Source organism: Barbus barbus, assembly GCF_936440315.1.
Source record: "Barbus barbus genome assembly, chromosome: 11".
Lineage (NCBI taxonomy): Eukaryota > Metazoa > Chordata > Actinopteri > Cypriniformes > Cyprinidae > Barbus > Barbus barbus.
Genome location: NC_136739.1, coordinates 16,716,313 through 16,860,491, shown reverse-complemented (window position 1 = coordinate 16,860,491; position 144,179 = coordinate 16,716,313). Strand labels below are relative to the sequence as shown.

The 144,179-nt window shown below is 39.1% G+C and overlaps 2 protein-coding genes across 3 annotated transcripts; one reads left to right on the top strand and one right to left on the bottom strand.

Moving 5' to 3' along the window:
• Positions 1-42,630: 42,630 nt before the first annotated feature.
• On the top strand, positions 42,631-68,268 carry slc39a10 (solute carrier family 39 member 10). Of its 2 annotated transcripts, none has more exons than XM_079428693.1 (10): positions 42,631-42,703; positions 55,743-56,894; positions 58,849-59,020; positions 59,204-59,379; positions 59,474-59,644; positions 59,881-60,001; positions 60,271-60,594; positions 60,687-60,767; positions 64,145-64,335; positions 65,754-68,268. In XM_079428693.1, the coding sequence occupies exons 2-10, from the start codon at positions 55,764-55,766 to the stop codon at positions 65,904-65,906; spliced, it is 2,520 nt and encodes an 839-aa protein (XP_079284819.1). In that variant the 5' UTR covers positions 42,631-42,703; positions 55,743-55,763; the 3' UTR covers positions 65,907-68,268. The 2 variants fall into 2 exon arrangements, with proteins under 2 accessions (XP_079284819.1, XP_079284820.1); XM_079428694.1 differs by lacking the exon at positions 42,631-42,703 and adding an exon at positions 50,523-50,662.
• A 257-nt stretch (positions 68,269-68,525) lies between these two features.
• dnah7 (dynein, axonemal, heavy chain 7) lies at positions 68,526-142,683 on the bottom strand (the record flags this gene model as incomplete). Its single annotated transcript, XM_079428839.1, has 65 exons — positions 142,372-142,683; positions 142,135-142,188; positions 141,959-142,049; positions 141,687-141,855; positions 141,515-141,605; positions 141,174-141,354; positions 140,762-140,834; positions 140,138-140,263; positions 139,843-139,962; positions 139,390-139,573; positions 139,031-139,210; positions 138,215-138,487; positions 137,991-138,118; positions 137,842-137,920; positions 137,519-137,743; positions 136,991-137,137; positions 136,428-136,748; positions 135,855-136,222; positions 134,551-134,737; positions 131,958-132,151; positions 129,560-129,758; positions 127,930-128,070; positions 127,384-127,596; positions 127,141-127,250; positions 126,643-126,811; positions 124,300-124,402; positions 123,935-124,062; positions 123,358-123,570; positions 117,821-117,919; positions 117,467-117,715; positions 116,820-116,969; positions 115,542-115,724; positions 108,134-108,310; positions 107,084-107,215; positions 105,657-105,878; positions 104,157-104,354; positions 101,909-102,064; positions 101,402-101,570; positions 100,920-101,046; positions 100,622-100,841; positions 99,673-100,545; positions 93,068-93,297; positions 92,580-92,910; positions 91,731-92,077; positions 91,465-91,645; positions 89,611-89,796; positions 87,881-88,044; positions 87,096-87,250; positions 86,116-86,306; positions 84,672-84,805; positions 84,122-84,457; positions 82,499-82,625; positions 81,713-81,907; positions 81,502-81,594; positions 80,810-80,986; positions 78,586-78,747; positions 78,253-78,453; positions 77,967-78,128; positions 76,907-77,092; positions 75,496-75,633; positions 75,150-75,380; positions 73,246-73,398; positions 72,301-72,478; positions 70,067-70,170; positions 68,526-68,732 (listed from the first exon to the last, which is right to left on the bottom strand). Exons 1-65 carry the CDS (start codon positions 142,381-142,383, stop codon positions 68,526-68,528), a joined length of 12,003 nt encoding a protein of 4,000 aa, XP_079284965.1. The 5' UTR covers positions 142,384-142,683.
• Between the last annotated feature and the right edge of the window lie 1,496 nt (positions 142,684-144,179).

The window sequence follows — 144,179 nt, the reverse complement described above, 5'->3', positions numbered from 1 at the left end:
AATAAGTCTAGCATGTTTCAGATGCTAACTATAACTATCTTTTACATTTTATGCTTTTTTGCTGTTTTGAAATGCTATTTGTGGCATTTAATAAAAAGCAACTGACAGAGATCTGACAGCCAGATGTAAATAGCCTAATTAAACAGGTTTAAAATAAACCTTACAATGTCTATAAACCTTTACAATATCTATAAAAATCAATGTTCTCACTGATAACTGATAAATGACCAATATAAAAGTTGTGTGTTATTTGTCTAAATACATTACTAAAATCTTTTTTATATATATATTAATTTAAAAATGTACCCTTAGCAACATTACTACATTATTAGTGCTTTTTTAAAGATTTATAGGTTAACAGGAATAAGGAATAAGGTTAACAGGAATAAATTGAACTAACACTTTAAAAGGAGTATTAGATGACAACAAATGCAATCTAAATGTACAGTAAACGTATATGAGCATGTACAATTAAATATTCAACATCAACTGATGCCAATACATAAAAAATAAATCTAATTTTGTTCAAAAACTGATAAGTGACTGATTTATCAGACATTTCTATTTAAAATTCAAGTTTAAGTCCAATAGCTATAACTGTTTATTGTCTGTGGAAAATTATTTAATTTTAGGAGAATCATATGATGGCTTTTTGACCTCAATGCCTGCTAGTAAAAGATGGTCTGTTAATTAAAGAAGAAGTAATTATGTCACCAACAGCGCAAATGAAGAATTTAATTTCATTACAAACTGTCTCTCACATCCAACAGAGTTCATGGAATATCAAATATGTCAGATCCGAAGGAAAATTTATGTCCTTTGAAGAAATTAGGACAAGGTTTGGAAGTACTTTTTCAAATATTTGCAATTACGTAGCCTCGTTCAATCAAGAAAAGGCCATAGTCTGGTTGAGCCTCCTCTTTCTACTTTGGAAAATACTGCACTTGTTTGAAAGGTAGAGTTCAGATATCTCTGTTATATAAACAGTTTGTGGCCAAATCTAAAGAATCGTTTAATGCCAGACTTCAAGCATGGCGGTCTGACCTACAGGTTGATATAACCGAGGAAGAGTGGCAAATAGCATGTTTAAAAGCCCAAACTCAGACAATGAACACACATCTGAGACTGCTTCAGTACGAATGGTTGAGAAGACAATATATCACTCCAGTTAAATTAAGAATATTCCTGATGTATGTTACAAATGGAAATAAGAGAAGGGAACCTTATTCCATTGTATGTGGGAATGCACTCAAGTGAATTCTTTCTGGGTTAAAATATTGAAAGTCAAATCATTGACCTCCCTTCATTTTTTTAGCTGCACTGATGTTTGCTTGCAGTTCTGATTCTGTAAATCTGACGCTTTAACACAGTCCTACTCCTTTTGTCACCCTTTAAAAAGTGTTGAAGCACTAGTCACTCCATATTTTGTGTTTGGGCATGCATGACAGGTGAGATGACAGGGCTTTGGCTTTATGAGTAATTCAAGGCTTCACTTTCACCAGGGTGTCTTCATCATAGAAGCCCAGGGCTTAGAAAGCATTACAGGACAGTAATTTCACGATAAACGCTTTGCTGCTGTTCTGTTGTCATCTGCAACAACTGTCATAAAGAAAAATGTACAACATGCACAGAGTTGGACACCATTTACACACCCTCATGCCGTGCCAGATGTATACAGCTCATGTTTTTCAGATGAACACAAACAAAGAAGAAAGTAATATATTATGAAAATGTAAGGAACCTCCAACATCTTGGCATTTTAAGACTGAATCAGTTCAAAACTATTGTTAAGAAGTGATAATCTAAAAGTTTAAAATAAGTATTTTTCTCACAACAACTGTCGTTTCGCTTCTGAAAACATTTAGATTCATCAACCCGTATTATTTACCACTGTGTTTGCTTTGTGTGCTTTTTGTGTGGCATCAACTTTCCTGTAGACTTGCATTATATGGACTTTTGTTTATCTGAAAAAAGAACGTCACATACATCAGACACAGGGCAAGTAAATGATGATGGAACTTTTATTTTGGGGTAGAGTATCCCTTTACTGAAAGCAATGGCATGGTGAAGGAAAACCATGTTAAAAAAAATAAAAAATAAAACTATTGGGCTTGTCCCAATACCCACACTTGCAGTCTGTGTAGAACTTTTGATTAACCAATATAGGACACTTACAGCACAGTGTTGTAAAAACGCAAGAGTTATATTTACATATTTTGTACATGGAATACTTTGCACTTTAAAATAAACTTCTAAATTTCTGTTCAGTAGTCCCTACGAATGAAAATTTAATTGTGTTGCTTCTAATTGTGATGAAGCAGTTGCAAACGTTTAAAAAAAAAAATTACATACCCATTATATTTGATGTCTAATCAAATTCACTTGCACTGTAAAGTTTTCCTCACATCTCATGATTTCGGCGTATGTGAGTTCCTGAACGTAATGAATGGAATACGCTTAGCTTCAAATACCACACTGAAGTGGTATAAGAAATAGTGTAGATTTAGTGTACTTTAAAAGGAAAGTTCAACCAAAAATTAAAATTCTGTCATTAATTACTCCCCCTCATGTTGTTCCAAACATGTAAGACCTCCGTTCATCTTCGGAACACAAATTAAAATAAAATGGGTTAAATGCTCTGCATTTAACCCATCCAACGTGCACACACACAGCAGTGAACACACACACACCGTGAACACACACACACCGTGAACGCACACCGTGAACGCACACCTGGTGTTACGAATAGATGAGGCAGAGAGGGAATCCACTTGCACACACAACTTTAATTGAGAAGATACAGATTATCCATCAGGCAGGAACCAAGAACATCAGGAAACAACACAGGAAGCATCAACAGAAAGACCAGCCCAAAGATGAATCCAGCCGCACAAATAATGTGTCTTCGTCAAGGAGATCGACTGATTGAAGACTATGTAAAGGACTTTATTAATGTGGCACATTTGACATCTCTAGATACGGTATGCCTCATGATATTATTTCGGGGAGGGTTATCTGAACCGTTCAGTTTGATCATGCCTTTGCATGATCCTCACTGGACTCTGGATTTTTACATTGATCTGGCACTTCAACTGAGCGGCTCTGCTTTTACTGTGGGAATTGCAGAGGAGGAAAACGATATTCCCGTGGTAACCTCCACCCTGGAGCCTTTTTCCGTCATGGCCGACGTTCTAGAGTCCAGTTAAGTTACTGCTGATCTTCCTGAATCAAGTCAAGTCATGGCTGCTCTTCATGAGTCTCGTCATGTCTCCGCTCTTTGTCCAGTGTCAAGTCATGTCACAGCTGTTCGCTCAGAGCCCTGTCACTTCCTGTCTGTTGCATCCAGATCCTCAAGGACTGTTTTTCAGTATCCCAGACTGGCATCCAGCGTGGAGGACCCACCACTGGTGTCAGCACATGCAGCTGGTATCTTGAAACCAGCGCTCTCAAACCCTTTTGACCCAGAAGTAATCCCCTTGTCTGTTGCATTTCCCATATGGGGAATTGCTTTCTGGTGCGTATGGGCTGCGTTCACTACTGCCAAAGTTTCAGAGCCAGCGACGTCCATAGAAGGATTTCCAGAGGTGGCGGCTGAGGCTGCAGAACCTTCAGAAATGGTAGTGTCCGCTCTAGATCCTCCAGAGGTGGCGACGGAGGCTGCAGAACCTTTAGAGGCGACATCTTTCACTTCAGCTCTGGCTATGGTAGTGGTGCCCATTAATGAACTCCCCGTTTGTCCTGCCATGGTTACGGAGGGCACTTATGAACTCTTCTTCTGCTCTGAACCGGCTGAGGAGGCCATCTCAGAACTCTTGTTCTAAACCTGTCATAGAGGCCAACTATAAGCTATGGTCTTGTCCCGATTCAACTGAGGAGGCTGCCTATGAATTCTCAGCCCTGTCTGTCACTGCTAAGGATGCTACCTGTGAACTTTCTAACTGTTCTGTTGCAGCTACAAGGGTTATTTTGAAACTCTCAATCCTGCCTGTCGTGGCTACTAAAGCTGTGAATGAACTTTTTGTCAGTTCGGTTTCAGTCAATGAATCTGTCTCTGAATTATATGTCAATTCTGTTTCACTCAAAGAATTTGAGTTTGACCAGTTTGTTTATCCCATTCCTAGCAATGCATCTGATTATGAATTATCTATCTGTTCAGTCTCAGTCGTTTTCTCTAGGTCCCAGTCTCTGCCATGGGCTCCCGTTCCATCTGCTCCGCCGTGGAGGTCTTCTGCTCCCTCCTGGTGCACTTCAGCTCTGCTCTGGTGGTCTTCAGCTCCGCCCTGGCCTCCTGTTCCGCCGACTAGTCCTCAGTCCTCTGTCTGTCCACTTCTACATGGACCTGGCCCTCCATCCCTCCCCCTGTTCCGCCTCCATTCCGCCTCCCTCCTGGATTTTAGTCTATACGGTTTAGAGCGTCTGGAAACCGCTCCTTTGAGGGGGGGCTATGTCATGATCCCTGTTCCGTCTCCTGTGTTAATGTGGACTCTTATTTTGAAGTGGTTCTCTGCCCGGTGTCTCTGTCTTCACTTTCTGAGTTTATTTTCTGTTTCTTTAGTCTGCTTGTTTGTTCCCATAGTTACCCTTGTGTGTTTCTATGACAACTGCCCACGCCCCCTTGTTATCTTGTTGAGCTTGTTTGTCTGTGTGTACTTAAACAGCTTGGTTTTCACTTGTGGTGCTGGTCGTTCTGTTGACTGAACTAACGGAACTAAAATGAAAATTGGAGTCATTGTGAACATATATCCTGACCTGAACCAAATGGTTATTGCACAAGAGATGGGATGCAATCCTAATTATATGGCCACTGTTGTTGCCGTAGATTCCACACCAGCATCTGTAGGTGGTGCATCTCCGAGGGGCACGGTAAGGAGAACGCAGAACATCGGGCGTGTGCTAGTAGAGTATCTACTTTCAGCGCAAACCTTCATAAATGTCACCTCACAACCGTAGGAGAGCTTCACCACAGAGGTGGAAGGGTCGTCGGCTCCATTCAGTGAATCAGAGGTAAGGTTACGAGCGATGGTGTGGAAGTGTGTCCATGTGCACTCAGAAAGTGAAGACAGAGACACCGGGCAGAGAACCACTTCAAAATAAGAGTCCACAGCATAACACAGGAGACGGACCAGGGATCATGACACCCGGAGCAGTGGGCAGCCATTTATGCTGCGGCGCCCCAGGGAGCAGTTAGGGGTTCGGTGCCTTGCTCAAGGGCACCTCAGTCGTGGTATTGAGGGTGGAGAGAGCGCTAGACATTCACTCCCCCCACCTACAATCCCTGCCGGCCGGGGACTCGAACCCGCAACCTTTCGATTACGAGTCCGACTCGCTAACCATTAGGCCACGACTTCCCCATTTGTACAAACGTTTTGCAATAAATAATAAAATACATTTTAAAATAACAATCAAAACTTTGCCCATCTTGCATGGTCTAAATTATTCCCTATGATTTGTGCATGGGCCATTAAGTTTGAATTGTTGCTGAATAAACATTTCTTAGAGGATAAAGACAGGGGCATGGTCATATGCACTTGCATCAGAACTGGGATCACTGAATAAGATACAGCTACAGTGCCAATATATTTGCTTGTCTGAATCATTATTTGAAAGATCAACACCTGCTCTCAGACTATGTGTTCAGCAGGAGGCTGCATGTATTTTTAGTCCTGTTGCTGCATCCTTTCTTTCAGGTTTACACACTCTGCCCAGGTCATCACACTCATCCTAGTCAGTCATCGCATACACACATACACACTTTTTGCCATCTTGTATTCCTCCTCCTCAATGTGACATTGAGCAGTCTGCTCTCTCTGCCCGAGACCAGCGCTCTCTTCAGCAATCTTTCTTCACACCATCGAAACATTGCTCCTACCGAGGGAGTTTCAGAGCCACACATGCAGCCTGGGCTTCACACGGAGTATGTGACACTAACCGTACGACAGCGCGTGCGAGATGACTACTGTGGCGTCATTAAGAGCGGTTCATTTGCCATAAATCCTAAAGAAAGTCCTGCTAATCCCTGCCGAGGAAGAAAAGGGGAGTATGCGACAGGCTGTGGATCAGCACGCTGTAAAAGTCATTGCTTTTCACAGCCTTCGTGGCACAGGAGTTCTCTCACTCCACACCAAGCCATTAACTCCTCTTTATGGGCCACCATGGGGCCACAACTGTGGCCCATAATCCTCTCTGCCACCTTCACTTGCCCTTCTTAACATCCACAGGCAGATCAGAAGACCCACTGTGCACTCTGAAAGTACCATTTTGCTATAAAGCAACTCTATGTTTGTTGCATCTTTTTGTTTCTGATAATGATTATTTTTAAAATGTCACAGCTGTAAATGCTCTAAATGGTGCACCAATCTCAAAGTCACTGAGGGCCTTGCCAGTCATGTTTAACGAAATGATTTTATGCAGTAGGTAAAGATATAGTAAACATCCTTAAAGATATCTATTGTAAAGCAAAAAAAATAAAAATAACATTAACAATGAGCATTACATTTGCTACATAAAAATATTGATTTCAAGATAAAAATCTTACAGAACCCAATATAGTATGCTCCAAAGTTGAAAAAAAAAGTATGAGGCACCGTATAGGGTTTAAATCAAACTTCACTCACGTAAACATACATGAAACACTTGCATACACATATATGAAACAGCCACACATACATGTATACTACTAACTGCTCAAACAAATATATATATGAAATGTACGCACACACACAAATTCTCCGCGCACATACACATGAGAGGCGCACAAACACATACCCTGCATCCCAATGTGCATACTACCCACCCTATCTGCCCTAAATAGTATTGAAAATTACTAATATCACATAGAATTTAGGATGGATAGTGTGCACATTGGGGCGCAGGCAAAGTATATGATACATGATTCTCAGAATAAACGAAAAAACAATATGGTGTTTTAATTTTCTCTGCTAAATAAAAACAAACATACAGAACCGCTGAGAACCGACTGACTCCCATTTCAAGGCACAGAGTGGTGTTTCCTTCCTGAATGATCATGACTCTTTGAACCAATCGGTTGAGGGAGTGATTTAATGACATATTAGCTATAGAAAGCCACTTGATTCTTATTCCAGAATGAATCAGCGTTTTGAACGAATCGGTTGAATAGATGACTCATTAACACGATGAGTTTCCGCCGCCTACTGGCGATAATAGGCTACATTCATACTTCAAGTATTGTTTCATTTTGTCATTCATTTTATATCTCTGTATTCAAAATGTTACTTTAAAACATTACATTATGCAATAGTAGCTAATTGGTGTACAAATGCATTCTGGGCAACATTAACCTGTAAATACATCGAAAATCAACTTTCAGATGCAGCTTCTTTGCCACCTGTGTAAAGATGATTTTGGTTGATACTGATTTATTTGGTAACAACCTATAGTGTCATGTTATTCTAAGTAGCTAAATTTAAGAATGCAACATTAAGATCACATACATATTTAATACAATTAGAAAAAAAAAATCAGGTAAAAAAAAAAATACCCCTGAAAATCAATTGCCTCAGAGCAATAAATGCTTAAATAATCTTATCACTAATTAAATAAATAAATAACCAAACTTATTGTTCAAAGTATTATTTCTGGGTTTTAATATCTTGTATCTGATAGAGCACTATATTATGTGCTATTTCATTATGGCTATTTAACATTACACCTAATATTTAACAATGGAAATATATGGAAATATAAAATGGAAATATAACGTATATATATAATAGATGTGACCATAAACTACACTGATGCAAAATAATGTCATATCTGCATATCTATGTAATTTCAACTGTATCCCTTGTCCAAAGCTCAGCATTTTATTTAAAACAAAAGCTATGACACTTAAATCGATACTGGTCTGCGCTCCAATACAGTGCAAAATGCTTTGGCTTCAGGCTGTCCAGTGCGTTGCCCGCACAGTGCTTTGCTACACAAGCTTTGCCAAAGATATAGGCCAAGTGGTAGCTGTGGAAACGAATATTTCTGTTTAGGTTGCCGAATTTATGCCTACAGTAGGCTCAGCCCTGTCTAGGCTCTCCTCCTGTAGCCATTCCTTAGTCTGGTTGTCTGAGAAATTTATGAAATGTAGTTGCAATAAACACGTTAAAAATCCATACAACTGTAGTAGAGGAGGACTATTATTATACTGTGCGGAACTGGGGCACAGTTTAGTGTTTAAATGACCAATCAGCAGAAAGGGGTGTTTCATTCCCGCCCATATGCAGAGATCTAATGTTCAAAGTATTGAAAAAATAAAAACAACGAATGGATGGAATATACCCTGATTCTGTCCAATACCAGTCTGTTTAAAAACCGCTACTACCAATAATGGAAAATAAAGCAGCAAAACAATTTACCCTGAAATGACTTCCTTTTTACACTGAAATGACTTCCGTTTGTACTGAGAATCATGTACTGTGTTTGTGTGCATCTCATATGTGTATGTGCGCGAGAGTTTGTGTGTGTGCGTGCGTGTCTCATTAGTGTATGTTCGTGGACAGTTTGTGTGTGTGCATTTCATATATATTTGTTTGAGCACTTATAGTGTGTGGCTGTTTCATATATGTGTATGAAAGTGTGTCATGTATGTTTACGTTAGTGAAGTTTGATTTAAACCCTATGGCGCCTCATAAAAAAGGGGTTTCAAATGTAAACTTTCAAGATGAAGCTTCTTATGTATACATGTATGGGTTATTTTGACAGTAAAACAAGGTACAATGTATAACAAAGGATTTTTTACAGATAAAATGGTAATTAATTTTTACTATCGTAAAATATTGCCTCAAGTATAAGTTCTTGTTCATGATCACATTCAACATAAATTCAACCTTGTTATCATCAAACATAACAATGAAGGAAACCGAATAGCTCACAGAACAAGTACTCAGTATGGGCAAATTTAAGAGACAGAAGCTGGAAATTTCTCTGCTCAACCTTTTAAATACAGCTGCCACAACTTCTGCTTTATCCATATGTTGCAACATGCAAGAATAAACCTTAGCTTAGAGGAGGAATAGCCAGCAAAGCTAGAATTGACTTCTGATCTACCCTCACAAAACTACTTTCTTCTCATCTTTTTATATCCCTCCTTAATCCACATCTATCCTCCTCAGCCATCTATCTTTCACACACACATACGGTTCCTCAGATCTCTGCTGGGTTCATATACCTGCTGCTCTGTGTTGGAGTAGAAGCTGGCAGAGATGACTAACCTTCGTGGCAGGTGCCCTGCTTGGCACTGCTGCATACGCATAATGCTTTTCTGATCTTTAATGAGTAATCTACAGGCTTGACACTAATTTAAGTGCTTGCACTCTGCTTGTTTGCTGAAGATTTTAGAAGTTGCATCAAAATGTTGCCAAAGAGACTTCAAATGCAGAAAGGCAATGCAGCGAAAGAAAATAGAATGACAGCACTGAGTCTCTATAGCTATTTGACTAATTTTCAGCCTGGAGTCACCTTCAATTTGCAGAATGCAAAAATTCAATGCTTCAGAAGGCAAACATAATCTCACTGTTATCCGCGAAACTGTGTCTTGTACAAAACTCTGCCCTACTGTGCCTGCTCACAGCCATTTGGTCATCAATGTCAGGGAAAAACAGAGGAAGCCCACCATGCAAGAGAGAGAGATTGCGAGCAATTCTAAAGGTACAATATCGCCCTCTGCAGGCAAGAATACAACAAATGCTAGAGGGAACAGATCAACAACTCAAATCCAGAATCATCTTTTAGCTAGGATCAAGGAAAAATGAAATAAATCTGATCAAGATGGAGAATACAATGGTAATAGTGCAGAGCAGCCATATTTCTCAACAACAAGAATAGAAATTGTTGGGCCGTTATCTGCAGTACACTTCCCAGGCATGGCAGATTTGGGAGAGTCTTTCTTTACTGTCAAGATTCCAGTGACATTGTTCTCTGCTTTTGTGTTAGGCCAGGCATTTTCCACAAAGAATGTAATGGAAATCAATTTGCTATCTTGGGCTTAAAGGGTTAACATGTACAGGAACTAATAGAGAAATGAAGGAACCATCATATACTAGCTGATAAAACACTACACTGTTTATAATATATATATTTTTTAAATCAATATATATATTTTTTAAATATATTTTAAACTATAACCAACAGGAGTTCAACACGTCATGCAGTTTACATCATGCACCAATTAGTTTTAAAGGGGTCATATCATTGACATCTAGACACAATGATCAGCCACAATATTAAAACCACTTCCTCAATATTCTATCCCCCTCATGCTGCCAAAGCTGCTCTGATATCATCAAGGCATGGACTCCACAAAACACCTGAATATGTCCTGTGGTATCTGGCACCGAGACATTCGGATTTATTGGTCCAGCTCATCCCACGGATGCCCATTCAGATTGATGTTCCTCAAACCATTCCTGAGCAACTGTTGGCATGTGGCAGGGTGCATTATTCTACTGAAAAAGGCTACTGACATCAGGGAACAGCATTCCAATTAAATGGTGCACGACTGCTTGTGGTCTGCAACATTCTTTAGAGAGGCGATATGTCTCACATACACCTGGCCATCCACCTGATCTAAAATAAAATGTAATTCACCAAACCAGGCAACGTTCTTTCATTGCTCCGTGGTTCAGTCCATTGTAGGTTTTTTCAGGGAGTGGACAGGGGTTATCATGGGCACTCTGACCAGTCTGCAGCTACGCAGCCCCATGCTTAGCAAACTGTGATGCACTGTGTGTGTTCTGACACATATCATGGCAGGCATTAAGTTTTTTCAGCAATTTGAACTATAGTAGCTCATCTTTGTAATCACACCGGGCACTTCCCTTAGCTAGCCTTTGCTCCTATATTCATCAATGGGCCTTGAGCAACCATGACCAGTTTGTATAGTTAGATTTTGCTGTATTTGGCTGAGCAGTGGTTTGGGTTGCTCGCCAATGTACTAGATTTCTCTAATACATAAAATAAGTAACCTTGACCAAAGTTCTTGTGGGGAGAATAATTTATTGAAGGTAGCAGTGTAGAAGATATTCAGCAGCGACTTTACAAGGTCATCCTTCAAACAATCTCAACCCAAGGTACTGTCTTGTGAGACCAGACCTTTATACCTGGTAACAAATGGGCTACAAACAATACAATAACACCCCATGGAGAGCCAATGATAGTGTAACCCCATGATGACCTGATAGGGTCTCTCCCATGGAGAGCCCATGATGCATTGAACTAATGCTGCCCTAATGGGCTAATTATATGGGCCATTTGGGCCATACTTTTGTAAACAGTTTCAGTTGATTGCATCTGAGGCACAGTCACAATGTAAATGCATCTGAATTGAAATACACAATATTTCAGTATGAACAAAAAGCTCAAGTTCTTGTTTACTAAGGTAATCCACTACTGACGGATTGGCAGCATAAGCCATCTTGAACCAAAGAGCAGTAAACTCACAATTCCTTAAGTTTGAAGCTACTGCATGAGTGCGACGGCAAGCTAGTGCTTTAGTGTTTCAAATGTGAAGGAGTAGTAAGCCAGAAATCGCTGTTTTCTGACTCTGAGCTACACTTCTAAGTATTTCCTTTGCAAACAATGGGCACAAATAATGAAATTGTGATTGGGAGTTGATCATTGAGAATTATTACAAACTTGGCCACAATTACATGCAAATAATTAATAAACAGAACAGAAATGCCAAAATGTAGGATTTTCAAACCATTAGCCTTTACTTGCATCAAAAAATGCACGTTAATTACTAGGGCTGTCAATCGATTAAAATATTTAATCGCGATTAATCGCATGATTGAATTGCAACTTAATCACACATTTGTATCTGTTCTAAATGTACCTTAAATTAATGCTTTTCAGGTTTTTAATACTCTAATCAACATGGGCATGGACAAATATGGATGTTTTATTCAATATTTGTTTATTATTAGTGAAACCATAGTTAACAGAGCATGAATAGTAGACATGTTTCATAGGTCATAGATGATTTTCAAAGTACTTGTACATGAACAAGTTCTTTGAAAAACATCTATGACCTATATATGTTGAATATAGACATGACTATTAGACACATGAAAAAAGAACATAGAAATACCAGGTTCCTATTACTTCTCTTTCTTTGCACTGAGCAATTTACTTATACAAACCTTATATTATTTACAGGACAGGGCAGCTCACTTCTAATGAACATGCACATTTACACTGTACATTTGTACATGCACATTTATTATTTATTATTACATTTGTTTGCCTCTCTGTGTCCACATACTGTTTTTGATGCAGCTAAATTCTCATTCTCGTTTTCATTTTATATATTTTACGGTTTCTGTTGTCAGACAACATGATGAATATGAATTAGTGAGTGAAACGCGACCCTAACCAGCTCTTCCTTCCAAGATGTTAATCTGCACAAAAATCCTGATTTATAATCGAGCCGTCGTCTGATAAAATCAAAAAAGCTACACATAATATAAAGACAATGCCTTTGCTGTGATTTCAACTATACTTGCATGTAAAATTGTTTTAACTGAATGCGCAGTTCCTCTCAGCCGCTCGCTGAACAGAGCAGACGTGGAGAGAGAGAGCGGTGTGTGCACGCTTGGAAAGAGAGACCTAGCACTCGTACTGCAGTGATTCTCAGAGGCAAATTAGGTTTGGGCAAACCCTAAAGATTGGTCGTTTGGCGATTTTTGAAAAAAAAAAAAGTTGCTAAAGGGGTCTGAAAAGTCGCTAAGTTGGCAACTGTCAGCATGTCCATCCATTTATCCAACTACGGGCTAGGCCACGGGTCAAACAGACAATGTGCGCTGCATTAATCGCGTGTTAATAAAATTAGTGCCGTTAAAATTCATTTGTTTTAACACGTTATTAACATTAAATTACTAACATTATTAACATTAAAGTCCGCGTGAAATCAAAATTGACTATTTATTTTGTCAGTGCACTTTGCTATTTTTGTGTTGAACAATTTATCTATGCAAGTCAGTCCACAATAAAAATTAGTTTGCCTTCGTAAACTTTAATCCAAATCTGAAAATGCTCCTCCCCTCAAAAATGATGGGCCTTCTCTGATGACATTAGTTTGACTGCTTGAGCATGACATCCTTAACCACGCCCCTCCAACTGTCAGTGTTCATTTCTGAATGAAACGCCTTCTTTACTACATCCAATCAATTCGCAGTAGAAAAAGCAAGCCATGCCTCTATTTTCCTCATTCAATATTCTGTTTCTCTCGGAAGTACGTCACAAAACGGAAGAACTTTAAACATTACATTAAACATTACATTTAAATGGCTGGTTAGCATCCACTTTAGCATTTTGCAGCGTATTTTCAGAGTCCAGAAAATCTCCACCTTCCCCAGCTCCACCTGTGCAGATCTGCTACAGGTTATTTTCTATGCTATTTGTGCAGCAGCAGTATGTCTTAAATACTCACAGTAACGTATTGCCGTATACATCAGCATACACATTTCCATGTGTTTAGCTACCTATCCCAAGGTAACGCTGTTTATAGTGTTACTAATACATGCACCGTTATGTGGTGTTATGATTATATTTTATCTTTTCTTTTGTCATAAGAAACCATGTAAAATCAGTAAAATGTTAAAACAGCAAATAACAGGTTGGGAAATATTTCAATTAAATTATGACTTTTTGGTCTTGACTTGCATAATAGGCAGCAGGCCTGCAGAAGGAATTAAATATGTATGCAAGTTATTTAAAAAAAGAATGTATACAATTAGTAACAAAACTGTGAAAGTGTGAAATGCACAAAGTCACTGTGATACAACTAAGCACAACTGCCAGTATGATGTCTCAGTGATAAATGTAGTAGAGCAGGTGACTTTGTACAGGGATTTTGATGCAATCAGAACCTCATTCTGACAAGTGCTGTATTTGAAGTCCAACTCCAGGAAAAACTCTGTCATTTCCCATCTTGCTGCACACACTTCTCCAGAGCCTAAATATGGTATAGGTTTCAGCCTGCTTGGTTGTTCCCTTGCCCTGATCTGAACACAGTGAGTGTGTTTTGATCTAAGGAGAGGACTGGAAAACTAACATGCATAAGCTTTGTAGCTCTAAGCAATGTGCCTCAACATTTTTTGAGCATTTGATCTCTGATTTTCAGTCATTATTGATGGCGGTAGTTACAAGCTAAAGTCTTCTGTAACATTTTGTTGTTGATCACAGAAAAAATACTCCAACAGAAATAAAATCCCTAACTCCCACTGTAAACAAGACAATGTGGCCATCAGCATATGACAGAGATCTGCATTGCAAAACCGAGAAAAAAAATCCACAATCCCGAGTCCGCTCCAGAGAGCAAAATCCCCGAGTCCGCTCCAGAGAGCACAATCCCGAGTCCATTCCAGAGAGCACAATCACCAAGTCTGCTCCAGAAAGCGAAATCCCTGAGTCCACTACAGAGAGCAAACTCCCTGAATCCCGCACAACAGAGCGCAATCCCTGAGTCTGTGCACTGCCGGCACCTCCCTGGCTCCCTACATTGCCACTAAAATTGTTTAGCACAAACGTTTTTTAGAATATATTTTAGTTAGCTCGGAAAACATTATTTTGTGTTTTTTATTAAGCAATTTTCCTAATGTAAATTGTTGGCTGCTCCCCAAATGTAGATCTCCATAATGTAGTCAAAACTTGACCCACATACAAAAACCAAAGTGACAATAAGAATTTCTGATCTCATTTATGCTTGTCATATACAGTACAGCCAATTTTTTCAGTTTGGGGTTCATTTATTCTTAGTTGACTCTAGCTTGGAGGATTGATCACATCCATAAAAGATTAATAGCCTGGCAATATTCTGCGCTGTTCTCAAAAAGTATTTTTTTCAGATCTTTACAAAAGGCAGTTTACTGGGAACTCTCTTCTCTGCTTCCCCTTCTTTACACCCTATTTTCATCTCCGTCTGTCTCATGTCATCATCTGATCAACGAGAGGGCAGGATGGCAGCCTCCACCCCATGGCTTGGTGTTTTATGTTTCCGTCTGTGTTAGGAGGGGTGTTTCCTCCATCTCTGTATCACTTTACATTATGTTCACATTCAGGATTTTGCTTCCCATGTACAGTCAGTCCGCAGCAGGTTATGGATGGGGTCCATTTGTCAACACTCATGACAAGACCTTCAAAAGCATCTCTGACTGTGGTACAATCTATCACCATCTTTGACAAAATGCTCTGGCTAGGCCTTTCAAGGCTAGAGCTTGTTAGCAATGTTATATAGTACATGAGCTGAAATAAAATTCTAAATATATATAAATAAATTAATAGGTGTGTTTATATTTGCAGATTTTTCTTTCTTTAAATGAATCATACTCTCAAATGCCAAAATGTCTGGTTGTAGTTTTTAAGGCAATAAACCACTATGGTTGATTGTTGTCTTTTCACATTATTCTTCATTTGTGATCTCAATAATCAAAATGATCTCATCTTTTTAAAAAGTCAGCCATAAAAGAAACAGATTTAGTGATGGTTTTCTTTCCAGATTTATTTGGCATATCATAGTTATTACTCTAAAACTGAGTTAATGTCTTTAATTTGAATTGACTGATTTGAAGCAGCATTCAAAGAGAGCCTGCCAGTTAGAAAATCAGTAATCATAGTCCAAAATTGTTTCTCTCTATACAAAAACAACATTCTCATAAACACAGAGGAAAGTTAATGAGATATTTGCGCATCTGATCCAGCATCATTGGAAGTGAACACATGCTGATTATTGCCTTCAGCAAAAAAATAAATAAAAAAAATTGGGAAGTTCCCTCCATTTGCCTTTCACCGTTTGTTAAAATCATCCCAGTCACGAAGTTAATTAGGTATAAACACCTCCAGATCTTACATCTTTGTAGTGCACAGAATAGGAATAAATTTAAAATAATGTAATTAGGTCTGTCAATAAATGAGAGATTTTAATTAAATTAATTACATGATGTACTTATTAATTAGTCAAATTAATCACTAATAATCACATAGCCTGAGTCAAAATGTGATCAAAAAATCTCTTTATTAAAGGAATAGTTCACCCAAAATGAAAATGTACTCACCCTCAGGCCATCCGAGATGTAGAAGAGTTTGTTTCTTCATTGGAACAAATTTGTTTAAATTTAGCATTACATCACTTCATCACCAATGGAATACTTGCAGATTATTGGGGTGTTTTAATCAGCTGTTCCTTCTCTCATTCTGACGGCACCCATTCACCGCAGAGAATCTGTTGGTGAGCAAGTGATGTAATGCTAAATTTCTCCAAACTAATGTACATTAATTGAATTAACAATGTTTCTGACTACAGGTGTATAACAGATTAGGATTGTTTTAACAAATCAGATTACATTTTAAATAAACTGCTATAATAGTAACCTGGTAACACTTCAGCATTCAGCATAAATACTGTTGGTTAACTCTCTGCACACTTCCCTCTTAACGTTACAATCCAATGAAAATGCATGTGGTCCATTTACATACAATTACCTCTCCATTGTTATTTAGTTCATTTGTTTTGTGCTTCCAAGGAGCGATTTACAATTTAAAGTGGTCGTTTGTTGCACCAGCCCACAGCATGAGGTTCTGCCCTGTTTAGCTGCTGGAGATGGACAGGTGGCGGTATTTAAAGAAACCTCATTATTTTTCTCAAGGATGATAAGCAGCTCATTAGAGGCAACGAGACGCCAATGGGGTGATATTTTACATAGAGTAGTTGAGAAGCCACAATGCCGCTGTAAAGTTCACATTTGCATTACGGTGAATGGGAGCGCACCTGTTCTCCTGCCTCAGGCTCCTCCGCAGGGGAAGTGAAGAGAGAGAGACGAAGAGATGCTGGAGTGAGTCACAGAGTCCTACCTTTTGATTTCTTAACAACTGCAAGAGAAACAGAAAGTCACTCTAAGGTGGTTTCCAAAAATTCTGGTTTGAATGTGTCACATTCTGTCCCCCATGTGACAAAACTCACTCCCTTTTTCTCATCTTCCAGTTCTCCCCATGCTTTGCCTGCTGTTTGTGTCAGGACTGATAGCGTAATTGTGCGTAAGATAGCAGTTGTATTGACAGGCGGCTCATTAGGAAATAGAGGACCGCAGCATGAAGGAATCCGCTGAGCCCTTAAAAGTTGTTTACCGCATTTTTATGGAGATGGGACGCTCAGAAACGCGGGTCCTAATGATCTGTATCCAGTTTCCTTCTTGGCAACTAGTGTGTTGCCATGGATACAAGAATCTGAAGGTGAGGGGTCGTAAAGTGGGGAGAGTTGGCTTAAATACTTGCTGAACTTAACATTGGTAGTGTTTTATTATTATTAAGTATTTTTTTTTTTTTTTTTTTTTATTTAGACAAAATAATTTTCAATGGATTAATTATACATAATAAATAGGGCTGGGTTTTGACAAATTTCACGATTTGATTCTGATTCACAAGTTTGCGATTCGATTTGATTCAGTATTGATTATTTTGATATATACAGGTCAAAAAATTAGAATCTTGTCAATCTCAAAAAATGTGAATATCGTGAAAGTTCTTTTTCTGTAACATTTCAAAAAGTGAAACTTTCATATATTCTAGATTCGTTACATGTAAAGTAAAACATTTGGAACGTTTTTTGGTTTAATTTTGATGATTGGAGCTTACAGCTCATGAAAGTCATAAACTTAGTAGCTCAAAATATTCGAATATTTCCTAAGATCAATCAAAAAAAGGATTTGCAAAACAGAAAAGTTCAAGTTCTTTAAAGTATGTCCATTTCTGTACTCAATACTTGGTCGGGCCTCCTTTAGCACAAACTCCAGCATCTGTGAGGTGTGATATGGAAGCAATCAGCTTGTGGCATTGCTGAGGCACTATTGAGCCTTCAGCTCGTCTGTATTTTTGGATCGACTGTTTCTCATCTTTCTCTTGAAAATATCCCATAGATTCCATATTATATGGGGTTCAGGTCAGGCATGTTGGCTGGCCAATCAAGCACAGTAAAATCATGGTCAGCAAAGCACTTGGAAGTGGTTTTGACACTGTGGGCAGGTGCTAAAGTCCTGCTGTAAAAGGAAATCAGCATCTCCCTAAAACTTGTCAACAGATGGAAGCATAAAGTGCTCCAAAATCTCCAACACCAGCAGACGTCACTGCACCCCAAATCATCACTGACTTCGGAAACTTCACACTGGACTTCAAACAGCTTGGATTCTGTGCCTCTCCAGTCTTCCTCCAGACTCCAGACCTTGATTTCCAAATGAAATGAAAAATTTACTTTAATCTGAAAAGAAGATTTTGGACCACTGAGCAACAGTCCAGTTCTTTTTCTCCTTAGCCCAGGTAAGATGCTTCTGACGTTGTTTCTGCTTCAAAAGTGGCTTGGTCTTTTCCTGAAGATGTCCGAGCGTGGTGACCCTTGATGCACAGACTTCGGCTTCAGTCCACTCCTTGTGAAGCTCTCCCAAGTGTTTGAATTGGCTTTGCTTGACAGTATTCTCAGGCTTGTGGTCATCCCTGTTGTTTGTACACCATTTCATACCCATTTTCTTCCTTCCAGTCAACTTTGCATTTAAATATTTTATTTACTCACCCTCAGGGCATCCTAGGCGTTTCTGACATTTCTCTTTCAGACAAACACATTTGGAGTTATATTCCACATTGTCCTGTCTGTTCCAATCTGTATAATTGCAGTGAATGGTGCTCCCGTTTCTGAATCCGAAAAAAAAATGATGCATCCATCACAAAACTACTCCACACGGCTCCGGGGTGTTAATAAAGGACTTCTGAAGCGCAACGATGCGTTAGTTTAAGAAAAACGTTGATTCTTATAAACTGAAATGTGCAGCTTCCGGTCTCTAAAGCAGGCGCATTCACGACAAGGCGGTCGAGCATATGAGGTAGGCATAGCGAAAGGCGCAACGTAAGATCCGGAAAGATGACTGTAGTCTCGCGAGAGTAAGCTCGAGGGAGAAGCGTGTAATCTCGCAAGAACCAAGTTTTGTATATAGCACAGGGAAACCATGTGAACAATTAAACTGTATCTGTTTTGATTAAAATGGCCCATGCTAGCTTTTTGCGGGCACAGTGGGCTAGGGCCAGCCCACACCAAACCTAAACAGGCCCAGTGTGGGCTTGCCCAGGCGAGGCCGCTTCAAGTCGAACACACCTAGTGATGGCCAGACATGAGTCTGTTAATAAGAATTTTGTGGGCAGTTTTCTTCCTTACCACTAGAGATGCTAGGGTGTTTTAGGTTTCCTTTAGTAAAGCCATGTGGTAGAGAGAGTTAGCAAGAAACTGGAGGAGCTGAACATGCAGCGCCAGCTGAATCTTGGGCTCTGATCCTCTGGGGTGGGTGGGGAATTAATTTTTTAAATTTTTGTATATGTATAGCAAAGATATACAGTAGGTGGCGGTAATACTCCTATGGAGTGAACGGCCATTGATCCAGAAGAAGAAGAAGAGAGTTAGCAACAGAGATTATGGCCGTTTCTCAATATGCGTACTTGTCTGTACTTGTGTTCTTGTGGACTTGTGAAACGTCATCAGTCGCTGCCCAAGTACTGTTCCAATTCAAAGTTCACATCTAGCCAAGTACAGTTCAAATCCCCGGATGTGTTCTTGATCCGCCCCTTTTACCGAGGATGCATCGAGAGGTGACTTGTGCGGACTTGATACGGGCCATAACCCAGAATTCAGTTCGTCCTCCCGTCCTCGAGAGTTCGTTCTTCTGAGTCGAACTTGGCAAGTCCAAACTCGAAAGGACGGAAGTCCAGACTCTGCAAACTTGGTATTGAGAAACGGCCTATCTTACTATAGGGAGATACGTGTATTCAGTAAGTGTATCCTGGTTGGGAAATGTGTAATTTCAAGACAAGTTTAAAGGATTTTTTTTATTTATTGTTCTATTTAAAAGTGTACATTGCTGATGTTTTTTTTTTTCACACTCCACAGTCCTCCTATTCCCCGCAGCACGTCCCTTTTCTTAGACACGCCCCTCGTGCTTCTTGTCACTCAGATTTAAAGCAACAGTGATGAAACATTACACTATCACATGACATTCTAAAATAGTCTGCCATTCTCTTCTCCACCCCTTTTTATTTTTTCTGGAAACCCTTGACAGTAAACTTTATAACGCAAAATAAACAGCATGTTTTCAGCTTATAAACATCTCTTAAAATCTTGAATTTGAGCAAGGTAACTCTTACTGTTCTAATGAACTGAACAAACTGTTAGATTTACGCCCCCCCCCCCCCCCCACCCCCCCCCCCCCTCGTCCAGCATAACTAGTTACTGGGCATATAGCTTCCTGATTCGTTACAGATCGGGAACCATCGGTGCACACCATTCCGTTGGTTGTGTCACCCGCTCTATGACACCATTTTCCTCCATCCTCTGCAACTCCTGTTTCACCTTTTGCAGCATTGGTATTGGAACACCCCTTGCAGTGTGTACTGCACATGGCAGGGCTGAGTCTTTTAACTGAATTTTGACATGGACGGTTTTGAGTGTGCCGTGCTCACCAAACGCCGCATAGTGTTCGGAGGTCATTCTGTTCGCCTACTCCTCTCTCCTTACAAGGTTCATGTCAGCCGATAGAGTCCGACTCAGCAGGTTGTTGACCTTGTATCCACAAGGCAGAAATTGGGTATGACTGTCCGTTGTACACTGCAGTGGCTTGGAAATGACCCAGGCAGGCTAGCTTTCCCCCAGGGCTATCCAGTGTAACATTGACTGGCTCTAGTGCCTTTGCTGGGACTAGTTTGCTGAAAGTCTCTTATCTATTTTGAAAGTCTCTTATCTAGTCCGTATCTATTTAGAATTTTACAATTCGCCCCAATCAGGAGCTGCAACATCCACTGCTCTTCTAGTTCATTTACATGTACATGAACCAAGAAAGTATGATGGTTGGTCAAAACATTCTGTGACTTCTCTCACTGACCTGTTATTGTGGCATACCCTGGCCCAGTGTCTGATTTTGTGGCATTTACCTTTCTTTGCAGGGCAGCGCTCATCACTTGTATGCACAGCATTTCCACAGTATTCACATTTTCCATGACTGTCCACTCGGATTTTGTTTTTAGGCTTGTGCTGTCCCCTTACAGGTTGCTTACCTATGCTGACAACTGCACTGACCACGCTCACAGTCTTGCCTTACATACTGACTTGTGTGGCTGAACAGTCTGGATTGTTTGTGCTAGTGTGAGATCAGTTATCAACTGCAGTCTCCGAGAGAGATATTTATCCAAAATACCGACCACGATGCGGTCACGAATTGATTCGTCTCTCATGGCGCCGAACTCACAGTGCTCAGATGAACGCTTCTGCTCTTTCGCCGGGTTGTTGCACTCGCTGGTGAAAGCATGCACATTCGTGAATGACGTTTCTCCCTGGGAAAAAGTACTCGTTAAACTTTCCCAGGACGATTTCAAAGTAATTTCTCTGTTCCTCTCTTGCGAACACGATCGATTTATAAATGTGAACAATAATAGCCATTATAAAAGTATAAGTACGAAGTATAAGAGGCTTATATAAGAGGAAATAAAGACAAAAGCAAACAATTCACAGTCAAATGTTTGCTACAGTCAGCGCTGCAAGTTATACGGTAAAGTTCAAAATAAATATAAAGTTAAACTTCGTGTTCAGTCAAAACGATATGACCAGGAACAAATAATAGATTCATGAGACCACGAATGCCCGTTAAATATACACAAAATGAATTGATTCTCATTTAATCACCACAGATACATCAGAGCCAGCGGCAAATGTCGGAAGAACTAGCCAAGTGTAAGGCTGCTCGAGGCGGATACATGAACACGGAGCACCCGGTGACCACCTGGAGCTTCGAAATCGGCATAGCAAATTTTCAAATAGGTGCTATTTCTTTATAAATAAACCGCAGATTTGAGTTTTAAGCATCTACATTCTCGCCTGAAACACTCTTAAAACTACATTTCATGACAGAATAACAGTAATATTTAGAAAATTAAGCGGGATTTTGGGCAATGACGTTTCACAAGTCCACAAGAACAGACAAGAACACATATTGAGAGACGGTTATTGTCTGTGTGAAAATATAAAAGTACACTGTTATATTTTTTTTGTGTGTGTTTGCCCACTCTGATGTAATAAGCAGAACACAGCAGAGCGGAACGAGTGAAGGAAAGCTTTATCCCCTTGTATCACGCACAAGTGACGATTCTGGTAAACCAATCAACATCTGCAGTGAGTTTAGCTCCACCCTTTTGGTACCCTTTGCTGTGCTAGGTATCCCAACGAAAGGGTACCAAAAAAGTGATACGGTTCGCTATTTTGGTAACATTCACAACTTCTGACAATGGAAACGGACATAATTGCGTACCGTACCGTACTGTGCTGAACTGTACCGCTCAGAAACGAGCCATTTGTCTAGCTTTGTAGCCGTGCGAAGCGCTGAAATCTTTGTTTCCAATCTGTCCACTCTGTCGGCTTATCAAAGGAAAAACTTGATGGTGGATTAAACTTCACCATCACTTCTGACACCATGTAAAATGACCATAGGCAGACAATTTCTTTAGATGAACACACGTTTATTAACAACCAGCAACACACTCCACAGTCCCCCTATTCCCCACAGCACGTCCCTTTTCTTAGATACACCCCTCGTGCTTCTTGTCACTCAGATTTAAAGCAACAGTGATGAAACAATACACTATCACATGACATGACAGCTATCAGCCAACTTCAGCTATGGACAGTGTTTGGGCATTGATAAGACTTTCACACTGTTACAATCCCTAGCTATTTTAAGGGGTATAGGAAATAACATTAATTGCTGAGGTCCGATCTCGACCCGATACCCGCGTAAGCAATAACAACCAAAGCGCTAAAGGCAATAAACCAGTGTTCAACTTTCAATAAAACAATAAAACAGCATCAACTTTCACATGACGAAACTCTACAATCTTACATTGCTTTCTTTTTTTTTCGTACTTGTGTATTTACATTTTTGGCTATATTGTTACGACCCCCTTTGAAAAGTCTAGGGGTAAAAGGGGTGTAGCAAAATAGTGGGGAGAGGCTGAGAGAACTACTGTCTCCAAGTCCCAGGGCAGGTACACAAGAATGCTCCGCAACACCAGTTTTAAGCAAATAAACCAAAGGTATTTTATTTAACAGAATGGAAAATACTTTAAGGCTTCAGGAGGGGAAAAGGCCAAAACAATAAACAATAGTTCCTCTGACTAGGGTTTTAAGAAATAACTTGCCTATCAAAAGAAAATGAAATAAAATACTTCCCTGACTTCTTCTCTAACTCAAACACAGGAGAAAAAAAAAGCTAATTTCTAAAATAAATGGCATCCACCTCCCTACAAAAGTTTTCCACTCAAGCGGTTACAAAAATAGCTGAAATACTCCGCTATTGACACTTTTAACAACTTTACCTTAACACTACAGGTAAAGCAATCAACGAACACTTAGGTAAACAACAGCGCTAGGACTGGAAGATGGAACACCTCAGCCTCTCTCCCTGGACTGCATACAAAATAGAATAACTTATGTCCCTATGGACGTAACAATATGTAGCTGTATTAACCTGAATTGAATGTTGTATATTTTGTATTTAATAAGTATTTAATCATTGATTTGAAATCCCTTTGACTAATGTACATTTTTGACAATATAGACATTAGTTGGGTGGTGACTGCATCCATTTCAGATGTATAATAACCGTTTTTCCCAAAGACTTAAGTTATAGTAGCTGAAAAGTATTTCAAGTGAAAAAGATGTATTGTTATAGATCAGGGGTGCATCCTGTTCCTGGAGATCTACCTTCCTACAGAGTTCAGTTCCAATCTTGATTAAACAAACCTGTCTGTAATTATCAAGTGCTTCTTCAGATCCTAATTTGTTTGTTCAGGTGTGTTTGATCAGGACCAGGGTTGGGCACCATGTTGTAGATCAGGGGTGGGGAACGTTGATCCTGGAGGGCCGGTGTCCCTGCAGAGTTTAGCTCCAAGCCTAATCAAACACATCTGAACCTGCTAATCAAGGTCTTCAGGATGCAGTTAGGTATTTTTTTTACAGGTTTTTTCAGGGTTAGAGCTAAACTCTGCAAGAGTGGCCCTCCAGGATCAACGTTCCCCACCCCTGTTGTAGATTAATAGTGTGGGCTAATGCTGCGTTCCAGGCAGGTTTTTGAGCCTGTAAGTCACGACTCACGACTTTGTAGCATTCCAGACAAGTCACGCCAAACTGCCTGAGCGCAAGGAATTGAGGTAGCTAGATGTAAAACAAACCAGCATGGTGAACCGTATGGGGCTTATGCTCATTTACAATCATTTCTATCGCCAAAGGTGCTTATGTGTATTATTTATTATTATTATTATTATTATATTATTATTATTAATTTGATTGCAATGTTATATTGTCCTAAACTCTATTTCTCACCGTGTACCACTTGCATAAACATCGCATCCGTAGGGGCTGCCAATGTTGTATCGTGGGCTATGTGACGTCAGAGCGCGGAACTGAGAGTACATCTATCTAGTAAGAGTTCACAGGTGGGAAGTCACGGGTTTGACTGCCGTTCCAGTGTACTTTCACGGGAAGAAGGTCGGAAAAACACGGGTTACGGGTTGCCTGGAACGTAGCGTAAGTGAGGGCTGCCCATCCAGGGCCAGCAATAAGGGGCCAACGTTTTGCCAATGAGCAAAATCTCAGAGGCCCTGCGCTGGCAGGGGAATCTATATGAAAGTTTCACTTTTTGAAATATATATATATATATTAGGTACAGTACATGCCACATTTTCTCAAGTAAAATAAAATCTCTAAACTAATGCTGTAAAAATATAGCTAGGCCTACATGAGTCAGTTGGTACTCCATTAGGCTACTATAATATTGAAGGTTAAAATTAACAGATTTGTATACAAACTCTTAAAAATAATGTTACAATTACATAATTATATTTCTACTCCAATTGGTTTTTTTTTTTTTTAAACAAACATTTAAATCAACGGTGGCTTTCATAAAAACAGATTTATTCAAACTTAAATTAAACACAACAACTGTTCTGGGTTCTTTTATGACCTCCTGGATGAGTCGTCGTTGCTCTCTTGGAGTAATTTTGGTTGGCTGACCAAAAAATGATTTTATGCAGAATGAGCCAGTCTCAAAAGAGTTCTAAAGTTAAGTAGTTCCATTGTGGTGTAATTTTCATCATCAGAAGTGTCTGTGGACATCTGCGCACACCGTTCTCATGCAGCTTGATTTTGTGTCCATGCAGATGGTCCGCATGAATGTTGAGACACAACTCATGCATCTGCGCGCATCTGAAGTTGAGTATTCTTTTAAGGATGTACAGACAGCTGCGCACTAGACAGAGTGAAACACTGGAAAAGAAGTATACCAGGGCCTTTACTCATGAAGTGGTCACTTTTGTTCCTGATTTTTGAAATAATCACTGACTCACTCATAAAACCAGTCACATATCTCCACCTACTGGCATAACAATGTAATCTACAGAAAAAACAATCCACACCACTTATGCACAGACTGACAATAACAGTATATAAACTTGAGAACTGATGTATAATATTGATGTGTAAGTATAAAGAGAGAGAGATGCATGCATAGAAGTTTGTTGCTGTGGCATCTCTTCACACACAAGTAGGCAACACAAGAAGACCCCTTTTTAACCGCCCCCCCCCCCCCCTTAATGATTGCCACATATCACCCAATCACATTACAGTAATATTGATGCCAGTCATTACCCACAATGCATGCTGTTTTGGCACTCCAGTGCAGCTTTAAAATAAGAGAACAGAAAGGCAATAAAATCCACTTATGAAGACGTATGGTGATGAAGTCAATAATATTATATTCCATAGTTTGAGGCTCTAATGATAAAAGAGCTCGTTCAGGAAATGTTGCTAAAGTCATTTTGGAGTAAATGCATTGGAAGCTGGAGCTATAAGAGTTTGCTTTGGTCATTAGAGTTTCCCTCCTGGATTATTTGTGCCTGCAGTCTAGAATAAACTCGGCATGCTTTCCCAGAATTATCCACTGGTCTTGGTAGTGACAGACATCAGCATCATTCTGTCTGAAATTTCACAATGTTTTATAATGTGCTTTGTATAGTTATTTAGAAGGGCAGCTAAATATTACTCATCGTGAATAATTTGCCAGTTCAGTGAGAATGCTTTCTGATACCATGAAAATCTCCCTAGTGTGCTGTTCAAATTGTTTGAGTTAGATGCACTGCACTGGCAATAACGGTCCATTTTCAAGTAAGGAATCCTTGCCTCTGCTAGATTTTATGTCTTCACCCTGAGTCAGTTTTGAGCCAATTCATACTCATTTCAGAAAGTTCTCTCAGGTGCCATTATCAACACATTACCAAAGATTCTATTAAAAGGTTTGTTCCCAAAAATTAAATTGTCTTCATTTATCTACACCCTTATGTAATTCAAAACAACTGATTGGCACATAAGGTGATTACAATCTGCAGGGATGATGCATTTTTGCAAGTTAGCGTTTCTGGATCCATTGTCCGGAATTCAATGGGTCATCTAAAAAAACTAATCAACTCATTATTCCACTTGCACAGCCTCATGGGGTTATAATCATGCTCAGATGCTCTTACAAACTCTTACTAAAATTTTATTTCATTTAATTGGCTTGTTTTTCACACAAAGCTATTGTATGGCTTCAAAACATTTTGCATATATGCAAAAATATGTCCCACATGAATGGTACACTTTTGATTAAATTGTCATGACTAAGTGTATCTGACTGTTCTGTTTTCACATTACTAATGGAGTGGCATAAGAATCATGTACGTTTTGCATTATGTATGTTTGTGTGCTGTATTCTGCTGTTCTGAGGACTCAGTGACCACACTAATGTATGCAATTCATACATTATTAATTTCAAGTTCTGTAACTAAACCTGTTCACATTGGAAAAATGTGTCCTGCTAAGTGCTTATTCCCAAGTATTAAACTTTGACGTGTTACTTATCCCACACTGTTTTGTGCTATGGACATGAATGATACCTCTAAATATTGTGGACAGATTAAATAATAGAAGGAGTGATAAAATGCCATAAACCAGTGGTCCTCAACCTTTTTGACTCCAAGTCAACAACATTCAAGTTTTTATGATTTACAGGATTAAGGATGAGGACAAAAAAAAAAAAAAAAAAAAAAAATTCTACCTCTACCTAAAGATATTTTGGAGCTAAAAAAAAACATATTAATCTTTAATCCTTATAAAAATTCTCATTTGTGTTTTAGGATTTTATTAATTTACATAACTTTATCAGTTCTATAAATCACACAGAATTGGCCTACCTCATACAGGTGCTGGTCATAAAATTAGAATATCATGAAAAAGTTGATTTCAGTAATACCATTTAAAAAGTGAAACTTGTATATTAGATTCATTCATTACACACAGACTGATATATTTCAAATGTTTATTTCCTTAATTTTGATGATTATAACTGACAACTAATGAAAGTCCCAAATTCATTATCTCAGAAAATTAGAATATCAGTTAAGACCAATGCAAAAAAAAATAATTTTTAGAAATGTTGGCCAACTGAAAAGTATGAACATGAAAAGTATGAGCACGTACAGCACTCAATATTTAGTTGGGGCTCCTTTGGCCTGGATTACTGCAGCAATGCGGCGTGGCATGGAGTCGATCAGTCTGTGGCACTGCTCAGGTGTTATGAGAGCCCATGTTGCTCTGATAGTGGCCTTCAGCTCTTCTGAATTGTTGGGTCTGGCGTATTGCATCTTCCTCTTCACAATACCCCATAGGTTTTCTATGGGGTTTGGGGTTAAGGTCAGGCGAGATTGCTGGCCAATCAAGAACAGGGATACCATGGTCCTTAAACCAGGTACTGGTAGCTTTGGCAGTGTGTGCAGGTGCCAAGTCCTGTTGGAAAATGAAATCTGCATCTCCATAAAGTTGGTCAGCAGCAGGAAGCATGAAGTGCTCTAAAACGTCCTGGTAGACGGCTGCGTTGACCTTGGACCTCAGAAAACACAATGGACCAACACCAGCAGATGACATGGCACCCCAAACCATGAATGACAGTGGAAACTTTACACTGGACCTCAAGCAACGTGGATTCTGTGCCTCTCCTCTCTTCCTCCAGACTCTGGGACCTTGATTTCCAAAGGAAATGCAAAATTTACTTTCATCAGAGAACATAACTTTGGACCACTCAGCAGCAGTCCAGTCTCAGTTCTGACGCTGTCTCTTGTTCAAGAGTGGCTTGACACAAGGAATGCGACAGCTGAAACCCATTTCTTGCATACGTCTGTGCGTGGTGGTTCTTGAAGCACTGACTCCAGCTGCAGTCCACTCTTTGTGAATCTCCATCACATTTTTGAATTGGTTTTTTTTCACAATCCTCTCCAGTGTGCGGTTATCCTTATTGCTTGTACACTTTTTCTACCACATCTTGTCCATGCCTTCGCCTCTCTATTAATGTGCTTGGACACAGAGCTCTGTGAACAGCCAGCCTCTTTAGCAATGACCTTTTGTGTCTTGCCCTCCTTGTGCAAGGTGTCAATGGTCATCTTTTGGACAACTGTCAAGTCAGCAGTCTTCCCCATGATTGTGTAGCCTACAGAACTAGACTGAGAGACCATTTAAAGGCTTTTGCAGGTGTTTTGAGTTAATTAGCTGATTAGAGTGTGGCACCAGGGGTCTTCAATATTGAACATTTTCACAATATTCTAATTTTCCGAGATACTGAATTTGGGACTTTCATTAGTTGTCAGTTATAATCGTCAAACTTAAAGGAAATAAACATTTGAAATATACCAGTCTGTGTGTAATGAATGAATCTAATATACAAGTTTCACTTTTTGAATGGTATTACTGAAATAAATCAACTTTTTCATGATATTCTAATTTTATGACCAGCACCTGTATATCCAGCATATCTTGATTTTTAGATGTTTAGGCTTAATTTTTGTGTTATCTGAAATCATTTAAAGTCATCTTGAGGCCCCACTTGAAGTTTGCTGTCTCCTGGCCCCCTGGTTGAGAACCAGGGACGTGCACAGGGGGGTTGCTCAGGTTGCCCTGGCAACTGCCCATATGCCCTTTTCGACTCACGTTGCCCTTCCGAGGAAAAAAAAACAACAACATCGTACAATGGATGCAGATTTTCACGTAGGCCTAGATTAATAATAATAATAATAATAATAATAATAATAATAATAAAAAAAAAAAATCGAAAAGCCTCATTCACTTCTATTCGGGCACCGAAAGTGAAAGTCAGTAGGGGAAGGGCAAACTCTGTTTACGTGGCTGCTGCAGCGCTGCACGTGACGGGCACCTGAGCTGAGCCTGCATGAGCGGGCGCGAGATTGTCTCGGTTGTCGGGTGAGGCGTCTCATATGGAGCGATTTTTGTGCCGATATTTATCAAACAAATCCAGTGTTTTGCAAATAAACACAATCTGCTTTGCAAAGAAAAACTCAACTTTCAAACAAACGCAAAGTGATTTTCAAATACAAAACTCTATTTGAGAGAAAATGCAGAGGTGTGGACAAATGTATTGTGTGTTACAACTGTGAGACTCATTTGCCTTTTTATGAGGAAACTTGGCTTGATTTTCTCACAAATGCGACAGGCTTATTTTCTCACACGAGTGCGGGCAGATTTTCTCACATGTGCAATTGAGCAAATTTATTTTCCAAAACAGCAGATGGCGCTGTTGGTCAATTTATGCTAGTCTCCCGAGACCTGAAACACCTCTTTACCTTTTCAGAACAATATGAGTGGGGAACAGGTGAGTTTCTGTCTTACTAGATCTATAATTAACCATTTAGATTTAGATTTTCACAAAGTGACCCTACTACAGTGTCAGTGAAATTCACAACAAGTGCTGTAAAGTTGTTAACATGATTGATTAGTTCAAAAATCAGAGGTGAGGAGGCACATCGGGCAGGTAGGCCTAAGTGATGATCACCAAATATGAGATGAGAGGACCATGCTAGAAAGTATAGGGTTAAAGAGCTGCATGCTAAATAATTGTAATCTAAAAAAACAATGGCTATTTTAGAGGTCATAATGACTTGATAGGATATTGATAGGGATATTGATGTAGGGATTTTCATGACTCAAGTCATGTTTTTCTGTGTTATTATTAGTAGTAGTTAAGGTGATTGAGTGCTGTATTTCAGTGTTTTACTTCTTTGTGTATATATATTTTAATAAAGACCCAGTTATTCTCAGTCCTTCATATAGCCCGTGAGTTGTTTTTTTTTTTTGGGGGGGTGCCCTTTTTTCAGGTCAGAGCAACTGCCCCTCAAAATTCCTGTGCACGTCCCTGTTGAGAACCACTGTCATAGACTTCCATTAAGGAAAGGATCAAACCATTGAGTCTATGAAGATCTTTTAAGGTGGGTGCTTTTAATTTTAACAAGTTAACAACAACCCATATCACAAACTCATAACACTGCACTAAAACCACTTCTAACACATTAGCACCATTTTGCAGGGGCAAGCTACATTCACTTTATTTCTATTGTGCATTTCCTTCACAGAGTTGATTACAGTCAATCAGCTTACCTCTAACACATTTCTGATCAACACATATAAATGAGTCCAGTTCAACTGCGCTATAAATTAGAAAAATATATTGATAGAATTATTTAAAAATAGCATGGTTTAATCACCCTGACATGAATTGCTTGAAATCTTACTCGAAACCACAAAGCGATGCATGTAATAAAATGATTGATAATGAAGATTTAGTTTTCTAAATCATGCCCATACACCTAATTTACCATGAGCAAGATTAGTTTACACTGTTCTGCCCAGTGTCTTTGTCCCCAGCACTGGACACCATATGTCACCATACACCAGATATGTCTTGAATGAGCTCAAGCTTTGAGCTTGTTTCCCTTGATGGCATTTGGCATCTTTCATTTCACCGGCAAGTTGCAAGATCTTTATCACTTAAAAAACTCTGAACCCAAGATAATCGATTTACTAGAAATCTTTTGGCAATATTTTCAATGGCTTATCTAGCGAATGATGAAAAATGGTAATTGGCAGGCCTGCACAGCCCAGGGTGGCAATTTGTGGCCTAATGAAGCCATTAACCTGACGACACTGAACCTGATAGTGGCTAAATTAGAGGGAGAGTGTGGAATTATGAGCATCAATTCGATATGATCACAGTTGCTTGGCGAATATTACATTTTAGGGAGGGTAAGAGAAACATTATCTGCTTTGAGTACGAAAATAAATGTGTTTATTGGGTAGAAATAGGATTTTGTTGCTTTTGTTAAAGTTGTATATTATGTTTACTGGTGAATAGAATTAAAAAACGATACTAGATTTGCAAAAAAGGAATGCTTCAGAATAGCACGTACATGTTCTCATTTGTGCAAACGTCATACTTGCTTTACCACAATTTTCAGTAAGATCTTATCTCTTTTGGTGAAAATCATAGCGACTCTGTCATGTTTCTCAGAAACTGTGTAGTAAAATATATGACAACAACCTCACTCTATCTATTTGGATCACAGTGGTCTCTAACTCAATAATTAGCCCGTAAAGAAGATTCAGGCTTGTTTGTTTGCTGCTGTGATCGTGCTCTCTGTGCTGTTCATGTAATCTTCAGCTTCATTCCACAACTACGATGTCACATAATGCATGACTGATCAGTAAACAAATTCTAATTACAAGACACTAATGAGAGAACGAGCACGAGAGAAAGAAACAGAGAGAGGGAGAAAGAAGCTCTTTCACAATACTGTTTGCTGCAGATTTCTCAAAGGTCATGTCCTCTCCCTCTCTTTACAGAAGTGAAAGAATGTTTGAGGATATTTTTTTTGTCTACCCCTGATTATTTCCCTCTTTCTCTGTGCGTGTCGCTCTCTCTCTGTCTCCGAGGTTGTGCCATGGTTCAATGTATCATTCATTAGACTACAGCAAGCCATTAGTGTCTCCAGCTCAGGGAATGTGCAAACTCATTGTGACTCCATGTTTAGCATATAAAGTAGGTCCCCATTTCTCGCCAAATAAATATCTATGACAGGCCTAGTTATGAGACATGAACGAGGTTTGTACTTATATGGATGCTCTACTTTGGACTAATAACGAGTATGCAAATAAACTCGCTCTTAGCATAAAGCTGCAACAGAAGCTCCCTGGTGGAGTGTCAAACTAACTTAAATCAGGTAAATATGGCATATATTACCTTACACCATCTTGTTTTGTGGAAATGTTATGAAGGTTTAGGTAAACATGTCAGGTTATTGTGTGTGTGTGCTTGTCTTCACTATAGGTGTTAAACTTTTAATGGTTTTGGCAGTGTTGGGGAAGCTACTCTGAAACTGTAGTTTGACAAGCTACAAGCTACTCGTAAGTTAAAGTAGTTAAACTACAGTCAAGCTACCCTTTTGGAAAAGTAGTTAGCTACACTACAAGTTATTATCAAAAAGTAGCTAGCTACATTGAAACTACTTTTGATTTTTTTGAACAACGTATATTATAAATAACTGAATAAGTGTCTGAGGAATGTTTTAAGTAAAATATTTAGTGTTTAAAACAATGCAATACAATTATGATTTCAAAGAGTATTGTTTTATTACACACAACACTCAAATATCTCAGACTGTTACAAAAAGTGTAATTATTACTTGTCGTTTCTTTGAGAGACATGAACTTGGACAAAGAAGGCCATGGGTAATTAACGTTAGTTGTTTCTCCATCCTCCAAATCTGCCGCCACGTCTTGCTCCATCATGGATAATATGGGTGTGTCAACCCACTTCTGTACGTCAGTGAACTGTTAGCCGCAAGATGCGTGATTAAACAACAGGTGGCGGTAATGGCAAAAAATGAGTTTGTAATCAAACAAGAAGAATATGCTTGCTTCGCGCTGATTCGCACAGGCTCGACAAAACGCAATGTAGCTTGTGCTCGCGCTACACCGCTACTTGCTGCAAAAAGTAGTTAGCTACTGGAAAAGCTACACTGTTTAAAAAGCAACTGAGCTACTGCCAAGCTACTGAAAAATGTAGTTAAGTTAGTAGCGTCGCTACTTGTAGTTAACTACTCCCCAACACTGGGTTTTGGTATGCTAGTTTCAGGTAAGTCTATCAAATCCTTATAGAAAATTAATACTAATTATTAAATGAGCCCAACAGAGTGTACTTTTTACAGATCCGAATCTGCCAATAGGTGGTGACATGCGACTGTTTTCGATTGTGTCATTAAATGAATCATTCACTCAAGCATTCATTTAAAATAGTAACTGTCATGAGCAAGTTGCTTAAAAGTACTGACTCATTCAAACGAATTGAAATGTGATGCGGAATTTTTTTCCAAATTTGGTTCCAAATGACTGTTGTTACTTAATGAATCATCCATTCAACCGATTCATTCAGAAACACTGATTCATTAAGGAATGAAGCAAGAGTGAGTCATTGATTCATTCATTCACTCAATTCATTCAAAAACATTGATTAATTCAGGAACAAAACAGGGGAGTGTAATTGACTGATTTATTCAATCAATTTGTTAAAAAGCACTGATACGTTTGGGAAGAACTTTGTTGTAGCTGACATTGCTTTGTTAGCCTAAATGTCACTGCATACTGAGTCTGAAATAAATAAGACCTCGCATTGTGTCAATTACATTTGCACACTGCCTCCGAAACTTTTGTCCGTTCGCAAAAATTCGCATCAGGTTCGATTTTCTGCGTTTTCGCATCCGTAGCATGCATTTTGATAGGAAAGCAAGGGGAATACGAAAAAATAGCCTCATAGCATACTTTTTATTTCCTGACATTGTTTCAGAACACCCTTAATTAAATTGCGGTATAGAGCTGGTTTCAGATCACGTAACCATCATAAGTGAGACCTGTTGTTGCAGGTTGAGTTTTATTACGACAATAAATATTTCCTGTGACCTACTTTTGTAGCCTCTTAAGGTGGAGAGAGCAGATGCAGGTAAAGCAGTCAGTCCCAATGGATCCTGCAGGAGTGCTGCTCTGCTGACCGACCACTTATCCTGTCTGCTGCAGTCTGCCCAACACGCTTCCTGACAGGACCAAGCCTCCAAAGAGTCACCAGGGAGGACAAATAACGGCCTGTGATGCTGAGGGAATAAAGAAACACAAAAGCATAAACATACTCCTGAGCATTGAGTGTAAGCGCGTGTGTGCTTGAAAGGGGCTACAACTGATTTATCTGAGAGATCAAAGAAATCTGAAAGCCCTCCACTGCACAACAAACAAAGGTCTAGTGCTGTGTGCTGAACTATTGGCCTTTTGATTGATATACTCACTCTTCAATCCAATCTGAGTGAGTGCAAATGATCTATGAAAAGCACAAGCCTTTTATATACTGAAGTAAAAACAGCAGGATGCTAAGTTTTTTTCTAATTTTTGTTTATTTAACAAAAATAATACAGAATAACATTGTTACATTAAATGTGAATCAGGAGATGCTTTTAGCTAATAGCTCGTTTGCAGCCTCTGTCCTGGCTTTTAAACAAATCAAAGAAAAAGTCAAACAGTATATGACCGTCGGTGTTCACAAGTCTAATTTTGATTTCACCTAGTATTTGTTATTTCTTGGCAATAATGAGACTGTTTTTTTTTAAGTGTATAAAAGTATTATTATTATCTTTTTTCTTCTTTTTTTTACAAATTGAATTGCAATTTGGGCAAAACATTTTTAGAACTAGTATTTTCACCAGCTAAAAATGTTTTTTTTATTCAGTTATTTCTATCTATGTAATGTGTCAGTAGGAAATATCAGTTTACATGTCTAAAGATTAATTTTGCCATTAATTGTAATAATCCAGTGAGATTTGTTTGCACAGGGAGTCTGAGAACAGCCAGTGCTCCACGCAGAGATCTGATCTGATCTTCATCCAGTCTGTCTGGAATGACATGAAGAAACAGAACAAACTGAGACAGACTAAATCCAGAAGAACTGTGGCAACGTCTCCAAGATGCTTCGAGATAGCTACCTGCAAAGCTACAGTACTGTTAAAAGATTTACAGTAGGCACGTTTGTAAAAATGCTGTAAAATGATGATGCTGTCAAAAATAATGTCATCGATTTTCTTTATCAATTAACTTCTATTAACTAAATTAAAATCAACATTTGGTGTGACCATCCTTTGCGTTTAGGTGAACTTTACTTTGTAGCTTTGCAGGTATGTCTCTTGAATCATCTTGGAGACGTTGCCACACTTCTGGATTTAGGCACCTTCTTTCTATTTGAAAGACACATTGCAACATTTACTGGATATTCCATATAAGGATAAAGCTTATTGTATTTCAGTATTATCATGGCCAATATTATCACATATGTCACATTTATTTTTCTGTTAAACTGTGATTGCTTGTGTCTTTTGTGTTTTGTTTCCCTTTTGAAGCTTATGATATGCATTAATTGTCATGCTGAATAAATAATCATTACTAAAGAAACCCCACATTTTTATGCGACGATCAGTATTGGAAGTTTTGGCTGACCAAAGTACCCATGCGTGACGCATATAAGCATAAAGTAGCTTTTGCTAATTTGTGGATGATCACTACAGGTGTCAGGGAGGAATACAGAGAGTTGATAGAAAACTTGGCATGGCTTTGCTCAGATTTAAGGCCATTAGCAGCTGTGTTGACAGGTGAAGATGAGTCATGCTCTTCTAATTCAATAACTGCCTGTCGCTCATAGCAAAGCGCACTTGTGCTCTTTCAAATTACATTGATGGATCATGACTACATGTGGCAAAACAGATTTGCAAGGCGTGAGAAATGCCTTGCAATTGTCTGAAATGTGGTTTTGATAACAAATGGCGTGGATGGCTGGGGAAAATTATGGTAATGATCTGAGGTAATAGAATCTGTATCCATCAAACTATGAAGCTGGTGTGCTCAGGGCTGTGTGATTCCCAGAAGAACCCGAGGAGAGGTTTTGAACTAAGGATAACCCTGTATGTGATGCGAGCTTCGCCATATGTGGCGAGACAAACATGCTTAATTAGTGAACAATACAGAGGTTATTTTGCTGGTGAAGTAACTGCGTTTATTTCCTTATTGATATGGTTGAGCTGCAGGCTCAGCATGTAAAGTGTTGATTTAAGTGTTTGATTAGAGTGTTTTGAACATAAGTGCACTGCTTCAAGCAGGTGCTAAATCAATGTGGGTATTGCATTGGGTTTTTACTGTATTCTAATCCAGTGACAACAATTAATAGACTGCAGAACTAATGAAATGGCCAGACACTCAGTGAAATTGGGTAGTACATCTACAACTGTAAATAAACAATATTTTTATACAATATATATATATATATATATATATATATATACACTCACCTAAAGGATTATTAGGAACACCTGTTCAATTTCTCCTTAATGCAATTATCTAATCAACCAATCACATGGCAGTTGCTTCAATGCATTTAGGGGTGTGGTCATAGTCAAGACAATCTCCTGAACTCCAAACTGAATGTCAGAATGGGAAAGAAATGTGATTTAAGCAATTTTGAGCGTGGCATGGTTGTTGGTGCCAGACGGGCCGGTCTGAGTATTTCACAATCTGCTCAGTTACTGGGATTTTCACGCACAACCATTTCTAGGGTTTACAAAGAATGGTGTGAAAAGAGAAAAACATCCAGTATGCGGCAGTCCTGTGGGAGAAAATGCCTTGTTGATGCTAGAGGTCAGAGGAGAATGGGCCGACTGATTCAAGCTGATAGAAGAACAACTTTGACTGAAATAACCACTCGTTACAACCGAGGTATGCAGCAAAGCATTTGTGAAGCCACAACACGCACAACCTTGAGGCGGATGGGCTACAACAGCAGAAGACCCCACCGGGTACGACTCATCTCCACTACAAATAGGAAAAAGAGGCTACAATTTGCACGAGCTCACTAAAATTGGACGGTTGAAGACTGGAAAAATGTTTCCTGGTCTGATGAGTCTCGATTTCTGTTGAGACATTCAGATGGTAGAGTCAGAATTTGGCGTAAACAAAATGAGAACATGGATCCATCATGCCTTGTTACCACTGTGCAGGCTGGTGGTGGTGGTGTAATGGTGTGGGGGATGTTTTCTTGGCACACTTTAGGCCCCTTAGTGCCAATTGGGCATCGTTTAAATGCCACGGCCTACCTGAGCATTGTTTCTGACCATGTCCATCCCTTTATGACCACCATGTACCCATCCTCTGATGGCTACTTCCAGCAGGATAATGCACCATGTCACAAAGCTCAAATCATTTCAAATTGGTTTCTTGAACATGACAATGAGTTCACTGTACTAAAATGGCCCCCACAGTCACCAGATCTCAACCCAATAGAGCATCTTTGGGATGTGGTGGAACGGGAGCTTCGTGCCCTGGATGTGCATCCCACAAATCTCCATCAACTGCAAGATGCTATCCTATCAATATGGGCCAACATTTCTAAAGAATGCTTTCAGCACCTTGTTGAATCAATGCCACGTAGAATTAAGGCAGTTCTGAAGGCGAAAGGGGGTCAAACACAGTATTAGTATGGTGTTCCTAATAATCCTTTAGGTGAGTATGTATATATATATGTATATATATATTGTTTTTCATAAGTACAGCAATAACTCAACAGTGATAGTGACTATACTTATAAAATTGATTTTAAAATAGTTACAAAAAAATCTATTTTCAAATAAATGCTGCTCTTTTGAACTTTCTATTCACCAAAGAATCTTGAAAAAAAGGTTTCCGCCAAAATATTAAGCAGCATAACTGTTAAAATAGCGATTTTACATAGTAATATTATACAATATTACAGCCTAAGAGACTTTTTTCAAAAACGTTAAAAAAATTTAATTATCCCAAACTTTTGACACAACTTTTTAGTGTTTTTATATAAAATATACAAATATTATAAATATGTGTAAATGTAAATAATATTATTATACATTAAGTTTAATCTACATCATTAATTGTAGGAGAAACATTATACTGTCAAAGGAATAAAACAATTATGATGAATTTTATGATTTGGAATTACCATTTATAATAGAATCATAATGTCTTTTTTTTTTTTTTTTTTTTTACACGTTTTTTCTTTCAAACATTTATCCAGACCCCTCTAGCACCCTTCCACTGGGTGTCCCAGATCTCAGTTTAAAAATCTCTGGACATGCTGACATGATCACAAAGTATTCTGTACAGAAGAATTCATTCAAGAAGCATCAAATATTCCAATTTAAATCTAAATCTGAAAAATAAAATCTGTTATTAGACGTTATAAACAAGTTAAACCTAAATCCATTCCCTTGTATTTTCAAAACAAAATTAATGAGATTTTCAGTAGAAAATATTCAAGGTCTGTGGTTTATTTTGTTGAATGCATGTGTATGTGAAGCAAACAGGAAGAGAAATGAAAAATGACACCTGGGACACATACTGCAGCTGAGTGGCAGCACTCATCAATAATTCTATGTGATCTCCAGAGGAAAAGAGTGTGTTGCAGGTGTCTTACAATAAAGTGAAGCGAAGCAAAGACACTATTTCTTATTTCTCAGATGACTCTCGCTTGTCAACGACGGTCCAGGACTGACAGGTGATTAATATGTGAACGGTGTCATCCTGATGCAGACTATCCATTGCTATGTGAGCATGCATGTCACCTGACTCTCTGAGGTGACCTGGATTAATGCCAGCTGGCAACACATTCTTACATGACTGATTGAAACACAGGTTTTTATTCTCAGCACCAGTGGAGTAAGACCTCTTAAACTCAAAAAAGTTTTCCCTGAAACTTTCCTCAGCTTTATAACCTCTAGTGTCACCGACTTTGATCCTGTTCCACCATTTCAGATGTTATTTATCAGCAGGGTCTCTTTAACATATTGCTTTTTTTTTCTCCGTAAGGATTTCAGAGAACCATGGGATTTGACAACGCTGTGTTAGACCAGAGCCTCAGATCACTAATGCAGAATGTATTCTCAGAATATAACCGCTGACAAGATCGTCAGGAATCAAAAGCCAGCTACAGCTTAGCTGCAATGGTTCAAGTGTATAGGCAGGGGATTTACAGAAGTTAAGAATAGACCTGCTTTTTATTGTAGCAGCACCCATCTCAATGTTCCTCTTTATATCTGCAGAATCCTTCTCTGTTCACTCTTCACAGGAATGAGCGACTATATATGGGTGCTGGATTTGCAGGATATCATGATCGATAAATAGATATATTGATAGAGAGACAGATATAGATAGAATGGATGTTTGGAGAGATGCACAGACAGACAGACAGACAGACAGACAGACAGACAGACAGACAGACAGACAGACAGACAGACAGACAGACAGACAGACAGACAGACAGACAGACAGACAGACAGACAGACAGACAGACAGACAGACAGACGCTCACTGAGAAGATGTCTGGATGGATCTAACACACTGGAAGGTGTTATAAAGGAAATCAAAGAGGATTCTGTCAGTTCAATTCCATACACACTCTTCAAGTTTTTTTTCGGTTGCATTAGTTGAGCTTTACATATTCTCATTTTTTACACCACTCAAAGCTCTGTTTCCACAAGAGTGGCATCTATTACGGAATAAATCCTTTTGATCACAAAAGCACAATTCCGTCTATTCTTCAAAGGAATGCAAAAGCTGTTGCACCTCCACATATTTTAGGGCTTGTGTCTAACACAGAAGGATAAAAACAATTCTCACAAGACCTGTGAATTCAACACCAGAATGCAACAGCAGCATTACACCTTCCACATAAATAAATAAAATGACTTAATGTACAGTATGTAGTCTGCTTTTTTATCTGGAATGGTATTTCAGAATATCTGAATTTTAGATTACAGCTTTTTATAAAAAAAAAAAAAAAGAAAGAAAAAAAGAAGAAAGAAACAACCAGTAAAACTGAAAACTATCCATAAGTTTCATGAAGAATGCCACAGTTTAGACTATCTTTAGGCTCAGCACTTCCGGTTAATGATATTTCACTGCATCTGATTTCTGTTGATGCACAACTCCAACACTTCATAGGGCATTAACTGGAAATGATCATTTACGTTATGAGTTTACTGAAGGCTAGGTTTGATCTGTGGCTGTAAAAACATGTTATGTTACCATAAGAGAAACAATAATCTACTAGGCTATGATACTATAAATATATCTTCTATAAATATATATCGCAAAACTCTGGCCTTTTGGTAGTACCTAGGATAGCAAAGTCCACTAAAGGAGGTAGAGCTTTTTCACATTTGGCTCCCAAACTCTGGAATAGCCTTCCTGATAACGTTCGGGGTTGAGACACACTCTCTTTGTTTAAATCTAGATTAAAGACACATCTCTTTAGCCAAGCATTCACATAATGCATCTTTTAATCGTGTACTGCAGTTATATGTGATCAAATGTACATTATTATTATTCTTTAGCTTGGGTTGAACAAATCATTTTTGCTTAGATGGAACAGCAGCTACGCTAATTATGTCTCTATTTGTTTCTCTGTTTCTGCCACGGGATTAACATCCCGTGATAACTAGGAATTACAGAAGCTTCAGTCTGGATCCAACCCTTAAATGATCTGAGATGACCGAACACCTGAGAAAAGATGATGTCAACCCCTCAGAGGACTTCAGAGGATGTCTACGCTCAGACAACATACAGAATTACCAAATTTTGCCATAAGTCAAACATATTAAGGTTTTTCAATATATAAATATATTGTGGAAATTTAAATTCCTGTAGAGCTGCTTTGCAACGATTTGTATCGTAAAAAGCGCTATACAAATAAACTTGAATTGAATTGAATCTTAATAGTATCATAATTATTGTTTTAACCAGGGGTCCCCAAAGTTCAGAATTGAGTTGTCTTTATTTATGTTTTTACAAGCTGAAAATATGAAAAATTCACAGGACAATGATATCAAACACACCAGTAAGACCACCTCTGAATGGCTCAAGAAAAACAAAATTAAGGTTTTGGAGTGGCCAAATCAAAGTCCGGACTTAAATCTGATTGAGATGCTGTGGCATGACCTTAAACCAGGGGTGTCATACTCTGGAGGGCCGGAGCCTTGCAGACCCTGCGTTCAATTCGGAAGGGCTCATCCCTATGCCCCAATCCCTTCAAAGGGTTTACCCTCTGGAGTGAGAGCTTCGAAAGGTTGAAGGGTGTAGAGGACCAAACAACTGTTTCTTGAAGTACCCTTCGGCGTCATCATCCCGTGCCCACATGGAGGAGTCGTCATCATGCAAAGAATCTGCGCAAATCATCATGGGAGCCCGAAGTGTCCATCAGTTGTACCACTTCGAAATCCTTCATTCTGAAGGACCCTTTAAATTGGCTAGTTTTGAGCACTTCGGTTTGGAACGACCCTTCAATATGGCGGCCATGATTGTTTTCGCTCCGAAGTGTCCTTTGGAGGGCGATATATCCCGTTTGGAATGTACCGAGAGTTTAGATGCAACCCTAATTAAACACACCCGATCCAGTTAATTAAGTCATTCAGGCTTATTTGAAAACTACATGGTTGGAGCAGGGCTGCGGACCTCCAGGAACTGAGTATGGGGTGGTGATGGCGCAGTGGGTAAGACACAAGCCTTTGGTGTGAGAGACCCGGGTTCGAATCCACTGTGAGACGCCAATGTGTCCCTGAGCAAGACACTTAACCCCTAGTTGCTCCAGAGGCGTGCGACCTCTGACATATATAGAAATCGTAAGTCGCTTTGGATAAAAGCATCAGCTAAATTAATAAATGTAAATGTAAACTGAGTTTGACACCTCTGACTTAAACAGTCCTTTCATGCTTGAAAACCCTCCAATGTGGCTGAATAAAAACAAATCTGCAAAGAAGAGTGGGACAAAATTCCTCCACAGCGATGTGAAAGACTCGTTGTTATCGCAAACGCTTGATTGCAGTTGTTGCTGCAAAGGGTGGCACAACCAGTTATTAGATTTAGGGGGCAATTACTTTTTCACCTAGTGCCAGGCAGGTTTGGACAGCTTTTTTCCCTTAATAAATGAAATCATTATTTCAAAACTGAATTTAGAATTTATTCGGGTTATCTTTGTGTAATATTAAAATGTGTTTGATCTGAATCTTTTAAGTGTGACAAACATGCAAAAAAATAACAATAATATTTTCATGGCACTGTATAGTTATATATTAAAATGAAAAGCTTTTAAGGTTGAAGCAGAAAATGTGAGATAATAATGAAAATAAAGTGTATTTAATTGCAGACAGAGATACAGTAACAACCATGTTCCCTGTGGCATCTTTGGTGCTAAAAAGGAAGCTGCAGTCCTTTCAGTAGAAAACAACATTCACAGAGCAGACATAAGCACAATCATCTCATGGATGTTACTCAGACAGCCATAATTACATATGACATAATCAAAGACGGTTTTTCGCAATGTGAGAATCTACCGTCGTTGTCACAATTATTTTAAACATATTACAGACTTGTGTGACGTACGCTTCCGCCACGAGCTCAGACTGGCCCCAGACTGTCTGCTGGCGGAAGCACGCGTCGCTCTACGTTGCGTAAATTGCGTTACGCTTTCCTCGATATATGGAGACGGCTGCAAGAACGTAACAAGTACGTACGTAAGTATCTTTGAGAATGGAGTTTCCGCAGCGGGGTCAGAGTTTTGTGCGGTGCGCAGCGTGAGTGTTTTAGTACCGAGCGGAGAGGAGATGCACACGGCACTCGAGTGAGGTAAACTATATAAAACCCGCTTTGTTTTCACACACTCCCACAACATGGACCCGAGCAGCTTCAGATGGGTCAATGAGAGCAGGGATATTACAATAAAATCGTGCAATGTTTTAAATAATTATTGGTTTTATAGCTTCCGGCGCTAGCAGTGTTAGCTACTGTTGTTTAGCTTTATGCGCCTTATTAAAGCTGCTGCTCGACTAACGCGTTTCGCTGCTCTGAATGAACGTGTTTATTGTGAATCGTGTTAATAAAATAGACATTTGTTCACGTTGGCATTGATCAGGATTCAATGCATCCTGGAAGTTAGTGGAATTGTGGGGTTTAATCTCTTGCTTGGGCTCCAGGATCAGTCATATAAATTAAGGGTGGTGTAGTCTTTAAGATTGTCTCACACTGGTTTAACTTATTTGTAAAACCAAATGTTCCTGTTTTGCTGGTTTCTCTTCAGACTACAAGATTAATCTGTTTAATATGTTTTCTTTGAGGTTTCCCCCTTGATTCATAATTTAATTCAGCTGTTTACAATGTCAAATTAAAGTGGCAGGTAATCTTGAGTGGTGTTTTTTGAATGATGTAATGATGTGGATTATGTTTAATACCAGTTTTTGTTGCGGTTTCTTTGTGCATTTTCCAGGCCCTGCCAGTTAATGTGCAACATGTTTCCAAATGACCAGTTCTGAGTAACATTTGGCAGATCCAAGTCTGACCACCTAAAAAGTACCCACATCTCTTCTAAAAATAGCCTGGCTAAGATGGAAGACCAGCTAAAAACCAGTCTCCCAACAAATATTTATATATATAAATGAAGTCAAACAGTTTTTTTGGTAATGTGACATCAGAAGGGTGTTGCTACAATAAACGCTTCTAGTCTGTTGTAAGAAAAGCATGAATAAGATACTAGTCTTTGTTTTAATGCCGGAAGTGTGACAATGACTGGACAAATGGCGGTTCTGCTGCAGTGTGATAATGCGGTTTTCCTGTTGAGCTATTGCACACCTGCAGAAGCCTTCCTCTGTTTAACCGTGTGACTAACCACAGAAACTGAACTGGTGTTCATGGACATGCAGAGCCTCTGCTTGCAGATGTTAATGAGAAAAGGGAAATCTAAGATCTTTAAATCCAAACTAAATATATAATATTTCTAATTTATTTTTTATTACATAAACCCAGTGTCTTTTCTCAGTGGAGATTCTGTAAATACAATAAATACTATGTAGCCTGTTTTTAAGGTGAACGGGAAAGGGAAGTGGTGTGTGGCCAAGTATGGTGACCCATACTCTGAATAGTGAGTGAACAGTAGTGAACATACACCTGGAGCAGTGGGCACCCTGGGAAGTATATGCACCTACCAGAACCCTGAATAGTATTAGATAATGCAGTGGTTTTGCAACTTTGGATGGAGTGCAGTTCTGTCACGGTTGTGCCTGAGGGTCTGTGATGGCCAGCCGGTAGTTACAATATCTTTCTTGCTTAATGGTCATTCAAAAAACTGCAACATATCTGAAAAAAATGTCAGTAAAAATGGATTGTGAAATTTAAAAATAGATGTAATGGAATACTTATGCGCACTTGATCAATAGATGTAAGCGTGATATTTACATGGCTTACATAGATTGTTGGTCCAGTGTGAGAAGTAGGTGTTGTCTGACTTGACCACTCCTTGTTCACTTCTCCCTTGACTGCTGGTGCCGACTTTGGTCTACTTTCAAGTAGGGCTGCCACTAACGACTATTTTTATTTCGATTAATCTGACTAATTTTTCAATTCATCGATTAATCTAAACGACTAATTTCCCGCAAAAAAATCATCAATTTTACTTAAAAATATTTTATTAAACCAAATGAAATCTTTTTTTAAAGCAAAAGTGAAGTGCAACATAGAGTGCAAGAAGCAAGTGTCCATCAGTTCAAATCACTGAAATCAAAGTTCAGTATTATAGTGTGAGAATGACAACATGTCTACTAATAATAAGATTATAATCAAAAAACACTTTTTAAAGGAGTATTTACCAGAAATATTATTTACCAGAATTTATTTAGGTGAAAAATGTAAATGTGTAGTATTTCTGAAAAAATCCTTTTTTTTTTTTTTTTTTTTTTATATAAAATCAATTAATTGGAGGAGATGCTTTTTATTATTAATAATTATTAATTTATAATTTAATGGAACAATTAAAATGGAATCCAGAAAATAATGGAAAACAGAATTTGGTACAGATAAAACAGTAAAACTAATATATATATATATTATTATTAATTATATATATATATAATTTTTTTTTTCAATAATTAGTTCAAATAAAGCAATCAAAAGCAAGAAATCTTGTTTTTATTGAACAAAACTGTTAAGATACATAATGTATTCTAAACAATAGAGCTATTGTAGATTACGCATAACAACAAAGGCCTGCAGGGGTGCCGACGGCCTGACGATTATTTTTACACATTAGTTTAATATTGACCAAGCACCATTTAATTCAAACATACACTTAATCTTTAATATTTGTCAATTTCTTTAGGACAAAAATGCTACAGCCACTGTAATTAAATGAATATGTGGACATCAAAACGTGTAAACTCAGAGTGAGGGTTTGAGCTTTTATTTTGAAATCGCGATGTATTCTCCTGTGTTTGTGTAGATTTATAAATTGAATAAATGAATAGGAATGCTAACCCGCTGTGAGACACACGAACTTACCTACACGCATGGAAATAATTAAAGCGCATATACTGTGTGAACTGCATCGCATATAATTATTTAATTAAATCATAGCGTTTGTGAATTCACAATTATGCTTAATAATGATTTTTAAATGGGTTTAATATATCATGCAGCCTTGGAAAATAGTCTAAAAATGTGTTTTATGGATTCTTGTCCATGAAATGCGTCACTTCCGGTATTTTGCCGGTTAGTCGACGCGAGCAAAACGAAGTCAACGATTTTTAATAATCGACTAGTCGTGACGAATCGCGACAGCCCTACTTTCAAGGCGAGGTGTTTGACATTTCAGATTAGCTTAAAGGCTTGGGACAGTGAGCATTCTTGAGGTGCCAATTAATGTTGTCGTGACAGCGTTTTCTTGTGGCTGTTCAGCCATTAGTGACATTTAGGATTAGGTGCACAAAACAATCTAGTAGCAGAAATGAGCATTGGCATTAGCAAAGATGGCAGATTGTGTCCTCTCACTGTGTCAGCTGAGTAACTGCCATTGAGGTGAATAGGAATGCTAACTCGTAGCTTTATCCAGATATTAAATCAATTCTTCCAGTTGACTTTACTGCATTCGCTACAACAGACTATTCTTGTTATTGATGATAATCAAATATTTATTGTAGGACTATAGAGGATAAACAGTTGACCATGTAGGTGGAGATGCTGGTCAATATATTTATGTTGCTGTCAGGTTTAACCAGAAAAGGCTGCATTTCTGGTTCCATCGTTATGTGATAGACTGATAGCACTAGACAGACATTCCTAACCACTCATACTTTGTGGTACAACCCAGGTGTCCCATTAGATAATAGTGAGACATGCTATTGCTTGCTAACACAATTTTATTTTATCTTTAAAGGTAGTAGTTCCCACAAATTTGTTCAAATCAACATTTTCTTTTGTGAAACATAAAAGACGATGTTTTGAATGTAAATGATGACAGAACTGATGAACTCGTTGATTTGTTCTGAAAGTTGACTATCTTGCATGTATTATTTTTCTATGAACAGTCTCAAATACAGAATTTACAGGCCAGCATTAAACAAGAATTTGTCAAATACGGGTTGGCATTTTATCATGTGACTTGCCTAATCTTGATCAAATGAGACTTGAAGTTTGGTAATAACAGTGCATAAGATTGTTCACATGATCTGATGTAGGTGCCTGTACATACTGAGCTGTTAAGCATACATTCTTGAACAGAGAGATTAAATGAACATAAGCTCTGTGAGTGAGGTCTTGTTTAGGAAAAGACATTTTATTTACAGTTTAAGATTTTAGGTGGCCTTAGCAGGTACCTTAAAATGTATGTTTTATAATATCTCTTTAAACACTTTGTTGATATGTTTTACGGCACATTGTGGGGTGGTTTAATTGTGCATAAAAAAGCCTGTGGTCTATTCCAGGTGACTCTTTAGTTACCATTCCTTTGTTCGAGACCAAAATCAGGTCAAGTATGTAGGGTTTATAAAGCTTTGAGCATTCATGGCCATGTGTATTCAATGTGGAGGTCTATTGAAGTGAAGTGACAAACTGCCAAGTATGGTGACCCATAATCGGAAATCGTGCTCTGCATTTAACCAACGTGCACACAAACAGCAGTGAACACACACACACCGTGAACATACACCCGGAGCAGTGGGCAGCCATTTATGCTGTGGCGCCCGGGGAGCAGTTGGGGGTTCAGTGCTTTGCTCAAGGGCACCTCAGTCGTGGTATTGAGGGTGGAGAGAGCGCTGGACATTCACTCCCCCCACCTACAATCCCTGCCGGCCCGAGACTTGAACCCGCAACCTTTGGATTACGAGTCCGACTCTCTAACCATTAGGCCGCGACTCCCATCCCCCCCCCCCCCCTTTTTTTTTGTTTTAAAAAGAGTAGAGTCTCTATATTGTAGCACAGGAATAATAATCTCTCTATTTCAGTCAGGAATAAGATTGTTTTACAACACGCAACGCCCTCAAGTCTCAAATGAACTTCTTCCTTTCATTTTGAAGAAAATTGTTAAAGCCTCTTTTTAGTCATGCTAGACTTTCATTTTGATAAAGGGACTTTCAGGGATTAGATCAACAATCCAAAAACAGCATGGTTCAGAGTTTGCTTATATCTTAAGTAGGGCTGTATACCTTGGAGAACCTGGCGATACGATACATACCTCGATACACAGGTCACGATTCGATACGTACCTCGATACAGAGCTGTCTCGATACGATTTGATACAATGTGACACGATTCGATACGATTCAATAAAAATACATGGGCCAGAGCCAATTAGTTAATGCTGAACACATTTACTCAACAAACAGAACTCTGCATTTTTCTTCAATTTAATGAAGACAAAAGTGCATTATAACAAAGTGCATTTTGCTTAAATATTTGCAACTTTAAGTGGTCTGATTAATTGTACACAAATTGTATTAATCTGGAAATTACCACAAGTCAACATTTAACTTTCCAAGGGTACAGTCTGAGCTCACACAAGCACAAAATATTCTTCTTATTATTCTTAACTTCTTATAATTCTTTTTTGTGACACCATGTACTGCCATAACATATTTCACTATGAAATCACTTAAAGGTGCCATAGAATGCATTGATACAGTATTTTAAATTGTTCTCTGATATCTACATAGAAGGTATGTGGCTTAGGTAAGGGCAAAAAATCTCCAGAAACGATTTTACATGTCCATTTACAACCCTAGGATTTCTCCCTAGAATGAAACGGTCTGTTATTGGCTTATTTGGCAGGGTCATGAATAATAATGAGCTCTGCTCTGATTGGCTGTTTCACAGTACGGCTCATCAGCAAGAAGGAAGCACAGGGAGGAAAATATATATTTAAATACTTTCTCTCGCAGTTATATCGTCGGGTAATTATACTGTATATAAAGCGCGGGCATTAGGGAGCCGTTATTAATATGCGAGGCATTGAAACTGCTTTTGAACGATCCATCGATCGCGTTATAGTTCACTTTCAAGAGACGCGATCACACAAACTATGTTTACATTATGGAGCAACAGTACTTACCACACATTTCACAAGATCAGATGCTTGTCAGTGGTGCTCGGGATCTGTAAGTCATTCGCCATCATCCTCATCTCTCCTTACTGAGAGTGAAATCTTATGTACTGTAACAGGCTACCGCTAGCAAGGAGCTAACCATGTCCCTTTAGTGGCTCGCGTTATTTGCTTTCTGTGCCTTTCTGAATACAGACACCAACCCATCCCTGCACTTCACACCCCCTGCACGGCCTGGAACATAACATTTATTTTGTTATTTTCGCTGTTGTCCGCGCTTGTTTATTTACAATACCTGCAGAGCTTCTGATGGTTCGGCCGGCTTAGAACAAGGGCGGGTTTATGCAAATGTTGGGGGCGTAGTGATCCCGACTGTTGCGTCACAGTCGGTGTTATGTTCTGATTCGCCTGTTTTTCAGTGGTCTTTTTTAATCACGAGATTTACATATGAAGGAGGAAACTATGGTGTTTGAGGCTCACTGTATGTCATTTCCATGTACAGAACTGTTATTATTTAAATATGCCAGGGTAAAGACAGTTTTTCATTCTATGGCACCTTTAAATGCTACATCTTGCTTTAACATTTTCCATGAGTTTTTTGAAACTCGCGGGTGCCGCTGCGCCCCCTAATGGCTGGGCGGAGTATCGATACTAAGGGCTAGAATATCGATACTGTATCTTTTTTTATTATATCGGTATGTATCTAAGAATCGATATTTTGAGCACACCCCTAATCTTAAGTTTGAACATCTGCATTATTGGCATGCATATTCATCTTGAACCATGCACTTAACAGTACATGTTGCTTAACTCCCCAACTGAACTCCGGTTCTTAATGCATAAGCTATTCTTAAGCCTAGCTGCAGGAGTTTTAGTGTGATGATTTGTAACATTGGTTGGGTCAGCAGGAAAGACTCTGAATGTTTCAGGCATTCTTATTGTAATCGAGAGATGAACGATATATTGGCAGCTATATGTATTGGTGGATCATATATTTAAGATGAGAAATTGCAGTCATATGACCTACATCATTTCTAGATGTTCTACTATTGTCCTACACTTCAAAAGACAAAGTAAAATGTTTGCTAAAGGTTTTCCATCCATGGCACACATGCATTTTGTTTATTTATTCTCGTAATAACTGTGAAAGTTATATTTCCCATTTTTTAACAAAAGAGTTGGAAATTGGCACATTTTTTGGTGATTTATTTATTTTTTTTTATGATGAAGAATTATCATAGCAGTCAAAGTTTCTGTATCGGTACATTCCTATAAAGGATCCTACCCTCAGCACTTCCTTGCCAACGAGTATCCCTGTAGCCCCCTGCACCATTGTTAAAATTGACCTGACAAGCGTTAAAAATCCCTCTGATTAGTATCTGGCCTTCTCTTTGATAATCACCTCTCTCCTTTTCAGATGGTCTGGGTAATAGCCTTCTGGTGTCTGATGGACTTCACAGACTGAAGTCTCACAGGGGAAAAACTACAGCCATCAAAGTATTCTCTCCTACATTGTCCATGAAAACGCTTGCTTCTTCCTTCTGATATTTAGGCTCTGCTGCTGACCTTTGAAGCCAATTTACAGAAGCTGTTGAGCCGAATCACACACAGTTGGCTGTAGTTTGTCTCTGTTAACTGAAAGCCTTGAGAACAAATTGCATGTATTTAGTCCATCTAGTGAAATATGAAGTTCGCTTTGTAAAAAAAAAAAAGCAGTTTGATGATTTATTCTTTGTTGGAATATTTGGTTAACGTAACCAGAAAGACCTCATAAGTGTTGAGTTTTCCTGAACATATGGACATGTCAGGATCTCTATACTGTAAAATCACTGTTTACTGTAATTTTAACTTTATTTTATTTGATGGCTACTTCAGGCCTGATTAGCTCAAATCTCTCCCTCCACCCACTCCTACACACCCACCTACCAACACTTACAAACACACGTCCAGTACACCCTCCCCTCTGCATTAAATCACCACACTTCAAAACATCAGACCTCGTTCCATATTGCTGTAGAAGAGCGTTCCCTGCCTGAGTTGACAGCATATGACCTGTTGCTCCACCTCCTGTTGAGACAGAAAGAGGTAAGCTGTCAGATGCACCTGCAGTCAGATCTGCAGATCCTAAACTGATCTGTACGGCACATTTTCAATCGGCATAGACTGTCAGAAGCCAATCCTAGTTGTGTGAAGATCAGATTCAGCAGCAACGGAAACACTTGAAGGTGATTAACTTGTTTTGCAGTTGGTGGTTTTGAAAGTTGTTACCTGTTTTTCTTGCAGTGTTTTGGATTGATTGTTCAGTGTGTATTTGACTTGGCATCACTGTTAAAGTTAGCTTAACCCATTCTCTAAATATTTCTAGGGTAATCCAGGTTACTTAACTGATGTTATTTGCTCTCTTTATGTGATCACAGCAGTTCTGAATGTTTTTATGAGGTGTTAACCAGTTTATGATCAAAATAGGCAGTTTTATGGACAGGTTACAGTTTAAGTTCTTGCGATTTGGGTGAAAACATTTTTGTTTTTTCTTAGTATAATTAATATTATATTTAGTCTCAACAAACGTAATTATGTTGCTACTGTGCATTATGGTGCAGGTCCTCCACATGACCTGAATCACATGCTGTTATGGACCTTCTGGAGTGTCTGTTTATTTTAGAGGTGTGTGTGTGTGTTTGGAGTCAAGAGGTCATGCTTTTCAAGGCTTTTTATTTGTGACTCCACCCAGACACACACTCAGGCCCCTTTAACCAGTGCTGGAACATCTTATTTGGAATAGATTCTTCTTGAAATACCTTTTAGATGTATTTGTTTGGTAGTTTACATTCACTGGACTTAGATTGGTCCTGGTGGAGTTATATAGTTCTGTAATTTCCCAGACTTCCTTGCGCTGGCAAACATGTGTAGTTCCCATCTGCTGTGTGGCATCTGCTCATCCCTCAAGCCTTGAGGCTTCTGCTGACATACAATTTTTTTTATTTTTTCCCTCTGTGTTGCATGTGAAATGACTGATCGAATGTGTAGATGTATTGTAGATGTATCAATGACAGATCATATATCTAGAGTTATTGGTTAAAGAGATGTGCTCCCATATAGCTTGGCGCAGATCATAGAATTGTTCAGCCTGCTAAAATTCACATTGACCACTAAATGAGTTGGCACAGGCATGAATCAGAGGGGATTATTAGCCAGATCGCCACAAAGTTGATTGCTGTTGTAAAAGCAGCTTTATTTGATCCAGACGAGTCCCACTGTAACCCTGTTTAGCCCAGCATCTGCCTTACAGTAAGCTAGATTGTAAACAGGAATTTACCGGAGGTGGACTCACGCATGACTTGTGAGAGAGGTTCAGTCTAGGCAGAAGCCTTGTGAGAGTCATATGAGGCATCTTAAGGGTTCTCTCTCTTCCTCTGTTGCTCAGAGGCTCAGGTTAATGTATAATAACAGTTCATGGGGTAGCCCGTCAGGTCATTCCAGGATTGGTTTCTGTGGATGGTGATACTCCGTACAACTTGCTATTATAAATGTAGAAAAATATAGCTTGTCAGCTTCTGATTTCTTTAAGTTTTGTTGAAGCTGGTTACATAATTAATTCAGAACATAGCAGCCTGTGTCATTTGGAGTTCAACCAGTGTTTTTCTTCTTCTTTGGCCATGTCATGGTTTGGTTTTTTCTAGAGACCTGGAGTATGGATTTTCAAAAAGATATTGCTTGTTTAGCTATTTATTTTTCTTTCTTTTGTTTTCCTTTTTGTTCACTTATTTTTTTTTTTCATTTATTTTTGTTTGTGCACTCATTTAAGTTAAGATCATATGTGTTAAGCCCGAGACACACTTCACGATTTTAGCAATCCTATAAGATCATTGCATGTCACATTGTGCGACATGGATCTAATGGCTACGATGTGTGTGTAGACTGTACGATGATGACACCTATTGACTCGTACGATACGACGTGCGTTAATATAGAAGAATAAAATATCATCAGCATGAGCAAGTGGTAGACAAAAAGAGCATGATAAATCACTCTTTAGCAGTTGTAGTTTTTATATGTGCTGAAAAAGGCCACAAGAGGGCGCATTGAGCAAAATATTACTAATGCACGGTTAATTAAAATAATGTTTAACCATATATAGTTGTTGCTTAAACAATTAGGAACAAAAAAAAGCATCATGTATACACAATTTAATACAAAGCACGGAAAACCAATCACAAAGAGTAACCTTACTTTTTTCATTTAAAAACATGAGATGCAGTGGAATGGGGAGAGACCCATCCTGCCATAAAGTTTTGAGACATGTTTTTTCAAATTTGAACTTACAATAATTTTAAATGGCTTTCTAAATATCCGACTCATGTTGGGCTATTTACTTGTCTATTTATATTCATATCATTTATATTATAAATAAATGTATTTAATATATAAACATAAAATTTTTCTGAAATATATACATGCATGTGTGTGTGCTTATACATAATGTATACAGCACAGAGATTCGTTTGGAGCCCGAGTCTGCGCAGTAGTGTCGTGAGGTGGACCCGCGGTATCAAAGTCCCGCAGACCCAATCGCAGGATCACAATCATGACACCACGCCCCGTTTTTATAGCATCAAATAACTGCCTAAAGGCAAACCTTTTAGAAAAACAAACACTTGAACATACATCAGCATCAGTGTGGGGGAAGTTACTTTCAAAATGTAATTACTATTACATCATCAATATTTGTATTTAAATTACTTTACTAATTACTCTGTCTGAAAAGTAACTTAGTTACCCAATAAGTAACTTAATTATTCAAATCGCTAATTAGGTTACATCTTAAAATCACTATAAACCTGAATATAAATTAAACTTAATTTGAGTCAAACATAGAATAGTTTAGCCTTTTAGCTTTAAAACGACTAATACTTAAACATTATAAAAAATGTAATGCAAAATAGCTGAATAACAAAAAAGCTTAAAAGTTAAACAGTACATTTCAGTTTGGCAAGATGTTCAGGAAAAGCGCAACTAGTACAGGTAAATCCGTGCAGGTTTATGTAAAAATAGCACGTTAACTAATGTAGGTAAGAATAAATTACAGAAATGATCTTCTCTGCTGAAAAAAGCCATGTCAGTCAGACCGCACTGTTCTTCTGAGGTAAATTCCTCATAGCAGGTCCTCTTTCAAAAACAATGAAAATTAGATGAATCTTTTTTTTTTATCTATTTTTTGTATCTAGATGAGGGCATTTGCGCGTAGTACATTTTAAAGACGTCATATAAGGGTTAGGTTTAACTCTAAATTTCCTTAACACTCCCTGTTATGATGTATGAGGACGTTACAGAATGTAATTGGCATATTTTCACGGAAAATTAATTTACGAACAGTGGACTGGTGTTTTTGGTGTGAATTAAAAGTTCAATTGAAGAGCCCCTCTGCCTTTTATTCACTTGATCACAAGTGATTTCTAGCAGAAGTAGTTCTAGTCCTCTAGTATTTGTCTTATGATATATCTGCAGCACATGACTCTATGCTGGTTTTAGGATTTTTTTTTTTTAACAAAATGTTTGGGATGTCATAACTAACAAAGAGCATATTGAGCTAGCACAGTGAGGCAGGATTATCAGCACTCCTGCCCCATCCCATCTCCTGAAGGGTTCAGAGGTCCCTCCACTCTCATGTTTATAAACACTGTGCTGTCGAGAGGAAGGATCATAATTATACTATGTTTTAACCACCTTCACGCTTCAAGTTCACACACTTTAACAGACTGGAGCGCAGGCTGTCGTAAGTACTGCTTACAGGATGTTTTGACTTAAAGAACCGTTCAATAAATTAGAATCTTTTGTATTATATGCATGGCTCATTTTTTGTCTAAATGTTTTAGTTCCCCCCCCTAGTTGTGGTTGATTTACACTTGTTCACATGCAGTTGGGGGATTGTTTTTCTTTTTATTCTTGGAACCTAAGTGTATCCCACCAGTGCTGTGATCTTTATGTACTGTCAACTTTGCATTGACTGTTGTTTGGCGAGCGTATGATTCCTTCCAATAGGGAAGTTATGTTTGATAAATGATTATCTGACTGCAATATATTCCTCACGTTTTACACTCTGCAGCATATAAATGTCTTTTGTTCTTAATGTAGGTATACATTTCCTGTAAACACAATTCACAGTAGATGTCATATTTCCTCAACATGATAAACTCGTGAAAGAAGTATGCAAAAGCTGAAGTATGTTGTTGTGTTTGCATATTGTTTTTAATATACCAGATTTCTAGAAAAATTAATATTGGCTTAATCTGCTTTAACCAACTAGCATAATATAGTATGCAGTACAAGCTGCAGAAAATAAATGGCAGTGCTTTTGGAATAAAACTTTTGGGAACACTCAGACCCAGATCCATTTCACAAACATTTTTCTTATTTGTGGCTCTTGTATGCAGATTGAAGAAAAGACTCTCTCTCATGCTGAGATCTCTGTTTTGTTTGGTAGCAGATTGATCACACTTTCCCCTCCAGGCTCACAGTAGTTGCCGTAAGGGGACCATTAAGGCTCTTCAGTACTTTTCCAGCTGGGAATCTATCAGCCCCCTGGAAAAAGGGATAGATCAAGAATTTTTCCTATAATAACATGGCTCTCAAGATGAAAACCCATTTAGAATTTTTTTTTTTTTAATAATCAAATAAGTGATTAATGTCGGCTATGTGCAAGAAACTGTTTGGGTCTTTTGTACATGCTACTTTAAATATGAAACCGTTTTACTCAAGATGCCTGCAGAGGAGTTACCAAAGATGAGCATGACTGAAAGTGTTTTTGTTTTTTTTCCTTCCTACTAACATTTGAGTATAAATCAAACCCCAACAATAAAATGAACTAGATGGGTTAGATGATTACCGTAAAAGTCCATAACTGTCGCCAGTAGTTCATACTGCTGTTGAAACATTACCATGAGACCAGTTTTCATGTCGGTTAATGTGATGTTCATCATTAAGAGTTATTGATTTTTGTTGAACAATATGGTAACACTTTAGTATAGGGACCAATTCTCACTATTACCTTGTTGCTTATTAACATGCCTATTATTAACAGATTATTATAGAGCACACATTCTGCATGACCATATTCAACATCCCTAATCCTACCCCATACCTAAACTTAACAGCTACCTTACTATTAATAAGCAGCAAATTAGTAGTTTGAGGCAAAAGCTGTAGTTAATGGTTTGTTGATAGCGAGAATTGGACCTTAAAATAAAGTGTGACCAACAATTTAGATGCATTTCTGGTGTATTGAGTTGGATTTCTGTTTTTTCACAGAGGTTTCTAAGCGAGGAGATAATGAGAATTCACACACATACTAGATTCTGCTTTCTCTGTGTGCTGACCCTGCTGTACCATCAGTGCAGTCACTGCCATGAAGGAGGGTCCCACCATCACCACGAGCACAAACACGGTGACCACGACCACGTCCACAGTGACCTGCAGATTTCAGAATTGTCCTGTGATGGTTTATCAGACCAGTTTGTGCACAGCGGCCATGGTGAACCTGCAGAGAATGAGCAACGTTACTACATCCAGCAGTTGTTCTGTCGGTACGGCCACAAGGATCGTCTGGATTTTAAAGGCTTCCAGAGTCTGCTGTTGAGTTTAGGGCTGGGTGAAGTGCGCGTGGTTGGGCTGGAGCATGAAGATCTGGGCCACGATCATGTGGCACACTTAGATATTCTCGAGGTTCAGGAAGGTCGGCACTCGCATTCAGCCAACCATCCGCATCTTCATCAGAAGCCCAACATCTCACATAAGACCCATCAAAATTCCCACCATGAGAATGAACAACACGGCCCTGCTGAGGAGCTACCGTGCAACAAAACACTTGACACCGGAGCCGAGAGCACCACGCACAGTGGATCTGAGGGACATGATCATGGGGGACATGATCATAACCATGATCATGATCACCATGATCATGAACATGATCACCATGAACATGAGAAAGACAGTGATCACAAACATATCCACAGGCATGTTACGGACAGTCCTCATACTCAAGATGACCATGACCAACTTGAGCAAAAGAGTAGTGAACATGCACAAGAAAATAATGATCTCAGTGACCACGACCACCATCACCACAAGCATCCCCACCCTCATCTCCATGGTCCTGACAGCATGGAGCACAACACAGCAACCCCTCATCTCAAACCCAGAATACAGCCTTCTGCCCCAACTGAGCCACCCACCACACAACCCAGAAGAAACAGCAGGCCACCTAAAGCCAGAGCTCATCGAGGCCGCAACAAGACCAGCATCAGTGTTACTCAGGCTGGTGAGCTGGAGACAAGAGATTACCATGACCATAGCAGCCAGGATCACAACCCTATTCAGCCGCAGAGGGGCAGGAGAGAGGTTCCAGGAGAAATTCTGACTGTGAAATCACAAGCACATGGTGTTCTTCACCAACATGAGGAGGTACATCTTAGTGTCTGTCCTATCTGGTTGTTTATGAATGGCTTTGCCCTTCAGATGTGCCTCAAGAATAGGGTTGGGTACCGAAACCCGGTACCAATATGGCACCAGTACCTATGTAACCGGTATGTACTAGAACCGAATCAGAATGCAGATTTCGGTGCCCTGCCTGAGCGATCGATTGAAATATTTGTCCTTTTTTTCTCCGAAACGAACGTGAGAAGCATCATCACCGGCACCGCACGTAAAAAGTAATTTCCCGTCTGAGAAAATGCACGTGAACTCAAGTCAATAATACAAGCTCTAATAATACAAGTCCAACAAATCTCTGTAGTAACGCGAGTAGGGTTGAGTATCGTTTGAATTTTATCGATTCCGATTCTGCTTATCGATTTCCGATTCTTTTCGATTCCAATATGATCAAATAATATCAAACATTTGTCCTGTGTCTCTTTTTTGCAAACCATATTATTGGAGCTGAATACCATGGACAAAAATCAACAGGCTACATAAAAACTGGACTCTTTAAGAGCTGTTTGTGTGCAAAATAGAACTGCATGATTCTGGATAAAAACTTTTTTTTTTTTTTTTTTTTTCCCAATAGAAGTTGTGGTTCTCATGATTCTGCAGAAAAAAACATTAGACAACTAAACAAAATCACATGTAATTTATGAATGACTTACTCAGGATGTTCTTACATTTTAACAGACCTTTTCGCCACCTACTGGTGTAACAATGTAATCGATAAATCTTCATTTGACATGTCAAATTACTTTCTAAAGGAGAGGCTACCGTACATATCAGAGTTTATATATCTGAACTATACATTTTATAACAGTGCTTCTGCGATTTGAATGTTTTTAACAGAAATAATGATACTGTGTGGTTGAAAAGACTGTGAAGCGGTTTCATTCATATACATGACAGCTGCTCTCTTTAGGACAGCAGCAGCGCGAATGCAGATTTAAATGTTCAAATCCGCTGCACTGACGAACCAAGTGATCACAACATTGTGGTCGCACGTGTCAAAGGTTGAGGAATGAAACAGATGAATCATTGTAATTTAGGAATAGAATCACGTGTTTGAATCATGTTCGCGATCTTTAGTGTCATGTCATGTTGGTGGCGACACCTCTCTTGCAACATGTTTAGCTATCGCAGATATTATACTTAGCTTTTTTGGCTTCTGATCCAGAATGTAGCGAACTTTGGAGCGTTTAGATTAGCGAGCAAGGTCCTGGCAGATTGCTAGGTCACACCGGTCCTCACAGATGAAGACAAAAAAAAGCGCATAGGAATTTTAAATATTGAGATTTTGTGAATTTTATTTTATTTTTTTTCTTGTTTGCACACTAATTATCTGTAGCTGAAATTGAAATTTTAGTGTATTGAAGTTTAGTGTTTTGATATGCAGGATTTCTGCATGTGTAATTATTGGTATCTTTTGGTAATTATTTTTAATTCCTGGTTGCAGATCAATGCATTTAATGTCTTCATCCATCTTCCTCATTGTAGGATGAAGTATATTTAAATAAAAATCTATTTAAGCATTGTTCATTGATCAGTACCTTTTTAATATTTAAATTATTTTAATACTTAACTACATTAAAAATCAAATACTTTTTTACTTTCACTCAAGTAAAATTGAAGATGAGTACTTATGTTTAATATTTAATTAAGGCATCTGTACATTTACTCAAATACTTGATTTGTGTACTTCATCCACCACTAGGAATTGAAGGTTATTTCGTTAATTAGCATAATTAGTAGTTGACCCTAAACTAGCCACCATGCTGATTAGACTTTCAGACAGCCAGTAACTAGTGGATTTCACACATTCCTGCTACTAATGTTAGATATTTTATATGCGATTTATGTCTTGTATGTGTTGAAAAAATGAACAAAGGAGAATCGAGCAATGAATCAAAGTAAAACTCTTTGTCTGTTTCTTCCTCAGTGTCTGAATTTAACGGAGCTGCTACACCATTATGGACTGAGCTTGGATTCTCTCATATCTCCAGTGCAGTTCACCTATTTATGTCCAGCTCTGCTCTATCAGATAGACAGACGCTTCTGCATCCTTCATTATCACCACGTTGAGGCTGAAGTAGAAGATGAAACCTCTTCAGGTACTGCAATAGTAATTGTGTTTTTACAAAGTATATGCACTCATCTACAATTTTTATTGTCTGTGTAGTTTGCTAGCTGATAAAGAGGGTAAACAAACATAGTAAATGGTTGAGAATCATTGCTAAACCATATTAAAAGAGTTTAATGTTGCTAGAGTTAATCCACTGATTGTGTTTCTGCAGTGTTGGTCTGGATGTGGGGATTTGTGTCGATCACCATCATCAGCCTACTGTCTCTGCTGGGTGTTGTTCTGGTGCCCATCCTCAACCAGTCCTGCTTCAAGTTTCTCTTGACCTTCCTGGTGGCGCTGGCCGTGGGAACCCTCAGTGGTGACGCCTTACTGCATCTACTCCCTCATGTGAGTTCACTCTTTAGGGGCAAACAAAGATTTAACCATTTCAAAGATCCAAACTACACAGCCCAAGTAATCAAACCTTTCTTATACCTTACAGTCTCAAAGTGGCCACGATCACAGCCATGGAGGACACGCAGAGGAAGAACCCACAAACTTTCTGACTAAGTTTGATGGAGTTTGGAAAGGACTGACTGCACTAGCAGGAATCTACCTCCTCTTCATCATTGAACATTGCATTGGCATGTTCAAACACTACAAGGACCAAAGGGTGAGAGGCACCACAATGCTTTAAACACAGGAAAGAGGTGTTAGAAATCTTGTAAAAGTGGCAAGAAAGCTGCTTTACTTCACACATGCTTGTTCAGGACTGACAGAACTGAGAGCTATGGAAGACTAAAATATAATCCATAATTGCTGCAGATAGTGGGGCTTTTAGTGCACAGCAAAACAACCTTGGATTTTATTCTCAGAACCTAGTGCTTATAAAGGTGCTTGCTTCCACAGGGAAGCCTCTGCCAGAGGAAAAAGAAAGGAGAGCAAGCAAAGATTGGGAGGAAGCTGTCAGACCACAAACTCAACAGGCGTTCAGATGCCGAGTGGCTCCATCTGAAGCCTCTAGCAGAGGGTGGGTCATCAAATCCCTGCACACTTTATTTGGCTTTTAAATAAAGTTGTGAGTGTTGATATCCTGGAGATGCCTTCAGGTCTCTTCCAATATACTGAACTTTTGTAAGGATATTATAAGAACAAACTTCAGATGTAACTCAGTGTTGTAGTCGAGATCAGCTCATTTGAGTCTGAGTCCTTGGGATGGTTGAGTCAGACAAGACAGAGACCAATGGGGTTGAGTCAGAGTAACTCCTTCCATTCTCTTTTTTTTTTTTTTTTATGCAGGAGACGGTGCAACATGTGAAGCCGGACACAATGACACTCAGATGACGGAGTTGCAGCCTTTGGATTCACCCAGCAAACTGCCACTCTCCATCTCTGATTCAGATCACCCCTACAAGGAGCCAGTAAAAACAGAAGAGGACAGTAGGCCAAAGGCAAAATCAAAAAAGCATGGACACGGGGACGGACACGGACACGGTCATGGTCACTCCCACCATGGGCACTGTCACTCTGACCAGGAAATGAAAGATGCGGGGATCGCCAGCATAGCATGGATGGTGATCATGGGAGATGGCATGCATAACTTTAGTGATGGACTTGCTATAGGTCAGTTTCTGCACATTGAAAACATTAGCAGATTTGTTTGTCTTGAATTAAAAGGGTTTCTGTATCTGAGGGACTGTGTTTGTCACCTACAGGTGCTGCTTTCAGCGCTAATATTACAGGTGGCATTAGTACTTCAGTGGCTGTGTTCTGTCACGAACTGCCCCATGAACTAGGTAAGTGGCTTAACCAGTTGCAGTATGTCGAGAGACAAAATGTTGAAATAGCAGATCCATTTTCGTGCATTTGACAGATGCGTGTGCAGTAGAAGTAAAAAAATAAAAGCCTGTCCACACCAAGAATGAAGACTATATTAGTGTTCACATCAAAGAACAATCATGCTCTGTTCGTTATGAGCGTGCGCTACAGTTAATGTTATCTGTCGCTTTAAATGCTCTTTAAAGTCAGGTGGATTTTGATTGGCTGTCATGATGACGTGTTGTGATTGGTTAGCTGTCCCAGTGCGTTGTGATTGGCGAACAGCTTAGACGGCGTTTCAGTATTGCCCCGCCCCTTGCCAGAACAGCAAGTTCGTCAATATTGCCAAATCAATTCAGACCTCGAGAATATTGAACAAGAGGATCGTGCAGAACCTTTGCATGCACGGATATTGCAAGACATATTAAAGTGGTAATGTTATTGTTGATGTTTTTTTGGCTAAATCAAGTTTTAGATGGGATGTCAACAACAGTTTAAAAATAACTGCATTGACTATGTACAGATAAGTGCAACGGTAATATGTTTATTGTTCTTTAATTCTAACATTATAACATGAATTGCACTGAAACTGTTATACAGTTTAATTTATTTATACCACAGTCCCACAGACTTACACTATTTGTGACTGCATATATATGCAAATTAATTATCTGCCAGCAGGAGGCGCTGTTGGAGCAGGAGAGATCGAGGTTTTCCCGGTAACGCTGTACACAAAGCAGAGCTCCGCTCACAAACGCCGCTTTATCAGATATTATATGCAAGATGAAATGAAAATGACATCCAAAGTTTCATGAAAACAGTTGGTTTCCATCAGAAATACTGTGATATAAAAACACCCGCACTGTGTTTCGATTTTGAAACGTGCAGTGCTCCTCACCCCCCAACCATTCAAATATCTGTAGGCGGGATTTACAATTTGTGATGTCACAAATGCAGGAAAACAAATTTGTAGTCCAAATGAGCCGTTCATTGTAGTTCTGGAAAAGGGATTTTTTAAAAATGAAATATCTCCCTTTGGAGTGGACTTTGAGATTTGTAACATTGTAGATCTTGTTATGCCCAAACATACACACTACACACTGACTAAAATTCAAAGTGAAAACGCATAATAGGACCCCTTTAAATGAATAAAAAACAAACAGTGAACTAATACAACACAACGGCACATACAACTTTTAAAACACAGTAAAGCTTTTCTGAAGTTTTGAGTTTGCTGTCTAGAGGGCCACTAGTTTTTAAATTCCCCTTTTTGTTTAAACAAAAGAACCAGATATTACAATACCACAGAAGCAGTAACATAAACAGAGTATGCCTTTGATGTAACAATTTTTTTATTTTTTGCATTTAATGTTGTTTACCTTTACTGTCTGCCATCCAGTGGAGCTGATGGGACTTGACACTAATGACACTAGATGGAGCAGCTCTTTTTATTTTATCTGAGAATCTATCTCCCCATGTTGTGGCTGGAGAAAGACCGCTATAATAAAGTGTTTTTTACTACCCTGCAGTGCCGTTAATTGCCTTTGACGACTGATTTAATTGGGCCAGGTGACACAGAGCAAAGGTCCAGAGTACAGTTTATAGAGAACCAATGGTCATGAAGGAACCTCACATATATATTCAGTAATTAGGAACAAAGGAGCAGCCACATAGAATTGCTGAAACACAAGAAAAAAACTCTTTTGATGGATTGAGAAGGACAGCCTGATCTCACTGCAGTTATTGTCAGGTTTAGCATGGGCTAAACTAACTACAGTGGGGCAAATAAGTATTTGATATACTGCCGATTTTTCAAGTTTTCCCACTTACAAAGAATGGAGAGATCTGTAATTTTCATAGTAGGTACACCTCAACTGTGAGAGACAGAATATTAAAAAAAAAATCCAGAAAATCACATGAAATAAGTATTTGATCACCTACCAACCAGCAAGAATTCTGGCTCTCACAGACCTGTTAGTTTGACTTTAAGAAGCCCTCCTATCCTCCACTCATTACCTGTATTAATTGCACCTGTTTGAACATGACACCTGTTCACACACTCAATCAATCAGACTCCAACCTCTCCACTATGGGCAAGACCAAAGAGCTGTCTAAGGACACAAGGGACAAAGTTTTAGACCTGCACAAGGCTGGGATGGGCTACAGGACAATAGGCAAACAGCTTGGTGGGAAGGCAACAACTGTTGGCGCAATTATTAGAAAATGGAAGAAATTCAAGATGACCGTCAATCTCCCTCGGACTGGGGCTCCATGCAAGATCTCGCCTCGTGGAGTATCAATGATCCTGAGAAAGGTGAGGGATCAGCCTAGAACTGCACGGGAGGACCTGGTCAATGACCTGAAGAGAGCTGGGACCACAGTCTCAACAGTTACCATTAGTAACACACTACATCGTCATGGATTAAATCCTGCAGCGCGCGCAAGTTCCTCCTGCTCAAGCCAGCACATGTCCAGGCCCATCTGAAGTTTGCCAAAGACCATCTGGATGATCCAGTGGAGGCATGGGAGAAGGTCATGTGGTCAGATGAGACCAAAATAGAACTTTTTGGTATAAACTCCACTCACTGTGTTTGGAGGAAGAAGGATGAGTACAATCTCAAGAACACCATCCCAAACGTGAAGCATGGGGTTGGAAACATCATGCTTTGGGGGTGCTTTTCTGCAAAGGGGACAGGACAACTGCACCGTATTGAGGGGAGGATGGATGGGGCCATGTATCGCGAGATTTTGGGCAACAACCTCCTTCCCTCAGTAAGAGCATTGAAGATGGGTCGTGGCTGGGTCTTCCAGCATGACAATGACCCCAAACACACAGCAAGGGCAACTAAGGAGTGGCTCCGTAAGAAGCATTTCAAGGTCCTGGAGTGGCCTAGCCAGTCTCCAGACCTGAACCCAATAGAAAATCTATGGAGGGAGCTGAAACTCCATGCTGCCCAGCGACAGCCCCAAAACCTGAAAGATCTGGAGAAGACCTGTATGGAGGAGTGGGCCAAAATCCCTGCTGCAGTGTGTGCAAACCTGGTCAAGAACTACAGTAAACGTCTGACCTCTGTAATTGTAAACAAAGGTTTCTGTACCAAATATTAAGTTCTATTTTTCTATTGTAAGTTAATTATTCAAAAATCATACATGTGATTTTCTGGATTTTTTTTATATTGTCTCTCACAGTTGAGGTGTACCTACCATGAAAATTACAGATCTCTCCATTCTTTGTAAGTGGGAAAACTTGAACAATCGGCAGTGTATCAAATACTTATTTGCCCCACTGTATACCCACACTGCTGTATTGTTGTTTATTGTACATTTAATAGTGCACATTTGTGTTTGCCTCCAGGTGACTTTGCTGTTTTATTGAAGGCTGGGATGTCAGTGAAGCAAGCCATTGTGTACAATATCCTCTCTGCTCTGATGGCTTATGTTGGCATGGTGATTGGCACGGCTGTGGGACAGTACACGCACAACGTCACCAGCTGGATCTTTGCCGTTACTGCTGGCATGTTTCTTTATGTGGCATTAGTGGATATGGTAAGAGAACCAAAATGCAGATTTATTTGCTTGCCAGCAATGTTATAATTGTTATAATTATGTTATAATGTTATAATTATTGATTGCTTGAAACTATTTATTGCGTGCCATCTTAGGGCCCTTGTTGTTGCATTCCACAGCACTGCTTGTCCATTTGTTTTTCTATGTTAACATGGTCTAGGTCAGTGGTTCCCAACCACGTTCCTGGAGGCCCCCTAACACTGCATGATTTCCATGTCACCTTAATCAAACACACCTGATTCAGATCATCAGCTCATTAGTAGAGACTCCAAGACCTGAATTGGGTGTGTCAGACAAAGGAGATGCAAAATGTGCAGTGTTGGGGGGCCTCCAGGAACGTGGTTGGGAACCACTGGTTTAGATCAAGGGTAGGCAAAGTTGGTCCTGGAGTGCCTATGTCCTGCAGAGTTTAGCTCCAACCCTGAAAAAAACCTCACCTGCCTGTAGCCTTAGTAATCCTGAAGGCCTTGATTAGAGTCTACAGGACAGTGGCACTCCAGGACCGACGTTGCCTACCCCTGGTCTAGATGGGATGTTTGAGCATTATGCTCACATCTCATGTCTTTTGTAGTGTCTCATGCATGTCATTGTTTGTTAAAAGTTGAACTTAAAAAAAAAAAAAAGCATCTCTAGACCTAGATTTTTTTTTTTTTTATTCTACAGCTCCACATCTTGAGTTTTCCAATGCAAAAATTTGTGTGACTGACCTCTCACACTTTGAAAATAATCTGACAGCTGTTTGTGAATTAATTTAGTGCTGTTTTAAACATCAGTAAATATAGTCACATTGGGCCTCTGAACAACATAAAAAGCACAATTATTTAAGTTTCAAATAAATTATACACAGTATTATTGACAATATAGAGCACTTCTATTATAATCACTGAAGCTGTCAGTCACTGTATGTTCAGCACAAGCTCACTGAGTTCTGCACTTCTGTGAACAATTAAATGATTATAATCAACAAAGCTGCACAATAAACTTCTTATTTACACTGTTGATGCCTTATAATAAAAGCATTTTTTGTCCCAAAACTGCAGCATGCAGTATATATTGGGTGTTACACCTACATACTGTCTAAATTGCGAACAAGCGGTGCGACATCCAAATCCAGTATGATTCCAGAAGTTGCACAAAGATTTTTGCAATACATATTTTAATGTGCCATTGCGAACAGGTGTGAAAAATTGAAACGCATCCGTAAATTGAATGCTGCAGTCGACACCGTTCATAAATAATTAAGATCTTTTTATTTTGATTTTGCAGCCCTTTCTCTAGGTTTATTTCTCTGTAATTTATTGTATATGCAGCAAACCTTGATTTTTGTGTTTGCTTGGTGCTTTTAGAATGTTATTTCTTCTGTTTAACAATAAGAAATTCCTCTTCTTGTTCATCAGTTGCCAGAGATGCTTCATGGTGACAGTGAGGAGCACAAGCGCTGTCAGATGGGTCACTTTGTCCTGCAGAACTTTGGCATGCTCGTAGGATTCGGCATCATGCTGCTGATCGCCATCTTCGAGGATCACATTGTGCTTGACTTTGGCTTCTAGCCGGAGCCTGAGGTCAGGGGTGGTGTCATTCATCAGCTACATTCACACACGTGCTTTGCCTTAAAGTGGCTTTGTTTTGTGATGGTACAGTCTTACAGGCATGTCTCAAAAGACCGCATCAGTAGCTTATAGTGGACATGGACATGCAAACAAACATGTTTACATTATCATCTCTTCCTCTCTAGGCCACTCAAAACAGTTGCTTGTCGTCTTCAAGGTATTTTGTAGTTGTAGCTTCTAGACCGTTCTCTCTTGTCCTTAATTAGTTCTTTTTTTGTTTTTTGAGTATGTGTGTCCAATCAGACATATCCACAGCACATGAGAAGCACTCCCCAGTATTTGGGTTATCCCTTTAATATTGTAGTTGTGTTTTTTTTTTTTTTGTAGGACTGTGTCCTAGAGAGAAGCAGCTATTCATCAGTCACTCATTCAGTGTCATGTTTAGCTCTTTCATTCATCTGTATTGTATCTCATTGTCCATTCATTCGTAACTGGCGTGTTGTGCTGTGTATGTCTAGTGTGTCACACCATCTCAGTGTCAGGCACAGAACGGTGCTAATATGGTGCAACGGAGTCCAACTGGCATCAAGTCTGCAGTTTTCTTTTTTTATTGAGAAGTACTGGTCAGTATTGTTTGCCAGGATCATGAAAGCAACACACTTGGTTTGCGCTTTGCTGTCAACGTTGACTACTTGTTTGTTTCTTACACTATATTTACAGTTTGTAGTGATGTCCAGAGTCTTAGAATTACATTCGCTTGTCTTTTTTATTTTCTGTTATTATTGTCTAAGATTGTACTAGTGATTTGGCCAACTCTGAGTATTGAAGAAATAGGTATTCAACTGTGTTTTGAATAACCTCTGACACAATTCTGCCAAAAGACTGATCACATTCATGAGGTCAGTTGAATAGTGACTGAACAAGTCCAGTATTAAAGCTAATGCTAAAACACTGTGATTTTAAATGAAGAACAACTGTCTACGCTTATCTGTCCATCAAGGAATACATCAATTTTCTTTGGGAAGTCTATTTGTTCATTGATAAAATAGTAATTATCATGATCTAGATTACTTTCTGAGTTGATTTTCATATCCAAGTGGAGTTGTTGTAAATAATGATCTTGTTGCAGTTGAAGACTTCTTCAGTAATATATATATATATATATATATATATAATAATTCAAGGAATAATTATCTTCCCCAAAGGAGATTTGCTACTGAAGACTTGTTTTTTGTTGAACAAGTTGGCATTTTGAAATACCTTTGTTACTTTAATTTTATGACGTTTGGTATTACTGGATAATTTGTGCAAAATTCCGAATGTTATTTTGTGAGACATCAGCACCTTTTATACACTGATCATCTAAAAACTTGCTTTCTGGGAGAACCATTCCTTTTTAAACCTAAAAATTGAGTTAGCCATTATGAAATGTGCTTGTTTTGACCATCTTAAACGCTCTCATTTGTTGACACCCTTCTGTTATTAAAATCAATGCACACATTTCAATTATTGGCCTTATGTGCAATTGTTTGAAACTACAATCAAAGCTATAGAACGTCTGTTCATTTGTCCCCCATTGATGTGATTCTTGTTAATGTGTGCGCAACATTTTGATTGTGCCAAATATGGGCTGTTTCTAAAACTGCGCACGAGTGCTGCCTGTGCCCGCAGTCGCCTCTACACATTCCACTGGCTGTGTCGCTGCTTGAGCCCTCTTCCGTCACGAGTTGGTGGGGCATGTTATGTGATTCATGCTTATCCTGTCACCATGTGACATCCATTTATTTGTTCTAGTGGGTGTGTATTAATTTCATTCATCAAATATACTTGATTGGATGGAAACATGCATGAGAAGTTCACGTGTCTAGTTTTCATTTCTGTTATAAAATGGAGAGCTGAGAATACTTGTAGTTGATTCCCTCTTTCCCTGAAGAGCTTAATTTTCACTACTTGAATGTAAAGCCAACGAGTTTTAGGGGTCATGTGAGCAAACCTAATCAGAGTCATCAGAGGTTAGGTCAAAATCCTGTGTGTGTCTGTGACATGAAGTTGTCCAGTTAAACTGAAAACCGAAATCGAGCTCTAGAGCTCAAATGAAACGCCTCAGTTAAGTGGTGCAAAGAAATAAACTTGATAATAACGACGCACACCAATTTTCTTCATGCTTTACAGTGTATTCCAGAAAAGGACCATCCAGATATTTACTTACATTTGAATATTGTCAGTTGTTTGGGAAGACATTTATTTTTAAATCCTCTGTTTACACAGATTGTATGTTAAAGCGTTTTCAATACATTTGCCATTCTTGCTGATTGTCTGTGCATTTCTTTGTCAGAAGTGGAAAATAAAGTTTGCAAAGCCTACTTTGAGTGTTTCAGCTTATTAACAATCTCTCTGAAAACTTCTACTCTATAAAAAATATATATTTTTAAAATGTATACTTTATCTATTATAATTGTATTTATTTCTATTCATTTTAACATTTTAGATGGGAAGACTTATTCCTGTTTATTAAAATATCATTTTTGTCTCTAGACAGACAGTATTTGATGGTATTTCTAAATCTAAAAGCTACAGATACTTTACTACAGAGTCAAGTGAAGGATACGAGAAGTGTATCTATGAGTTAAGCTGACACAGTAAGGCCACGCCACGACGGATCCAATGCTCCGGAGGCACGTCTGAATTCAGGGTCATTGCTATGACATAGTTGGTGGAGTGTCCAGTGGTGGAAAGGGTCCCACGTCTCTCGCTGGTCTTGTAGACTGGAGAAATGTAGCACTGACGCTCAGGAATGTCCTGCTTCTTTATGGGCTTCAGCCAGATCTACAGATAAACAGTATGATGTGTAGATGAGAAGCATTTTCTTTGCTCATCCTCTCTCCCTACAATCTGTTTTGATTCTGTTTACTATATAAATATGCATTTTCAGTGTAATGGGATGTGGTTGGTTATTTCAACATTTCTGAGTCACTAAGAATACAGTGGTGAATCAACATTCATTTTTCCCTTGTTGATAAGCTAACCTTTTTCCTTGGCTTGGTATCCAAGATAACTGAAAAACAAAGACTCACCAAAAACAAATTCAAAACCCCTTTATCAGAAGCACTTAATGTACCTCCTGAAACGAACAGATACATAAAAAGTTGGTGGTTTTAATATGACTTATGGATGTTTATTTTCAGTGTTTCAGATGAAATGCTTTCAGCTGAAATTAATAATGGCCTTCGAAAGAAATTTGCATTTCAAAGTTTTACCGTAAGTAACAAATGCATGTTTAATTAAGTTCAGCTCTTGTCAAAAAGTTATTTTGGTAATGAGTTGTCCTGAAATGTCTGAATATTAAACAGCGGTGAATGCATTATTTATTGTGGCAATGTGCATTGTGTTGAATAAAGAGGGCAGAATTAATAGAAATATTTGTTTTCTCTTCCTGTTCTGTTAAGAATACTTAACCTATTTGAATCTCACTTGCTATGATATTCATGTCATCTATAGACATAACTAGAACTCCATAACGTTTTTTATTATGTAGTTTAATACTTAAACTTTCTTCAAGTGACCCAAGAGTTGGTTGAGGAACATGGTGATGAAAAGAGCTGTCTTCAAGGAAATGTGAAAAACGGGGTGTCAGCACAGACCACCTGCTGGGTGTAGGCTGCTGAAGTTCAGATTTCCCTTAAAATGTATTATGTATGTATGTATTTGGTACTGAAGAGAGAATGAAGCACTTCTCTAGCTGTGTTGTGGCTGTGCTGGAATTAAAATCAGCATATTGTTTTTCTTAATACATTATCAGTGCCACTTTTTTTTTTTTTAATGTGTGCACATTTGAATTATTTTTTTTAGCATTATTGTCCCTTGATTTAACATTTTTGCATGCTGCTGTGAAATTAGAAAAAATTCTCTCAAAATTGCTTCTTGTTTCCATAGTTACTGTTATAGTTTGCCGACAGGCAAATACATTTTTTTGAACTGCACTGAAACTTTTGAATTGCAAGTATTTGCTGGTTTAATACATTCTTCAACCGACTGCTCATTCCAGAGGAATGCCTTTCTTGTGACTTAAATCTCTGTGTGTAATATGTACCCACATCAGGGGCTATGCATGATGTTGTCAGCCTCATTTGACTGAGATTATACATTTTACAGCTTCTCACCACAGGCATGGTGTCATGTAGGATTTTGGGGTAAGACTCTGCCAAGCGCTTTGTTCTCCGATCCCATCGGGCACCATCCAAGAAAAGGCCACGGATGTAAACACCTAAGCAAAAATAAAGAAAGTACTGAGGATTAATAATTAGAAAAAAAAATGGGTACTGCAAAAGGGCTTTCGCACTATAGGAATTAGGAACTAGAAACCAGGGTGGTCCCCCAAGAACTACATTTTCCCCTAGGACCAGTTTCCGCCAGTAAGAACTCTAAAGTAACATAATCCAGCTAACAAAAATGTAATCTGACCACAGCACTTATCATCAACAACTGGAGGATGGAGGATGGAAAAGTTCCTGGACTTACGAGTCAGTCCATCTGTCACTGATTTCCATATTCGTGAAGTTAGTTTGTGGAGTAAATATATGCAAACTGTGTATGTAAATGGTTTTTTAAAAAAGGTGGAAGACAGTGTTTCGTATGACATGCATTTGGCCAATCAAGAGCCTGAAAAGGGTATTTATTTTTAAAATTTCTTAAACGATGACAAAAATTGAAAGCTGAGACTTTGTTTCATACCTAAAGTAACCTACTCTGTCTTGTCTGTCAGCTCGTTGTCAGTTTATTCTTTGCTTTGCAATGTATTTGTCACTATGTAAGAATGTGTGGCGTGAGAGCGGCATGGCTTGTTGGACATAGCAACAGAAACGAAGGGGGGGCGGGTCTTTGTGAAGGGTCAATTTAGTCCCCCAAAAAAGGCATTCCTATAACTAAAATAGTTCCCAGTTACTATAGCGCAGACATACCAAAAAAAGCTTGTTCATCCACATTGTTATAGGAACTATGCAAACGTACCTCCGGAGTGAAAGCCCATCATGAGAATTTTAGAATTTAAAGGGACAGTTCACCCAAAACTGACAATTCTGTCATTAATTACCCTCATGTCGTTCCAAACCTGTAAAATCTTCGTTCATCTTCGGAACACAAATTAAAGGGGTCCTATTATGCTCTTTTACAAAGTCTTGATTTTGATTTTGAATTTGAGAGTTTGGATTTTTAATTTTTTGTTGGTTTCCATCAGAAATACTGTGATATAAAAACACCTGCACCGGGTTTCGATTTTGAAACGTGCAGTGCTCCCCACCCCCCAACCATTCAAATTTCCGTATGCGGGATTTACAATTTGTGATGTCATAAATACAGGAAAGCAACTTTGTAGTCCAAACTGTAGTTTTGAACTGTTCGCTGTAGTTCTTGAAAAGGGAATAGCTCCCTTTGGAGTGGACTTTGAGATTTGTAACACTGTAGATCTTTTTATGCCCAAACATACACACTGACTAAAATTCAAAAAGTGAAAACGCATAATAGGACCCCTTTAAGATATTTTGGATGCATTCCGAGAACTCTCACCCTACCCGTAGACAGCAAGGATTTTCTTTGCGCAGAAAAAGTATTCTTGTAGCTTCGTAAAATTACAGTTAAACCACTGATATCACATGGACTATTGTAATGATCTCGTTGCTACATTTCTGAGCCTTGATCGTGAAGGATCCTTGCTGTCTATGGTAGGGTCAGAGAGCTCTCGGAATGCATCAAAAATATCTTCATTTGTGTTCCGAAGATAAATGAAGGTCTTACAGGTTTAGAACGACATGAGGGAGTAATAAATATAATTAAAACATACTGCTTTAGGTCAAACAGTGTGTCGTGGTGACTAATGTCATGTCTCTTCACAAGGACACAGGCTTAAATGGATGTCACTGGTTAAAGTTTAGCTGGGAGCGTAGTTTGACTGGCTTGTAAGCTCAAATATTTAAGACACGAGGAGCTGCAAAAAAGTACGAGTAGAAAATCCTCAAAATAATACTTGAATAATGAAGTACTTTACACCCCTGCACACAAACGCACACTAACTAAAGACCAGTCCCATTTTATACGCTGACTGACTGAACTATAAAAAATAAAGTAGACACAACAAAGTATCTGTTAAAGTCAGACACTCATAAACAGCCTCATGCAGCGTGTTTCCTCTGGAGAGATGCTCATCATGTACTGATGAAAGAGCAGCAGGGGTCTGATGTCAGAGCACTGTAATGTTGACTCTGATTGATGGCACTCAGCCGCGGCGAGGGGTTAATGAAACTGTGTCTCTCTCTTCCCTTTTGTCACTTGTTTTTTTGCATTTCCCTCTCATATATTTTACATTTCATGCTTGTCAATACTCCTTCTTTGTCTTTCTCACCATCCTCTGGCGGGGTTTTGTGTTCCTTGTCCTCCATGACTTCAAAGTCGAAGCTGAGCAGGTCAATGGGGATGGTGTATTTTCGGGCGTAATTCTGCTGGCTTCCAGTGAGGAAGGCCTGAGTGAAAAAGAACCCGGACATCCAGAACACTGCAGGCGTGCCATCCACATACCAACCCTGTGTGGATGACACAGATGATACTGATATTAAAGGCCAAAATCAAGAAACATAACATCAGCAGTCACAACTAATTCTTAAGGCATATCCTGAAGGCCAAAAAGAAACCTTTGGAATATAACAGGCTCAAAATTGTATTTTTATTTTTTATTTAAAGGAAGGGTACTTGTATAATACATTTACAATTCAGTTCTTTGCAGAAGCAGTGTTGTAATCTGAGCTCACTGAATGAGACTGTATGTCAGCTGCATTTCATGTGATTTCCCCGTGGCTCACGATGCACACTAGAATGCTTTCTGCTTCAACTGCTTTATGTATGAATGTGCATTTTAGTCTCCCAACAACACGCTGGAAAGCAATCAATTTGAAGTAAAGACTTTGAATTAATCACTATCAATTATTAAGATGTATTGTGGTTACATTATTATTACAGGATTGTGTTTGTGGAATAAAACATGTATTTATATAGCATTTCTATTCATATGGCAGTTATTTGAAATATACGTAAATATTTTTATGTAAATTTCCTTACTGTGTCTTTTGGTAAATTGAATGCAGCCTTGTTTAATAAAAGTATTATTAATACATTTGTTTTATAAAAACATCTTACAGACACCAAACTGAATATTAAATGACTGTAGCCTTTAAGACAAAGGATGTTTGTCTAAGTGATTACTGTGATTTTCACATGATAAAGTGTCTAGGGCACAAATTATGGTGGAATGAAAATTATACTACTATACGTGCTAAATGACTACAGAATTTACCTGTAAAAACTGGAGTCTTTCAAGAAAGTCACTGATGTAGCTTCCCAGTGGTTTAAGGCTGGGATACGACTTCTTCATCCACATGGCAGGGATGCGACCCTTCAGAATGCTGCTGACAACTTCCTCAAGTTCAGCAGACATGACCACCAGACCCTATGCCAACACACACACATGCATTCATTAATTTTGTGTCCTTTTACCCTGATTGTTTTTAAATTATCAAGAGTGTTCTTCTTTTTTATCATTTATTTACAGTATCACTGTCTGAGCATATTTACTAGAACATGACGTCATATTTACAGTATATTGCCATTTACTCTTCCAGGGAAAAGTTATGTTGGCCTTTTTCTTTAAGTCTTTCTAAGTGCTGGTTTCAAAGGTTTGTATTTGATGTGGTATATAGATGTATGATCATGAATGATAATGAAAGGGTAAAGGAGAGAGGCTCCTCGGAGCAGAAATCAAGCTGTAGTCAGGAAAGATAAAGGGATTATTTTAGGGTTAGATTATAGGATAAGGGTTCACAATGTGTAAATGAAAGCCAGGGTTGTGATCAGATCTCAGCATATGCATCCATCTCACGCTAACTGGGATCAGAGTTGTCAGTAGGGATGCATCGATCCGATACTCAGGATCGGTATCGACTCCAATACGGTCATTTTCTGCGGGATCGATTCAAATCCGATATTGTGCGTATACTATTCTGTGTTATTGTTGAGCCCCACGAAAGGCACAAGAACATTATAAAGCACCATAAAGTTTTCGTGCACTATATTTCAAGTGTTCTGAAGCTGTTCCATAGTTTAATCTGAGGTACAGATTAATATTTAAGTCTTTAAATTCAAGTTCAGGTAAACTCTTCTCTCCGCCGCGGCTGTCTGTCATCCTCCATTCAGCATTCAAACTGCGTGTCGCGTTCGGTTACTACAGTCAAACTCTCTTCAAGAGCGCACAGTTACTGAGGTTTAAAACTGTTAAAAGAAAAGACTTAATTAACTTACGCACAGATTTAATACACTACACATCAATATCTCTTCTCTTTGTACTTTGAACGTTTCTATGCGGACTTATATATAAATGTATTTGCTTGTTTTTTTAATGAATGTATTTTACAACAATTCAAAGAGCAATGTGTATAATTTCACCAGATTTAGTCCTACACTTATTCACTTTTAATTGTAAATAAAAATGTTTCACTAGGTTTTATAAAATTATTGTGCACCCATGATTTTTCTAGAGTATTTTTTGCTGTATTTTAAACCAAGTTTATAATAGTATTTTTGTCATAGATTATGATTATATATTTTTTCATTTGTTATTTTTCATTAAAATTACGTTATCTATATGTAGTAGATTGTGTTTAACACACAGAAGAGTAACACACAGAAGTATAGAAATTCTACATCGATTTAAAAAAAACTGCGCTGGTATCGGATTGGATCGGTATCGGCAGATACTCTGAATTTTTGGGATCGGATCGGTTCTGAAAAAATGGTATCGTTGCATCCCTAGTTGTCAGTCAGACTAAAGGACAAGGAGGCTCAGCTGGAGTGCACAGCATTAGGACATGCCCTGGGGCACAATGAATTTTCCTCGTATCTTTCAGCAGGGAGTGAATGTTCAAAAACTTTTCTTAGTTTGCATTGCTTCTATATAAAGGTTTGTGTGGAATTAGTAGCATAATTTAAAAAAATGTGCAAATATGAAACAATGGATCAACGCAAACAACCCAAAAATGCCTTTTAGAAAATAAATGCAACTTTACAAGAGAAAAAACGTGATGCTACCATATACTCCTGAGCTAATTGAATGTGGCTAGCTGGAAAAATCGGAGTACAATTTGGCCTGGAAACATGATCGATAGAAGTGCTGAACCTTCACAGTGGTTTTGCTAATGTTCTGACCTTGATGGCCTTCTGGATGTTGACACACGAATCCCGGATAGTCTGGAGGAGTTTGTTGAATCGTCCCATCTCCTGCACCAGCACTGTGTTCATGCTTTGGTTGTAGCTGGTGGGGTACTTGCGCATGGCAGCATCTGTATCGAAATCTTGAGGAAGTTTATTGAGAATGTCTGCAGCCACCTCGTACACCATGTCATCTGAAGATGCAGCACTGCCACCTGAAGAACGGGACTGTGAGGGAGAAATGGGGCAAAAAATATACAAACATCAAACAGGTCATTATAGTACTTTAAGAGCTACTTTAAACTAGCTACTTTGCATCAATAATCAAAATATTTTTATGCACCTGAGTGAGAAGAATGCTGTCAAACAGCAGCTGCGTTTCCACTTGGTCCTTAGTAATATCAGCATTGGCATTCATGCCAAAGATTTCAGGTGAGGGATTTAGAGGAAGTGTCTTCGTGTACTCAATGTAGCTGTTATACTGAAAAGGAAACAATCAGCTTCTTAACGCAACACTAAATCCAGGATGGCGATGCTAAATAATGGCATGCACTTAGAACAGGCTACCCTTGAGATTGCTGACATTTATAATAATGGCTATGCAAATGACTTTCATGAATAAAAGATTTTGAGAGAAAATGCCAAATAAAATTGGGCATAGATTATACATGTGCTCGCAAATAAATCAGACATCACCACTGGCAGCAACCCGCTGTGTTTAGTTATTGAACTTATAGCTCATAATTCCTTTTCAGAACTTTCATAAAGAGGCGGACCAATGCCTCTCCAAAAGATGCATGTTTTTTTTGTTTACCAAAGTCAATTATATCTGTAGGCATTTTAAACACAACCGTATAATGTGGATTCTGACCCACGAGCTGACAAACACCTTGACTGAGCTTGTACAAAGTCCAGAATTGTTGTTTTCTCTTATAATTGCTTCCTCTTAGGCTTTGTTTTGAATGAGAAACCTCGGCTTGCAGAGGTGCATATGGTCTTCCTCTGAAGGAAATATGATGAAGGAAGGAAAATGAAGCCTTTGTTCAGTTTGGTTTCCGGCGTTATCTCTGTAGAGAATCTCTTTGAATTTTATATGACAGAAATATTGAACTAGCTTTAATGTCAGCTGTGGAAATTTTGTCTGCCATAACCCCGCTAGAACTGGACAAGCTTTTTAAGCTACAAAATGTATTCTTTAAGGATTGATAACTTAAATCAACTCCGCTGTATCCATCTGCTGATTCTACAAAAAAACTATCTGCTCAATCCACTGAAAAGTATATTGATATTCATTCATTTTCTTATCTTTTTTGTGTCATTTTTATAGGACATTTTATACTATATTTATTGTATTTATTCTTGAACTTAAGAAATAAATAATACTTGACTTGACGCAACTGTCTTCAACATTGATAATTATAAGAAATATTTCTTGAACACCAAATTAGCAAATTAGAAGGATTTCTGAAGGATCATGTGACACTGAAGACTGAAATAATGTCTGTTAAAAATTCAGCTTTGCCATCACAAGAATAAATTACATTTTGAAATATATCAAAATAGAAATATATCAAAACAGTTATTTTAATTTGTAATAATGTTTCACAATATTACTGTTTTTATTGTATTTTTGATCAAACAAATGCAGCTTTGATGAGCATAAGAAAGTTCTTTCAAAAAGATTAAAAAACCTCAAACTTCTAAATGTACATATAATATGACAGACTGAATATGCTGTACATAGTGTGTCTTACATCTCCTTCTGGTGGTGAGTAATACAGGCCACTAGGATCAAACTTGTATTCAGTGTTGTCAATGATTTCGGGGGTGTAGAAGATGGAAAGGATTGTGCGCAGGGTCCTGCGATCCCAGTCGTCTGTGACACGACCTCCGTAGTTACACTCTCCTGTCATGTAGCGAAGAGCATCAAAAGGGATCTCCTAATAGGAACAAATAAAATGAGGGAAATTACCATATAACAAAAACTAAACTTAATAATATGAACAATACATAATATGGTGGATGGAAACTGTCTTGGGATGATCAGACTAACTAATCGGAAACACTTAATGGGAACAGACGACAAATCCACTTCGATGATGAAGCATTTTTGCAACTCAGCTCTTTTTGAACTGAGGTGAAGTTACTTTATCTCGAAAAATAGTCCTCATGATTACAACTCACATTTCTTATCATGAGTGTCATTTATTTTAATTTTGAATAGTGTGGCTACATCATTTTGACCATGAATCTAACAAAGTCAGCTCAGGTGAGGGCTGTGCCCCAACTTTTTCACCCTATTGTTTGGAATGCTTTAAAAAAGACAAGAAAACCCCAATAACAACCTTTCATGTGTCTTAAAAGCATGGCCGCTCAACAAAGGCTCTTTTTTTATTAAGTGGAGGTGCATGTCAGGCAGGTGGGTTTGATATAACGATCTTCAGGCGGGATATGAAAAGATGGACAGAGGAGTGGCAGGATTGTGACATTTCCTGTTGAAATTTCCCTTGCTAATGCATTGGGTGGCACTCCGTAGCACTGGAGAAATGTCAGAGCATTCAGGGAGGCTCTTGATCAGTTTGTGCAGTCTGCTTGTTTTGAAAGGAGGAAGGGAAGAATGAGGAGTTCTTCTCTGAAGCTGGGAAATGTCAAGAATGCTCTTTTTTTAGGGGTGGTTTAAAGGGGCACGCTGGAAAGCATGAAAAGGAAGAGGATGACGTGAAGTGTGTGTGTGTGTGTGTGTTTCAAGAACAGTAAAAGGAAATTTGTTTGTGTGTGAATACAAAGACAAGACATGTACACGTGTGATCTCACCTCATACTGGTCCAAGAACATTTGTAGCTGCTGGACTGAGATCCGCAGGTCTGTCTCGTTGAACTCATAGGGGATGTTCCAGCCTAGAGGACCAAATTTTCTCCTCTCCTGGGCCAAGGCGTGGAAAAAGCACAGGCTGAACAGCAGCTTCTTAAAGACAGCCTGAAAACACACAAACAGATGCCACTTTTCTTACACGTAACGGAGTTCAAAAATAAACATTAAGAGCATCAAAGGATATGCATCATATTGAGAGCACTTTAAAAACCCTCTGTGAAGGGCCTACCGGCTTTGAGCTACTGTCAAAGAACTCAGGGTCTGATACGGGGTCCATGTAGAAAGAACGGATGATGTTGGAGCGCAGCCCCTTGGGAGCCTCATTGGTCATTTTGACTCCGTTTTGTAGTACAGCCACGGGAAAGTTGGGAGAGGGGTAACTGGTCAGCCACAAGCGGAAATCTGGGTGAGTGGTATCTGGATTCAGCTCCTGCAGAAAGTCAAAGTGCTGCTTCAGAGTATTTCCATTGGTGGACCTTGTTTAATGTTGTAGACATGCACACATTGACTATGAACAGCAACCATCCCATCATGTTTGGATCATCTAATTTTTATGTACTACCTCACAAACACGCTCAAGGGTGGACATCCAAGAGGTGGCCAGGTGGCAGTTCTGTAAAACCACCCAGGTTCCCTCCTTGACGCCAGTCTCAATCATGCTCATGGCAATGGGGCCCTGACCTTGTCCCAGAGACAGGGAGGTCAGTCTGTTGCCTGTGAAACCCTGAACAACAAGGCAGATATGGTGTTTTAACAATACAAAGAGGATCACCCTTCACACAAGACATCACACATAACAAACCAAAACCCTTAAATGAGTGGTTGATTGTGAGATCTATCAGTCTGGAAAAGGTTATAAAGCCATTTCTAAAGCTTTGGGACTCCAGCGAATCACAGTGAGAGCCATTATCCACAAATGGTGAAAACATGGAACAGTGGTGACCCTTCCCAGGAGTGGCCGGCTGACCAAAATTACTCCAAGAGCGCAGTGACAACTCATCCAAGAGGTCACAAAAGACCCCACAACAACATCTAAAGAACTGCAGGCCTCACTTGCCTCAGTTAAGGTCAGTGTTCATGACTCCACCATAAGAAAGAAACTGGGCAAAAATGGCCTGCATGGCAGAGTTCCAAGACGAAAACCGCTGCTGAGCAAAAAGAACAAAGGCTCGTCTCAGTTTTGCCAGAAAACATCTTGATGATCCCCAAGACTTTTGAGAAAATAATCTGTGGACTGACGAGACAAAAGTTGAACTTTTTGGAAGGTGTGTGTGTCCCATTACATCTGGCGTAAAAGTAACACAGCATTTCAGAAAAAGAACATCATACCAACAGTAAAATATGGTGGTGGTAGTGTGATGGTCTGGGGCTGTTTTGCTGCTTCATGACCTGGAAGACTTGCTGTGATAAATGGAACCATGAATTCAGCTGTCTACCAAAAATTCCTGAAGGGCAATGTCCGGCCATCTGTTCGTGACCTCAAGCCGAAGCGAACTTGGGCTCTGCAGCAGGACAATGATCCAAAACACACCAGCAAATCCACCTCTGAATGGCTGAAGAAAAACCTAAATCCTATTGAGATGCTGTGGCATGACCTTAAAAAGGCGGTTCATGCTCGAAAACCCTCCAATGTGGCTGAATTACAACAATTCTGCCAAGATGAGTGGGCCAAAATTCCTCCACAGCGCTGTAACAGACTCATTGCAAGTTATCACAAACGCTTGATTGCAGTTGTTGCTTCTAAGGGTGGCCCAACCAGTTATTAGGTTTAGGGGGCAAGCACTTCTTCACACAGGGCCATGTGGGTTTGGATTTTGTTTCCCCTTCATAATAAAAAACTTAATTCAAAAACTGCATGTTGTGTTTACTTGTGTTATCTTTGATTAATATTTACATTTATTTGATGATCTGAAACATTAAAGTGTGACAAACATGCAAAAAAAAAAAAAAAAAAAAAATCAGGAAGGGGGCCAACACTTTTTCACACCACTGTATGAACAGCGATTCTGTCTTCTAATGGATTCACAAGTTTCAAAATCAATGTTCTAAAGCAGTGGTTCTTAATCCTGTTCCTCACGTCCCCTTGCTCTGCACATGCTCTGCTCTGCATCTCTCTCTCTCACCTGATTCAGATCATCAGCTCGTCTGCTCCATCAATAAACTGTGTTCCAACGAAACACTTTGTGTATAGACAGACAGATATTTTTCATATAGCTACGAGAAGCGTTAAACATGACATGTACACGGTTGCCGTGGTAGCGAGCAGTACTTGCTGGCAAAAACTTCTTACAGTTACAAAAATGCTACAACACAATCATGTATTCTGATGTATTAAAGCTTAAATCAGGATAAAACCCTATATTAGAAGCTAACATAAGCAGTAACATTTACAAATAACAGCATGTCTAAAAGTATGAGACAACAACAAACAATACCATTCTAAAATGTCCTGTAAGGGCTGTGCTTGCACAGGTCCTGTTCAATCCTCTTTACTAATATTCTCTGGGTCTCAATTGGGCTCAAATTTATAAGCAATATTGACGACGTCATTGTTTACAATACAAACGGAGCACATGCCACTGAGGTGAGGGGTGTTACGTTTCTGGACTGCACTAGGTGTTTAGCGAATCACAACACTGGGCCAGCTAACCAATCTGAGCCCATTGCGTATTTCTGAGGGAGGGGCTTCATGAAACCAGGAAATCATCAGAGGGTTCATAGGAGAAGGGACAGAACGGTGTAGAATAAAGGTAAATTATGTGAAAAAAGTCCTTAATTGTCCATACCTGTTCCTCACCAAACTTGAGCAGTGCTGCCATGGGATCTGATCCCGGAGACAGGATAAAGATGAGTGGAGCGCAGCAGTGACTGTCGGCAAAAGCCGTGGCCAAATTAAAGGGTGGCACCTCAATAAACTGCTGCCCCAAGTTGTCTGACACAAACTCTTGAACCATGGGAACAATCTGAGATGGGTAGAGACAAGGTCTAAATCCAATGTGAATATTCTTACATTTGTACTACACAGTATTACATCTAACAAACACAACAGTAAAAAATAAATATTGTGACATATTATTGCAATTTAAGATTAATGTTTTCTGTGATGGCAAAGCTGAATTGTCAGCAGCCTTTACTCCAGTCTTCAGTGTCACATGATCCTTCAGAAATCATTTTAATATGCTTATTTCTTGCTCAAGAAACCGCTCTTATTGTGCTGTTCTTTTTCTGGAAATTGTACATTACATTGCATTTTTTCAGGTTTCTTTAATGAATAGAAATCTTTTGTATCATTACGTCTTTACTTTCATGTTTGATCAACCTAATGCAAATGTTACTGACCTCAAACTTTTGAATGGCTGCGTATAAGTCTTTCTGATGTATAATTAGTTAATAATTCAATTTTAGACAGAATTCCAGACCGTTTTATTTCCTGATCCAATCCAAGGTGTATTAGTAAACTCAATAGAAAGATCCTTACCTTGTCTGGCCGTAAGCATCTTATAACCAGCATCCTCTGGAACTGTCCTAGTTTCTCTTGCCACTCTGAAGGGAAAGCAGTGTGGTGGGGGTCCTGCAGAACACACACACAGACCATAAAATGAAAAATCTGGTGTTCCTTTCATACCTCCCCTGTCCATTTCACACTGCTGAGCAGGAAAGAAATAGTGTGTGCTTAGTCTCAATGGCACCTTGCTATCGTAAACCTCTTTCCAGCCCTCCCGGAGTCGAGCCAGGTCTTTCCGCAGGCCTTTAAACCGCTCCATCTCATCCAATCGACAGATCTCATCCCAGGATGTCTTAGGTAGCCAGGTGCAGGGGTTCGAATGGGGGTTATCCAGACCCACACCGCCTGTCAGGAGAAAACGCCATTCCTTCTCATCCACCTGAAAGAGAAAGGAACAGAATGTGGTAAGAGAAAATTGTTCATGCATAATGTAATTCAGTTATATCTGCAATGAAAATTCTCCTTCACTTAGTTTCGACACAGTTTGTTTTTCCGCAGTTGTGCTTGACTAAATATGCAACTCAAAAGAACAAAGCAACAGTGAATGAGTCTGAAAGTTGCCACCAGAAAAGCCGCAGTCTATGAAAATAAATGTACTGGTGCATCGCCCTCACACCACTTGATTCAGGAGCTGACAAAACTACTGACAGGACAATAAATGAATGATAGACACTTGCAACTTGTGCAACAGCTCAGGCACGGAGAGCCAGTGTGAAGAACACATTATAAATCACTTAAACTTCGATTAAACCGGTTAAACTTGTGTTTATGTGGACGAATGTTGCAGGATCATTTAAAACAGGGATGATATAAAGATTGTCAGACTGATGCATGCAAGTCATTAACCTTAAGAGACCTTGTGTGAGAGTAACCTCTTCATTATTACTATTATTTATCAGATGAAGTACTGTCTTGCCTTAGCTCATTGATTCAATAAATCAGCTGTGTGCGAGTGGAGATGGTTACTCACAAGCTTGTTGTGTTTGAGCAGGTTGACATTGAGGCAGAAGGAGAAGAGCAGTTTGTCCTTCTCAAACAAAGAGCGACATATGTTGACATAAAGAGAGTACGTAAAATGGTCCTTCAGAATCTGGAGTCTAAATACACAGAGAAAGCGTAGCAGAAATTGGTTCATTGAGAAGCATTTTGAAAGCATCTAAAGAAAATGTTAAGACAAAAATAGTTTGAGTGATCTGATGTACACTGAACCTTCACATTTTTAAGATTACTTCTAGATGTATAAGTATGTCTGGTATAACAGCTTTCCTAATGCATTCTATCATCAATGGAATATATCAATATCCTTATAGATTTTACATTTTATGATCATCATATTGGTGTCTATTGACTAGATGAGTGGTTCTAAACTTTTATTCCAAGGCCCCCTTCCAAGGCCTCCCATTTAAGTTAATATGTATCTCTGGTACTTCTGCTGTAATAAAAATAAATAAACACAAAAATATGTTGTTGGTTTCTATGTTTTTACATTTGATTTAAGATTATGTTAATTCACCTACCTATTCATTTTTATAACTAATATAAAAAATTTTCTGGTTATGACAAGCTTTAAAATACTGGGTAAAACTGTGAATAAAAAAAAATAAAAAATTCTTAACCATTAAATCACAAAAAAATGGAAATGTCATGGGTCCTCTGAATATTACTATGGACAGTGGGGTGCCCTGGAGTCAAAAAGGTTGAGAACCACTTCCTCAGTGGGTCCCGGCCACCAGGTTGAGAATCACTAAACTAAACATAGAAACTAAACAACTATTTTTTTTTTTTTTTGTAAATGCCACTTTAAATAAAAAACATTTATTTATATTTAACACAGTAAAGTATTAAATGAACACCTGCTGCTATAGTAGCAGAGTTTTAAAAGGCACTCTTTTAAGTTTTAGAGATCTGGTTTTGGTGTCTCTCCTCTAGAGAATTGGCACTGTGTTCTTTTAACCAGAGGATTCTGCCCAGGGCTGAAGTGTCATGGTATTCCCACAGCTCTCAGCTATCAAACTCACATCAGAAAGCCATACTGCCCTAGTAAGACAGTGCTGATGGTAAATAGTCATACAGGGAAACAATGTCTTCACATTCTTTTGTAAAAAAAACCTTCCCATGCTAGATATCCAGTAAACCACAGAACCCATGTAAGAGATAGTCTCTCTGGAAAATATAATGCCTTTAAATGGATAGTTCACTCAAAAGTGAATGTTCTGTCATCATTTGCTTAGAATCATGTTATTCCAAAACCTGTATGACCTTGTTTCTTCTGTGGAACACAAGATATTTTGAAGAATGTTTCAAGTGCTTAATGAAAATCAGCGGGGTACAAAACATCATTAGACCCCCAATGACTTTCAATGTATGGACAAAAAAAATTTCACATAAGAAAGAAGGTCACAGAAGTTTGGAATGACATTAGAATGTGTAAATTATGATAGACCTTTAATCTGAGTGAACTATCCTTTTAAGTGTCAGTGTGAGCTAGATATTCAAAGTGCCTTATAGCTGCAACTTTGACTTTTTAAAGCATGATAAAAAACATGAAATGTCCAATTACATAACAGACAATTAAATATAATATTTGTAGTACCTTTGTTCGAGAATGTCATTTTTTGGGGAATTATCAATGGAGAGGATGAAGAGGTTGATGAACCATGTTAGAGAGTACTGATACATGGGCTCGATGTTGGCCAGGTCAGCGATGGAGAAAAACAAAATAGCAGAGTGGACAGCGATGGGGGTGTAGCCCAAGCGTGTCTGATCAATCTTCCGCTCAGTAACCTCGGCAATGGCCTGTTTCTCAGAGATCTCATTGGCCAGAACCTTAGAAGATGAGAGGATCTGAACAGCAGTCTCATCTTCCAAAATGTTCCCTTCTGAGGCAGAGAGCACTTCTAAGATTTTATCCTCTATTTCTTTCAGCTGTCTACAAAGAAAAGAGAGAGAAAGTACATGGTTAAACACACACAAATGTATTATCCCTGTTCGTTTTTCTACATGACTGCACTGCATGCTGCTCTTTGCCCTCACTTCATAAGAAGATCATTATTTACCCGACTTGTCTTGCTTTTATACACAATATTTTAAGTGAGGAACTCACAGGACTAAACTGTCAGGTTAATTATGTTTTTGGGTGGTACCTCTTGTTCTCAGCCCCCTGTACGATGAGGGCTTGTTTCTCCTCTTCAAGGTCAGGTCTCTCTCTGGCCACCACAATGCCCAGCAGCTGGTCTTGCATCCCCTCTGGGGTGATCATGAAGTTCAACAGGGTCACCTGAACAGAACAGGAGCAAAACACTGAGAGTGCTGGAGGCGGCTGTTCTTAGAATCCTATTTTTAATGAGAACAGACCCTTGTGTTTAAGGCTTTTTTTCATAAGGCTTTGTGGATATGGCATAACCAACCACAGAACGTAAATGATATCCTCCAAGATTTTGTGACTGCTTGCTAATATCAGGCCTAATATGTCTCTGATTACTGGCAAAGACACATGTGAGTCTGCTGCGGTGCAACCCATTTTGTGGTATGAAGAATGGTCTTCCACTACAGTATCATTTGTTTTATCCTGTTGTGAACACTACATGCTCATCCTAAAAGGGAAATGATTTCTCAGGTTCATTAAGGAGTCTAGGTAGTTGTGAAGGAAACAGGTACAGAATCCATATATTTCAATTTTTTCCAAGCATCCAGACCAGCCTGACACAGTAACATTGACTAATGTGTTTAGGGCATGACTATTTGTCAGATTAAGGGAGTGTTCAGGAAACCACTTTGCAATTGCTTTTGGTGACCCTAGTGGCAACACACTTCCCATTTAATTTTAGCCACTGGTCATGTAGACTGACAAAGTTCAGCTGTAATACTTGTTTTCTATGTGCGTGTTTATGAGTTCATGATAGAATAGGCAGAATAGGATATGTTCTAATGGCATAGCTTTAAGTGTCATGACAATAAAACTGCATAATTAAAACTAATTTAAAGCAGAGTTTATGTAAAAGATTGATATGCTCTTAGCTCCTTTGAAAGAGACTATCAACCCTTTTAAATAGAGAAAGATTCACAGAATTTAACACTTAAGAATTAAATACCAACAGTATATTAAAATGATTTCTGAATAATTATGTGAAATTGAAGACTGAAGATAATGGCTGCTGAAAATTCTACTTTGCCATCAAAGGAATAAATTACATTTTAAAATACATTAAAATAGAAGGGTTATTTTAAATTGTAATAATATTTCACAATATTGCATTTTACAGTTTTTACTGTATTTTTGTTAAATAAATGCAGCCTTGTTGAGCATAAGTGACTTTTTTCAAAAACATTAAGAAATTCTATCAACCACAAACTTTTGAATGGTATCGTACATTCTGGTTCAGTGTGTAGAAATCTTGGTCTATTCATCCAGCCCACATAGACCTGTCAGTAAGCATGAGCTTAGCAGTGTTTGATTAATTGCATGTTTGATACAGTATGACTAACATCATGTTTTTATTTAGATGATAAATTATATATGACCTTGTTTAGAAGCAGAAAAATGTTTGAGTGTATCCATGTGTGACTTTACGAGTAAAGCAGACTCACCTTAACCGAGACCTCAGGTAAATAATGTGGATTTCGTAGCTTGGTTGTTATGTAAAACCGGAAATCTGGAGCATATTCAATAGTGGAATCGCCCAGCCGGATACAGACACTGCCACCCTGTTTAAAAGTCTGTTTCAGCAGCAGGGGCTCAAGTATGGGGTCCAGTTCTTCCCCAACATTTTCCAGCAACACTATAAAACATAAGAGATGAATGATTACAGTTAAACCAAACCGAAAATTACAATAAAACAACATAAAACAAAAAACAGAGATCTGCAGAAGCATTTATTTGACCTACTCAAAAAAAAAAAAAAAAAACAGGTAGTTGAAGTGGGAACTGAACGAGTGCAGCAGAAAAAAACAACAACAAAGAAATTAAAAAATAAACTCAATGCAACTCCTAGAGGAGAATGGTAAGAAAACAATGGCCTGCCTACGCAAGCTGCTTTTCATCCTAGAGCAGTACTGATGAGCAGGAGCTGAGGATGGAAGACACAGGCACCTTAGGCCAGATTACTCGGCTCATTTGAGTATCTCATGTTGCATTTTGAGTCTACCCCTGGGCCTTCTTTGCGAGTGTAAAATTAGACGAAAAAATTGTGTTTTCAGGCTTAATGTGTAATGTACAAGGCAACTATGTTGCTCCAGGGAAAGAGAGACAATGTGTGCATTTATCAACAGGTAACATTCACTGGTTTGGATCGGTGATTTGTGCTTGTTTTCCATGGTGGAGGGGGACCCCTGGGGAGGAATACTGGTATTGCACCCTGAGAATTTTTGTTGTTTTTTCTTCCTTCATTGATTTTTAAGTTTGATTTGATCAAAATGGGGGAAAAATGACTTGATTGTCAACCACACTGTTTGATAATGCCTGACAATGAGCAATATTAGAATTTTAGAGTATTATAAAAGTAAGCTTTAAGCATTAAGCATTTTCCGAATAATCATAATAACGTTTAAAAGCTGTCAGTATTTCTCACCTGGAGTGCCAAATTGGATGCAGTTTTCTAATGTGCGCACAAAGTCAGCATCACTGAGCTTGATGACGTGGAGACTGTTGGATTTCTCCATGTTCTTCAGCCACTTGTTAGCCTGGCCCTGAGGATCAATCATTAGGGGCCACCTCCTCGCATTACTGCAGGCAACAAGAAAATCTTAAGAATCCTTCACAAACAAGAGCTTCCTGGCCATGACAAATCATCTCCATCATTCAAAATGTCTAATAAGTCAGGTCATGTATTCAAGAATATCACAATATATTTCACTACTTTTACGGTATTCCTCTACCTGACAAGTCATTCAAAAGTCACTATTACTGGTAAATAGTAGTATTTAATAACAGTGTGTCTAAAAGTTGTATTTTCTGTATTAATCCATCACAGCAATACAGCCCATTACTAATCATTAATTATAATATACAATGAAAAAAAAAAACATCCTTTCGTCCAAACCTTGTATTAGACAGAGCTACCGAGCACAATTCTATATCTTCTAATCTAGTATGTGCTTTCTTTCAGTTTTAATTAAATAAGTGCAATCCAGTGTGAGAAGTTTGCTGCTGCGTTTTATCAAAACTGCATTTAGATGACGCTAGAAATAAGAAATCTCATAAAATATGAATATGGTTTGAAACTTTATGGCTTCAAAAACCTTAAACTTCCTAAAATTAAAACAACAAAAAAGTATTTCAAAATCAATATTTAATACAAATTGAAGTCTAAAACTGTCAAACTTAAAGGAAGAAATAATGGCAAAAAGCTCTCACGAGATGATGATTGCATTGTCAATGGAGAAACTGTCGGAAGGGAGGCCAGCAATAGTCCAGCTGCGGATTTTCACCGGCTCACCCAGGGAATTCATCAGTGACATGTTCTTGGAGCAGGGAATTCCTCTTGTCTTACACATGTCAATCCACTCCTCTGTAGCTCGCTGTAGATGTCAGACACAGAAACAGACACACGGCTCAAGAAAGACAACATGATCACAGCTGCTTTAGACAGTCTGATGCAGAAACAACCACTGGAAGGCGTACTGTGAAATGTAAGAAGTTTTAATCCTATTTGAAAACACAGATCCAACCTTATCTGTTAGTTTCAACCTAATACTGGTATTGTGGACAGAACTATTATCGTTTCGATATCTTTGTTTTCGGTTTAAATCTAATAAAAACTTACTGCACACAAAGGTAATAAGCTGTGTGTCATGTACCAGCACAAAAGCTTATATAAAAAGACCCTCTTCTGGGAGAAAAGATATTGCTTTCACAGAGGGGGAAATATTAAAGTGAAACTACTCCCTGTTCCCTGAGTGCTATTTCAAACTCACCATATAAATACCTGGTATTGTACAAAGTGTTTTCACTGAGTTCATTCATTTTTTTATGGACCCTGCTCTGCTGTTAAGAGTAACCAGCTGACAGGGGCAAATGTGTACAAATAGTAGCTATAGAAGGATATCAAAAACACTGTAATATAAACTGTACAGAATATGATGTTGAATTTCATTCATGTTACAGTGCTTAGACTCAAATGTAATGGAAAAGCAAACAAACCCTCATGGCTACTACTCCCATGTCTTTCAGTGTTAAGTATAGACTCTCTTCTACACTGTAAAATACTGCCATGATTTTGCAACATTTAGCTATATCTTTGTACAAAAAATATTACATTAACATTTTTACTATGAAATCAATGAGAAATAATTTTCTCGCTTACAGTACACAACCACGTTCTGCTGCATTGTGTGATCCCTGTTTGGGAAATACCCACAAGTCTTTGAAAAATGTATTAATACTTCACTATTTGGGGATATGTAGATATTATAAATAGTGTCACCATTATGGTCAGGTGATTAGTTTGCTCATTGACTAACAAATGCAAAACAAAACAAAATTTTGCTTAATATCTTAAATTTTACATATTTGTGTTTAAACAAACCAACAATTCAAAAGAAAAAATAAATAAACTAGTGCTGTCAAACGATTAATCACATCCAAAATAAATGGTTTTGTTTACATAATATATGTATTCTATTGTGTATATTTATTATGTATATATAAATACAAACACATGCATGTATATATTTAAGAAAAAATATGTTATGTTTATATATTAAATATATTATAAAATATAACAATATGAATATATAACTGTATAAACATACATATTTTCAAAATATATACTGTATGTGTGTGTATTTATATATACATCATAAACAAACATAGTACACATACTGTACATATATAATGTAAACAAAAACTTTTATTTGGATGGGATTAAACGTTTGACAGCACTAAAATAAACAAAAAGTCTAATTAAGGAGTTTAATATACTAGAATATATGTGTGAATACAAATGTATCAGCTCAATGACTTTCCACTTTTTAAAAAAAGATTTTAATTAGCCCCCTTTTTTAAATCTGTGAAGATATGAACAATGTGAGTTGATAAGCACATGGCTTGGCAGGAGAAATGGACTGTTTTATGAGTTGGCACACCTGTCTAAAACTGGAAGTAAAGGCACCCATATAGGCCACAATTGCAGCAGAGATGAGAATGTCTCCGGTGAGGTTGTTGTAGAGTTCACCTAAGTTATAGGCTGTCTCACTCCAGCGGGTCTTCTCTCCTCCTAACCCACCAATGAGCTGCTCTGCACGCTCTAATTTTTTACTGCACAACTCCACCTACAGAAAAAAAAAAAATAGAAAATGAGGAGACTAAAGGATGCATGGGAGAGGGGGAGATGTATAGTCAGTTACACAGACATGCATTACTGTTCAAGAGTTTGAGGTCAGTAAGGTTTTTAAAGTATACTTTTATTCAGCAAGGGCACAGTAATTTGATAGTAAAGACAAATGTGATGTTTCAAATAAATGCAGTTCTTTTAAACTTTCTATTCATCAGAGAACACTGAAATAAAATATTGAGAGCATCACAACTGTTTTCAACACTGATAATAATAATAAATGTTTCTTGAGCAGTAAATCAGCATATTAAAAATGGTTTCTGAAGGATCATGTGACACTAAAAACTGGAGTGAAAATGTGTACAATATTGACTAAAGGCCAGTTCTAATTATGTCACCATTTTATGATGTAATGCAGCATTTAACATAATTTAAAAACATGCTAAAACAGGTGTTGGCATCAAAGATACAGCAGGTTAAATGTGGCTGTCATCTGTATTCAGAGATAATCAACCATTCGCACAGTTTAGAAAAGGACGATCAGATATGACTGCATTTATATGAAACATTTGCGACCATAAATGAATGTTTACTACACAAACATCCTTCTAAATAAAGCATCTAATTGAATGTCTGATCCACTAGTGCAGGCCCTCTTTTATCATCACAGAAAAATGGATCTTTAAACCCACAGTTTGGCACCAGAGAAACACAGTCTTTGTTTGAAATGACAGAGTGAGCCTGCACAGCTACTACAGAGAGTGATGGGAGCTCAGCGCTTGGGCACGAAGCTGACAGCACAATCACTAAACAATACAAACATCTTATTCACTCCCTGTGATGGTACTTCACTAATTCTTTGTGACACAGCTGCATCTGGTAGCATGACACTTCATGCTCTTTGAGATGAATTCCTCCATAATTCCTGTTCTTTCTAACTCGTATCCCAAAGTGAGAAAACAATTTAAAAGAGACCGTTCCAGTGGAGCTTCAGGAACAGCATAACAGGTTTGCCTTAGTGCATTCAAGTGCCTTGATTCTGGCCATGCTTGAGAGAGCATGGCATAAACAATTTCTAACCTCCAATAGGGAAAACAGACAACCTGAATTACAAACATGGAGAAAAGGGGGAAAAAATAAGAAGGAACATGAAAGGATGTGAAATAGGGCAGAAAACGACAGAAGGGCCTAGGTGATGCTTGGTTTACCCAAACACGCGCTAAACTGACAGGCAGTCTCTACAGACAAATGAGAACACAGTGTGTGTGTGTGTGTGTGTGTGTGTGTGTGTGTGTGTGTGTGTGTGTGCGTGTGTGTGTGCGTGTGTGTGTGCGTGTGCATGTGCCCCTGTGTGTTTTGTGTGTGGGTTTAGAAACAAAGGCTTCACTCTTATAACTTCAAAGTTGGAACATAAAATGATCTGAAGGAAAGTAAACAGAAGAAAATGAAAACACTCTCTCAAGTCCTCTTGATGTAAAAACACAAACTAAAATCCTAAATAAAACAAACTTCCAACAAAGAGCGGACATTTTAACCGGGTTGGGCCGCACTGGAGTTCACAAAGAATGTCAACAGAAAAAAATAGTTGAACATAGTGTAATACACAAGCCTTCAGGAGAAGTAGCCCACTGTTTGTTGACTTTTGTGACTACTGTACTCTGCTTACCTGATTTTCAAGGTCAGCCTTTTTGTTCTTGTTGGCTTCCAGGGTCTCCTGTAGTTTGGCCAATTTGTCCTGGACCTCCTTCAAAGCAGCCTGTTTCTTCTGGAGGCTCTCCATGGCCACCTTCAGTTTCTCTTCTGCAAGTGCCAACTTCTCTTTCTTAGGGGCCACTACCTTTGCTACTCTGTGAAGGAAAAAAAGTTTACACCATGAAATGGCTCTTATTAATAAACATTTCTACACCTTTAGTTCGTTAAGCTATAACTCACTTATCGTAGGACTCCATGGCACAAACCCATTTACAGAGACCCTCTGCAGCAGCAGATGCCATGCGGATCTTCTCCGGAACAAAGTCTGGGTTGGTGATGTATTTGTTGCGGATGACGCTCATGTAGTTGGCTGGAATATTGTCTTTATTGTACTCATGAAGGCTCTGGAGAAACTTCATGTCTCCTAGCAGTTTTTTCGCTGGGGCCCAGAAGTCCTCCACTTTCTTGCCAGAACCTGAGGGGTCTGGGATACGGTCGGGTTTTATGCCTTTCAGGATGCAGATGGCTTCCATCACCAGCTTGACACCAGCTGGAGGATTCTTCATGGATTTAACCAATGTAATATCCTACAGAGTGTGACACAGATTGATTTATTGGATATTGGTGGTATGCAATAGTTTAAAAAGTATATAGTAAGAACATTCATCAAGTCACCAAGAGACACTGCTGGTGTTTATTACTTAAAGAGATTCACCCAAAAATGAGAATTCAGGTATTTGTTTACTCACACTTTTGTCATTGTAAAGCTGTATGACATTCTTTCTTTTGTGAAACACAAACGAAGATAATATGAAAACAAATTCTCAGTTTTTGTACATCCAGTAGAAGTCAATGGTCACCAAAACTGTTTGGTTACCAACATTTTTCAAAATGATCTTCTTTTGTGTTTCACGGCAAAAATAAAGTCATACAAGGAGATGTAGACTGAGTGAATGATGGCGGAATTTAACTCTCTAACTCAAGCTAGAAAGTTTTTCTTTGGCCAAAAACAATCTGAGAGCTCTTTGTTGCTATAAACATTTTGTATGCATCATAAATAATAATTAGTCAGTTGTAGTTTCCTCCAACCTGTGTGGTGAGAGTATCCAAAGCAGCCAATGCAGCTTCCAGAATGGGCACAGCAACCGCCAGATCGGCGTCACATTCATCTTTAATGGCCTTGGCAGCCATTGCCTGCTCATTAGCCTCTGCTTCATCCACACGGACCACTTTCTCTGTCTTGGACACCTCCACAGACTCTCGCTGGATGACCACCATCATCTCTTCAACCTCTTTACTGGCCACACGCAGCTGAGGCTGAAGGGCCTCGAGCTCTACCTGCATTGTGGACACCTGAGTAGCAGCCGATTCCAACTTCTCGAGACCAACCTCATAACGACTCTTTAGCTTCATGACCTCACTGAAACAACAGAAACCAATAACAACATCATTATCACTGGCATAAATAATGCTTATCATAGAAAGAGTTCACATGCCAAAATGTGACACAACCTAATTATTCAAACCTAATCAGTCAGTGATTCTAATGTAAAGCCTCTAATAGCGGGATGACTTACGCTCTTTTTCCCTGGATTAGATGCTTAAACATAGAGATGAGCTCCAAATAGGAGGTTGGTGTGACATAGTTGTAGCGTTGCAGCTCCGAAAGGAAACATGCAGAGAGATTGATGGTGGATGTGTGGAAGCTTTTGCACATGCTGATACAGCCTTCACGAGCAGTGTCTGTCATTTCAACGTCTTCCAAGAAACGAGATGCCACAGCCTGCAGCGCATCTTCTGGCCAGCTCTTTTGGAACATAATGATTCATTACTCTTTTAATTTTTTACTGTAACAATGCAACATTCAAATTAAACATTAAATAATTATTGAATCCGCCAAAACAATTAGTTTAAAACAAATGTTTAACATTTATATCACATTTTAAGAAGGTAAAGTCAATACAGAACCAGAGTTATTATTGTCATCTAAAACTAAAACCATAAGAAAATTACTTGAAATAAAATAAATGTTAACTGAAATAAAATCTAAGAAACTTCTTATATTTAACTTATTTTATCACATTCTCTGTACTAAATAATTAAAACTGTAATAATAAACTGAAGAAAAAAAAAATCTAATAAAAAAATGACATAAAATTACTAAAACTTTAAAGGGGTCATGAACTGCTTTAGTTGTTTTATTTTGCACTGTTCTCTGAGGTCCACTTATAATGTTATCAAGATTTTTACATTAAAAAAACATCAGTTATAAGCTATTATTTATTTAGAAGTAATAAGCTATTTTCTGTCCTGTTTTGACCCCCCTCATCAGAACACTCTGTTTGAATAGGCGTGGCAGATTGTAGACTCAGAAGTAAATGCCCACTGCTATGATTGGCTAACAGTTGTGTATGTTTCAAAACGTTTGTAATTGTATCAAACGATCTGTAAGAAGAGACAAAGCAACAGAGACCATGTAATGAAAACACTTACTCACACTTGTGTTGCGGCATTACTGTCAGATCCAATATAGCTGGCACAGCATTGTCTTTTAGTTTCAATCTATTTGAAAATCTCATGTTGAATTGAGCCTTGTTTGTAAACGAATCCCCAGTAAAATTAAGTGAACAAAGGACCAAGTTCTTACTGATGCGGTCTGGAACTTCATTAAAAATTAAGTTCATTCACTCTTTCCTAACGTTAGGATCAGAAGGAAGGCAACACAAACACTGTTTTTCTACAGCTTGGCACTGCACAGCGTCTTGTTGTATTCGGAGCCATTTTTATCATTTGGTGTCTGCATAGACCTGCGTGTAAAAACTACATGCACTCTCGTAAAAACCACACGCGTGAATCTGTGGGCAGGGCTAAACAGACAGGAGGTACTGATTATCCCCACTATATGATATTTTATTAACAAGGTTGGGAGGAGCGCGTCAGATACTTAGCCTAATTAACACAGGAAGTTCGCACTCAAGTTAATCAATGTACGGCTATAAATACAGCTGACATACCGCTGTTCATTTGACGGATAATCAGCAATCTTTTTCCACTACATCTCAGACTCAACGTGTCCCGTCCAAACAACGAGACCTATACTGAGGATTATTCGGATCCTCCGGCCAATCTGCCGGCCCCATGATCTGTCTTTCTCCACCAGACACGGCCGCCGAGCTCCAGTACTTTGCCGCGGCCGCTGCTCTCTGCTCGACGCCGAGGCTACCTCGCCTCCACTGGCGTCGCTTCCATCCTCTTATCATTCGGACGCAAATATCCGTGCCAACAATCCCTCCGATCGGAAAGAGGTTCGTATTGAAGCCTGAGGCAAACGCTGATCAATTCGGAGAGTAAACAAAGCGGATTTACACAATCTACTCTTCACCGCGTAAACCAACCTCACTCCTAAATCCACTCCAGCCGCCAAGGCGGCCAATAGATTGAGAAAAACTCTGAACTCACCTTGCTCGACACCACCGTCGTCTCCACGAGCGTCGGGTCGCAGCAGCAGGCCTTCAACGAGCCTGGGCCACGCCCCTGTTCTCACCGCAGCAAAGCCTCACTCGATTTTGTTTTTCAGTGGCCCCCAGCTCCCGAAGCAGACACTAGCGCGAGGCTACCTCCGCTAGCAGAGCAGGCTTCTCAAATTATTCAGGACTCCCTTCCTGTGGCTTATAGCTATGGCAGGTGAAGCAAGCGCCAGGCTGCCTCTGCTCGCAACAGACCCACACATCTTTCTTTTACTCCCTTTTCTTTTTTGCTTCCATCAGTTTCCCACCTCAAGCCCCAGAGGCCGATATTATGCGTGAGGCTGCCTCTAATGGAAATTTAGGCCCCTGCTCCTCTCCCTCTCAGCTCTCTACTTCATTTAAAGTCACAATATCCTCTTTTACAGCAACATCACTGCCCATCCCACCAAATGCTGTTGCCTCGGATCCACCGCTAGTGGCTTACAACATCCGAGTACGGATCCCGGCAGGTGCGGGCATAGACTCCTCATCCAAGGCCATCACTAACGAGCAATTGGGTAACCAATGCATTGCAGACCACAATAGGCCATAATAATCGTTTTGAATAAAGTATCAAAAGTAAGTAACTTATAGTTCCGTTGAACTAACTTAATAAAATGTATTAAACAATATAACATGCATACGCATTTCATCAAAGCCTACAGAGGACTCACATAGCCCAACAATTGTCTACTTGTCACTGTGCGATCTAATCCCCATTCGGCTAAACGACTCTTAATTCAAATGTCCACTTAATCTTTAATATTTGGCCATTTCTTTATTATAAAAATGCTGCAACAATCGTAAATCATTGAACGTGGACATCAAAAGTTGCCATTTTTTGGAGTTTTTCATTACGTTCAGCTGTTTCGCCATTATAATCTGTTCAGCTATAGGTGGCACAATTAAACAAGGGTTCATGATCAGCCTTTTCAATGACCACTTTCTCAGCATTAGCCCATTGGAGTGGTTGCTAGGAAAATTTCCGGGGTAAGAAATGCATTCTAATCGATCTATCAGCTCTGCATAACTCCACGTTTCAAGCATAAACGCCTCGATTTCCTCTCGACGATTCTCTCACAATAGTAGGACATCGATCAGGCAGTCCATTTGATAAAATCATGGGTCTCAGCGCCTGGGTGTCAAAAGTCGACATCACCTCCGCTTCCAAAGCCATGCCTATCCATCCAGATTCATGGAATTTATTTGGGCTATGCTAGCACAGGAAATCCTATTTTGTCGTATGCTTAACTTTAGATTTTTGACGTGTTATCAGAAGTAGCTTATTGGATTTGTCTACATTTGCGCAAGTAATCCTCATAGCGTCTTCCCTTTCAAATTATTCAAATTATCCTGAGTATTGAACTCTCCGTCAGATGGTCCAAGAGCGCTCCTGGTGGAGCAAATACATTTCTCTGTCGACTACCGGCGAGGCTCACCCATCCGACGCTTTGATTATTGAATTCCTATCGAATGCCGGTGAGAGCCGCCCGGCCGAGCGCTTATCCATTCGATGCTGTGAGTATTGAATTCCCTTCGAACGCGACAACAGCCTCGGGTCAAGCAAACCTTGGCCTTTCCCGCCCGACTACCAGCGACGCTTATCCGTCCGATGCTGTGAGTATTGATCTCCCGTCGGATGCCGGCGAGAGCCTCTCGGCCGAGCAAACTTTGCCTTTTCCACCTGACTACCAGCTAAGCTTATCCGTCCTGTCACGAGTATTGAACTCCCGTCAAACGTGGCAAGAACCTTCCGAATATGTTTGTCTTTCAACAACCGGTGATGCCTACCTGCTCGTGCCATGAGTATTGAACTCCCCTCAAACGCTACAACAGCCTCTCGGTCAAGCAACCTTGGCCCTTTAGTCGGTCTACCGGCGAGCCGACGCAGTGAGTATTGATCTCCCATCGGATGCCCGCAAGAACCTCCCGGCCAGTCAACCCCAACCTTTTCCATCCCACGGTCGGCGAGGCTTACCCGTCCGACGCCGTGAGTATTGACCTCCAGTCGGACGTCGGCGAGAGCCTCCTGACCACACAACTTTACCCTTCCGTTTTACGTTTCGACGAGGCTTGCCCATCCAACGCTGCAAGTATTGATCTCCCATCGAATGCCGACAAGAGCTTCCTGGTCGAGCAACCTTGCTTCTCCGGCCAACTACCAGTTAAGCTTATCCATCCGATGCCGCGAGTATTGAACTCCTGTCGAACGCATCAAGAACGTTCCGAAGATGGTTTTCTACAGACGAGGCTTAACTGTCCGACACCGTGAGTATTGACCTCCCGTCGGATGCTGGTGAGAGCCTCCCAGTCGAGCAAACCCATCCGGCACCGCGACTATCGAGCCCCCATCAAACGCTTTAACAGCTATCCGGTCAAGCAATCTTGGCTTTTCAGTCTCTTTCAACTACCGGTGACGTTTTGCCTACTTGCACCGTGAGTATCGAACCACCGTCGAGCGCTTTCAGTCTGCCACCGGCGAGGCTTAACCATTCCGATGCAGCGAGTATTGATCTCCCATCGGATGCCGCGAGAGCCTCCCGGTCAGACAAACCTCACCTTTTCCATTCCATGGCCGGCGACGCAGCGAGTCTTGCTCTCCCGTCGGCAAGAGCCTCCCGGCCACTCATCTTTACCTTTCTGTCTTACCTGGCCGATGCCGGCCAGACAACCTTACTTTTTCAGGTCCCACACTCGGCGAGGCTTACCTGTCCGACACAGTGAGTCTTGATCTCCCGTCGGACGTCGACAAGAGCCTCCCAGCCAGACTAAACTACCATATCCATTTAGGGTCGGCGAGACTTACCCGTCTGACACAGCGAGTCTTGATCTCCCGTCGGATGTCGTTAAGAGTCTCCCGATCACATAACTTTGCCCTCCCGTCCTTCACTCGGCGACGCATTCCCGACTGACACTGCGAGTCTTGATCTCTCGTCGAACATGACAAGAGCCTTCAGAATACGTTTCTCTTTCAACTACCGGTGACGTTTGCCTTTTGCGCCATGAGTATCGAACCACGGTCGAACGCTAAAGCAGCCTCCGGCCAGGCAATCTTGGCTTTCAGTCTGCCACCGGCGAGGCTTAACCATTCCGATGCAGCGAGTATTGATCTCCCATCGGACGACGCAAGAGCCTTCCGGCCACCCTACTTAACCTTCTGTCCGACGGTCAGCGAGGCCCAGCCGTTTGATGCAGAACGCTGTCCGAAACCTCTCAGCCAAACCTCACATCTTTTCCCCCGCCTGGCGAGGCTTACCTGTTCGATGTCTCGAGTCTTGATCTCCCCATCGGATGCTGCGACAGCCCTCCCAGTACCGGTTTTCCTTTTCTCCCTACCCGCCCGGCGAGACTTACCCGTCTGATGAAATGAGTCTTGATCTCACATCGGCGAGAGTTCTCCCGGCTGGGCTCCTATACTCGATGCCCGCAAGCGAGGCTCATCCATCTGATGCCGTGAGTCTTGATCTCCCGTCGGATGTCGCAAGAGCGTCCTTGCCGGGTGTCCCAAACTCTTTTTACCTGTCAGGCCGATAGGACCCACTCGTCCGACGTCCGGAGTCTTGATCTCCAGTCAGAGGCTTCATGGGCTCTCTCGGTCAGCTACCCGCCCTCTGTCCTCTGATTAGCAGGGGCTAATGGCCAGCAGGGCCCGCACGCCGACTCCATGAGCTGCTCCACTCAAGGTCAGGGCCACAATTACGCTGCTGCTCCTCCATTGGCCGGTAGGGCTCACTGATTCCAACCCAGTGAGCACACTGTCAAGCATTGGTTCGAGCCCTCCCGACCGAGCGCCAACCACGCAATCCACCAGCGGCCAGTCGAGCCTACCCAGCCTATCAGACAAGCGATTCTCAAAACCAGCTCCCGCCAGATCTCAGTGCGGCTGTCCAACACAATCGCTTTTTGGGGGGTACTCTGGGTTCGGGCCATTCCTGAGCCCGGAGCCCTTCCCCAGGACAGCACGCCAACTACGCATTACTATACTCGCCAAATACAAATTACCTTACTCGTGCTAAATATATGTAAGTGTGAACTCGTGAAATTATTTTTTATTAACGAGGTTCGGGAGGAGCGCATCAGATACTTAGCCTAATTAACACAGGAGGTTCACACTCAAGTTAATCAATGTACGGCTATAAATACAGCTGACATACCTCTGTTCATTTGACGGATAATCAGCATCCCTCCACCACCCCTTCTCCACTCAAGAAGGTATCACTAGAGTTCTCACCACACTATTGGGGGGGGGGGGGGGTACTCTGGGTTCGGGCCATTCCTGAGCCCAGAGCACTTCCCCAGGACAGCACGCCAACTACGCATTACTATACTCGCCAAATACGCATTATCTTACTCGTACTAAATATATGTAAGTGTGAACTCGTGAATATATCATAGAGTAGAACATTCCAAAAGCTGTTGTTTTGGCATAGGCCCTTCAATATAAACTGTTTTAGACTAACGACAAAGTTTTGAGTTCTGAAACTTACATGATGTTTTTATAGTACAATGACCTCTTATATCAAAAGATCAAGGGAATTTTGGATTCTCAGTTCATGACCCCTTTAACTAAGATTAAAATAAAAATGGAAAATCTAAAAATAAAAGCAAATTCAAAATTTTTATACAAACTAAAACAGTATATTAATGATACTAAAGACGTTCACATTCACACCAACCTGAAACCAGTCAATAGTGCAGCAGTTAATGAGAGCAGGGAATCGTCTCAAGCGGCTTCTGAAGGTGTCGCCAATTGGACTCATGGCCAGTACCACATGCAATTGGCTGCGGCAGCGCTCCAAAAACATGTTAAAGAGAGCCAGTGGGCTGCCGTCTGTCTGCTTGTCACGCTCACGCTGACGGTCCAAGACGCGCATGCGCTCACAAATCTCCTGCTTCTCATCTAAGGCAAAGAGATTGGGAACCTCGCCAGTGTTTAACAGGTTACTCACATCCTCCAAAAATGACTCCAACTTAATTTGGGTGTCTGTGAAAAGGAAGACTCCATGAGTTTCCCCAGATGTCGATTTTTGCATGATGAGTTTGAGGTCATCGCGCCACTCTGTAACCCCATAACTCTTGGAGATCTCCACCTGGAAGAGTTCGGCTTCAGCCATGTGGGCGGCCAAGCGTGTCAATGATTGTCGGCCACTCCCTCCGACTCCTACTAACAGAGCGTGACCACGGGGCTGTTTGAGTATCCGGGAGATGCGACACACGTGTTCAATGGCAAACCGGAAAAGTACAAGATTCATGGGAGCCTTGCTGATATTGTTGTACTCTTCAAGGTGGGTCTCCACCACCTGACGGAGTTTCTCAGGGTCACCCACCTCACGGTAGTTGCGGTCCTCACCCTTGGGGTCATGGAAATCACAGAACATGAGGCTTCGAAGGTCATCTTCAGTTACATTCCCATCTGCGTCACTGTCCAGATGTTTGAAGAGCTGATGGAAGTCTTCGTTCAGGTGAGACTTGGAAACTTCTTGCAGGAAGCCCACCATCCATGCACAATCAGACGGATGCACTAAGCGGTCATAATACACCCTCAGGACCTGCATGAGAGGCATGTTCTACATTAGTTTATTGTTCTTATTATGATATGACCTATTAAACTGTGTCTGCAGTTACCTCATGCACCCATAAGCGTTTTATGGCTGTAGGGTCATCAGCAGTCTCCGGTCGTGATAAGCAGATGCCCTGGATGACACGGGAAAAATCTCGAAGGTTGAAAAGGTAGTGGGACTTGGTCGGGGTTGGTAGGAGGTTTTTAGTGGCCTCCTGGTACACAGACATGGTGGCACTGATGATCTGAGAGGTGATGCTGGCGAACGGTTTGGGAAATGGAAATCTGAAAGCAGGTAAAAACAGGAAATGTATTTAACAAATGGATTTATTTAGTAACTACATTGGTATGGAGCACCATTACCTAATGGTCAAGTGCCAGTCCAGAATTGTTGAGAAGATGGTGAACATGGTTTTGTCATCAAATTCATTAATGGTCACTGTGTTGAAATGACGTAAAAATCGAGGAGTCACGGGGTTCCTACCTCCACCTGCATGTGACAATGAACATGACGACATGTAAAAGCAGACTTGTTATCCACTTGCTGGTCCATCCTATCACATCAGGCTTGTTTACTTCCTTTGCTATAAAATAATTATCTTAAAGTTGCATACAACTATGATTTGTTTCTTAATGCTTGACATTTGTTTTACTGTGGCCAATAATATTTAACTTTGTTTGATTTATGTGAATTATATTATTTTATAATCTTTATTATTGTCATAGTTTATCCCCAAGGTCTGTTTGTCTTCTTGTCTATACATGTATACGCTCCAAAACAATTTTGGCTTGCGATACTGAACTAAAATAAAAAATGTATTAGCATATATAAATGACAAACTCACCAGGTGGACCCATGGCACACATGATCTGGATGTCCACTAAGTTGATCATGGAGCAGTCCTTCATGTCATACCAGTTCCAGTGGTCGAGCCACTGACGCAGGAGCTCCACTGGAGGCTGGGCTCCATAGGTTTCTCTTGCTGGCATGTTCACATCATCCACAAACACCACCTGATCAAAGTAATCGAAAGGCAAATTAGAAAAAGTGAAGAAATGACAGGAACATTTTTTAACATTAAGGTTAATTTAATTTTGAATGCTGTAAGATAATGTGCTGTTAATGGCGATTAAATACAGGTGAACTTGTGAATCAAGAACACAGTTTTCTCCCATTTAATTTAGAGGCAATTAAGAACTCATTTTCACTTTGCAGTTAGAATTTTGGGCACAAATTATGGTCATAAATGGCTTTTGAAATTCTATGAAGGATTACTTGGTAAAAATTGATTTAGATTTAATCATAACTACTCCAATAACAAAAGGGTAATAAACAGATGCTTAAAGTATACCATTTTCTTTCCCAGAGGAGGACCAAACACTCCTTTCCTTCTCTTGTCGAGTTTAGAAATGATAATGTTTTGGGTCTGTGCTGCTGTTGTTTGGGCTGAGAAGTTGATCAACAGAGGACTGTACACATCCTTCTCCAGATGATTCAGCAAAAAGTCCTGTGGGAGATTTGGAGACACTTAATTAGCTCTAGTTAGCACAGAAGTTGCATCAAAATTCTGTTGTTTTTTTTTTATCAACACTTCCAACTGTGTTAGAAGTGTTGAGAAAACAGTTTCTACTGTGAGCCTGTCACTATCATTATGAAAGATGCTGTAAGTTGTACATGAGTCTATAAAACAATTTTATAAAACCGTTGCACCTGACATAATTATGCTTCCGTTTCAAATAAGTGAGAAGCAAGCAAACTGAATAACTAAATGTGTGCTAAAAAATATTGTATTATGGATGAATTATATCTCTTTATACTTTAACAGTTGACCTAAAGGATGAAAATCAACAACATGCACAACCAACATAAAAGCTCTTACTATGAAACAGCCACATGTCAACTAATTAATGTAAATATATGCACATTTCAGAGAGACCTCATTCATTATAGTTTGAGGAGCCTGTGAGTTGCTCCACTTAAGCCTGACACATACAATCTCTTTCATTCCTTAAAACTCTGTGAAAGAGCCATGTGGCAGAGTGTGAAGAATGATGATTTAATATTCATGTTCTAAATGAGAGCAATGAAGTCATCGGCACCTGCAGGCATTTCATACTCAAAACATGCAGACTTTTAGAGTCCTTCAACATTTTGCCAAAGAATCACATGGGGGAAATTGAGAAAAAATTAAACAGGAAGAGAACGCAGAGTGAGAACCTATGAAGTGAGTGGGTGAGTGAGTAGAAAGAATGAAGGGATCCTATTAAAACAAGTTCTGAAGTAAATAGTGATTTTGAACAACAGTACTCATTTTCTTCAGTCTTTTCATAACACGAGGTCAGATCTGGCACACATCACCGTTGTGACAGCAGATTTTGTGTTGATGCCACCCATGTGTATTTAAAACAAAAGCATAATGATTCCGGTAATATATTAAGCTGTTTGGCTTTCTAACCATGCCACCGACCAAAATAAAAGCACGGAGTGTGTTCAACTTTAGTGGAAAGGGGGCGGGGATGCACAGTGGGCCAGAGTTGGTCTCGAACCATTGACTAATTTATCATTAGTCATTGCATACACATTCAAGATCAAGTTAGAGGTATCGTGCTCAGCTGGGCAATGTGGTATGCAGGTAGAGACAGTTGCGTCATGCACCTATTTTCTTTAGGATGGGGGCACCAGTGGCAGTCCTGTTTGACTTGCTGAGATAGGTCAGCTTATACAGCTTATGACATGTTTGTCTAGTTGTACATTTTTCATTCAGTGGGCAAGGGAAAAAAAATTAAATCCTGGCTAAATACATAATGCTCAGTAAACTTAATTATATTATATACAAGCAGCATGTCTTGAGTTTTGAGCTCAAAAGTTATTTTAATAATTTTGAAATGCCTGAGCCAAAGTCCGTTATCAAAACAATTTGGTGTAATCACCTCCCATGACTTTATTAAAGGACTGCATTCCCAAACATCAGGCAACCAAAAGCAAGATGCAATGACAGTGTTTGCTATTGTGTTTCACCTGGCAAAACATTTATTATGTAGGAAAAAAGAGCCACAGGCTCTTTCATTACTATTGATGCAAATGTTGCGCATATGTTAAATGTGCAACTTTGGATGGAAACTAATTAATGCTGAACTGAGTTCTAATCATTACATCGCTCTGAATTGCAGTAAACTCTCCTCATGGTACAATCAAAATTATGCAGGAACTATAAAATCACAGAATGCACAAAAAAAAAAAAGCATATCACAGAATGTACAAAATATTCTGAAGTAAGAGAGTCAATTTAACATGTTAATTTCATACAATTTAAGTGTTACAAATTAACATATCAACTCATGCCCCTTACTCATACACAACTACAGACAGACCTTGTCAACTCAGTGTCATTTTCACCATGTGACAATAATGTGGCATCTTTTCTTAGCAAAATATTGCTATATGTGATTGCCATTATTTTGATTAATTAATGAGCATATCTTGTTATTATTTCAATAACAATTTTAATGTATTGACAGCCCTATACTAAATATATTCCTGACTGGAGAGTCATTGGTAGACTGATATTCATGGTGGTTAAAAATCCCCGAAACACTCACTAGAATGTATACGCTCTTGCCAGTCCCTGTGGGGCCGACAAAGACAGTGGGCTTCTGATGAGTGATGAGCAGCTTCATGAGAGCAGTGTAGCGTACAGTGTTCTCCGTAGGCACAATTATTTCGTTGAACTGCACATCTTTGGGGATGGGGGGCAAAGCCTTCAGCTCCTCAGTCCACAACTCCCATCTGCCTGGACCCTGTTAGAGTATCATTGTTCATGTATTTGTTAATGAATAACAATTTCAATAAATCTTTATGGTGTTTTGTTTTCCTGTCCTTTTGTGTGTCTTAAACGACAGTGCATATTAAGACTGCATTGTTTTCAATTCCACCATCATGACACCCTTTGAAATTGGTTCATGGTGCACTCTTTATAGAAGTCTTACGTACAGTACACCACAAAAGAATTATGGGCTTGTTCATGGTCATGTCTGTTCAGAAAAAAGCTTTTATCTACAGCAGAAAAATGTAAGCAATGGATAATCCATTTCTTCTCTAATAAATGACATTTTCAGCATTTAATGAGGCATGAAATTGGCAAATTAGTCCAGGTTATGCCTGAAGTTTTATTACACAGAGATAAAGCTTGTGATTTACAACAAATAATAAGACAGATTACCTCATTCAGGATGAGGAGGGTGTGCTTCCTGAGCAAAGAGTGAATTTGCTTATTAGGATTTCAAGACGAAAAATACAAATAATCAAATGCACATGCCTCAAGCTCAGGACTTAAGTGGTTGATTTTACACTTTGTATGTATTCTAAATATGGATCTAGACAAGATGGCATTTTAATACTAAACCAGGCTGGATATTAGAATTGCACAATTGCTTTCTAGAAAGCCAAATTGGGATAATATCTTTGAGAAGTTGCAGGAAAGTGGAGATAATTCTATTTAATACAGATACTATAGATAAAATATTTAATAATGATTGCAATTATATTAATTTTGGAATCTAATATTACATACATGTAGTTTATTATTTTGTCTTTAAAATGATTTGACTTTGCCCATATTTCATTATATAGAACATATATGTGAATCTGATCCTTTACTCTTCATCAAATATGTATGTGACATAACACGTAAATTGCTTTAGTTTAAAATGTATGTGAATTGATAAGAGAAAGCGTATATCCTAGGTCCTGTAACTTGTTACTACCTTTTGACTATTTATATACAACAATTAACCATGCTTTATTCTAAATGGTCCTTTAAATGTTTTAATTATTAATAATGCATGTATTGACATAATATAAGGACTTCAAAGATAAATGTACAGTAATTATTAAAGAGTTAACAGAATGCTGTTTAGACGCAGACATGAATAGATTTAGATGGAGTACAGTCTTTCACATCTTAGGACATCAACTTTCAAGAAGTATTTCACATCAGCTACCTAATTACCCCCCAAAAAATTAGGACAAAAACTTTCCAGAAGAGCCCAATCTGTTTCTCTCTACATATCCGCCCAAGTGTGTTGAAGAAATTTCCTGACCTCTTTGAGGAAGCGGTATTCATAGAGCGTGCCCTCAGTGGGTAAAGGCACCGTCAGCTGCTTGGCAGGAGGCTCCACGTGCTCCAGGATTCCATGGCGTGTACGCGTTTCTTCACTAAGGCCACCTGCCAGCATCTCCCTCACCAAGCCATCAAACTTTACCCTTCCTGCTTCAGTGCAGCTGGCCCCGACTGACCACACAAGGCAAAAAACAAAGATGCCCTACACAGAAAGGAAGAAAAATTATGTTTTCATGGAATAGGAGAGGTCAAAGCTAGTGGTTCTTTGTTTTGACTAACAAACAGCTCAGTAAGATCTTAATGTTGACCTCTGATAAGCCCATTTTTAGATATCATGTATTGGGTTTTTAATAAATTTTCTAAATCATTACTTCCTCCGTTGTTGTTTTTAATCACTACGACACACTACTGACCTTCCCAAAGCTACTAATCCAATCAATTATTCAAAAATATTCCTTTACAAACTCAATTGCACCTTTAGATCAATCTGCTGCAGCAATGACAATCTATACAAACACAGCCGCCATTGATTTGGGGCAAAATGCTTTGTGCTCTTTTGGCGAAAAAAAAAAAAAAAAGTTTTAGAATGTGCAATACTCTGATGACGAACTAGGAGGAAGCAAATAAAGTCATTCCTATCTGGGAGGAGGGAGAATTTCTAAGCATTGATCCTGTACCAGCTAATCAATTAAACTCTCCGTCTAGGTTGGCAGTTTTTGATCTACTGATATGATCTCTGTCTCAGAGGAGCAGGTGGAGAAAGATTATTACCTTTAGAGGAGAAATCCAGACAGTATTGACAGACTTCAGACAGCATAAAAAATGGCAAAAGTTGCCTTTGGCTAAAGAGATGACCTTTCAGGGCACTAAAGCTAAGATATTTGTAAGAAACAATTAATATGAAACATTTGCAGTGGACCACACAAACTGAAAAAAAAAGAAAAAAAAAAAACCTTACATGCTTGTGAGGACTAAGTAAAACTAAGCAAACTACATTTCAATTCATTAGCCATGAGATGAGATTGAAATGAAATATGAGGTCCATGAGATATGGACACTAAAGTATATCCAGTATATTTCTCCTATGTATTTATAACCTTCTACACCCTCTCTTAATGCATATTAAAACTCCAGCACATACTAATTTATCACAATTAGATTTTGAAATTTTCTGATTAAAATGTGAGTGGTGCCTATGCAAAACAAACCTTCATGATGCAAGGTGTTGTGGATGGTTGCTAGGACATGTTACTGTGTGTTTGCCAAGACATTTTGATTGGTTGTTAGTGAACTGCCTCAGAGCGGGCTCAGCAGAAGTGTGGATTGATTTCTGCTACATAGGGAAAGCTGCAAGCGTTGAGTGTCCAACATTCCACAATTCATCTTTTTTACTTTTTATCTCCTTACCTCAAGCCAGGAGCACACATCTCTCTCGCTCATCCCCTTTATCTGGCTCTCCTCTCTGAACTCATCCATCATGCAGTCCATCAGATTCATCAGAGACTTCACCAGGCTTGTGTTGGACGTAGGAGATAATTCCTGAATGCCCACACAAAACACACTACATTAGTCTGGACCAAGAGCCCGTGGCTAGATGATTAGTGTTATGCCATTATACTGGGCAAAACTATCTTAAAGCTACGCAAGAAATGCTGTGATTTTGGTTTACAGTGTGAGATAATAAATAATAGCTGGCTAGACAAAAAATAACAAACAAGGTTGTGAAGAAATGTGGCATTAAATGAGTGGAAGAAAGTGCTAGTCTGTCTGACAAAAACTGTATTAATCAAAGTGCACTGTAAGCACTAAGAGACAAAACAGGACTGTCAGGAAAAGTAGCATTTAAAAAAAGAAAGCACGTAATTAGTGCTTTATCACATTCTGAGCTCAATGCATGCATGCAAGCAAGCAAAAAAGAACCCCTAATTGCAGAAGCATGTGATTATTGAGAAAGAAAATGCTGTATGTAATTTCTGTCGTTAATTGAGACCATGCTAGAATTTCCTATTCCTTCCAGAGAAATTATAATGTCATATAAAGACTAATGGATGTCTTTTATGCAGTATCACTGCATTTTTATGAAAAGAGGTCACAAACTCTTCTTCCAGCTTTAATTAAATTTTAGTAAGACCAAGAAAAAGACAGGGAGGACACAGGAAATAATCATGCAGTTTGAAGAAAATATAATATTAGTTAAGGGATGATCTACAGTCATCATCACACAATAAACCTAAAGGCTACTGGTAATTAGGACCCAATGCAAAGTTGAAGGGTCTTGTATCATCCTAAAGGGGTTTATTTTGAGCTTAAGAGAACAGGGAACTGGCTGAAATAATTTGCCAATGCTTTACACAAGAACAACAATTTATGAATGTGCAATTTAATATCAATTTAATTAATGATGCCTTTTAATTCTGTGGAAAAGCACTCATTATTTGCAGCATATTACAGCTGTACCTTAGTGCCTTTGCGGATGAGATGAAGACATGCTGGAAGCATGCGGTCAAAGAGGCTAGTGATGAGGTCTTTGTGCATGGAGCTTAGAGAAGACGGCAAAGTGTTGAGCCAAGACAGCATCAGAGGCCGCCATCCCAACATGTGAGGCTCCATGTAGATCATACCACAGCGAGATACCTGCACAAAAAGCAGTAATGTCCCAGCTTGATAAAAGAACAGATACACTACTGTTTAAAAGTTTAAGGTCAGCAAGATTGTTTATAAATGTTTATGAAAGAAGTGTCTTATGATTACTACAGCTACACTTATTTGATCAAAAATTACTGTAATTAATTTGCAATTACAAAAACAACAATATTGTGAAATTTCTTTCTTTATTTTTTTTTAAATATTTTCAGCAGCCATTACGCCAGTCTTCAATGTCACATGATCCTTCTGAAATGCATTTCTCATTATTATATACACTCACCGGCCACTTTATTAAGGTACACCTGTTCAATTGCTTGGTAACACAAATTGCTAATCAGCCAATCACATGGCAGCAACTCAATGCATTTAGGCATCTAGATGTGGTGAAGACGACATGCTGAAGTTCAAACCGAGCATCAGAATGGGGAAGAAAGGGGATTTAAGTGACTTTGAATGTGGAATGGTTGTTTGTGCCAGTATTTCAAAAATTGCTGATCTACTGGGATTTTCATGCACAACCATCTCTAGGGTTTACAGAGAATGGTCCGAAAAAGAGAAAATATCCAGTGAGCGGCAGCTGTGTGGAAGAAAATGTTGATGTCAGGGGTCAGAGGAGAATGGGCAGACTGGTTAGAGATGATAGAAAGGCAACAGTAACTCAAATATCCACTTGTTACAACCAAGGTATGCATAATACCATCTCTGAACGCACTACACGTCGAACCCTGAAGCAGATGGGCTACAGCAGCAGAAGACCACACTGGGTCTCATCGGTTCAGGCTGGTTTTGGTGTAATGGTGTGGGGGATATTTTCTTGCCACACTTTCTCCACTACCAATTGAGCATTGTTTAAACACCACAGCCTGCCTGAGTATTGTTGCTGACCATGTCCATCCCTTTATGACTACAGTGTACTCATCTTCTGATGGCTACTTCCAGCAGGATAATGCACCATGTCACAAAGCTCAAATCATCTCAGACTGGTTTCTTGAACATGACAATGAGTTCACTTTACTCTAATGGCCTCCACAGTCACCAGATCTCAATCCAATAGAGCACCTTTGGGATGTGGTGGAACGGGAGATTCGCATCATGGATGTGCAGCCGACAAATCTGCAGCAACTGCGTGATGCTATCATGTCAATATGGACCAAAATCTCTGATGAATGTTTCCAACACCTTGTTGAATCTATGCAACGAAGAATTAAGGCAGTTCCGGGGATAAAAGGGGGTCCAACCCGGTACTAGCAAGGTGTACCTAATAAAGTAGCCGGTGACTGTATGTTGAAAACAATTATGCTGCTCAGTGGCGTAGCAAGTCAGCCCCGGGCCCATGTGCAAAAAATTTGTACGGGCCCCCCAAATTATATGGGCTCCAACTCAGTTAACTTGTTGATTTTTCTGACGTAAATAATGTTACATGACTATTCACAAGCTGTTTTAATTACGGTATAAATGCTTGGAAATAATATTTAATGTTTTCAAGTCCATTCATTGCACGCAAGCCACCCAATAATCACAATAAGCTGTGTGTACACAAAGTCTCAGTTTTAAGATCAGATACAAACAATAAATGTGTTTTGCGCTCTTTTATTTGTAGTAAGGTAACTTGCCTCAGTTCAAACGGCATGTGAATCAATTATATGTTCCTCTTTAATATTTGCAGCACGAAATAAACATGAATAAATATTTGAATGCATATTGAAAAAAAATTTGAACAATTTAAAACAAACAAGTATCTCATGAAATCGATCAATTAGATTTTCAAAAACATCTAAGCCTACGCTTTACTGGGAGCGAGGGAACGAGCATACGCGGGAGAAGCTCCAAACAAACAGTCTTTTAATGAAATAATCACAGCAGGGAACACTGAAACATAGAGTGACGTAAGACACTGGACGCTGGAGACTGGGAAACACAGGGCTTAAGAACAGAGGAGCAAACAAGATAATTGATAGAACACAGCTGAAACCAATATAACTAAATGGTGACCAAATGAGAACAGGACAACAAAATATAGACATGGAGGGAGAAAACTAGGGCTGGGAAGGCACAATAAGGAGAAAAACACAGGACACGGGGACACCGGACTGAAATTTACTCCTCCCTCCCGGAAAGCACGTCCCACGCCGTACAACATCCAACGGGTGGGGGCACTCTGGAGGCCTCAAAGGACAGGAATCCAGGACGGAAGGCCTCCAGGGCGGCGCCCATTCCGGGACCGATGGCAAAGCAGGGAGCTCGGGCAGCCATGGTGGATCAGGAGTCTTGGGAGGCCATGGCGGATCCGACAGTCCAGAGGGCCATGGCCGAACAGGGACCTTGGGTCGCCATGGTAGGACAGGCAGTCTTATGGTGCGTTCACACCGGACGCGACTTGCGCGAATAAATCGCGCTATTCGCGCGTAGTTGGACGCGTGAACATTTTGGGTTTACTCGCTTCATTCGCGCGTGAAATTCGCTTCATTCGCGCGTGAAATTCACTGCACAACAGACGCGAATTCGCATCATGGGCGGGGCTTCTGCCAGGCGCACAGGTATGACTGCCACAGAGAGCATATGTATAGAATTTGGCAAATAAAATCACCTTTATGTGCTATGGAAACACTGGACGTGTGTATTTCAGCCGAGAATGTAGTTGTTTAAAACTCAAATCTGCGGTTTATTTATAAAAACAGCCCCTATTTGAAAATGTGCTTCGCCGATTTTGGAGCCGTGAGCTCCAGGCGATCACCGGACGCTCGTGCTCATGTATGCCGAAGAGAGGAGCATAACCTCGGCTAGTCCTTCTGACATTTGCCGCTGGCTCTGATGTCTCTGTAGTGGATAAACATAAGATGTCCTTTATTGATTTCTGCCTCCGCTCTTAATCACGTCACTACTAGAGCAAGCTCCTGATTGGTTGGCGCGGCGCGAAATATCCGCCAAAGTTCAGATTTTTCAACTTGCGCGATTGCACGAATCTAATCTCAGAATTAGACATCCTGCGGTGCGATTCGCGCGAATGAGGCGGCGCGAATTGAGCGTTTCGAACGTTTGACGCGCGGAACGCGCGTCAAACGTTCGAAACGCTCAATTCGCTTCCTTGCGGAACGCGCGTCAAACGTTCGAAACGCTCAATTCGCTTCGCGCGAATCGCGTCATTCGCGCCGCCTCATTCGCGCGAATCGCACCGCAGGATGTCTAATCGCGTCTTTGCATTGACTTAACATGTAAATCACTCGCGCTTAGCGCTTCATTCGCGTCTGGTGTGAACGCACCATTAGGAGCCATGGCGGGCCAGCCTCCGTGGCCTTGGCCTCGACTCTTGGGCCGGCCCCTATGGCTGGATCCTTATAGCCCCCCCAAAAAAATTCCTTGGGGGGAATTACAGGTTTCTTGGCAGGAAATGGCTCTTTGGAGGAGCGGGCACTTGAGGGCGCTCTGGGGCTGGAGAAGACACTGGAGTGAATTCTGGGGCTGGAGTCCACAATCTCTTCCTCCGCAATCTCCTCCGGGCTGAGGAGAGGGAAATGGCTGCCGGGCTTGACTTTGGAGCGGCCAATGAACTTGACTCATAAGCAGCCAGTGGGCTTGTGTGAGCCGCAGCCGGCGGGCTTGACTTTGGAATGTCTGGCGGGCTTGACTCTGGAGAGGCCAGCAGGCTTGACGTAGGAGTGGCGGGCGTAAGCCCTGTCCAGTCCGCCGGCCATTCCCCAGTCAAGCCCACTGGCTGTTCCCCAGTTAAACCCGCCGGCGGACTGGACGGCGGGCTTGAATCAACAGCGGTCGGTGATTCGGGGCTTACGGTCCCATCCACAGGGTAGTCGGTAGCCTCACATACAGTATAGGACGAACCACTTAGCCACAGTGCATATTCAATATAGTACTCCAAGGAACAGATGGTATCGGACGCTGGCATCTTTTGATAGATAAGATCATCCAATCCGCCCTAGAAGTTTGTCTTCAACGCTCTTTCATTCAATGATACACTTTAGGAAAGGTCATGAAATTCCTTGACATAATCCTCAATTGGACAGCCATCTTGGAAAACTGTGAGGAGCAAATTTACATCATTAGAAGATAGGAAGTCCATGGTATAGTTGTGATCGGTCTGGTGTTCTGTCATGATATTCTGGGAGCATGGAGCGAGGGGATGTGGGAGAAATTCCAAACAAACAATCTTTTAATGAAATAATCACTGCAGGGAACACTGAAACATAGAGTGACGTAAGACACCGGACGCAGGAAACACAAGGCTTAAGAACACAGGAGCAAACGAGATGATTAATAGAACACAGCTGAAACCAATAGAACTAAATGGGGACCAAACGAGAACAGGGAAACCAAATATGGACATGGAGGGAGAAAACTACGGCAGGGAAGGCACAATGGGGAGAAAAACACAGGACATGGGGACACAGGACTGACAGACAGGTTGGATGCCACAGAATTCTTTTTTTTTTTTTTGCGGAGTGTAATTTTCACATTAACTTCACGCAATATAACATGATTTTATTATCGTAATTTTTAATTCATTCTTAAAATAGTATGACAATCTTATTTAGTAAGTAATTATTCAGCGTGACACTAAAAGGCCGCTGTTGGGTATTTGTACTGCATGCAAACACAATCTTGGCACAGGGGCCCAAAAACAAAACAGGACAAAACAAAAAAACAAACAAAAAATAAATAAATAAAAATAAAATAGTATGAAGTTGATGATCCTGATATCTCCTCATTGGACGCGCCTTTAGAGAGAAATGCATCTTTACGGATTATGGAAAGAGTTTTTAATTTTTTATTTGAATTATTTCGTTGGAAAGTAGTAATTTATAGCATTCTATAAATATATTTATCATGTCAGTGAGGCAAGTATTTGCTGAGTTTCAGTTCAGTTTTTGTGGAGTGTTCCTGCTCAAGGTCAAGATCACCCTGTTTGTTTTCTTTATTTTACAAAAGCAAAACGTTTTGTTGATATTGTGAGTGCACACACCTGTCGGACAAGGGCCGGGCCCGTGCAGGGCTCTATATTCGTTCCCTTGTTTCAATTAAAAGTTCCCCCTCAGCTTGGCGGGCCCCCAATCTGCCCGGGCCCATATGCACCTGCATACACTGCATACCCAGACATAGTTTTGTGGAAACTGTTATACATTTTTGCTTTTTAGGATTCTTTGATGGACAGAATTTTCAATGTAAAAGTCTATACAGTCACTTTTGATCAATTTAATGCGTTCTGGCTGAATAAAAGTATTAATTTCTTAATCGTACTGACCCCAAACTTTTGAACAGTAACATTTGACTAGACAATGTGACTTTTGTAAAGACCAAGAAGCAAGCAAACAGCACTCATTTCCACAGTAGCCCTTTCTAAAGGATGTGGACTCCAAAGGGTACAAAACTTTTTATATATTACTTAGCCATCTGGAATGGTGCATAGTTGAAACAAATTGCATTTTATTCATCTGCGTGGCAGCTGCACTGGGTTACTCATAAAGATAAAGGTCCTCTGTGCTTAATGATTTGATGAATAGCACATCATCAAGGTTACGTGATGGAAACAGCTGTTGGAAAGCGGCTCCCACGAAAGGCCCATGTGAATGGTAGAGGAGTAAGTGAATTGCAAACTGGGCGCTTATGCACAGGTGTTAAGCCGGAGGAGACATCTGGGCCAAGCATGACCTCGAGAGCATGTTAGCTTGTTCAACTGAATTCTCATTGAACTTTGGTCTAGTTTGCAGCAGGCCATATGAGTCAAGCATCAATATATAAAAAGGAGGAGAGCAAGACAGAAATTGCGAGAGACAGATATGGGCCAAAGGGAGATAGTTTATGCTATAGCCAGGCCTCTTTCGTTTTCTGTCAAAGCGAGACAAGATATTCACACAAATTTGATCTGTCTCACTCTTTCCCTCTGGCCCTGTCTACGGCGTCTACTTTGATCTTCTGATCTGGTGACAGTCGCAAACAACACAAAAAAAACACGCACACATTCACACACACACTTTGATATTTTCACACTCTTTCCATCTCCATAACATGCTTGTTTAATCTCTGTCATCATCACTCATTCTTTTGAATCAGAGCATTCTGCCCACACTGGGCCAGAAAAAGCTGGGATCCACAACTATAAGAGCCTTTCCTCAGGCTGGGATGTGTGAGGCAGAAGCTCTGTCGGATACAAAGCCATCTTAGGAGAAGACAGAGATAAATAAGGGGAGGAAATCGCGTTATGACATTATGACATTCTTGAGTAGGCTGGGAGGGGGAGGGGCGTGGTGTGGGTGGGTTATTGCCAGTGAATTGGTAAGTCCTCTTTTGACAGGTTTGCTGAATGACAACAACAATCTCATTTGATGGTCTACTTTTTTTTGCAACCCAAAACATCAAAGGCAGCCTCAGAGATATCTCGTCTGATAAAGTTGGGAAATGTGAGGATATATTTTCATCAAATTTCATCATTTTTATACTGTATTGTATTTAAAAGAAATAAATATGTGCACTGTAGGTGGAATATATTAAAGGCACATATTACTGGAATATATTGCAAATTCCTGCTGAAGCGGTCCCAAAGTTGGAAACAACTGGATTTTTTTTTAACAAGATTTGTGATCCTTTCAGTCTTTTGATCTTGTATTGTGAGCCTGTCACAGTAATGTCATGTCATGTAATGGAGGCCTTACAAAGAGGTTTTTATAAAGGTTGAGGCTGTTATGAACTAAATTGGACACAAAAGTAAATTTGCAGCCCATGCATGAGCCCCAGAGCAAAGCTATTTTTTTAAATGTGAAAGATAAAAATGATCTCTTTAGTAGAATATTACAAATTCACTTTAGAATATCACTATAATCATATGGCTTTTGGAATAAAGTAATTGAACAATCTAAAGGGGAGGTCACACACTTTTCTTCTCCTATTGACATTCATTCATAGGCATAAAAAGACGAGACACCGGAAACACAAGCTTACATGTCATGATATGTCACGGAGTGACCTTTTAGATAACTTAAAAGAACACAAACGTTTTAAGCTGCAGGTTTGCACCATTGCAGATAGTGCAGCAGACTGTATATTTTCAGATTTTGTATTTACTATTAATTGTCATATGTTGACTGTTTTTAAAAAAGATGGCCACAGGATGTGACAGAAGAAGAAATTGTGACATGAAGAAATTCTGCATGCTCAGTGTGACCACAAATCTTGCTGAACCACATAGCTATCATTGAAATGGTCATCTTACCGTGGCTGGTGAAGCCACCTCCAGGTCCATGGGCTCAAAGATAAGGCTCATCTGTGGGGACATCTGGATGATCTCTCCACTCATGAGACAAAGCTTCTTGTTGTCGTCCAGTACAGTGTTCATATTCTCAATCCACACTGCGTCCACAGGCCCATCAAAAATCAGCCACTTTCTGTCAGGACTCTGGGGAGGCAGCAGACAGTCACTTCAGACTCAAATTGAACAATCTAACTTCAACTTTGCTGAAAATTAGAGTTCACTGGCATAATACTTTTTGCTGTAGAACAATGAAAGATGACAATTTTTCATAGCATTTTCTAAAAGTTGTTCTGGATATCTGAAGTTAAAAATGAGGGTAACTACCATTTCTCCACTACAAGAAAAATAATTATACTAAAATTTCAACAATGTCACATCTGTGAAAGCTTAAAATGCTAGCATTGTTTTAACCTAGTTCTTTCTACCGATAGTTTTTTCCCACTAAAACGACCTCAATTTTGTAACATGCCTTCATAGCCTCCAGCAAAAACAGAGGCAATCAAATATGAAACTACGTGTGAAGCAAACATTTAACACCTGTCTGCTCTTATTATGTTCCTTTTTATTCCTCAGTAACAGCTATTAGAGGATCTAGGTTCGCTCCCCACTTTCTTGCTATGCCAAAGACAATGCTCTACCATGTCTTCTGCCAACAACTGTTTTAACGTAAACATTTCTATTGTAAGCCGGTGAAACAAAGCTTCAAACTGTAATCCTTTGTAAATAAGGGTAGGATTGCACTCTGAACAACATCAAAGTCAGTGGGTAAAGGATGGCACAGATCTAGGCTTAGTGTTACCATGGTGAAGAAAATATAAGAGCTGCAGATTTTAATGTTCAATGCTATTTATGGACCTAGTAGTGTACGTGGAGAGACATTATTACTTTTTACTTAATCTTACACAATGTGCACTAAATGTGATGGAGCGAGGGATGGATGGATGAACAGATGAGCATAGAGAAGTAAATAATCAAACTGATGCATAGAAGGAGGGAGGGATGTATGGATGGATTAAAGAACAGAGGGATGATGGACAAAAGGAAAGGAGGGATTAAAGGAATGTAATTACGGATGTAAGGAGGGATGGATGGATGAAAGGACAGAGGTATAGATGAATAGATGGATGAAGGGAGGGAGGGAGAGATGAATCAATGGAAGAATGGATAGAGGTATGGCTAGACAGATAGATGTATGGATGAATAAATGGACAAATAAGATGATTGTAATGGTAAATGTACCTGGGAAGTGGCGAATGCTCTATAGCTGACAGCCAAGATGCCATCTGACCACTCATGGGACACAGGATCAAACTGTCCATACAGCTGGCCCATAGTGATAGACTTCGGGTTGATAACAGTGATCTGAACCCTGTTCTCCTCCATCAGTCTCTGCATTCAAAACAGGTTAAGTTTGATTGATACTATAACACAACACTTCCACAACTTTTTGCAGCACTGTTTTCAATTGCATCATATTAGCATTTGTATGAATGTGCCTCATTGCAGTGATTTATAGCAGTACCATCACTAAATGTGTTGTCTGTTCTCTGAAAACTCAAGAAATCACATTTCCTTTCTATAAAAACCTTTTACTGACTTTTTAAGTGTTCTATTATGCAAAAAGAGCAGTTTGTATTGTGGTATTGTGATACAAATTCTCATCCAGTTGGAACTGCTTGAGGAATGTGGGAGTCTTTGAGACTTTGGGAGTTCACATCCTCTGGATACAAGAAAAAAGTACTCGAAAACAGTCAATAAGTAGGATAAAAGAACAAAAGTTTGAATCTTATGTAACAGACATTCAATGCTTAATGCAGAAAGTTCTACTCCCATTGTGACGGTTTGAGCAACACTAGTTTTTATACACAGTTGTCCATTTACAGCACCTTCTCACAGATGTCATGCAGGGCTGCGGCGAGCACGCGGTAGGCAGACGTCTTCCCACCGAAGGGTTCTCCCACCATCATGAAGCCGTGACGCACAATCATCATTTCATAGATCTGCAGGATCTTCTCAGCAAAGAAGTCAGTGACCTGCAGGTTCATCTTAGCGCTGTTTTCATTAATAGCCTCAAGCAACACTCTGTAGTCTGGTTTTGGAAGCTTGATTCCAGGGAATAGATCGGAAGTGATGCCCTGGACAGATTTACAATGACTGAGAAGTTAGTGATTATTAATTGGAGAATCACACATACATTTTAATGACTGCATATGTAGAATATATTGATACAGATGTTATACCTCAAATAATGGAAGGTCATGAGCCAGAAATTTCGGGAGGTTGACATCAATAATAGATCTCAGCAACAGAATATCCTCATTCTCCTCTGGAAACTTCAGCTGTGACATGTTAAACACAGGGAGAGAAAGAGGTTCGACACTCAATAAAAGATTCGCTTGTGCTGTCATTTTCCATGGTCTCCAGGGGGAGAGTGGCATTCAGTCACATTGTCTTTGCTCATTCTTTACCATCACAGTCATTTGCAACTCAGACCTGAGGGGTTTAGAGCGTGCCTTTGTCTCCAGAAGTAATTTCAAGATGGCAAAAGAGTGCAGTCTCGGGTGTGATGGTGCAAAGATTGCTGTGAAAATGACACAGGCGTATTCATTTCTGAGAACAGTAGAGATGAGACAGGCAGGCGCTATTCAAATTTGGCAAAACGAGAAAAGCGAGTGGGAGCTGCCAAGGTCAGTTTCCTCTGCCTATTTTGACTCTGTGAGATTTGGTTTTGTGGCTTTAATATTTCAGGCTCCTTATTGTCACACTATAAACACATTAGGAAGAGTAACAGCCATGTACACATTCCAGTAAAATACAAGTTGTCATTCCTTTCTTGAGTGCTTGTCCAGTTTTATTCACCATATTTAGTTATTTAGGCCAGTGAATGGATTCTACAAATAAACTCACTCCCTAAAAAAAATTCATGCAATAACAGCATTTTAATTAAAGTTGTCATATCATGAAAAATCTATTTTGTCTTTATATTTTGAATGTTAAACTCTTAAAATCAACAGTACCCTTCGTTCCCAGTGTAAAGGACAGTATGTACTATGGATGCTACTTCACTGTAAAAAAAAAAAAAAGTTGAGTCAACTTAAAATTTTAAGGCAACCAGCTTCTGCAGATTTTTGAGTTTTCTCAACTTGTTTTAAGTTTATACAACAAAATGTTGAGAATCTCCTACAAAAATAAGTTGAGAGAACTCAAAAATCTGCAGAAGCTGGTTGCCTTAAAATTTTAAGTTGACTCAACTTTTTTTTTTTTTTTACAGTGTTGGTATTTTAAAACTATGCCCACCCAATAACAATGAGGAAACAAGGCCAAACTAATTCATAATTCACTGCAACTGAAGCTCTGGATATCTTCTGATGAATCCCAAATAAGAGTGTTGCAATATACCAGTATTGACTGTGATATTTTCAAAAAAGATAAACAAATAATATTTATATATAATAATAATGTTGTGTTAGTGCAACAAATACAATAATGTTGTAAATCCAGCATTAGTAATATAGCTGACACCTTAACATAGTAGGTGGCAGTAATGCACCTTAATGCTGGTTGCCACCTGTTAGAAAACTGAAAAAAGAAGACACCATGTGTTGCTACTATTGCTTCACAAAATCACATCAGAGGAGATGACAGACGGAAACAAGAAACTCTACCCACACCCGAAAAAGTTAGCTCGACAGTGTGTAAAAAAAGATGGTTACAGACACCCCAGTCTGCAGGAAGTGCCAGTCAACGGTACTTTTGGTATGCTTTTTTACATTTTTGGTTACAAACACTCTCTCCATCTCCCTATACTTATATTTTGAGTGAGTTTGCATTAATTTATTAAATGTCATTAATTTATATACTTTTGGTGAATACACAAAATAAAGCATTATTTCATTAATTATTTAAAAAATTTCTATAGATATTGCAGTAGTATTGTTATTGCGAATTTTTTTGGTGATGAGAATAGTGTAGTGAAAATCTGATATTGTGTCATCCTTAATCCCAATGTTAGAAATGTGGCTTATGTTTCTACTTTCAGCAGCACAATGTAAATTTAACCTGTCACAATACAATGAGCGCTTTTCTTTGTGACTGTTATTGAAGGATGCTTCTATTAATACATGAAAAGCGACAATCAGTGTACCAAAGTGCTGTTAGTGTTCATAGGGTTTCATACATATGTTGACTACGAATGTAGACGCAGCTTTAGAAAATCCTCAAGAATTCTATATATTTATTCATTATAACGTTACATTTTACTGATGCATTCAGTAGATACAATTGAGAAGACAACATTATAAATTAATTTAAATATTATTAAACAACAAAAAGTTGTGCTGCTTAATGTTTTTCTCTTTGATGACTAGAAAGTTCAAAAGAACAGCTTTTATTTGAAAAATAAATCATTCTTCTTTAAAGTCTATTTTGATGTGTCCTTGCTAAATAAAAGTACAAATTTCTTTCAAAATTGTATTAATGCAGCGATGTGACTAGAAGAAATTGTGTATTTACAGTTCCCTCTTTACTAACAATTGTTGGACATTAAAACATTAAACATTAAAATACTTTGTTCACTAACTTTAGTTTGGACAGTAGCTGTTAGTATCTTTCTTATTTGCAGCCACAAGATGCCAAACTGTTGCCATGGTTACTATGTCAACCACTGTGAGTTTGGGACAGCAGAAGTGACTCTTTCCTTCTGCACAAACACAGAACAAAAGAATTCACTCCTCCAAATAAATGCAACTGCCACTCCTAAAACTTTGCAGGGAGTGAGTGGCCTGTGTGACTCTGACAGGAGACATGGCTTTTATTTAGATGGTTCAGTCGTATCATAATAGTAGAGTAAATGGAAAAACAGCATTCATCTTGCTCGAGGCATATTGTGTGCACTGCAGTTGTTCCTTTGACCTGTCTTCTCTGATGGCCTATGGCTGCACCGCTGTTCTCAGTGTCTGAGTGTCGGTAAATGACAGCTGTATGACCATATTCCCTTGTGCATACTAAATATGCTTTCAGGGAAAATCAGTACAACAGCAATAAATCAAAGATCAAGGAATGAGCTCAGGTAGGGCCACATATGAACATGCAAATCACTGTGCTCTGGCTTTGCTTCAGGGGATCTGCTCATACTGAAATGAGCATACTCTATGGTGCTCTGTACACAAGCTTTGACTGCATGTCTAGCAATCAAATGGAATTATAGTAAAACACATGACAACTGCAGTTTTGTATTGACATTTCAATTTGAAAAGTGTGCTGTTTGAAATCACACATTCTGTTCATTACACATTAGAAATGACGAGAGAGAGAGAGAGAGAGAGAGAGAGAGAGAGAGAGGTGTATTGATTGGAGCCCATAATTCTTTAGGGTCACACAGGTTTTTAACAAAGTTCTCAGTTTCAAAAGTTTGTGTTTTTCACAGATCTGCAATTCTCCAGGCAGCTGAATTGAGTGTGAACACTATTTATATTCAATGTCAGATTAATTTGTCTCTGATCCACAGGCGAAAAGTGGCAAGAGGGAGAGAGGAGAAGGAGCGTGCAATGGAATTGAGATGAAGTGGAAATGTTTCACTCCTCTGACCCTTGGTAACTCTGTGCTGATAACAGTGGCAGGCGAAGAGGAACTGAGCCAATTGCAGTTGGGAGTCATTCAGAATTGCTTTAACAAGTTTATGAAGCCCTCAGAAACAGTGGCTCAGCAGAAGCAGCAGGAGCCAAAACATCTAGCTACTAAATGAAATGAGATGTTAAATCAAAACAACAAAGGCCTTCACATGCAAAGCCAAAATTAAATCTGATTCTTCAAATATCATCATTATAGATTCAGATCATGAATGTTGTAAAAAAAAGGGGGCCATGATTTGAAATGCAATTGTAAACACCACAGAGTAGTTATCTTGTGACTTTAATCAGTTATGCTGAATTAATATATTTTAGATTATGTAATAGTTTAGATTTAAGGCCAAACAAGTCCACAAACTATTTGCATATATAGTGCCCTCCAAAAGTATTGGAACAGTAAAGACAAAATTGCTCTGTTAGCTGTGGAGTCAAGACATTTACAAATATGATTAAAAGATGAATATGAGACAAAACTACAGAATGTCATATTTTATTATTTTGTGATTCAACACATAGATGTTTTACCAGCTAAGAAGTTCAGCACTTTTAGAGTTTCATCCCCCGATCTGAAGTGAGCATAAGTATTGGAACAGTTGCCTCACAGGTCTTTCTAAGTGATCAACTGTGTCCTGATGCATTAATTCTTCAGATATTAAAAGCAGGGAATGTGTTGTATCAGTTATATCCATTACTTCTGTATTCTGAATCTTGTATTCGATGATGACACACACAAACCAGGATGAAGACGAGGGAGCTGACTTTGAGAGAAAAGCAAGCAATTTGGATGCTAAAAGAAAAGAGGAAGTCAATTAGAGCTCTAGCAAAAACAAAGGGCATGGAGAAATCAAGAGTTTGGAAACAACCAGCGACACCAGCAACCAACAACGACCTGAGTGGCTGAGAAAACAACAGTAGTTGATGACAGACAAATCATAAAATCTGTGAAAATGAACCCTAAAAGACGTGTCTGTAAAATCACCAACAGCTTCCAGAAAGCTGGGGTGATGCTCTGACAATCTACTGTCCTCAGGAGACTTTGACACAGAATTACAGATGCTACAAAGCAAGGTGAAAACCTCTGACCAGCAACAAAAATAGAAAGGCAAGATTAGTGTTTGCAAAAAAGCACAAAGGTGAGCCAGAAGAGTTTTGGAACTGTGTTTATGGACCGATGAGACAAAGATGAACCTTCATCTAAGTGATGGGAGAGCAAAAAGGTGGAGAAAAAAAGGGAACTGCAATGATCCCAAGCATACAGCCTCATCTGTAAAGCATGGTGGAGGTGGTGTCATGGCATGGGCATGCATGGCTGTCTCTGGAACAGGCCCTCTCAATTTTACTGATGACTTAATGTATGATGACAGTAGCAGAATTAATTTGGAAGGGTACAAAACCATCTTGCCTACCAATATTCAAGAAAATGCCACCAGATTCATTGGGAAGTGCTTCATATTGCATCAGGACAATGACCCAAAACACCCTGCCAGTTCAGTCAAGGAATTTATAAGGGCAAAGAAATGGAAAGTCTTAGATTGTCCAAGTCAATCTCCAGATTTAAATCCGATTTAACATGAATTTCACCAGCTGGAGAGGAGAGTAAAGGCAGAAACTCCCCAAAACAAGCAACAATTGGAATTGGCTGCATTAAAGGCTGGGAAAAGTATTTGAAAGGATGAGACCAAGAGTCTGGTGATGTCTATGGCTCACAGACTCACTGCTGTGATTGTGCGCAAGGGATCTGCAACTAAATAATAGCTTTTAATCTTTTATATCTGCCTTATGTTCAACTGTCCCAATACTTATGCTCACATCAATGAGTGGGATGAACTCTAAAAGTGCTGTTCTTTTTATCTGGTAAAATGTGTATGTGTTGAAACGGCTAATAATAAAATGTGACATTCTGTAGTTTTGTCTCATATTCATCTTTTAATCATATTTGCAAATGTCTTGACTCCACAGCCAACAGAGCAATTTTGTCTTTACTGTTCCAATACTTATGGAGGGCACTGCATATGTGTATGTCACTGCAAAGTTGAAGCATATTATTTTTTATTAAAATATTTAAATCATAGCATAGTGATAAAAATGCAACATAACATTAGGGGATTTTCTTTTTTCTTTTTCTTTTTTTTTGCAGATACAGGTCCTACCTTCAGGTTCCCTGCGGCAGTCAGAACAGATTTGACAGCCCTCATGCCGTAATCATAGTGGTGCTGGGAAGAGAGCTGCTCAGAGCACAGTCTATACGTAGCTACAATCTTCACTGAGAGCGGTCGTGCTCTGACAAATCCACAGGAATACAGCACAATCTCAGCTATCAGAGCATAGTCTGGCACCATCATAGCTACTGTCCGGAAGAGAGCCTGCAGCAGACAATTACACAGCATTCACACACACAGAACAAGCACTATATGCTCCAATAAAACAGGACAGAAACACACAGTGAACAGTGACAGCAAGAAATAAAGAAACATTATAGATACACTCATTGAATATAACAAATAATGATCATTAGATATTCTGTAACACTTTGCAGTACTCGCTAACTTCTCTACACTAACACCCTTGCTTATGTTTACATTAACATCATTTTTCAGATATTATTTTCAGTGAGGTTTTATATATATATATATATATATATATATATTCCTCTGGGAATGACAATCAAAAATTAAGCACATTCCATATGTAAAGCAAATCTTTGTATGAACTAGGTTCTCTACATGCCTTCAGGTTGTCAGGTAGTTCAGAGCGTCCTGCATAGCCAGGGTTCATTGTGATAAAGACAGCACAGGTAGGGTTCAGTTTCAGCTCTGACCCCTCAAACTGCAGCATCTCAACATGGGCAGAAATACCTGAAGAGAAAATAATAATTTATGCATCCAAACAAAAAAAATCTCATTAGATTGATAGATTTATGCAATTTAAGTATCCTAACACTTAATTTGACTGCACTCATCAGGTTCATATGTAGGCATCTATTAAGCATATAGGAGGTTTAGAGAAAAAAGAAATCTGTAGCTCCATCGATTGAACCTTAAAATCCATTGACAACACAGTTGACATTTAACTCAAAATGTGCACACACACACCTCTCTGGATGGTTAGAATTTGCTGAGCCACCACTGAAAGCACTTCCAGATCAATACGATTGAACTCGTCAAAGCAGGCCCAGGCACCGGACGACAACAAGCCCTGGAAGAAACCAAGTATCTTTACCATAACTTAAAGCAAATGTAGTCTGAACACTCCTGTGCTGCAAGATAACTGACAAAGGGTGAGCAGGATGACATTAAAACGCAAGCCCTTTGCAATTCTATGCTCTCTGATAAAGATACAGCTGTGGCTCCCTGATAGTCCTGAGGCTGTACAGCAAAAGCATTGCAATCTTTGCTAGCATAGCAAACTAAAAGGAAAACTAATATGCATGTTAAATATAGATATAGTGTGCCCTAAAAGTCTAAGACCACTAGAGAAAATAATTATATTTTGCTTTTATCTAAAATGTTCTAATTCAATCTTTTTAAATTAAAAAGATAGTTCACCCAAAAATTTAAATTCTGCCATTAATTACTCACCCTCATGTCGTTCCAAACCAATAAGATATTTGTTCATCTTTGGAAAACAAATGAAGATATTTTTGATGAAATCTGAGAATGTTCTGACCCTGCATAGACAGCAACGTAACTGACACGTTCAAGGTCCAGAAAGGTAGTAAGGACATCGTTACAATAGTCCATGTGACATCATTGGTTCAACAGTAATTTTATGAAGGTACGAGAATACTTTTTGTGTGCAAAGATCGTCCGCTGCCATTCATGAAAGTACCATGACACATACGTGTGCATTCCTCGGCTCGTAAACAAGGAGCAGCATGTTCTAGGCGCATGCATCATGCTACTCTCATTGATGGCGGCAGATGGTGACGCGGAGGAGAAGAATTGTTGAATAAATTTGTTATTTTTGTTTTGTTTGCACACAAAAAGTATTCTCGTAGCTTCGTAAAATTAAGATTGAACCACTGATGTCATATGTACTATTTTAACAATGCCCTTACTACGTTTCTGGGCCTGGGAACATTTCACTTTCATTGCTGTCTATGGAGAAATCTCTCAGGTTTCATCAAAAATATCTTAATTTGTGTTCCAAAGATGAACAAAGGGCTTGCGCAGAGGTGTCATACCCATTCAAAATGAGGGGACACGTGCCCCCTCAGATTTTTGGGCCAAGAGGATTTTGAGTCCAGCTTTTAAAAGACAAACAATAGCTGAATCATATTTTTTATATTTGATACACCAGTGTGATTAGATCGTTCAGTGCAGCACATCACCAGTTGCTAAATTCATCTGCATTCGCTGGCTGGTGCTGAGCCAGAGACAGATGCGTTTTTACAGGGCTATGTATTATAACCAATAATACACGATTCTGCTGAGCTTATGAATGCAATGACCAATCAGAGGCATTCAGATGAGTCATTGCTGAAATGCCAGAGTTTTGTTCACTATAGTTAACACGTTTGGAAATATTTCAAATAAAAAGGAGAAAATAAACAAAACATAAGATTATATGAGTTATACAGTGCTATCGTGGCTGCTGTGTGTCCCATGATAAGCATGACGAGGCTTCCCCCCACCTTCACTCGTGCCCCCTCAAAAATGATGAGTGCATGACGCCCCTGGTCTTACGGGTTTGAAACAACATGAGTAATTAATGACAGAATTAACACTCATTTTAAAATGCCTTAGTATTTGTATATGCTCCTCTTTTACTTTAATGACAACAGACCTCAAACCTAAGAGGAGCATCTTGAGTTTCAATGGAAGCCGTTTATTTATTTATTTATACATACATACAGAGAATTAACATGGTCATTCTTATAATGAACTAGAAAATATTTTTATTCATTCTACTTTTCTTTGTTTTAAAATGTTCAAAATCATAAAACTTTTTATTTCCCCCAGAGTAATGTCTAACTGAACTTTGTATTTAGAAAAGCTCAATTTAATTAGAAATATTTTTGTGGGTTCAGTAATCTGGAAGACAACACAAGACACGATGAGACAAGACAAATCTCATTATGCACTATTATTTCAAAGAGTTCATAACCCCTTTCTACAAGAAAACATTTTTTTCTTCAACAATTCTGGCGTTCTGAATATGTGTTACTATAGTAACCAGTGATGGCCATGTCATTCAGTGCTGTGCTGTTCTATTTGAGAGTTTTTTTCTAAAGACACATGATGCTTGACCTCATGTGTGTTATTAACCATAATTTCATATTAGCATTTTCCACTTACCTAATGCCAAATACTGTTATATTATTATATTTCCCTTTTTTTTATAAAACGTTTTGGTGTGAGCATAATTCAGGTTTACATATAACTTGGCTAACTATTCATGACATGCATCATAATTATAGACTTTGTAACACTAACCTTAAAGAATTTGCCCAGTGCAATGTAGTCCAGACCATCAGAGCAGTTGAAAACTACACACTGCTTAGCTATGGCTTTGGCCAGATCTTTGGTGGTTTCGGTCTTGCCGGTACCTGCAGGACCCTCTGGGGCTCCGCCAAGATGTAAGTGTAAAGCTCCAAATAGAGTTCTGTAAAGAAGACATGTTGAAAAGGTGAAGCCAGGGTTTATATTCACCAAAAAACAAAAACATTTACTGAGTTGAATAATATTAATTGATCATTCAGATTGTTTCATTCTGAGAAATGAAAATAACAAATTACTATTCAAAAGTTTGGGGTCTGTAAGATTTAATGTTTTTCAAAGAAGTCTCTTATGCTCTTATTCACCAGTGCTAATTTTATTTGATCAATTATCCAGTAAATCCAGCAAAATTGTTTAGTAGCTATTTGTCCAGCCGTCAGTGTCACATGATTTGCTGTTCAAGGAATATTTCTTCATAATGTGAAGAATTCTGACCTATAGCAGCGATCAGTGAGAGGGGTGATGACCAGTCGTGGTGTGTTTCCAAGATACTCATAGCCGTATGCCAAGCCTGCATTGATCATCTTTGTCTGAAGCTGGTTTTCCTTCATAGACAGGGTCAAATCAAAGAGTCGAGAGGGGAAAAAAAGGAATCAAAGCACATTATCTGAGTGTCCAAAACAATATCAAGACACAAATCATTTTCAATCACGCTTAAAGACACTCAAATTGACTTACAATCCAATAGTAGCGTAGTTGACTGAGCCACTCAAAGTTGGTCTCATCATCCACACCCTTCTGTACCAGAGAAGCCAACACGTCCCGGGCGTGAACGTCCAGCACCACCAGCGCTCCAAGTGTTACTCGGTTCTGTTTGGACAGCTTGCCACGCACCAGAGTCACAATGTCATCTATCTGAGTATTGTTCTGATCGAGATAGGCCTGAAGAGCCTGAATCAGAACACAGAAAAAAATGCAGTCATAATGTACAGTAAGACAGCCATTACTGCAAAATAAACCCAACTCGAAATGAGGCAGATAATGACTACATATTATCCTGGCTATTATATGGCTAATTGGCAAATAACTAAATAGACAGTTCTATTTAAATTTATTCTATTATATGAAAAGAAAAGAAGACATGAAAATGTGTCAGCTATGTGGACAACAGTCTAGTTTAGCAGGTCACTATGCACAAATATATAGTAGAATGCCATGAATCACCAATAACAACGAAGTATTCCACAGAGCTGTGCAATAAAAGATTATATATGTATAACATACATTTGGTCCCTTCGCAATGGCTTCATGAATGTCCTTTGTCCAGTAAACCTGTGACACACAGAGCACTGTCTGACCTGGCCAGGCCCTGACCCAGTTGATCCTTAGGTCTTTGGGATATGCTTCAAGCGCCTCTCCAATCACCTGACAGCCAGGAATCAAGAGAGCTGTTAGCATTTTACATTTCAAAGAACGGCAGAGACATGACTATGAAGACTGACGTGAAATTGATCCACTCTAACTTTTTCAGATTTGATTTAGTTATAGCTTGTAACCATGATCTTAAATTGAAATTTTACCTCTTAGAGTTCCATATTTTTTAAGGTAAATAAAGTTGAGATTTGAATGTTTTTATTTTGACATTAGTTACATTTTTTTTTCCAGCTGTTTGCACACATTTTCAAAACTTTGCTTCTTTTTTCAAAACTTTACACACAAATCCAAGAATTGCACACACAAAATGCAAAATGCATATGGCTTGCAAATTGAAGCACTGCATTCAAAATATGACAAACACATCTCAAAAGCAAACATTTGCAAACACTTTTGCCATAATATTACAAATTCTGACAGTGGACTTTCTAATTTTTATTTTCACCTTTGTGCCCAAGTTTCTTTTTCTTTTCTATTTCACAATGACATTGTAAAGTTTATTTATTTATTTGGTCAAACCACTAGTAAAAGTGTAACAGTGAATCATATCCATTCTTTTTCAATCAATATACAACATACAGTAATGTGTGTGATAAATTTTGCTCAAACTGTTCAGACTTGAGTGAACAATATTGAATGCTAGTGCTTTCTAAATGACCACATGGTGTAAGCACTGAGAAATGTAGGGATTTGTGTGTAGAGTTTTGCAGGAACAGTTCACCAAATCTGACTCATGTGTCAAAGCAGGGGAATAGTGTTTATAGTTTAAGGAAATGTGTGTGCATTTTTAAAAAATGGTGTTATGGTTTTGAAATTTTAGTTCAAAAACCTAGTTATAGTGTTTTAGCAATCGAGAAAAACTGTAATTCCTGTTGGATTTTTGTGTGTTACATAAAGAATTGTGTGTTGTGTTTTGCAAAAAGTGTTTTATTAAATTGATAACTGAGTCAAAGGCTTAGAATTAGAGTATGGTTTTGCAGATTTGGTGTGTGGTTCTGGTTTCAGAAATTGTGTGACAAGTAAAGATTTTGTGTGTAAGCAGTTGAAAAAAACTAAGTAATTCTGTGGTGTGGAGAGGAAATTTACGTGTCTGAAAAGAAGGCTGTAAACACATTTGCGTTCATTATGCATGTTTTTAAATAACATTTTCTTTCACTTTGATGTTACAAAAGATTTTGCATTCATAAGTACAAAAAAAACAATTAAATATATAGCCCTAATGCTTCAAAGTGCTTCCAAAAATATAAAAAATCCAAAGTGGGTGAATGTTTTTAGAGGCACTGTATATCACTGTATTATTAACTCTCTCTCAAAAACCAAAAACTGTCATTGTACAGCCACAACAAGCAATTACCTGTGCAAAGGATTTGTCAACAGAAACAATTAATGTACAAACCAGACTAAACTACCGTAAATCAAATCCAATTAAATTGTTTCCTATTTTGCCAATCAGTAATCCAAAGTTCATACACTTCTATACCTTGTGTATGGAGTGGAGCATGCCAGTCTCCAGCTCCAGGAGCCATTTCTCCACCTGCCCACGAGCTTTAGATGTAGAGATGATATCCAGCAGCTCCACCACCTCTCCTTCACTGCTCCTCATATGAGTGATGTCCAAAACGTCAGTGAACACGACGTTAGCAATACCCTCAAAACACTTCTTCAGGTGGGGCTGCACCCTGGAACATAAAGCCAACGGTGAACTATTGCCCGTTTCCAACACAAGTTAGATATTTCATTTGAGGTGACATGCTTCAGGAACACCTAGATGTTTAGAAATCTGAGGTTCAGAGAAAAAGCAATTCTCAAATGTGTAACACTGTCAGACATTATCATTCATCACTTCCACCCTCTTCATTCATTATCACTTCCACCCTCCGTTACTTTGTGATACCCACTTCAGCAAAACAGCTGCTGCAATTCAGATTTTTTTTACTTTCTTTTTTTTCTGTAAACTGGAATTTCCTTTCAAATATAATAGAAATGTGGGAGACGCAAAAGACGAATGAGAATGACACAGCAAGGGTGAAATAAAGAGAAAGAAAGCAAGAGAGAGGTGATCAGAACTGGTAATAGAGCAGAAAAGCAAGGCCAGCCAAGATCAAAATTCCTAATTTGTGAAACCAAAAGCCCATAGTTGTACAATTTGAACCAGCATTTAAGGCATCATCATTCATCATTAAACAAATACCTGGGGTGAAATATAACAAGATTTGCTTATACGTTAAGAGCCTGCACAGCAGAGCCACAGCAGAGAAACTAGGCCAGAGTGTCACAGGTGTATTATTAAATTCCCTCAGTAAATACTGGGTTTTAAGGGGTTCAAATTGGGTTTTCCGAGGGCGAGGTGAAGCTAAATTGCTTTTCATTTGTCCTTCCCTGTTCCTTTTGAGGCCTCACATACTAAATGTTTATGTAGGCAGCAGTGGTTAGGTAGGCGGCGTAACATCAGTTGGATTTGCCCTGGGAGTCATGCCAAAGTAGGCTATGTGAAAACATAAGATATATTCATAAATATCACAGGTTTGAGATTAAAGCTCTGGAGAGTGAATGCTGTGTTTCTTATTTCATGTTACAGTAAATTACATTCAGCCTACATTCTTCATCAAGGTGAAAATTCTTTCATATACTAAACCCTTGGAAATCTTGGGTCTTTGTGGCAATTTGAAACTACTAATATCCAATAAATACTACTAGTCAAAGCTATAGGATAAAAATACCATGTAAAACTTCAGAGTGTGAGTTGTAGCGATACAGTTTCACTCACTGTTATTCTTTATGAAAATTCAGTAAAAGAAAGCATAGCAGCACCGCACATCAAAAACTGACCCAAACTTGCATCATCTTAAGGTTTTTTGAATAATTGATATAGCACAGAGTAATCTACCATAGTTCTTTCTGACATTCAGTCACACAGCCTGGCCTTATTATAAAGCAATCTATCAACAACGCGAATCCCAAACAGCAAGAATATTGAAAACAGAAGACTTGAAAACGAATCCCATTGCTTCCAGAAATGTCTCCTTTAAACCTCTTTTCCTTTGAGGATATAGAGAAAGTGTGAGATTACTGTAACTCAAGCTAAAAGTGCAAATCCACAGAAATCCTGACACTTCCTATAGCTTCAGGAACATTTGTAACTGCACCGGTAGAAATGGATCAAGCAGAATGATCACTAGTAGTTGACCAGTATGGGTTTTTTTGATGGTCAGTGCCTATACTTACATTCAGAAAGCATGATTGCTGATGACAGTTACAATGCCAATATACTGTATACACTACCGTTCAAAAGTTTGGGTCAGTAAGATTTATTTATTTATTTTTTTGGAAAGAATAAATTATTTCATTTTAGATAAATTAATCTTTTAAATACACGCACACCTTAAAGTAATCCTTAAAAATGACTAGATCACAGCTTCCAATGTTTGATAATAATAAGAAATGTTTCTTGAGCATAAAATCAGAATATTAGAGTGATTTCTGAAGGATCATGTCACACTGAAGACTGGAGTAATGATGCTGAAAATTCTGCTTTGCCATCACAAGAATAATTGAATATATACTGAATAAAAAAAACTGTTATTTTAAATTGTAATGGTATTTCACAATATTATTGTTTTTACTTTATAAATAAATGCAGCCTTGGTGAGTATCAGAGACTTCTTTCATTAAAATCGTACCAACCCCAAACTTTTAAAATTGGTGAATATAATTAAGTGAAGTAAAAGAAGTAATTCACACAACATTATTTACTCAAAATTCACAAAAAATCAATTGCCCACTGATACAGCTATTAGCAAAATTTTGAAATATATGATCAAATATCAGCCAATCTATCAGACTGTCATTACTGAGTACTTTTAAAAGCTCCCCTGTACCTGGTTGGATCCTTAGTCTCTGAGAGGATCTCCAGCAGCTCGTCATTGGACAGGAAGAAGAAGCGGGGGAAATAGAGTCTCTTCTTCTCCAGGTATTCATTCAGACCCTTGAGAATGAGTTCCAGCAACTCGTTACTGCTTTTCATCTTTTCTAGCATCTTTTCAATGGCCACCACCACCAGGACATGCTTGTCCTAAGAGAGAAACACGTAATATTTAGCTATGTGTTATAACATTCCAATGAATGATATGGGGTAGCTAGACTTTTAGTCTTCAGAAAATATGATTGCGGCTTACAAAACGTGTTGCTGTGAAGCTTGGTTTGTTGTAGGCAATCTGCAAGGCATTTGCATGCAGTTTTTAGGTGCTCTCATAGGTTGTAAGAGTGTGCTTACAGCCCCAAGCCAAAAGATAACACCAACAAGTCACACCAATATTCTGGTTCTTAGATATGGCTTGGGTTCTTCCTTCAATGTACAGTAAGTCTATGTGATTCAACCATTTTCAAATCTCCTCAACAAGCCCCACAGTGATATTTATGCCAATGCAAATTACACCCTGACGTTTAATGCTTAAGGTTTTGTTCAAATCCCTTACCGTATGTATCAGAATTATCTTTTATATCAAGCACCACTAATAATTTAGTAGATCAGTAAAGTGCATATTTGACCGTAACGGGGCATATTAGACTGATCTCTAAAGGAAGCCTCTGGACCGTGTGTGATGTTTTCAAGTTCAGCTGCAGTTGAGAAACTCAACAAGCCTGAAAATCATGGGTAATGAAATATCATCAGACTCCTTTTAATTCTCTACCCTCAAAGTTCAGACAAATCTAGTGATGAAAAGATGATATTCATAGCCATATTTCCCTGCTTTCACAAAAGAGTTCATTTATGAAAGGTGTCTCCCACCAGGAAAACTCATCCTATCTTTCGCTGTCTGATTTTCAAATGTTCCTCCAGAGGTTGTATGAAGGCCACGTCCTTCATTAGAGAGAGAGGAAACAATTGGATACCCCGCCCCCTCCCTTTCCACCCCTGACAGATGCTCCTCACCTGTAAAGAGATAATAATTGCTTTTTCCCCTTTTCGGATTGCTATTGATTTTCTATTACCTACGGTGACTAGACTTCACGTTCACAGAGAGATTTGAGTTTAACGATCACTTTTGGATGACAAAAAGGCCTGATTTCTTGACAGGGACTGAGAGGAAGTAATGAGGGGTTGTTAATAACCAAAGCCTTCACAAAATAACCCTTTTAAAACATGAAAAGACACCATTGGATGACTCTAATGAAAGTCATCCAATGCTGTTTTTTGCCAATTACTCTCTTAATTATCCTCCCTCTCCGTCACGCTGAATTACATTAGAGTGAGAGGGTGAGTGCTGCCGGAATGCATCTGAATGAAGGAATGCTGAAAATCATCCGCTTCCTTTCACAGGGTGCAGAAACATGCAGGTGGGCTGCTCAACAGAGCCAGATATTCACAGTTACTAGATTGCGTTTTCTTCACGAATGCATTCACTTTCATTTACAGTAGCATCATGCCTCGGGATCCAGAACAGCTTCATATGTCCCTTATGGCTCAGATCTGCATGTACCACACTGATGTTTCCCCCAAACACCCCACTGATATCATAAGCATGCCTTTCTTTATGTACTGCTGTTTCCTGTAAAGCAGCAACAGGCAAAAGCACCTGCCTTCCAGCTGAAATAATAAGTGTTTGCTTTTCCAAGAAGAGCCACTTACGGTTCGTAATGTGGAAATCGTGAAGTGGTATAGGAATTATTCAAAAAGAAAACATCCTTAAAGAAACCCAGAATTCTGTATTCAATTACAGAATGTTTATCTCCGTTTCTGTCAAATGGGGAAAGTTAGAAACACATTACAAAAGAGTAAATAAAATCTGGAGGCAATGAGCAGCTCTGTAGGTAACGTAGATGAAGAGAGGCACCTAGTGGACAATCTGATATGGCAGTCTGTAGTTTTATCTGATTAGAGCTTGATTAAGCTCAAACTGTTTTTCAACAACATGCTTATGAACATAATCGCTTTAGATACATGTAGAACCGAATATATGACTATAGTGAGTTTCCATTTCAGAGAGTGTTTGTCAACTATCAGAAAATTGTCTCTGAAGAGTCTGTGATGAATTAGGATAATGCCTTTTAACTAGCATAAAAGTGCTGAGGTTTTTTTGAAACTATGGACACTCATTTTTACAAACTTTGGGGAGGGAGGCAACACACCTCGTGATGCTCAATGACCTTGTTTTCCGCACACTCCTAGATTTGAGTCCCTCCAGACAAAATCCATAATTCCTATTTGACGGTACAGCCAGGCGACTTTTTTTTTTCGTTTAGAGGAGAGACAACAGATATTGATGTCTGTCACAGCACTAAGACTGGGCTTGCCAATTACTTGCTGAAGAGTCTCTAGATGAGTGACTGCGTTTGGATGTGTGTCTGATAGCCGTCTCATATAGTTTGATATGTCAGGAACTTTTTCAAAGAGTTATCCTCAGTTCTAGATATAAACAAACCCAAGTTTGTTTTTATATTTTGCAGCATATGTAGGCCTTTCTGACTCACCAGGCTGACTTGTTTCATAGTGTCCCTCCAGGTTTTATCCACGGCAGTAAAGCGACGTCCCTCTTCGGGCATCTGAGCCATGATGTCTGGGGAACTGAAGATGGGCTCAAGATAGAGCCAGGTACCCTGAACCTTTAACCACTCATCCATAATTTCCTGCAGCAAAAGTAGCTTGCCCTCCCAGTCCCTGAGATACATGCATACAGACACACAGTGTAAACAAGCAAGACAAATAGCTAAATACCAGCACTTTTCTGTACCAATTTGAGCTCACTGATACAGTCTGTTTTTCCATTTTGGTGCTTCAAAATCAGGATTACAAAGTATGTGATCAATCACGAGACACTAAAGCTATTTAACCAACACGGAATTAATGCATGTAAGATTTTGTAATCATACCATACTAAACTGTGTTCTAATGGAAATGCTAATGTCACTGTTACTCAACTTGCACAGAACCTTTCAGCCAGACTGTTGAGAAAAAACTGCTTGTTTCACAAGCAAATTTAGAATCATAGCTAGACTCCTTTTAATGAGGTATAAGCCCCAGTAAAATTGCCTTGATCATTGTCATTGTCTCACGAAATAAATTACAGCAGATATGGCTGAAAATTAGATGTAAACTAAAATACATTTTAGCAGTGCTCTATAGAGTAAATTAATCTATAAAATTTCAGCACCACATACTTACATTTTGTTACATATAGGGCTGCAAAACGATTAATTGCGATTAATCGATTCAAAATCAAGGTTTGCATACTATATTTGTGTGTACTGTGTATATTTATTATGCATACATAAATACACACACTTATATGAATATATTTAAAAATAAATATTTGTATGTACAGTATTTGTATGTAAACACTTGTTTATAATTTATATACATATTTTAAACATAAATCTAACATATTTTTCCTTAATTATACATGTATGTGTGTGTGTTTATACATATATAATAAATATGCACAGTACACATACATATAGGCTAGCGTGTAAACAAACTTTTATTTTGAATCGATTAATGGTGATTTATCATTTTGCAGACCTAGTTACATATTATGATTTAAATAAATAAGTAAATAGACCTAGAAATTTAGAAACAAACCCCCAAGAAATTCAGAAGTACATTTGTGAAATTCTTAGCGAGCCTGTGGCCCAATAATAATCAAGCTCTAGAAATGATTATTATAAGAAAATGTGAATAATTCTGGCCAACCTACATATTGAATATGCATAAACTTTGCATATTTGCATACACGTTCATATTGACTGCAAAATTTACACAGACACTCATCTCTCACCGTATCTCGGCCTCAAATGGCTTGATGAATGGTGAGCCCCTCATGGTCTGGGTCTTTACAATATGGTCATCCAGCAGCATTTGGATCTCATCCAATGAGGACAGAATGGAGGTTCCAGTTTCACGATAGGGAAGGAGGGCGAACTCCATCCCCTCCCATTCATTAGCCATGCGCTCCATGGCCTTTTCAAGGCCGTGTTCCTTACTGGCCCCTTCGCTGATGGTTTCAAAGGCAGAGAGGTGAGCTTCCAGATGCAGTGGAAGAAACTGGGCCACACAGGCATCCTCCTCTGAGGGCTTGAGGGGGAAGCCGACAACTGCAGACATGGCCTCCCAATGGCGCTCGCGGAGACCAGGGTTACAAAGCACCTGCCAAAACAAATCATCCCCATAATTAATGAGCAGCCCAGCATAGAATCTGCACTCTCAGAATTCCCCAGAAAGCACAGCAGATTTCAGCCCCTTGCATGTTCTTTATTAAATATAATTTGCAATGCTTTCAGCAGCTACCAATAAGAGAGAGGTACAGTCAAAAATGGACAGTTGGGATAGTGACTCAAATGAAAAGCATCACCTGCACTACAGGAATGTGTTCCTTAAAGGCTTCCACTTCCCCCTTCACAGAGGTGGCGATTTGAAGAGCTTTGGGTGAGTCTTGGAAGCTTTTTTCTAGCTTGTACAGGGAACGGCTATAGTTACCCACGTCAGCTTCCACTTTGTCCGGGTTGACGGCTGAGAGCGGGCCGTTCACCCACTGACAGTGCTGATTCTGAAACTCAGCTGCCGTCTCATACAGCCGCAGATAAGGGAGCAGACGGTCTTGGACAGTTTTACATTGTGGGTACTGAGAGACAGGCCAGCCAAAGGCCTCCTCCTCTTGGTTGAAGCCTCTGATCTGATGGATAAGAAAGTGAATGAGTTTGATTGTGCAGGTGCAACGATAAGAGCGGCTATTCTCAGAGGCACTCTAAAACTCTTTGACAAATCCAACTAACAAATGTCCTACACATCCATTTTGGTATTTCCATTTAGCATTTTTATGCAATTTACCAAACATCATTATATTATGTGGATGAAAACCTTGCTAATGAAGAATGTGAACTAAACCATAATGCTTTTGTCCAGAGTACACAGTACCTTTTCCATGACCAAATCCACTTTGGAATTGAGGGCCTGGGCTTTTTTCAGATATTTGTTGAGCTCAGAGACGTCACCAAAGGTCATAAAGTCCTCCACTTGCTGTTCATAGCTCTTGAGATCCTCCACAACCCTCTCACATCTCAACTACGATTTAAAAACACACACATTATTTTATGCATTAGTGCAGCAGTGCCAAAATGAACATTAAAGTGCAGAGTTTTAATTACGTGTTATTGGTGAATTTATGTTTGAATTTCTTAGATTTTACTTTTTGTGTCTCTGTGTGTGTTTTGATTGCTGGTAAATACATTTTTTCAAATGTTTTGTCGCTGCTAAGTATAGAATAAACGCTCATGCTTGGGGGTTCGTTATTGTTTTTCTTAATTGTTGTTCTTATATGCACTATATAATGTACAAAGAGTTGCATAGTGTGAAGATTCAATGTGTCTGTTTGCAGGTTATGTTTCCATGTTTGGTTTGATCAATTGGTTTTAGAGTTGTCTGTGCATATGGCATCTGTAGTACCTTCAGGCCATTCTGGAACTGGTTAGTCTTCTCTTTGCTAATCTGGCGGTGTTGATCAAAGACGGAAGGCATGCGTGCATGACACTGGAAGGTCTTGCTGTTCAGCTGAATGTCTGTGAGTGAGAATGTGACATAATCCACCAAGAAACACAATCTGCTATTGGACTCCTGGAGCTTCATCTCCAACTGAGGCATTTCCTCAGCCTCCACCTTCATCACATATGCCTATGACAAAAAGGAAATTATATACTGAAAAATATTTTGTTTGTTAACAGAAACTAAACAAAGACAGGTTCAAAGATAGAGATAGAGGTCAGTATTACCTTAAGTTCCATAAGTTCCTGTGTGTTTGATGGATTTCTGAGGGCTTTATTTGATATTGCATCATATTCCTCACACAACCTAGAGATCAGTGACATGGATTACTAACAGGTTACTGACTAAACGTTTTGGAAATGTGTCAGTGACTCACTTGCTATTGAACTCTTGATGACCCTGCAACATGTGAGTGACCAGTTTCTGCATGAGACCCTCTGCTCGCTTCACAAGGGCACGGACCAGATCATGGGAGTGCACTTCAAACATGCCCAAACGTACCACCTACAACACAGAACACAATAAATTAAGGTTTTGGTCATGATTCTGGAAAGGCTGCTAGAATGTGAACTGGCACAACTGATGTAAATAACCATCAACCTTCAGGGTGTTGTATTGGATCTCATCAGCCAACTGCTGGTAGCGTGTCACCTCCATCATCAGCTCCTGGAAGGAGTGCTGCTCCTGCAGGAACTGTGTAACATCCTCCTCAGCTTGCTGGGACACCAGTGGAGCATACTTATCATAAAGACAGACATGCTTCAAAGGTTCAGCTCTTTCTGCGCGTATTACACGCGTGATCTTCTCCTGCTGGACCTTCAGGATCTCCGGCAAGATGATGGGCTTCAGAGTATGATGTGTTTCTGGGCCAGGCTTGAATTAGTAGAGTATAAATGTGTAAATACATAACACAGAAGTGACAATAATCAGAGAAAAGACTTCCTTTTGAAGGAATGACAAGTGTGTATGGTTATAGTGGCTGATATTTAGCTGATGCAACCTAACTATGGGAAATATTTTAACAGCGTTAAAGTGATATCATACTTTTTTTTTTTTATTACACTTTATTTTAATAGTCCACTTTAGACATCCTACTAACTATATATATATATATATATATATATATATATATATATATATATGTTATACGAAATCTATACATTACCAAAGTTACATGAGATCTGTTTCAGAATGAAAAATCTCTGTGACTTAGTTTCAATAAATGGTCTGTTTTCACTGGAGGAAGATGTTTTGAATTCTAAACATAGTATGTTTTCAAGTACACTGAACTCTTTTATCTCAAAAGATCAAGGAAAATTTGATTCCTCATGATATGTTCCGTTTAATATTAATATAGCTACCAAACAACACAGCGCAAGCGAGATGTAACATAAAATTAAAAAAACATATGTTTACCCATTCTGAGTACAGCTTCGTCTCTACTCGAGGGATCAAACATAAGGATTTCAGCATCATGTCATACACATTTAGCAGAGTGACTTCAAAGTCTTTGAAATCAGGTTCAAATCTGATAGTATTTTGATCCAGCACCAGCCTTAGGACAAACCCTGGATGCTCATAGGCTCGCACTGACCGCTTCAGTGGGTAAAAAAAAACAAAAAACATATTACTTCACAGGCCAAGAGGATTTATAAAGGCTGTCAAAATGTAAATAATAAAAGATACACTGAAGCAAAAAAAGATTCCACAGTGATATAAAAATGACATTTGTGCAAAGAAAAAAGATTCAGAGTTTAGAGTGGTACAGATCTTACAGGGTCCTGGGCGATGAGGTGTGTGTAGTCCTGAATAGACTCCAGTGCCAGGCTTTGGAGCTGGTAGGTCATGAGCGTGGCCAGACAGTTGTAGAAAGACTGCAGTTGAGCAACACTACTGTTGCTAGGGATCAGTTTGCGCTTGCTACCAAGACAACAGATTTGCTGCACTTCTGGTATCCACCTATTTGATTCAAAGAAAGAAAAGAAACAATTGGAGTTGCATTGTTTTTGCAGAGTACAGTCTGCTAAGCTTAAGAAAATGATTTGGATTCTGTTCAGCTGTCGACAACTTGTAACTCAATACCCCGATATTCAGTATTAAGCAAAATCATTCATTGTCAAGTTATTGTCTTCATCCATGAAAAATTCAACAAATAGCTGGAATGGATGATCAATTCATGTGGTCGCTGATGAATTGACAAGTACAGGAAAACAGCTGAGAGTGCTTACTTTTTGAGAAGGATGCCTGTGGCATATTCAATGTGTTTGCTGACTAACTGCTGAAAAGCAGACAACTCCACAGATTCCTGCTCGTTGTGGAAGACCTCCACATCAACAAGGTGCAACTTCCTGCAGCATAGAACAAGACAATATAGTCATTACGGAAAAGGCTCTTTGTGATGAAGAAGTGCACTTAATATATTGAATGTGCACTCCTAGAAGTTTTTCAAAATTGTACTTGAAGATAATATAATACTAATTAAATAAAGGTCCCTCAGTGTCTTCATGGTCATCTGACACTTACTTGAAAGACACTTGCCACAGATCTAGTACTGCGAGCATAGTGGGATTGATTGAGTGAAGCTGGTTTTTCATTCTTTTCTGGGCCTGAAGAAATGATTTATTCCATGGCTTTGGAATAATTTCCATTCTGCAAGAAACAAAGAGGGAAAAAATCTGGCTTTTATACACAATGATTGACAAAATATTGAAAAAAACATTATACATATGTTTGTTTGTTTGTTTTAACATGAGCCTTTCTTAACAATAAGTTAATTCAACAATAACACTATTTTCATGTTGCTATTTAACAATATTATCATCATTCAAAATGCTTTCTGTCATTTTGGCAAATAAAAAAGGTATGAACTTCTGTTTTTCTGCATATTACAAATCTTGTAAAGGATGATAATAAGGATTAGAAGAAGGGGATTAAATGAAGTTTTAAAGTACTAATGCCACAGAAGTTCTTGGTACATCATATTCACAAATCACATAATGTAAGGCTAAATTTTGATAGAAATTTAGAAGAAAACAAGTACTTTCAAGAATCTGCATTATTTTGACAAATATACACCATTAACTAGAATGCCTTATGGTCAGTTTTATGCCTGAGACTCTCTTTTTGTCTTTATTTAGCAGGACTCACTCCTGTCTGTGTGGAGGGAGATCTCTAGCTTTGGGCTCTTGATTCTCTCTGGGGTCTTGCAGCACAAAATCCACTAGGGGAGAACAGAGGACAACAACATACATACTTGGTCATGGCATTTAGACAGTAGCATAGAGACAGTAAGAAAAGCTGTTAAAATAAATGTACAGTTAAAAAGGATTCAATTAATTCCTTCATTCATTAACAGTTAAAAATTATTGTTCATTAAAAATGACAATTGTTTATTAAAAATGACAATAAGCTATGTATTGTAGGAACAAGCACCTAGACTAAACATCACAAGTTTTTTTTCATAGGCATTGAGTGAAAAATGTTTCTCCATGATCTCTGCTTTAGACCACCGAAATATATAAAGCTACTGTGTACAAATTAGCCAAACAGAAGACCATACCAATGGCCTTTTTGACACTGAGCAGATAGTCCTCTCTCATCTCATCTGAGAGAGCCTCAATGGTTCCACTCAAACTCTTCAGGTGTTCTGGGACTAAAGCAAGAACATTCTTAAGCCAAGAATCCTCCATGGCTGCCAAGTCCTCTGTGCCTATCCCATTACGGATGTAATAGTAGTACCTCTGAAAGACAGAAAACAAGACACAATGTTTGAGGCCAAACAGCATAAGAACATACAGTAGTTTTAATACAGGAATGACTACCTTTTATTGTAATGCCTCACATCTGAGATTAAATGAAACTGAACTAAAATGGACATGCAGATAAAAGGTCATCGCTCACCAAAATGTCCTTCTCTGCAGCAGTAGGCGATCCCGTAGTGGATGGGGTGCTGTCTTCTGTAATGGACGTAGCAATGGCATCTTCACGGTGCCTGAAATCATATTATTCTTTTAGTGATTATACTGTATGTGACAGGTACAGTTTGTCATCATTTGATGCAAATCAAACCCACATAATAATGCTGACGAGAGCACTGCGAAACTTCTCACGATCCCTTTTGGGTTGGACACCGCCACGATGCCTGTAAGAAAGTCCTGAAAGCCCTCCATCTTTGGTCCCCACATGCTGTTGACCTCGAAGACGAGTCTGACGCCAATGTACCCCTGCTCCTTGCACATCTCCTTAAGGGAAGTTTGAAATATGTTCTCACAGATAATATAGTCTGGACTGCAAATGAAATATAGTTTATGTTTTTCATAAATCAAAATGCATTGTATCTCATACTAGAGAGCAAAGAGCCAAGGGTGTCCTCTTGAGATGGTCCCTGAAGTCTAAAGCTAGGGCTTGCTTCATGCCACCGAGGTTTTGACCGAACCTGAAAGTCACAAGCCACACTGTTGTTGGCTGAGAATACATAATCTTGACTTAAAAAGATATAGTGGATCAGTGCCAGGCTTTACCTGCTGTATCTGTGGTAAAAGACTCACAGTGTTATCTGGTTTCTTGGGGGGGTTCTTTTTACCAAAGGGAAAAAAGGAAGATGTTCAGTGTGAATATTATTATTATTATTATGAATTTGCGTTGTAAGTTAATAGTGTATATCATGCACTTAGTGTGAGAGGCATTCTAAGATAAGTTATTCATGAGAAAGTAACAATAAACATATTATGTTCGCCTTAAACAAAACTTTCACTCACCGGCATCTCCATGTTCAGCACTTTGGTTTTCGTCTTTACATTCAACTGGTCGGAAGTGGAATTAAATTGGTCGTTTTCACTTTTTAAAACGAAGCAACGCCGTATCTTGCAGATGTCAACACATCTGATAGAAGAGAGTTTGGTACATTTTTATAAAAACACAGCTCGTCACCTGTCCAACGGTCTGCGGGTTGCGCAATAACTTAAACACGATCATTTCCTTGGAAATGTGTTTGGAAGTTGTTGTGAAGATAAGTTTAAAAGGTCTCGTTTGTTAACATTACCTGTTTTCGTTCAGTAACTTATCCGTTTAAGTGTGTTGGCGTTGCTAGGCTGGTAACCAAGGAAGCGCTGCCTGGTCTACATTTGACTTAGTGCTAATGTGGCAGTGTCCGCCCCATGCACGTGTCGTGTATGGAAAAGAGGAGCAAATTTGCTGTTTTCTGTGTGTTCTGTTATCGTGTTTTAGCTGGTTCATAGATGTTGAAGTAAAAATACTTGCCAAAAAAAAAGTCGGGGGGGGGGGCAATCGTCTTCGTAAATAGGTAACGTTATGTAACAAAATAAGTAAATAAATAAAATAACATTTTAGATAAGTCACATATACATATTCTCATTCAAATAGATGATGACAGAATGTGGATACATTTTAGACACAAAGGTAATAGCCTACATAAAAAAAATGCATGCACCTAATTTAACATGCTCACATATACTTGTCTTCAGCCTCTGTTTCTTCTTCAGTTAAGCATGATTTTAGTCATTAACGATACAGTTAATCAAACAGCTTGTGTCATGAGATATGGACTAGAATAGAGTGACAAGTGTTTAGTTGGACATATTTAAGGCCTAAACTCCAATTCATGCCACACTTGCAGTGTTCTGGTCCTGGATGTCCGGGTTCACCTTCATTTTCTTTCTTCCTTACAGAACTTGCGCAAAACTTTCAAATACACTATACCTGGTCACTCAATCAAAGGAAAAAAAACAACAACCTTATCATAAAGGACAAGGAGTACAGAAACCCTCCAGAGGATGCTGAGAAAAACAGAGAGAGTGAGATAAAGGAAATAAACTACTGACAAGCATGAAATGCTTGAAATGAAGGGATATGCATGATAGGGAAAAAAGGGAAGAGACACAGTTTCATTAACCCCTCGCCGCGGCTGAGTGCCATCAATCAGAGTCAACATTACAGTGCTCTGACATCAGACCCCTGCTGCTCTTTCATCAGTACATGATGAGCATCTCTCCAGAGGAAACACACTGCATGAGGCTGTTTATGAGCGTCTTTGACTTTAACAGATACTTTGTGTTTTTTATGGTTGAATTCACTATATAAAAAGGGTGTGCTCTTTTCTTAGCTGGTGCCTCTGGAATTGCCCCAAAATCCTGCTTGACACCATGTCTGTGAAAAAAAAAACGCCCTGCTGTAGAAATGGAATAAATGTCAATAAAAAGACTGGTCAGTATAAATGGACATTTAAACGCTATAAAATGCAAATAGGCCTACTATGCAACAGAATGCTAATTGTTTTATTTCCTTCCTAAAGGGAACACCTGCTCCAGTCCTGCCACCACTAGAGGGAGCGTTTACACAACTGAAACACTTTTTTTCCTTTTTGTTTTTTTTGGTAGACTGAAACATTTTCCATTATATTTACATGTTCTTATGCTATTGTGTGCATAATTTAACTAGTTAAACTTTACAAAATGTTGTTAGTTATAATAGGCCTATTGTGAACGAGGCTTGATTTGTTTTATGCTGTGCATAATCATAAAACAATGCGAACGAATCTCTAATGAAT

Bases quoted from the DNA above. Each gene is read 5' to 3' on its own strand.
- slc39a10 (XM_079428693.1), top strand. From the start codon at position 55,764: ATGAGAATTCACACACATACTAGATTCTGCTTTCTCTGTGTGCTGACC. The intron at 56,895-58,848 runs GTACATCTTAGT...TTTCTTCCTCAG, and splicing joins TTCTTCACCAACATGAGGAG to TGTCTGAATTTAACGGAGCT. The intron at 59,645-59,880 runs GTGAGAGGCACC...TTGCTTCCACAG, and splicing joins AACACTACAAGGACCAAAGG to GGAAGCCTCTGCCAGAGGAA.